Here is a 106,409-nt window from a genome sequence, read left to right as displayed (position 1 = left end):
ATAAATGCAAAGTAAATAAACAAACCACACTTTTAGAAAAAGTCCTTTAATTGAAATAAAAACCAAATTGTTCTACGGGTTTTTATTTGTAATGTAATCTTTTTTTGTTAATGAGTAACAGGAAGTACAGATATCTGGGCAGAACAGATATCTGGGGGACCCTTATTTTAAAGGGCGCTTATAGATTCTAATAAGTCCCCCTTTCCCCCTAACCCACAGACCCCCCACATCCCTGGCCGGTCAACATCACCATCGGGACAAAGTGCCTTCAGAGGGGAAAGCTTCACTGTTTTCCCTGCTAAGGTACCCTTGCAGGGTTATTTTGTGTGAATGGATGTCCAGGCAAGCACGAAGGGGGGCAGGCCACATGCCCTTAAAAGAAAGAAAAAAAATAGCATGGGGTCCCTCTCAGAATTCATACCAGACCCTTAACTAGGATAAGGGTCTGCTATGGATTTTAAGGAGGCCTCATTCAAATAAAAACAAAAAAAAGGCATGGGCATCCCCTACAAATCCATATCATACCCTTATCCAGGCATGCAAGGAAAGAGGAAAGAGGAAGCAGCAAGTGTGCCTCCTCAGCAAACCATACCAAGCCATATGTCCTCATTGGGAGGGTAACTTGTCAGGGGAGATAGCAAAGCCCCCAGAAATGCACCTTGTCCCCTTGTTAATAAGGACATGAATCCATGAATCTCATACTCACTTTATAAAACAATGAGGCCCCCATTTATCTGGCCCTCCCCCCTTTGTTACTCCCCTTTGCTACATCACCCAGGATACCCACTGGCTTGTTTGCAATGTAAAACAAGCTGACAGGAAGCTGTCATTAGTGGTGGTAGTTATTCATTAGCTGTAGGTTTGGGCAAACTGCAAACAGGCTGGGTTCGGTTCAAGCTCATGGTCGACCCAAACTTGAAGCTCACCCCTAGTGGTAATGATATGAACATAGTTTATGATCTGGCACATTCTTGTTCAAGCTGTATTGCCTTGACAGCGGAGAGAAAAAATAAAGAACTATTTCAAATTTCAAGGTTTGAATATAATTGGTAGGTGAGATAGTAGACACTTACTTCTAACGCTTTGATACATCAGGCTTTCTGAATATGAGAGAAAGCAAGTAGCTTGTAGTAGATGCTTTGGGAAATACCTGTCCTGCATTACAAGCAGGTAAGCAAACATATTTCCTATATCACTGCTTGCAGGTAAAAACCACACCGTTTACATATGAAAAGGCATCTTTTATTAAGCATTCAACTTTGCGATATTGGCTGTTCTAACCGCCCAAACATCCAATTACAAAGATAAATTATTTTATTCTCTGGGTTTATTTTCTAGCCTCTTCTTATTTCTGAAGGTTAATGAAGGGTTTGTGCACAGCACAGTGGTGTAGTAGTTAGCACTTCTGTCTTGCAGCCCTGGGAGTCCCTGCAAAACCCAGGCAGGTCACTATCTGCAAGGAGTTTGCATGTTCTCCCCATGCTTGCGTGGGTTTCCTCCCACACTCAAAAGACAGGTTAATTGGCTCCTGTCTAAACTGGCCCTTGCATGTACGCAAGTGAGATAGGGACCTTAGATTGTAAGCTCATTGAGGGCAGGGACTGATGTGAATGTGTAAAGTGCTGCGTAAATTGTCAGCGCTATATGAATACCAGTAATTAGTAAAGGAGGTATAGTGATATAAGCTTTGTTTTCTTACATTTTTTTGCTCCCTTATTACCAGCCCAACAAATAACAATATTGTTTTTTATAGTATACTGTTTATTCTCAGCTGAACCTTTATATTTCAGATATTAAAAATAAATAACAACTGCAAATAGATTTGCTACATTATTGTCCACTTATACTTTAAGTACCGATCTTACTCTGTTAAATTGATAGGATTAATTTGTCCTGTGGTATTGGCTTAAATTTCCATCTTCCCATCTGTTGTTTAAATGGTTTGGTTGAATTGGTCGCTGTTCAGCACCTGGTATGCTGTAGATATTAGCATGTAACTTTCAGCAACAAAAGGAGCAGGTGGGAGATGGCTGGTGTTTACAATACAAAGAGAGCCATAATGCAATAAAAGCTTTCAAGTACTGAATAGGAGTATATATAAATAAATACATTAAAAAAAAAAAGCTATGTCAAGAACTCCAATGTATATGATGCTAAAAATAAATAATAATCGTAATATTGCTGTGAGGTATGACAAATTAATTAACCTGAAATATAAAACACCAATTTTTCAAAGGGCATTTTGTTTTTTCACTGTCCACCAAAGTAAGGGGGTATTTTTCCTCCCACTGACCACTAATGTAAGAGTAGTCTGACTAATGGAAGGGGGCATTCCTTTCCAGTGGCCCTCAGTGCAAAAGACATTTTGTTCTTTCACTGCCCACCAATGTAAGGGGCATTTTTCCTCCCACTGATTACTAATTTAGGGGATTACACATGCATATTCTTGACCGTTACACTCTGTTCACTGTGCTCTATGAAACACAATGCTGACTACTGCACTCTGTAAGCTGTGCTGTACATTACATACTCCTGATTCCTGTTTTCTGATCATTTCCCCTGTGTGTCTGTGCGATTCTATTTTTTTTGCACATCAATTCAGACATATTCTGTGGTGAAAAAGACTGTGGCATTGTGCAGTCTGTCATGCCCACCAATAGTTGGGATTCCTACAGCCCTTTTAATTTGTATGCGTTTCATAGAAAAATTCCATCTAAAATGGATTCCTCTGATTGTCCAAATTGTATTAAAGATTTATTTACTTAGTAGGTATCTATCTTAAAGTAAATATTTGTTATATATTCATGTATACACATTTGTGTAGTTACAAAATTCACTTTGAACACCCTCAGCTCACATACTTGCTGGTCTGACTAACATAAAGCTGTGCTATATTCTATTATTGAAGACTAAAATAACCATTTAGTAGTACAGTGATGGTCTTGTGGCTTTAGAGAGCAATCTTTTTTATGTAGCTCTGTGAAGCTTAGTATCTCACTGTATTGACCTGTCCTCGGAAACCTTTTCCATATAGACATGCAGTAACAACTTTTCACTGATTGGTTTATTGATTTACTTCTTTCAAACCTAAAACTTATCAGTATTTAAACCACAATACAAAATAAAACTGTAATCTTCAAGGACAAACTTCATAAAATTTGATTTTTATAAGCAGTGCTGAGAGTGAAACCATAAATGCAAAGGGGTGGGCCCTGTGCCCCTTAATGAACTTCCGGTGTGTATAATATTCAATAATTTTCATTCTATGAGGGACACAGGATTCAGAGAATATTGAGACGTCCAAAAGCAGTCCAGCTGAGGGGTAGGCAAACAAAACATCCAACTAAAACAGAAAAAACAAACTGGGGACTGCTTCCAACTCAAAGAGCTGCCTGAAGGACGTTAAACACACAGCTAGCATCAGATGAGGCTTGAACACCCACCTGCTTAAACTTAGAGAACATGTGAACAGAAGACCAGTTGGCAGCTCTGCAAACAGTTGGCTGGAAACAGTTGCCTGAAGGCAAAAAAGCCCAAGAAGCACTCACAGATCTAGTAGAGTGTGTCTGGACAGGGAAGAGTGAAACCTAATCCTTAAGACCATAAGCTTGAATGATGATTTGACTGAGCCGCCTAGAAATGGTGGAACGAGAAGCTAGTTCTCCTTTGCAGGGACCATCAGGGATGACAAAGAGAGAGTCAGTCTTTCTAATGGAAGCAGTGGCTGCGGAGTAGACACAAATAACCCAAACTACATCCAGACAATGGGGTATTGGGGCTAGAGAGTGAGAGGGAAGAACAATGTCCTGGTTGAGGTGAAAGGCCAAAACCATCCTGGGAAAGAAGGAGGCTCTAGGCCCTAATACCACCTTGTCCTTGTGTAAGACCAGATACGGTTCTCTATGGGACAAAGCAGCCGAGCAGAGGTAATGGCAACAAGGAACGCAACCTTGTAAGTGAGAGTGGAAATAAAATGCCCATAAGATGTAAAAGGTCTGGTATAAATTGGGGGAGGGGGACTCCACGCTGTTTTTTTTTTATTTTCAAGTTTAACAACATTAGTTCATTTTTAATGACAAACAGACAAAACTCGGATGCATCTAAATTCTGTTATCAAGTTTCGGATACATTCTGATTCATTATTTGTTTCATTCAGACTTTCAGATGCATCTGAATGTCTGAAATTGCAGATTTTCATCTGAATGTTAGTTTGGATAAGAATTAATGCATATATCGGTTTAGCAGTCTCTGGAATAAGATCACAAGTACTAAGATCAGACCCTTGAAAGTGATCAGGGCCAATTGTTGATCCAAGTGTGATTGTATAAAAGCCAGGATTTTACCCACAGAGTATTTTCTGGGATCAATTACATTTTTCTTCCGCAAAGTGAAGTATACCTTCCATGTGCGATGGCATACCTCACCTCGCCCCACAGTGTACTAGTGCAAAAAAAGCTGGATCCCTTGTCATGAGTTTAGTCCATTCCCCTAAAGTCTGACATACATTATGGCCATGGCAGGTTGCTAGAGAAAACAAGGCTTTGGAGAGAGTCTGCAAACCTGTGTCTCTGAGATTCTTAAAGACAGACACATCTTTTAAAGGATTTATTAGTGCTTCATTAAAATGGGACACTGACAGATCAACTGTGGGGATAGCTAATTTCTTGGTAAAGACCTCTTTAAATTGGTATTGAGTTGCAAAATGCCTCTAAGGTATAAACAGTTTGTAAGGAGTTTCCCAGTCATTACTGTATAAAGAACATCTCAAAACTGTACGTGCATGGGAAACATTTCAGTAGCCTGTTAGGGATCCTAAACTGGTAGCAGAATAGGTGGAAGCTATAGCCTGCTCCTCCATTTTTATCTGTCACGGATTGCATCAATAAAAGCTAAAGTGGTCTCCCCCAGCGTGGGAGTTATGGCAGCTGTCTGTGAATCTTCCGCGACAATCTCATCCTGTATTAGAGGCTCAGAAGCCTTAAAGGCCGCAGGTAGACAATCATTATGTAGAGGGAGGTTTTGAGGTGTGCTTCTGCCCCCTGTGGTCAGAGTCAGCAACTAAAATTCCAATTTTTCCCAAAAATTCCTGCGTAACTGCAGTGAAATCCTCCTGGGTTTAAACTGAGTAGGGGGCCACACCCAACAGAGCCAAGGAGAATGTAAGGACTGAAGGGAGGGACAATGATCCAGGCTATCAGTGTCAGGTTCTTGAGAGGGAACACTGCAATTTGCCCTGGAACTGTTAGTGGCTTGCCAGCCAGAGGCACCCGATAAAGTGGAACTACTCCTCTTGTGTATGAGATCTGATATGCTTCACTTTAACCAGGGACAACTTAGCCTTAATACATGGTAAAACCTTGAGTACTCACAAACTGACTGCTGGAAACAGGAAAGGTTCAAAAGGCCAGAGATGTCCAGGTTACTATAGGTGGCAGCATACATTAACTGAGGTGGAACCTCATGTTAGAGCAGTGGCAAGAAGGTGCCCTAAGCTGAATGGTGAGAAATTAGTTTGGAGAGTGCATGTGTGACACTCCAGCAAGTAACACTGCACTTTATTCCTCAGCATTTAACCCTTTCTGTGGAAAACAGCAAAAAACGGGACTAATAATGGCACCCAATGGGGGCTAATAAATAAACTCCTGGGGCTGGTTTCACATGGCCTACTCAGTATTGAGTCTTCACAGACTGGGTCACACCAGAGTCTTTGCCATGGTTCTGGACTTGCAAAGCATCCTGCGGCTGTCTAACACAGGTACACAGAGGTCTGGAAACCACAAGCAGAGCCCAATGCCCAAGGGACTGGGTATGGCCTCCAGACCTATTGCTGAGAATTTGTTGATCCAGATAAGGATACTAGCTCAAACAACTTGTAGATGAAGTCTTGATTGAAGAAAAAAAGAAAAAGAAGACAAAAAAATCTTTAAAAAAAGAAAAGATGGCTACTAAAAACTGCTAAAGCTTTTTTCAGTAGAGAAAAAGTGTCCATCCTTCAAGTACTCTGACAAAAATGGAGGCATGCTGGGATTGGCAGGGATTATGAAATACTGGTCACTGTTTTTTTGTTTGCCGTATACCTGTAGGTGGCAGTATACCTCAGTTGTCCATAAATCTAGCATCCCCCTATGAACAAGAAAAAAATAAAAATTTACAAATTTCAGTTTTTTTTTTAGCTGATTGGACACATAGACCTAACCATTAACGGGTCCAGGACACATAGATCTAGTGAATCTTCGTAACAGGCGCATAGCAATAAAAACCTGACAAGGGTTGTAATCGTTCCCCCTCTCTATTCAAACGTAATGTTAAAAGTGTTGGCTTTAAATAGAAACGTGAAGCACAACAAACAGGGTGGGGAGTGGTGAGGCAAGAAATATGAATGGCACAAAAGGAGTGGTACTGCCTCAGACTCTGTCTAGATTTGTCCTTGTGAGAACACCTTCAGGCAGTGTGAAACACTCCTCTAGAGCACGAACATGAGGCTTTACAACTGGTAAATTATTCTGAGCTCTCTGATTCAAAGTGTGCATCACTATTATGTCAGTGCAGACACTAATAATGAAACTTGTAAGCAATCGGTAAACTAACATCGTAACTAAGCATACCTAAACACTGAAGTGGAGGTCACTACTGAGTAAAAGTGTATTTTATTCATTGCAATCATTGATGCTGGAGACTTACTATAACATACTACATGCTGAAGATTTTGTGCTATGGTTACCATTTGTCCCTGTTTCCTGGGGGCTTTCCCCAGGGAATGAGTGTTCCTGGAGCTGTCCCCGGTGGTGCATTGCAGGCATGTCACTGGCCCCAGGCACCCAGATCTTCCAGTTTTGTTACCTCCATTTTTTCTTTTAAAGTTTTAGCGCTGCAGTGCCATTCACACTGCATCTTTCTCCTCAGACACAGTGGCTGTGTACAGGGCTGAAGGGAGCTCTCCTAAATTCTTCTTTGGCTCTGATATGAGTTCAGCCACTGTATCTGAGATCTGGTAAGTGAACACTAGGATGATCTGTGCTTTCTGGGGAAAGGGGGGAGAGTTACACCGTTAGTATATTGTCACATAGGTCGATCTCGCCCCGAAACAAATTACTGCTCGCAAGTAATTCGCATATGGGTATAAACGGCGCCCAGCCTTTGAAGGTTTATCCAGTATGTCAGAAAGGAAACAGCGGGTCCCCTTGACGCGTTTCGTCAATTTCAGACTTTTTCAAAAGGGTGAAATTGACGGGCTGGGCTCCGTTTATACCCATATGCGAATTTTTATTCAACTCATCTCGTAAGTGTAATCATTTTTATTTGGAATAAAGGACTTTCGTGACTACACTTAGATCTGCTTTCTCTCTTGTGTCCTTTCCCCCGTCTTCCTCCCTCGGTTGGACTGCACCTGGAGGGCGTTTGACATCGGCACCAAGACCGTGTGCTGACCGATTGGAGGAGAGAGAGGATATAAAGATTTCGGGGACTCACGGATTGAAGACAAAGTAATAGACATTTTGTTTTGTTTTTTCCGATTTTTATTACCTTTTTCCTTCTCTGAGTGTAAGAGTTAAAAGCCTCTTCGATTGAAAGAATCTTTGGTGTAACTCTAATCCACGCCTAATACAAAGACACTGAAAATTGATGATTGAGGCCAGCATATAACAATCTTTATTTGAAGGATTGAAAATATTCTAGGATTGGCCCAATCTGTTTGCTCCTTTCTTCTGTTCGTTCTGGCCTTGTGTTTTTTCGGTTTGGGGAGATGATAAATGCTTTATTTATGTAAGCTACCATCACTATCGGTCACTCTGAATCGAATAGCTGTTTAACTGGAATTAACCAATCGAGTGATGAGATCAACCTTTTGAATCTGAATGCACCTGTAACTCATATAGTTATTGCAGTTGAGAGCCTAATCACAGAATATCGTTTACTAATTGTCACATCACAAACATATTTAACTAACGGAATACTGAACAAAACACAGGCGCTGTTTATAATTTATCAATTTTAATATATATACTTTACACCATTTACTAATTTTGTTCATTTCATTTATTTATTTCTTTTTCACTTAGTATAACAAACATTCCATTGAGATAGAAACACTGAAAGGTGATACAGTAAAGAATATTGTCCACTACCAAGCGCAACATAATTGCTCACATTAATGTAGATCAAAGCATTTAACAGCTGAATGGTTTAAGAGGAAAGCCCCCTCTCATTCGGTGTCTCCACTTGACCTTTTTTCTTTTTATATATATTGTTTGTTATATTACTTAGAAGATTGTTCTATATTGGTTTGTCATATTGTTTTGGTGTATCATATTGTTTATGCCCACAAGCTTATAAGCGGGACAGAAGTCTTCACCACAAGTTTACACTATAACTGGTTTAAGCACTAGTACAAAAAAAAACAAAAAACTTTTTCCTCCTAAGGATTTGGGGGAAACAACACTCAGTCACACCTTTCTATTTAATAGCCTTTATTAACACAAGAGAGTATTTGCACAGTAAGAGCTCACATAGGCTTTTTGGAAATCATTTATTTATAGAAGGAATCACTGTATCAATTAAATTAATTCATTAATCAACAATGTAAGAGAATATATGCAATAGCTCACGGTCACATATTAATATAGGATACATAGTTGTTTTCAATTAGTTCACCTATTTTTTATTTCACATATCAAGATCTCAATGGTTCATCTATGTGTTCGGCTTGGCTGAGCTGCTCGGCTGCCTTCGGCTGCTGTACAGGCTATTGTGAATAGGCTGTACAGCAGCCCGTCGGTTCGCTTAAACCGAAGGTCAGAAGTGGCCGAAGAGAGCCAAAGGATCAGCTACGGCTGGAACCTTCGGATCTTTAGTTAATAACCCCCATAGGAAAATTATGAAAACGTGAAGCCAATCAATGGAGAAAAGCACCAGAAGAAGAAATAAAATCAGAACACTCAAGAGCAAGCTTTTATTGACATTCAATATTGCTCATCAGAAGAAATGACTGTGGATGCACTCACCAAGCCTTTGCCAAAGGTTCGCTACAGTTTCCTTCGAGAGAAGCTAAATGTCATGTAGCAAAGCATATGCTGTTGTGAAGGGGTGTTCGAAATACAACAGCATATACTGATTGTAATACTGACTGTAATTTGTCTTTTGAGCTATAGATGGTGCTGTAGTGCAATGTTAGTCTCTATGTGCATGCTTATCTATGATACACAGGAAGCAATTTTTATTTTTTTTAAACAGTAAAGAAAAAGCAAAAATGTTTAAATCATAATCACTTTAAATTGTTAGATGTTAAAAAAAATACTTAATTACAGTAAAATACACAAAACCCCTCAGAAACCCTAAAGTCTCTTTTTATTAAGATGCTATTTTTATGCCTATTATCTAAAAGCACCTCATGTAACAACAAAGTACACCCAAAACAAACAAAAAGAACATTTAGTGGAGGATGGGGTGGTGGGGGCTTCCTATGCCATTTACGTGAAAACAGCTAGTCTAGCAGCCCTCAAAATTGCCAAAGTGACCATCAAAATTAGTTAAAGGAGAACTATGAGGTGAGTGCTTTTCACTCACCTCATAGTTCTAGCCGACCTGTGACAATGAGACTGTCACAGGTCGGCACAGTAGATCGGGAGGTGAGCATACACATACCGGCGCTCGCTCACTTCTCGACCGCTCCCTGCAGGGATTCCCCCCTCCCCGCTTAGATCCTCCAGCGTTGACTGGCAGAACGGACGGGGGAGGGGCGGGTACAGCTGGATCTGCCTCTAGATAGGCAGAGCGAGCTGCCACTCACGCAGCTGGGCGGATCCAGACATAATTGTCGGGATCCGCTTCAGCTGCAGCGTCTCAGTATACCGCGAGCAGTAGCTCGCGGTATACTGCGGTGTCTCAGTATACCGCGAGCTACAGCTCGCGGTATACTGAGCTTAGGGTGACGGGAGGACGCTAGTTTGTGTCCTCCCGTTACCCTAAGGAGAACTATGGGGAAAAGCCTTAACCCCATAGTTCTCCTTTAATCAAAAGTGTTTTACATTCATCAAATTTCAAAAAGTCAGATTCACTCATCACTACATCTCCTTAGGTACACGAAAGTCCCTATTAGGGTGCGATTAAATTGTTTAATAGCCATTTTACCTTGGGGATGATACATGACAAAAGTCATAAAATGTATAATTTATGTCTTTTTGATCTGCACTCTTTTAACATCTGCACTGTGAAAATTAAATATGTTCTCTTTGGAGGTTAGGAGATTAAGGGGGGACATGATTTTCTTGTATAAACTGCTCAACGGCGACAGCAACATTATTAACAAACTGTTTACGTTTAGCTCGATAACAAAGACCAGAGGGCACCACCAAAAATTGGTAGAAAAAGAATTTCAACACATGGGGCACAGGGGGTTCTTCACAGTTAGAGCGGTTAGGGTCTGGAACTCGCTGCCGCAGGAAGTGATTTCAGCTAAGAGTGTGGAATCATTCAAGAAACTCCTGGACGAGTTCCTTGGAGACCTTAACATAAAGGGGTACAAGTACTCTTAAGGCCTCGTTCACACCTGACCGTTTTGTAGCGCGTTCTACGCTCGACGAACGCTCTACAAAACGGTCAAAAATATAAATTGCATTGCAGTCAATGCCCTCGTTCCCACTTTGCCGTATTTCCGCCCGTCCCTAACGCCCTACAAAACTGCCCACGCCTGAAAAGGTCCCGGGACTACTTTGGGCCGTTTTGTAGGGCGTTTTCCATTGGGATACAGCCAAGTAGCCTTTGGAATCGCGCGACGGTCGTGCGACTTTTTTACCGCGAATCACGGTAAAAGAAAATGTGCGACAGACGCGCATATTACAATACGCCTAGGTGTGAATGGGGCCTTAGAGCAAAATCACACATGGACTCATATACACGCACACACCTGCTCAAACATAAACAAGCATACACACAATACTGTAGGTTGGACTTGATGGACTTATGTCTTTATTCAACCTCAAATACTATGTAACTATGTAACTCGGGTTCATATCAACAAATTTCTTGGTATTGTTCACTGAGAAAGAATTGCATGAATTACATATCAGTCATACCCATGATATGACTTATTAGTGACAACATACTTAATAGGGCAAAACGATTTAATAAGATGACAGAAACAAGTATCATTTTTGAAATATTACCAGTTTAATTGATACAAAAAGACTGTCAATAAGTTACCATGTTTCAGTTTCACAATCACCTTCTAAACATATCTCATTCATTTGTCACAGCCATTTGTTCCATTTATCCATGGGAAGCATCATATAAGTAAAAGGAGAATTAGTTCCTTATCATAACATACTGGGGGGAATTTATCAAAGCAATTGTAACAGTTTTAGCCTCTTAGATAATTTGTTTTATGTGCAAATCTGTCTTCTAACATGTGCCCCTGTTTTGACCAGAGCTTGCACTACTTTTACAATTGTACGTGTTTTGCGCCTGTTTTCATCTGCACTTGTTCTGCGGCTGTCTGAAACTGGAGCATCACCTAACAAAACAATTGCAACTTAAGAAGTCCCCATGACCACTTCTTTAAGAAGTGACAGTTAAGCTTTTTGCCTGGAGCTACGAGTCTTCTTTCCCAAAGTCTACTTAACCTCATTTATCAACAACATTACACCAGCAACATAACTTTTGCGCAAAGTGCGTCAAATATATTCCGTGCAAGTTCAAATACTTGATATGATAAATTCCCCCCAGTGCATATAAAAAGATGAGTATTCACTTACTTTATTCACTTCTTAAAATAAATCTACGCTTTGGCCATGCACAGCAAAGCATCAGAAAGGCTGCCCTCTCTGTTTTCAAAAATAACCCTGCACTGATATTTGATGGCCTTCTGCTCTGCCTGGTCTAGAGAATTTACTGCTGTGTTGTGACACTTTTAGCTGCTCTGCCCCCGAGTGCAACAGTGCTATGTGCTGGCACATTGTACAGGTGAAACTCGAATAATTAGAATATCGTGCAAAAGTAATTGCAGTAAGTGCTGCAAAAGGGGCCCAAACCAAGTACTGAGTACATATGCATGCTTGTACTTTTCAGAGGTCCGATATTGTTCTATGTACAATCCTTATTTTATTGATTGTAATATTCTACTTTTTTGAGGTTGTGGATTTGGGGTTCTTGGGGTTTTCATGAGCTGTAAGCCATAATCATCACAATTATGACAAATCACGGCTTGAACTATCTTGCTTTGCATGTAATGAGTCTATCTCATATATTAGTTTCACCTTTTAAGTTGCATTAGTGAAATAAATGAACTTTGCACGATATTCGAATTATTCGAGTTTCACCTGTATATGGGCTTGGCTAGCAGCGGTGTCACTGTTTATTGCCAAGCTTGTTCTTACACCCTTGTGCTCATGGGAGATGTTATTTTGGGCAGCATTGCTCAATCTCTCCCACTTTGCTTAGCAGTTACTCATATTATACCTGTCCCCCTTGGCTACATAATGATTTTTGACAATTGCAAAAAAAGAAAAAAAACTATTGTTATAATAATTCACAGTGCAGTTTAGGTAGGTACTTAAGGGCTTGTTCACACCAAATGCAGACCAGATCTGAATGAGTTTCTGCACACGCAGTGCAGTGGGTTGTGCCGCGTTTTTGATGCGCTCCGGGCCGTTTTTTGTAAAAAAAAATTTAAAAATGTTTAGTTTAAAATGGGCGTTCCAGGGTGTTTGCATGCATTTTTATGCATTTGCATGCGTTCCAGAGCAGGTAAAATAGGGCTTGCTGCAGTTTTTTCTTACATGCCCTGAAACTGAACGCTGCGCTGTGATCTAGAGCCCAAAATACCATTGGAATACATTGGACGCAGTTTTGATCCAGTCTGTAACTGCTCTGCTCCTGGAACGGGCTTGGTGTGAACAAGCGTGGCGTAACAATCACCATAGCGACCCAGGCGCCCGCTATGGGGCCCGAGGCATGGCGGGGCCCGGCAAGGACATCTCCCTGATGCCATGCGGGCCGCCTGGGTCGCTATGGCATCTTGCTCGGACAGCCAGGCTGCTGGCTGTCACTGGCGGCTGTGAGGAGGAACGCTCTATTTCTTCTCACAGCCGCTGCTGAGTTGGTGACAACCAGCAGCTTCGCAGGAGGTGGCTGGGCCCGTCATCGGCAGTGATCGAGGAGGCGGGGCCCGGCGATCGAGGGGGCGGGGCCCGGCGATCGAGGGGGCGGGGCCCGGCGATCGAGGAGGCGGGGCCCAGTGACGGAGGAGTCGATCGTGGAGGAGAAGGAGGCGGACAGAGGATCAGGGCTGACAGGTAAGAGGGCTTGACCGCCCGCCTGAGACCCTGCAGAGCCTACCATAGAGAGTCTATGGTGGGCTCTGCAGGGTCACCCTTAGGTGGGCTGTTTGGGTTATCAGGTGGGCGTAACTAGAAATCACAGGGCCCCATACAAAATTTTGTTATGGGGCCCTGTGATTTCTAGTTACGCCCCTGTGAACAAGGCCTTAGAAACCTAACTCTGTGCAGCAGAAACAAATACTCTTGCAGTGGGCATCCTCCTAACATTGTAAAGGTTCAACACTTGTTTAGTGAAAGGAAAGGAATAAGCAGTAACATTCCTCACTCCTGCAAGCTTCCTTCCAGCTGAAGTCACTGTTCTTTGCTGCACCTCTGGTCGCAAGCTACCTGATGTCCTATTGTACAATGCAGGACCAGCAGTCCTGCATTGTATGTAAGGATATCAAGCACCTTCTCACATCCTGGAACATCCTGCTGCTGGGGAGCAAGAAATAAGGTACTGAATGTATTACCGCTTGTTCAAATTCCCGCATTTAAACAAAAACTCCTGGCAGTCAAAAAATTAACCTTTGCAGTCGTTTGGTCTAGGGTCTAAATTAAAAAAGGATATACTCACCCGCTCCTCCGTCCCTGGCCTAGCTGCTGGACCGGTCCCCACCCACAGCCCCTTTTCCCCCATGCGCCAGCGGTCTAAACCTCGCTGAAGTTATAACATCCATTGACTTGTATTATACCCGAGGACGCCAAGCGACATTCCACAGCCAGAGTGGAGGGGCACCCAGATTCCTATAAGCCCCCCTGCCCGCAGACCCCCACAACCACTGGGCCAGGTATGGTGGAGGAGGGGGGCACACTCTCGTCTCCCTCCTTTCCTGTTCTGCCAGTTTGCCACTCGGATCAGGGGTCTGTTAAGGGATTTTAGGGTGTGCACACTGTTTTTTTATTGTTTCTGTCAATAGTCAAAAGTTTTTTTTTTAAATAAACATTTAATGTCACTTTGCTGCAATAAATATCATTTAACTCATCCGAAATTAAAGGAGAATTAGGAGGCGAGTGATTTTCACTCAGCCTCATAATCTGAGCCGACCTGTGACAATGAAACTGTCACAGGTCGGCTCAGTAGATGGGGAAGTGAGCGAACACATACCGTCACTCGCTCACTTCTCGATCTATCCCTGCAGAGAGCCGTGAATGTCACTCATGGCTCCCTGTAGGGATTCCCCCTCCCCGCTTTGATCCTCCAGCGCTGACTGGCGGAACGGATGGGGGAGGGTACAGCTGGCTCTGCCTCTAAATAGGCAGAGCCAGTTGTCACTCACTCAGCTGGGTGGATCCAGACAGCATTGTCGGGATCCGTTCCCGCTGCGGCGTCTCAGTATACAGTGAGCAGTAGCTCGCGGTATACTGAGCTTTGGGTGACGGGAGGACGCTAGTTTGTGTCCTCCCGTTACCCTTAGGAGAACTATGGGGAAAAGCCCTGACGCCATAGTTCTCCTTTAAGGAAAAATTCGGATTCATCCAAATCCAAATAAATCCAAATCCCGGAAATTGAAATAATGGAAAATCCAAAACGAAACAAATCTTTCACTGGAGCACGTGTACAGTGCAATATTTTCTAATGATGCAACCTGTATGAGCTTGCAACAGCCAGATAGTAACATTCCTCACTCCTGCAAGCTTCCTTCCAGCTGAAGTCACTGTTCTTTGCTGCACCTCTGGTCGCAAGCTACCTGATGTCCTATTGTACAATGCAGGACCAGCAGTCCTGCATTGTATGTAAGGATATCAAGCACCTTCTCACATCCTGGAACATCCTGCTGCTGGGGAGCAAGAAATAAGGTACTGAATGTATTACCGCTTGTTCAAATTCCCGCATTTAAACAAAAACTCCTGGCAGTCAAAAAATTAACCTTTGCAGTCGTTTGGTCTAGGGTCTAAATTAAAAAAGGATATACTCACCCGCTCCTCCGTCCCTGGCCTAGCTGCTGGACCGGTCCCCACCCACAGCCCCTTTTCCCCCATGCGCCAGCGGTCTAAACCTCGCTGAAGTTATAACATCCATTGACTTGTATTATACCCGAGGACGCCAAGCGACATTCCACAGCCAGAGTGGAGGGGCACCCAGATTCCTATAAGCCCCCCTGCCCGCAGACCCCCACAACCACTGGGCCAGGTATGGTGGAGGAGGGGGGCACACTCTCGTCTCCCTCCTTTCCTGTTCTGCCAGTTTGCCACTCGGATCAGGGGTCTGTTAAGGGATTTTAGGGTGTGCACACTGTTTTTTTATTGTTTCTGTCAATAGTCAAAAGTTTTTTTTTTAAATAAACATTTAATGTCACTTTGCTGCAATAAATATCATTTAACTCATCCGAAATTAAAGGAGAATTAGGAGGCGAGTGATTTTCACTCAGCCTCATAATCTGAGCCGACCTGTGACAATGAAACTGTCACAGGTCGGCTCAGTAGATGGGGAAGTGAGCGAACACATACCGTCACTCGCTCACTTCTCGATCTATCCCTGCAGAGAGCCGTGAATGTCACTCATGGCTCCCTGTAGGGATTCCCCCTCCCCGCTTTGATCCTCCAGCGCTGACTGGCGGAACGGATGGGGGAGGGTACAGCTGGCTCTGCCTCTAAATAGGCAGAGCCAGTTGTCACTCACTCAGCTGGGTGGATCCAGACAGCATTGTCGGGATCCGTTCCCGCTGCGGCGTCTCAGTATACAGTGAGCAGTAGCTCGCGGTATACTGAGCTTTGGGTGACGGGAGGACGCTAGTTTGTGTCCTCCCGTTACCCTTAGGAGAACTATGGGGAAAAGCCCTGACGCCATAGTTCTCCTTTAAGGAAAAATTCGGATTCATCCAAATCCAAATAAATCCAAATCCCGGAAATTGAAATAATGGAAAATCCAAAACGAAACAAATCTTTCACTGGAGCACGTGTACAGTGCAATATTTTCTAATGATGCAACCTGTATGAGCTTGCAACAGCCAGATAGTTTAGGCAATTATGTGGCTCAGAATGCAAACCGCCATGGTACTGATTCTTGGTTTCTCCGTTTTGTATAAAAAAAGTGAACTTTACTACATAAAATCTATTAGTAACTGATAGACAGGAAATACCATTCTCTCAACAATGAGGTCTCATCTATTAACCAATCATATTTCAATCTTACATACAGCAACTAATCATAGTCACCTTTCAACTGACAGTTTGAGAAAGGTGGTTTTTAGTCTGATGAGGACACTGCTGAGTTTTTCTTAGACATCGTGATAAATAAAGCCCGCTGTTATCTACAAAAAAGGAAAATGTTAGTTAAATGTACACAAAGATCAATAAAAAAAAAATCAATATGAATAAAAATGGAAACATCTCCTGGGCCTCATCGATTCACAACTAACAGTTTGAAGAATACTGCAGAGCTTAATTAAATGTCTCTGTAAACCAAGAATATAGCACTTATCTTGAAAGTGATTAGGCTCAGCATGACTAAACATCTCATTGAAACTCCATTAAATCTAACTTAATGTCATTACTATTCATACTGGGAATCTGTGAAGTATCTTATAGGAAATTGTCACACAATACAATGTAACATAAACTGTACGCTAAGGCCTGGTTCACACCTGGGCGTTTTACAGCGCGTTCCTACGCCCTGTAAAACGCTCAACATGTGAAAACCAATGATTGCCTATGGGCATGGTTCCCACCTGGGCGTTTTGACAGCGCGTAGGAACGCGTGGCAAAACGCCCTACGCCCAAAGAAGTACAGGAGCTTCTTTGGGGCGTTTGTGTTTACATTGATTCCCCCCCCGCTGATTCCCCTTTAAAACGGCCGCTGCCGTACAGTGTCTCAAAGTACCGGCCCGCGGTCCAACTCCGGCCCGCGAGCCAATACTAAGTGGCCCGCAGCCAGCTGACAAGTCGGGCACACGCTCACGGACTGCGTGCCCGACTTGTGGGAGCATCTACACGGTCTGCATCTCCGACGGTGCAGACCACAGAGTTGCTCCTGTCAACTCCGGCCGGAGCTCTGTCAGATCTGAGCTCCTAGACCTTACTAATGATCACCGCTAGATCACCAGGGAACGATGATGTACCTCCTCCCTGCATTGCTGTCATCTGCACTTTGAGTTACATTGCTGTCATCCGCACTTTGCGTTACATTGCTGTCATCCGCACTCTGCGTTACACTGCTGTCCTCCGCACTTTGCGTTACATTGCTGTCATCCGCACTCTGCGTTACATTACTGAGCTCCGCACTTTGCGTTACATTGCTGTTCTCCGCACTCTGCGTTACATTACTGAGCTCCACACTCTGCGTTACATTACTGAGCTCCGCACTCTGCGTTACATTACTGACATCCGCACTCTGCGTTACATTACTGACATCCGCACTCTGCGTTACATTACTGACTTCCGCACTCTGCGTTACATTACTGACTTCCGCACTCTGCGTTACATTACTGACTTCCGCACTCTGCGTTACATTACTGACTTCCGCACTCTGCGTTACATTACTGACTTCCGCACTCTGCGTTACATTACTGACTTCCGCACTCTGCGTTACATTACTGACCTCCGCACTCTGCGTTACATTACTGACCTCCGCACTCTGCGTTAAATTACTGACCTCAAAAAAGGTCACAAGCACTCCAGCATGTAGAAAAGTAATTGTTTATTGACTTCACAAGTATATTTATATTTACAGCTGGTGGTATATTGCATTACTGTATAATGTATTGCTGGGACTTGTAGTCCTCTATAGCTGGTGGTATTCTGCTTTTCTGTATAATGTATTGCTGTGATTTGTAGTCCTCTATAGCTGGTGGCATTATTCTGCATTACTGTATAATGTATTGCTGCGGTTTGTAGTCCTCTATCGCTGTGTAACATAGGTGATAATTTACACAGCCCTGGTGTTTGCTGAAATTGCTTTAAACTATAAAGAAAAGCTTTTGAGAGTTTTCCTCTCTCTCAAGTCTGAAGCAATACCTGAGGAAGAAAGTAAAACTATTGAAAGCTTGTCTTCTAAGTATTAGGTTAGTACAATAAAAAGGTATCATCACATACCGCATTACTCTCGTATTTTGTAATCTTATTTATATATACTTCTTTAGTTTTTTTCAGTGGTGTGATTTAGTGGTGGAAATTATTAGTGCCCCCCCAGTTTTGACTGTGGTATCTTATGTGCACAAGATATCTGTATATTGTATATTGTGAATCTCCATTTTGGGGGGAGGTCACTCAAAGTAGGGTCTAAAGACCACCCCCACTGATGCATTTCACCCAATCACAGGCTTAGTTGTACAGAAGTCATAGGGGTCTATTCACGAAGCAGCCGAAGGATCTAGCCGTAGCTTCGGCCGATCCTTAGGCTAGCTTCGGCCCCAGGACCCCTTTGGTTCAGTAGAACCAAATGGCTGCTGTACGGCTATTCACTATAACCCGTACAGCTCCCGAAGTCGGCCGGGCTGCTCAGTTGAGCCGAAGGCATATGCTTAGGCTCGACTGAGCCGAAGCTGGCTGAGCGGGCTCAATGTCAGCAGGCTGCCACCCCCTTCCAACACTATTAACTTCTGCACACCTCTCAATACTTCATCTTACACAGTAGACCCCCTTTCTTCTTCTATGCTGCTCACCCCTTACAGCTTACCTCAGCGCAAAACTCCAGCTCCTGCTAAAGACATTGTGGACTGCGAGCGATGCATGGGCAGAGCTTAATCACAGGTTGGGTGGGGGCATAATCATGGGCAGGGCCGGATTTACTCTCTCTGCTGCCCCAAGGCCAAGTTCCTCAGTGCGCCCCCCTCCCTGCCAACCAGCCCCTCCTCCAATGGAGAATGGCAACCAGATGGCGGGGGCGGCAGCACAGTTGGTTTAAAAAATTTTTTCCTTATTTCTTTACTTTTTTATCACTTTTTTTATTTTAATTATTTTTTTAAATTTGTATTTATCTTATTATTTTACTTTTTATGTTATAATTTTTTTACGTTTTTATCACTTTTTTAAAATTATTATTTCTTTTTTTTACCATTTTATATTTATTTAATCTTTTTACCTTTCATGAATTTTTTTTCACTTAGCTTTATTGCTATTACACAGTCGCTAACAAGTACCTGTGTGATAGCATTTGGAGGTGACAGGCTCTTTTAATTGAACCATGTCAGCCTGGGCCCCCCCTGCTGACTTGATGGGGCCCAGTACCAGATTGCTGGCTGTACCCCCCCCTGACAGTGAATCCTTAGCCAGTTGTGGGATGTGAATAGTAAATTGGGCGCCAGTCACTTTAAGGACTTTTTAGATGCTTTATTAAAGAGCCAAACTGAAAGAGAGGGTATAGGGCTTCAGATATTCATAGCAAAAATAGATTCCAGACTCACCAATCCCTCCCATCTTCCACAGTGCAGGAATACTTTAGTTACATAGAGGATCGCACTGTGTAGTAGAGCAACAGCTGAATAAAGGATATGCATGAGATCTTCCTTGGGAGAGACACAAGACTTGTTCCTGAGGTCTTGGTCTTCCTGGCACTTCCAACAGCCATAGTGCTCCTCTGGTTCTCCTTCTCAGATAGTTCCAGACCCCACCTGGATCCACATGTGGCCTCCTCTAGGCCTGGGGCCTAATCAGCTTCTCCAACTTTGTACATACCATCCCCAGGCTAAGCATGGGGGTGGACTGAACAGAGCACAAGACAATTCCTGAGTATTTATGCACTTCCCCAGCATGCACCACTGGCCATTAAAATAAAACAGTGAATCTGATTGGTTGACATAGGCAACTGCTCCAGATTTTGTCTGCTCCAGTTTTTATGTATTCCCGCACTGTACGCTTGCTTTAAGAATATTCTCATTAGATGACTGTTCCACCTACTTCTACATTTCACTGAAGCCCATTTTTAATGAAACAACAATACTTGTTGCCTACGGATCCTTACCATGCCCGCGGGCACTTTACATGCTCTATCAGACCCCCTTTCCTTCACTTGTGGCATGTTGTAATAAATTGAATTAACTAGCATATCCTTTCCATCTCATGAGCCAAACAAAGCCGGCTTTCATAACTGCCTTGGCACCAAGTGGAAACTGAATAAAGAACAGGAAAAATCCCAAATAAAATATCAGATTGCATGTCATTCCTTCCAGTCTTCATCATCCTGGCATTGCTAGATTCATGATGTATGGAGACGTTTTACTCCTTTAGGAAACAACTTTTAGCGTTAGATCTGAAGCAAAATTACAAACTATATATTTGTGCCCGAGGCGCAGCAGTAGAAAGAAAATCTCTTTATGACTATCTGCATCGCCACTTCAGGGATTTCTTTTCATAAATGAATGTTTCTCTAGCACACCGTTGCCATGGAAACCAGTTAAAGCTTCTACTTCCTCCCTGCAAATATTCTTTGGATTCCAAATCTTTCTGCAAACTGTCAAGGAAATTGCAGGTGTGACTCTTGCTGGGAGAGTCGTTTTTTAATAGTAAGGATTAAAATATTTGAAACATTGTGTATTGTGTGCCATGATTATGCTAAAATATTGCAAAGCTCTTTGACAGGAGGAATTACCTAACAAAAAAAAGGATGGTTTGCCAGCAAAAGAGAAATGACTTGTGACGACAATCAGCAGTTTCATTGTCCTTATGTGTATGTAGTCTTTTAGAGCTATAGACTATTAAATCACATGTTTGGTTACTAATTATGCAACTTGCAATTCAGATGGACGTGATTCATTTCATACAAAGGTATAGACATGGTTTGTCATACTGCATCATTGCTTTTCATGGAACATGTGAAACCTATGGAAGTAAATACAGAAATAAATAGGACGAATGCCAAAAAATAATAAATGCACACTTCCTCATAAAAGAAAAAAAGACCATTTATTATTTTAATTTGCATTGGAGTCAGTAAAACATTGCAACCGTGATCAGTAAATCATGGGTGCAGTGCTCATGCAGACTCTTCCTCCTGTCCATGTTGCTGAATATCCATACCAAAGTACTTGTAGTTTCTCCATTCACATATCCTGTCAATGGATCTCTGAATGGATGACACAGCTGTGTGGCCAGAGGCATGCACAGCTGCGCCAAATTAAAATGTAGCACCCCCCTGACCTCTAGGGGCATGTGGGAGACTTTAGAGGCAGGGTAGGCTTCCATTTTACCTCAGGGATGAGTCCTTAGCTGGTTGTGGGATGTGAAAGTAAAATTGGGTGTCAGCCACTTTAAGGATTTTGGAAATATTTTATTCCTTTAGTCACAAAATGGGAGAGAGGATAAAGGGCTACAGCCATCTAGGAAAGTACAGAACTCCAGACTTGCTGACCACTTCCCACCCTTACAGTGCAGATGGCCCTTAAATTGATTGCAGTAACAGTAACAGCTGGCCAGTAGACATAGCACAGAATTCCCCGCACCGCCATTGACAGCGCTGACCATAGCACAGAATTCCCAGGATTAAACACCAGACTTCCTGCAAGGTCCAAGCCCATCCTGGCTTCTCTGGCACCTCAAACAGATGAAGTTCCTTCCTAGTTCTCAATCCCAGGAACAGATTCAAACCCTGACTGGGCCCATACCTGACCATCTGCAGGCGGCAGGCCTGCTCAGACAACTAACACAAGGCAGCATCCCCCAGACAGAAGGCCTGGGAGAGAAAGAGACTCTCACATGATCAGTCCCGAATATACTGTATATGTCCTGTCCAAGCATGTGCCAGTAGCCATGAACCTCCTAGCGATTGACTAGGGATACACAGATATTCATAACTAAATGATCATTGGATGTTCTGCTCTGTGGCAAGCCCTGGCAGCAGGCATATGCAAACAATAACAGAGGGCTTAGGGGAAACCAAATGAGCACAAATTATCAAATTAGCTAGACTGGGTACAGTCCAGCAGAACTAAATGTAAAGAGTCACCCCGCTGAGGGCATGGTGGCTACAAAAAATTATTACAAGCCAACAGGAGAAGAACCCTGCAATTGAGGTGTGTGTGTGTGGTGGGGCAGAGGTTGCTGGAGGGTATCCCAATGTGACCATGTTACACCCAGAATATGGGTGTAGCATGAAACATGGTCCTAAAGGTGAACTTAGCATTCAAAAAGAAATTACAAAATAAACTAATACAACAACAAAAAATAAGAGTGACCAGTTTGTGAATGGCAGAAGATCCAAAGAATAGCCTCCCACAGGTTATCACCCTTTTTTTACAATGTCATGCCAGCCTATGTTGTCAATTTCATAATGCAGCATCACAAGGATCTGAGCATACTTCTCGGCAATGCCAAATCTACAGTATTTGGCGAAGAAACAGAAAGACTGGCAGGCACAATCACCAGATCACTATGCCACAATCTGCTCATAAAAATGTGCAAAAAAACACTCACAAAAAATGCACGTTAGACGCGCGTAATAGGTGTCACTTACGTGCGAAAGCAGCCTTAGTGCTTTTAGAACTAAATAACAAATTGCAGCCCGACGCCATACAAGTTAGGAGCTACAAGTAATAGTTTTCCCCTGAAAAATGCTAATAATGTATTCTTTCATGTCAAAGTATCCTGTGCACTTACAGCTGTCATTGCAGATACTCCGTCTTTCATCACACCTGCTAAAAAAAGAATATTGTGATTGTAATCCAAAGAAGGCATTGCAGAGGAGAGAGTTTCACATGGGGAAATGGAAAAACGACTCAATGGACCACTCCAGTAATGCACATTGTAAAAACACTCACAGAATAAACAAAGAGAAGGTGAGACACCTGAAACACTGCTGAGTATATACTGTATATATATATATATAGGACTTACCTAAAATGACAATACAGTAGTTATAGTAATATAGCAGACATTTTCTAATATTTATTTTAAGATATATTTTTGTGTTAAAATGTGGACAGTCATGCAGAGACAAAGGTCATACAAGCTTAATAAAAATCAAATGATGCCAAAAAGTAAGCCACATGCAATGGTTTGTGCAGTGTGTAACTATGAACTGAAGTGCGATCCTCCAAACATATTTGGATTAATATGGCAGGAGTCTGTAGGCAAGGAACTTCCATGCCCATGTAAACCTATTGCATGGTTGCACAATGCAAAGTGACTTATAGGCAGGCCCTATAACCTCCGGTGCCAATTCAATGCATGTGTTTTGCATCGGACCCACTCACCCCCATTTGTTGCTGCAAGCCCTCTGAAAAAATGGTGTCATATTTGTGAGCAAGCTGAATAATATTCAAATACTGATTTTCAACTGAGGTTGTAGCAGTAAACTACAGCAGCAGCAGACGGAGGCACTAAATGCAGTGACTTACGTATCATATCTGCCACCTGGGGCAGATCGTTTCTGGCTGAAGCAATACACTGACCTCCCAGCATTGGTGGACAATGGCTGGTTGAAACAATACTATACCCCTTGCCCAGTACCGATGTTCTGTTGCTTTCTTACCTGAGCACACACTCCCGCATAGTCAGCTCTCTAACTGCTGGCTGGGACTGTACTTCTACTGTCAGGTGGAGATTGCTTTGCCTTACATTTCCAGCTTCTTTCAGTGTTGGGTGTTTCAGCACTGGGCACATCATAGCTTCTGCATGTGGATGGCAGCACCACAACGCCTTCTAAGTGATGGTACCAGGTGCGGATTGTCCCCCCTTCTGTCCAGAAGCCCTCAGAATCTGAGCACACAGAGCCAAGGAAAGCTCTACTAGGCTTCTTCGATATGTCACATACCCCAAAGCTGAGGGGAAGCCTGGGAGGGCTCTACTTTTACAGTCTGGTAGGTTTTTTTCACTATTCCACTCCATGCCTCTCTGCCTGGCCACTGTGGCGGTTTGGCCGGGTGTATGTTTGGGTGTTGGGGGAGTATGTCTGAATGCTGCACTCTATATCCAGGCATGTATATTAAATACACCTAAATGTTTTGTACAACTCTAATTCCAAAAAAGTTGGGACGCTGTGTAAAACCTACACAAAAACAGGATGCAATGATCTGCAAATCTCATAAACCCATATTTTTATTCACAATAGAAAGGCAGAGCCAGCTGTCAATCAACCATTGAACACTGACATTAGTCAGGTGCATGACATGGAACAATATTAAACAGCATCAAAGTTTACCACTATAAGAAAACAGGAAAATAGTTGAAAGTGACACTAAACTCAGTAGTTAAATCTTAAAAATGCATTCAGGTACCTTAACTATTAACAAAAATGTATCTTATTTGTGTATCATGGGCTGTAGATCCTCAAATGATCTCTAAACTCATGCTGACACTGTCCTTCCTTCTGGAGGGTGGCTACATTTGTTCCCCATGGGTCCTCTGTGTGTTGTAAAGTCGCCATGGCTCCAAGCTCACTCCTGGGATGGACTACAATCTCACGTTTAGTTTACTAATTTGTATTAAAATTGTAGTCTATCACAGGAGTGAGTTTGGAGCAGTGGCTACCTTACAACACGTCAAAAATGTGAAATCTGCGCTTATGGAAGGGTTAAGTGTTAAAGCTGCTGCGCTATAATTTTTAACGACAATGAAATAATGAGTGTACAATTTTTTCATATTTATATATCCCTGAAAAAGGGATTACACTTTACCCATTGTAGGGATTTTAGCACGTTAATAGATGTGTAACACATAAAACACCTACAGCGCTGCACACTCATTATTTCATTACCTTACAACACACACAGGGACCATGGGGAACAAAAGTAGCCACCCTCCAGAAGGAAGGACAGTGTCAGTATGAATTCAGAGATGATTTGAGGATCTACAGCTGAGTAATACAGAAATAAACTATAATTTTATTAATAGTTAGGGTACTCAAGTGCATTTTTAAGATTTAACTCCTGACTTTAATGTCACTTTAAACCAGGAAGAATACACTATTGTACAGCAGGTGACTTTATGTCCATATAGTCTTTGTACTCTTCAAGCTCGTTCCCTGTGCATGTTTTGGGTAAATTGTTTCAGATATCACCTTTCTAAATATGGAATATAGAAGCGGTTTCACCTCACCTTTTAATATTTACTTGCTCTAGCACATACTGGTGGGAAATATTACAAGGAAGGAGGACCTGCATGGCTTTACTTTTTCCTGTAGAGGAATATGTACAGTTCAGAAGAAACAGGTAAGAAGAGATAATGGGGGTCATCGTTCTCCTTTATTTCTAGTGTCTTATCATGGGAGTGCATCGGCCGGCATGGGAGCTGGCTTATGTCTAAATGTTAGTTCCTAATACAACTATCTGTAAAATGAAATCTTGTATCTAGCAATTATAGAGAGCTTCGATCTAATAATTTCATAGAGCCAAACCCAAAATAAACTAGGAAGGGATGGGGTGGAGTTCACAGCTGGGCACTGAATGACCTTGTTCCAGCTGATTGACTGATATTGCTGATGGGGGGCAGACACTAAAATGCTGCGGCTATTGTTAGGTACAGTTTTCACTGTTTGAGAACACAGCAGATGTGACTATTGACAGCCGTCATTGCGTTATTAACCTTGCCTGCTGAACTACAGGACTTCGCCTATCCCCCATTCCTCATGCATACATTGATTTCTTTCCCAGCAAAATAATACTGCTGCTTTGACTCCCAACAGCCTGCCCACCCACTGTGTGTAGGGAATGGGCTCACTGAATATGTAATTCTGGGGACTTGTCTACACCAATAGGAACTGAGCTTCCAGTAGGTACCTCCCAAGAATTCTTCAAGCTCTGTGATGGTGTCAATGGGAGCAATAAAAGCTGTTTCTTGCTACAGGAACAAAGTCAAGGTAAGGTAGAAAAAAATGCAGGGACATGCTCTAGAGGGGGAAGGGAAGGTCTGGAGGTAAAATTGGGTATTGTCTGGACATACACTTTGAAAGATTGGTGTCTTTTTAGCATTTTCCAAAAAATACACCCTTAGCCCTCCGTACCTTAATTTGTATAATGCACTTGTTTAGTGATGACATACCACACTAGCATATGACAAGGAAAAAGGGCCTATTCACACCATAGCATTAATCGCCCGGCTTTGTTATTGAATTACACACCACACCAGACGTATTATTACAAATATGCCATTTAGTGTCTTTTTTGGTCATGCAAGCTGGTTGACTATAAATTTCCCAGACTGCTATAACCACTTATACAGTCCTCCTCTCGAGTACATTGTATTACAGTTACCAGTGAATGCACAACAATTGTGATAACACATGACCATTTCAAATCTTTTATTGCCTCTCAGCAGCCTAGCATGGCCTGCTAGAGCTCTTTCCTCTAACACGTTTCACTTGTATAGAGCTTAGTCGAACTCTACACTTGGGCCATGCTAGGCTGCAGAAAGTCAAGAAAAGTTTTAAAGGGAGATTTCTTGCTCAGTTCCCACCACTGGCAGTGAACAAACACTGTTTAAAAATTGTATAAACATATTATATAGATCTAGTGTGTAGGTGTTCCAGGCATGTCTAAACCGAACAAGGCCCCCAAACTAAGAACACACTGGGGAAATTTTATTTCCAGATTTGCAATGGAACACTTTGTTATCCCCGTGGTCAGGTGAAGAAAAATCTGAACCTTTGTATAGACCAGTGGATGAAAGATTAGTTCTTAAGCATTTTGCTTTCCAAAGGACAAAATGAAACTGCAATCAACACCACCTTCTCCAGTGTTTATTTCAGCAAATATCTTGTAAATAAATCAGTTTACAATATAAAATAAAAACAAAAAAAAAGAGCTTGCCAGTGAAAATGAAAATTCTAATGTATTCTGTTGAAAAGAAGAGCACCATTTACACAGAATTCTTATTAGCCATTGGCTGCTGTGCGAAATTCCTATATGAAAAAAAATCAAACTACTACCGATTCACACATTCACACGAAGGAAAAAAAGTTTCACTATGGGTCAACCTTGCAAATATTGCTATAAAAATCGTTTCATTCTTACTTTGGCAGAACCATAAAAGCATTTTTTTAACAAGACAAGCTAATTTTAATTGCAGTGTTTTCACACTGTAATAGGAAATATCACCAAATCAAATACTTTACTGGGACTGATGGCATGAAACAAATACCTCAATTTTCATTATACCTTCTTCATCACCATTTTAGAGAAGGTCTTAAAGTGCTGGTAATTTTTGCCACTGCAAAAAGTAAAAATAAAAAGCATCCCTTTGGCACACAAAAGTATTTTTACAATCATATTTCAACTGCAGAAAAATAAAATGTGAAAGACAATGCAATTTAAATATGAAATGGTCAGACCACCCAAAAGTGATGTTTCAGAGTAACCTGTTGGCTTCTTATATATTTTTCTCTTCCAGCAGATAAATCTCCCTGCAATTGCTCGTTGTCCCACCTTGGAGCTTTGGGGTTCCTATCCACATTAATATGGAGTCCTACTTATCCTATTCATTCCCCACAATAAAAGTGTATTCAGGAATCCAACCAGGAGAGTGGGACCTCTTTATAAAGGCTATGGCAATTGTGCAGATGTAGGAACTAAAACATGCAGATCACCAGTGAAGTCCCCAGGTGATATAAAAGGCTTTTAAAACGTGCATCTTTACAGTACCTATCAAAACCTAAAACATTCATTTTGGGTGGACTAGCCATTTCAACTACAGGAGTAAAAATTAGTAGGATGTACTAAGTGGTAGTATACCCAATACAGAGTTTTGACCTTGGCTTTTATCCCCTTGCTGTAGGGAAGTTTATAAACTATTATAAGCCAATCTTCATGGACACTGAATGTGTACCTGTTCTACTTTCTTCTTAGGCACACAGGTACAGTAATTAATGGATTCTTTCAAATATTTCTCATTAACAACTGTTGGAATATATAGGATATTAGGGGCCCAATTTAGAATACACATACAAGTGCAACTAAATGGCCATGTTAAAATTATAACAATACTAAGCACATATGTAATATTGTTACCAACATGTTGCTTTAAAAAGATTGTTCATGTTTTTTTCTTAATAGATTAACTTGGTGGGGCATGCCTGCATAGAATTAAAGTAATTACTTCAAAAGGTAAATTAAGGTATAATATTATGGTGTCCAAAGCATATTTGATTGAATTCTGCAATAGTGCATATTAATTTTTTGTTGTGCAATCATTTCAGAGATGGCCATTGGTAGGACAAAGGCATTATATATACAGAAAGTCTTGTAAGTTCAAAACTATGTGCAAAAAATGTGTTTATTAAAATGGAGCAACATTGGGTATTAATGTCATTACCCATTGCTTCAAATTGAGGTTCTGAATATATTCCTGTTAATGTAACTGCACATCGGTAGATATGCCTACTGGGCTAACAACATATTAATGACTCACACCTTTCTTAGTGCTTACATTTTATGCCATTTACTTTTATTACCTAAAGCTTAGCCCAAAATAACTTAAAAATATTTAAAAAAAACCTTTATTTAACTACCACAATAACAAATTGAGTATTATGTTTAGAGCTACAGCCACACACAACCCCACCCTCAATGAAACAGCAATATGTAGATTTTTGTTAGAAAGTTTCTTTTCAGTCCTGCAGTCAGATACTGTTGCTGAATCACTTCAAGCTGGGAAGATCATGGCGGGCTTATATATCCTTCTTCTGAGGTGCACTTAGCTTTCTCATGCCTTGTATTCGAGACAAAAGCTGACTAATGAATTCCTGCAAAGCAAAAACAAATAATTCAAAGAAAAGCCAAGTTAGCAAACAATTACTTTTCTAAAAAAAAAAAGTATCCCTAAACCAATACCATGCATATAATTGTATCCTATGTGTGGTAATTACAAACAGGAACTGTTTCAGATACTAATAAAAGAAGTCAAAATTAGAGTGTCTGAAAGGGGCTGGGTAGGATGAAGTTTGAAAGGAAATACACTATATTGCCAAAAGTATTGGGACACCCCTCCAAATCATTGGATTCAGGTGTTCCAATCGCCTCCATGGCCATAGGTGTATAAAATCAAGCACCTAGGCATGCAGACTGCTTCTACAAACATTTGTGAAAGCATGGGTCGCTCTCAGGAGCTCAGTGAATTCAAGTCCATTCGTGAAATTCCCTTGCTACTAAATATTCCACGGTTAACTGTTAGTGGTACTAAAACACAGTGGAAGCAACTGGGAACAACAGCAACTCGCCAACGAAGCGGAAGGCCACATGCAGGAGAGCACATTGCGCAGAAGTCGCCAACTGTCTGCAGAGTCAATAACTATAGACCTCCAAACTTCGTGTGGCCTTCAGATTGGCACACAACAGTGCGTTGAGAGCCTTGGGGCAGCAGAGTAAATCCGGCCCTACTTACACCTTTATGATTCACTCCCAATTTCTTCCAGTTGTGCCATCACTGAGCATTAACACAACGAGTGATTTTCACTAAGAGAAATTAAAAGTGTAAACCCGAAACCATAAATTTATATATTCCAGTCTACCAGTTCTTAGCTGTGGTAGTTTTCTTTATTTCAGGCTTCCCCCAATCTTATTTTAACTTGGTATTCTTGCAAATAACACTTCCTGTCCCTGGGTGGCTACATTTACTCCTCCACTGTATCTACAAAAGAAGCCATGGCTGCCACCCAGGCTGGAGTACAAATATATCTGCCTTTGTTCATTAGGGCCTGTGTCAAAAGGCTTTTATTTTGCTTAAAGCGAGTTTTGCATCCCTACACAAGTCTATGGAAATGCAAATCCCACATACCGCAGGCTGAATGCAGGTTAGAAGTTCAACTGCAGGTCAACTGCACCTGCCAATGAATTCTGAATCATCTTAGGAGCATCTCAAGCTGATGCCACTGGCACAATCCCAAAGCTTAGCGACAGGGCCTTACATGGGGAATAGGATGTAGTTTGTAGTTCAGTTAAGGCTGGGCACTCACCTTGTAAGGTACTTAAAAAAACGTACGATCTGCCTATCTTGCATAGGCAGATCGTACTTGCGATGATCGCAAGCCACGCCCCCTGAGGGGCGGGCTTCCGATGACCACAATGCCGAACGGGCAGTGTGCGCTTGCGCACACCGGCCCGTCCGGCTTTTATCTTACGAACATGCTACAGACCCGCCGAACATCGTACGATGCTCGGCGGGTTTTGAAACATGTTCGTAAGTTTAAAGTCTTGCGACCTTACAGTAGTAGAGGTTGCACGGCTTCCACACACCTTACGATAATCGTACGATCGCTGGATTTCCCGCGATTATCGTACGATTATCGTAAGGTGTGTGGGGACCTTTAGAGACAGTGACAAGGTCACTGCATTGCAGACACAACTAACTGGTCATTTTTGTACTTGTAGAAAATGTTGTTCAGCTAAAAAAAATGAAAACTAATAGAGCCACAACATCTAAGGACTGGTAAACTGCAATATATTGCATTTTGTTCTTGGGTTTAGTTAGCTTATAAAGTATATCTCGAGAGAAAGCTGTAGTTGGATAGTGCACAGAATAGTTAAAACCTCTGTCATGTTATTTGTGCAATCTGTGTCCTAGTGGGCAGATAGTCCTTCATTCATGTCCTGTTGACATAACAGAGTAAGAGGAAATCTCTCCAAAGTGTATAGAATCCATTTTCACACAGCTGCCACCACAGAAAGAGTACTCATTTTATTTGAGGAATGACCCCACTATTCCTGTCCTGGTGACAACTCATACAGGGTTATTCACAAAAGGGTGAAGAGTGTGGAGAAGGCAGGAGAAGTGAACAATCTAGGACAAATTAGCTGATTTGGAAAAATTCTCCAATTCAGCTCACTTTCCAGTTCAGCTATGTTGTCCTAGATTGGTCACTTCTCCTGTCTTCTCCAAACTCTTCACCCTTTTTTGAATAACCCTGATTAATTTGGATTTTTCCCAGGACACCCAGACAAATTAAATATCTCTACTGGGGACACAGACAGCAAAAACAAAAACACTGACAGGGTTTTAAACCCCTTGCACTCTATCCAAAAAAAGTTTTGGCTTTAGGTGCACTTCAAATATCAGCTAACTCTCAGATCTGTATTGTTTTTCTTGCAATCACTGAAGGATTATTTACAAAACTGACACAGTTATCCATAGATTCCAATCAAATGTTCTCTTTCATATGAAGGAGACTGGTTACACTGGGTATCTGCTCCAGTTTCTTTGCACCTGTCTAATTTCCTCAATATAATGCTGGGACTATAGTAATTAAAGCTTTTCTCTAGATATTGCTCTTATATTTTTCATGATTTTTTTGTGTGTTAGGGTCAGCTTGATGAGTTTACTAGCCAAAGAAGCTAGGAATGCATTCTTTTCTTCTTTGATTGCTGTGTTGCAGGCCGGGTATATTTTATCACTTTATGATAATGCCAAGAGATGCATCATAAACTGAATTACTCAAACTCTTTTCCGTGAGCGCCTTGACATTCCACCATATAAATAGAACAGAGGTGATAAACACAAGTGGGTCTATGCATATTGTATTTAAGAACACATGCCCCTGTACACAATGTAACCAGCAGTTGCAGTTCTATAATGTCTTTAGGTTGCTTACAGAAAGGAAATGCATAATGTGCTCTTGTTTACTGTGGTCTGTATATCACATACTACAAAAATGATTATATAAATACAAAATAATATCAGTTGGTTCCTCAACTCAATTAAGAGCATGGCTTTATGGAGATTTATTGATACACGCTATAATTACACCTTTGGTGAAGCATTTCTTATATTGAGTTACAGTAATCGTATTTTTGCCGCATAGGGTTTAAATGTCAGAAGTCACAAACAACAGGTGTTAATACAAGATTAAACTTGGCGTCTTGAATTAAGAGCAGATACCAGATATGTTTTATCATTCCAGGACTGCCATGTTGACTATTGATTTGCTACTAAATGAGTCAATGCCCCTAAGTGTATGCAACCAGGGAAGTTAGGACTTCCCACCTGCATACTTTTTCCAGGCCAGTCAACTACCAGTTAGTGAACTAAGAATAAGTATGGCAGCCTAGAGTTTGCACCTTTAAATACAAGCTAGTATTGAAATACTCCCATATATCTATTCTGGCAGATATCTGAGTTCTCATTATTCACCTTATATTGGCAGGAACTCGTTACTCTTTGTAGATGCCTCACTGCTTTCTGCTACTATCAACACCAAGGAATCATTGTAGGATACAGAATACACAGATCCCTTTTTTTGCAGTATCCACACAGACAGGAATACCTGTGAGTAGGTTGAAATCAGTCCTGCCAAACACCACACACTTAATATGATTGCTTTAAAAGAAATCCTCAACGGATAAAATGCAACTGTTTCATTAATTAAAAGAAAAAGCAACTTAAGAAGGTGCATGTATGGTGGTACTTTTAGGCTCCCAAGCCAACAAGACCCAGATATGAATTAGATAGGTCTTCAAGACATGTTACAATTCCATGGAGCCAGTGTATACTGATGTGATGAAGAATCTTCTATTTTCTAACACTACATTTAACACCAAAGGTTAGAATTATGTATTTACCTACAGCAAGAGCATGTTAAGCTTCTTGCAGACACCAGAAGCTGGCAGCTTGTAATTGCTGACACTGGATCTTTGTTATTATGAGCTTTACAAATATCAAAGGCTGGCATTAAACCCTTTATTAACACCAGAGACCAAGAACATACAGGTCAATGAAACATTGCATTTAGTTTTAAAGACCTAAATTTAGCTTATGCCACACATTAAAATGGAGACAGCTTTGAGAGATATAAAGTAAAACTCCAGGCCAAGGAATGAATAAGAGATAACAAGCTCAGGTTTTAATCCTTGTCTGTGTTCTTGGTGTGGGGGTTCCCCTCATGTCCTTTCTTATCAGTGTTACAGGAAATTGAAGGGGTTAAAACTTCTCTTTCAGTATATAGTGCTGTCCATGTCCCTGTTGGGGAGATTTCGCCTGAATTTCTACCTAAGTAAAAGGTGTCCCCAAGGCAAAAATTAAGGAGATAAAGTTCAAAACAAAGACACTAACAGCAGCAAAGTGACAACAGTTCTAGCCCTTCCATACTCTTGTCAAAAAGGAAACATGTTTCCACTTTAATAACAACTTTGTTTTTTTCATATTTTAATGTTTTTACCTCATCAGTGATCTCCAATGCAAACATTTCTGTAAATGCAATTACTAAAAGCACCAGAACATGTGTACACTTACCAATTTATGGCAAGCACCTAATGCAGGACTTCCCTACAAACTGCAATCTAACTGTGCGATCTCTGTCCAATCTCCTTTAGATGGCCTGCTTGAACAAACAGATCCTTGCACTACTTAGATGTTGGCAGATCTAAAAGGAGATTGTACAATCAGATAGTAAAATGTATGGCCAGTTTTAGGGAGATACAATAATAAACTAGCACTGGAGCCTGTCCTAGCTCTTGCATACCAGTCAAATTACCGACAGCACAAAATGTGCCAAGTACACCTGCTGCAGTAAGGATTAGCAATATTCAAAACCAAGCTGTTGAAGGCCAGTGTAATTTACTCTCCATTTCACCATTATAGAAAGAAATATCAGTATTAGATTTTCAAATATCTATGTTAACACAATTGCTGGTTGTCAGCATGTTATGCATTACTGCTTTAGGCTGTCAGGAATATACTAGTATAGCAGTAAATCAGTACTGTAGCTAAAGAATGAAGACGAAATCTATTCAATTCAAGCATGTAAAGTGGGGGAAATGAAAAAGCTAGGAATACATGTGACTTAAGTCAGGTATACACGGTTTAATTTCTTTGTTGTCTGAAAGAAGAAAATAGAACAAATTCCTCCATTAACATTTAATAAATACCAGTAATAAATATAAATAATGAGCTTTGATCGAGGAATCTCCTGCTGTTTATTTTGTATTCTGACACTGACCACCGGCTGCATCAGAACACCTGAACAGAGCTGGCAGCTCATTGGATGCTAGCTCTATTTGGCTGACAAGTTTCCGACATGCTCCTTCGATCAGCTGAGGGATGCCGGTCAGAAAGGTACTCACGCATCGAATTTGATCTGGTTCATCAAGAAGCGTGTATAGCGTGTATACCAGGCTTTAATTTTTTTCCTGTGCCCGTGACCTGGTTAGTCCAACACTGACCATCTTCGTAGCTGCTGTTACTCCTGTAACCTAAATGTGAAAAGAGTCCTTTATAAAATGTTAAATCTTTCTAAACAGATGAATGGGTAGGAAGAAGACTTAAAAGGTTGAAGTGCCTCGCATAGTGTTTTTAGTGTTTTTAGCAAATAACCTCTTCCAATCCCTCCAGCAGTGGATACATCAAAGACTAAGTCACATGTATATTATATTATCTGGTACAAGTTACAGTTGAATATGAGTAGAGAAAGAAACCTTTACCTCTGTTGGTTTGTAGCATCCTACTAATGATTCCTGGAAAAAAAAACAACACAATACACACTTTTAATACTAGTATATAATAAAATATCACATTCATAAAGTATGTACATTAAAAAAATAAATACATCATAGCCAAATGTGAAAAAAAACCCTAAAAAGCTCCTTAAAGGTGAACCCAAGCCCGAGTAAAAGTTACCAGTGTACTTATGTAATGTCAGGTTATCAGCTTTTTTTATACAGACTGTTACAAAATAAATGGGATAATCCTGGTGGAGAGGATTTTGGAGAGCCAAAAGGAAATTTTTTTCCGGTACTCGCCGATACCAATTACTGAGTACCGGAAGTCCCATTCAGGAAGTCAAAAGGGCGTGTAATGACTCGCCACCTGGCTTCCAGATTAGTCGGGAAGTCGGGCAGCTTGTAAAGGCTCGCCACCCGGCTTCCCGATTAACAAGAAAGCCGTCCCATACGAATCCTCATATTAATAATCATATGATCAGTGCGGATCTGTGTCCCCTCTCACCTCGGCATGTCCAGCCTGTCACCCCCATGGCCACGGGTACCCAGCCGGAGCCGTCTTGCTGGCCAATCATGGAAGCCGGGCGCCGTGTAATGACGCGGCGCCCTGCTTTCTGATAGGCCGGCTCCATGCTCCCTCATCATGAGATGACGAGGGAGCATGAACCCTCGTGGACAATCAGAAAGCAGGGCGCCGCGTCATTACACGGCGCCCGGCTTCTATTATTAGCCGGCTTCCCAACCAATCGGTACTAGTAGCGCTATCGGTGCATCCCTAATTAGAACCCCTGTCAGTGCCCCTGCTAGGTAGATTCTGATCTTTATTTGCCCTGGTGACCACTGTCAAATGCAAAATTTTACAGCTGTTACCGGAACAAGAGAGGAAAGTAAATCTTCCAATGGGGGCACCTATTCCAGTGACAACTAGAGGGCAATTCCCCTCACTTTGTAGAGATTTTCTCCCATCTTCCTGTTGTGTCTTCAGAATAAGAAGTGAAGAGAAATCTTCTGAATGGTACAAAGACAGCAACAAATAACTGACAGGGGTTTTATCCCTTAGCTACTCAATACAAAACTATTTACATACACTTTAAGTGAACATAAAGGTCATATCCTCGAAAATACTGCTTCAATTATATACAGTAGAAGAACTACTAGCTATAGTTGAATTGTTCATATAAAGTACGGTACATGAAAAGATGCAGGCAAAAAACACAGAAGGGAAGTTCAGGTCCACCTGGAGTCCATGGCTAGCCTTTCAATACTCTGGGATATACACCCGGGAAATGTTGGTAGAATCCCGAGATGGGGCTGAGGGTGACCCCCCTGGGGTAAACCCGGGGCCGCATACCTCAGACAATGTGACAGAGGAGTAACCCAACTTCTACCCATCATTTCTTTCTCCTAGCTGCCCCCTTCTTGCCCACTCTTCACATATTCCCTTTCTGGTCTGTTCTTCACCTGGCTCGCTGGGCCATCTCTGACTTTTTCTCCCTGTTTTCGAACCCTCTCTATTCTTCTTTGCACTTCTCTGTTTACTTTCCCCATCCCTGAGGCCATGTACCACACACGATTTTCGAGTTACACAATACTAATCCGAAGACATTGTATTACACCGTGTGGCCTACGTGACACAGAACTCTAAAACTTCCCTTGTAACTCTTTCTCAACTGTTTGTAAGCAGATATGGGGATGCATATGCCCTCTTAACTTGTCTATGTAATACATGCCTTACATATATTGTGCAGCAATGGCCCGCTGCAATGACATAGGGCCTGATATGTTCACTTTTACGTTGTAGCACAATATCTACATGGTTCTAGATTTAATATGTGCATCTCTATAACTTTTGCTGTGCGACTGTTACATCGAGACTTTGTCTTTTGTATGCTTTTTTACGTTTTAGTAAAGACGTTTTGAATTGAAAAAAAAAGAAAAGATGCAGGCAGTCTTTTATTCTGGGATATCTTCTTCAGCAGATCTGACTTACAGACTGGCAAGTAAATTTTTGGGGAAACTGCCATATCTGAATGCAGAACAGCCTATTCATCATTAGGTTTGGCTTTCCTCATCACACATCACCACATTGGAGCAAGGAAAACCATTATAGCATAACAACTTCATTTTTTACAAAAACAAGAAAAGAAGGGTATATAAAAACACATTAATCAGGAAATTGCAACTAGAATAAAAATGAATTCCAGGCAGAAAAAACAAATAACCAAGAATCTTACAAAATCACAGTCTGTACCCAGTTACTTAAATCAGCTAAATACTTTCCTTCTAAAGACTGTCCAATGCAAGCAGAGTTGGACTCTAGTTCTCTGTGTGGAAGCCCAATACAGAGTCAAACAGATAGCTGTACAATCAGCAAAGCTCACACTCCCCAATGATTGGAGAGCTTTGGCTCTGATTCACTAGGTGTGTGACGGCCCTCTGCACAGAGATCACTGCTTCCCCATGGAGAGCAAGGGTCCATCTCTACAGGATGCCGGAAGAGACGTGGCTTATTTTTGAAGAAAACAAACTGCAAGACTATGCACACTTTTTGTTTTGACCTTTTGTTTAATTGGACTTTAATGCTATGTTGGCCAGCACTCACAAAAGTAGGATGTTCTCAGAGATAGGCTTTACTTGCTGCTGAAGGCCATTTTTACTCCTCTCCATCTCTTTTTTTCTATAGGTTGGACATAGGTAGGCAGATAACTCCAGATTAATGGGCAAGCAGATATTTAGATATTTGCACAACTCCAAACAGTACTAAGACTGCCATATTTGTGTAACACTGACAGTGGCACAGACAGAACTTCAGATTTGGGAGAAAAAATAAAGGATTAGGAGCCACTTGAAGGAAGAATTCAGTAGGCTGAAAAGCCTCCTTAGGTAGTAAATACAACCCCAGACTGTCTGATGTGCTAGTTAGTGACCTCTAGCAGAAATGGCCCAATACATGCAAATGATCAAAATCAGAAGCATCACTTTGTCAACACTGTGCACAGACAGCTTTACTTTTCTAGTGGCAGTACTTAATAAAAAATTATGTTTACGTACCCGTAGTTTAATAACTCGTTCTTCTTCACTGGATGCATCTAGAAGATCATCTATGTCTATTTCTACATCCGGCATTTCTTCTTCCTGAAAGAGGAAAAAAATTTAATTCAGCAGGATTCTTATTCAACCTTAAATTTACATCTATTATTTTGTGCAATCTGGTAATTTCTTCTACTCCCTTTTAATTCAATATCAGTATTTGTTATATAGTCTTTTATTTTTAAAGTAGTAGAACCCTACTGAAAATCAAAGCTACCCACAGACATATGGGTAGCTTTGATTGCTCATCAGACTTTACATACATCTTATGTATGAAAAATCTTGAAAAGATCACTCTATAAACAGTAATGATTGTAAAGTAAAAAAAAATAAGCATGGTACAGTGCTAGAAAACATTAAACCATTGCTTCAAGATATGGGAAAGACACATGTCTACTGTTCATGATCGTACACGTAGCTTAGGATGCTAAAACAGATTGCTCATTCAATGCAAAATGGCTTAAACTTCCAGATTAATTTTTGGGCAACGTTCATTTATGAAAGATCTTTTGTACAAATGTTCTTTTTCAAAGCGATGTGCAACTTCAGATTTATGACTATAGGTTGCCCGTGTGATTTACAAAGTCAAACACTCACCACATGTCAGTAGCTGGCAACCATTGATCAATGGAGCAATCCTAGAAGAAGTGCTTTCCTAGGTGCTCTTACCCTTGTGACTTCAGATCACATGGCCAACTGTAAGGTACACATTTCTCTGTTCTATGTGCTCTGTGTTACACTTTGTGTTATGTGTAAGTATAAATGCATGGGCAGGATAAAAATAATCTTCATTGTCCCCCTACACTCAGAGGTTTTCATTGTTAATAATTGGCTGATTCATCTATTCAATCAAATGTTTAAAAAAAAACAGCCTTTAGCCAAGACTTTTCACAAAACTTTTCATCTGTCAAATGGGAATACAAACAAAAGTCAACTGGTAGATCCCAACTAAGTCAATCAAACATTTTGTTTCATTTTAATGTCCTGCAGCTATCAGCTGGAATTACTCACTAAAAGCAGAGTATCCAGAGATGATCCAATTTATGGTAAACAAATAAAACCACCAACGCTGAAATTAAAAAGTGTTAAATATCTATTGTCTACATGAGTATAGTGTCAGATCAGAAGCCACAACACACAAGTGTTAAGCTGTTAATTGCTATATTAGCTTAGCATAGTAAAGGATGTACACCAGTCGGAACATAGGGCTTCACAAAATAAACTGCACGCAGTGACACTTTCAGGGCCGGTGCAAGGATTTTTGCCTACACAGCCCTAACATTCCATAAAGCAACACTCTAAAACTGATAGTGGATCTGGATATCCATGTTACAGGACAAACCAATTATCTCAGAACAGAAGCATTTAGAAAAAAAGGAAGACCATCAGCTACTAATAACACCCCAAATAGTTTACTGTGGAGCACCCCAGAAAGCATAACGAGGCAGCTCACACTAAACATATCCAGAATTTGGTAAAAGAATGACCATCATCTTCTGAAGCCCTATATGTAAAGCCACAGTGTCGGGTCCTGGTCCATGTGACACGGCAAGCCGAGCTCCGGTGCGGAGACGCAGGCGCGGTGGCACTGGCCAGTATCTCATCAAGTGGAAGGGCTACGGTATGGAAGAGAACTCCTGGGAGCCAGTGTCGGCAATCCATGCCCCACGGCTTATTCGACTCTTTTTGCGGAACAACCCAGACAAAGCCCGCTTGAAGGGCACCCGGAGGCTGCCCCTTAGAGGGGGAGCCATGTCAGGTCTCGGTCCGTGTGACACAGCGAGGGGGGCGTCCACCGGCGAATCCAGACTGCGCAGTCGCCAGAAGGCCCGGCGGCACTCGCCCCGTACGGCGTGACATCATCTTGCTGATACGGGCCGATGACGTCATCACGCCGGTGCATGCGCAGTGACGCATCCCCAGCCTATGTAAAGCACCACAGGACGCTGATTCAATGCTGAGTGATCTTCAGCCTCTGTTGGTTGTCCCTGCCTTGCTCCTGTTCCTGAACTTGATCCTGAACTTGATTGACCCGGTTTTCCTCTCAGACGCTCCACTTGGATTACCCTCTGTATCTTGCTGCCCGCCTGTTATCGACCTGGCTTGTCTCTGACGCTCCACTTGGATTACCCTCTGTACCTTGCTGCCCGCCTGTTATCGACCCGGCTTGTCTCCTGATTTTACGAGATTGGATTACGGCACCCCTGCACCCCCTGCCTGGGCACACTGTCCTCAACCCCAGTGATCAACAGACGGGGTTGCAAGGGAGGTCCTCCTCGTCACCTCGGGCACACACCACAACCCTAACACACAGGCATTGACACCCCACGTCTATTACCATGGAGAATCCCAATACAAGGACACCCCCATAGATCTTCACTAAAGATAGCATAACTAACAGCACTGACCGCCAATGTAACAAAAGTATTTACACTGACCGCCAATATAACAAAAGTATTCACAATGACCACCAATGTAACGAAAGTATTCACAGTGACCGCCAATATAACAGAGGTATACACCATACACGCATGTAAACCTGCAAAAACGACGATTGCACCCATTACGCCGCACATGTTACATATCTCTGCGAACGTCGCAGTGAGAGCAATAATGTTAGGGCCATCAATCACTGATAACACGAAACTGATGAGCTGTAAAAGCTTTTAAAGCGTCGCCTATGGCCAATTTTGGGTATGCTAGTTTTTTGCGATTTCGTGAGTGCGCGCAATTTTTAAGCTCGACATATTTGGTGTCTATTTACCCGACATGACCCCATCTTTTATATTTTACCAAAAAAGTGGGTAATATTAGTTGTTTTATAGCATAATGTTGAAAAAAACTTTTTTTTTCAAACTTTTCAGTAATTTCTCCTGAATATAGTAAAAAATAAAAACCGTAGTGGTGATTAAATACCACCAAAAGAAAGCTCTATCTGTCCCCCACAAAATGGTATAAAATTAATTTCAGTACAGCGTTGCATGACGGAATAAATGTCAATCAAAGTACCACAGCGATGAATACTGAAAAATGGTATGGCCAGGAAAGGGGTCTAAACACCTGGTCTTCAAGCGGTTAAGCCTTGCAGTGGGGCTACACCCATACTACAAGGGTTAACTGCTCATTTTTGTCTAAGTGTTAAAAAAAAAGTTATACTCCCCCAACAGCTGCTCATGGCTGTTTAAATACCAGCGTTCCGGCATCTGCAGAGACGCCTGATCACTTGTATTTTGTGCGGGTTTGAGCCCCCCAAGCCGCTGCCGGTCCCGAGATCCGCTGTGCCCAGTGCGGGCGGGGACTCTGGAGATCAGAGGGAGATCAGTACACGATCTTCCTTCAATCTCTTCTCTGTTCTGTGAATGCAGAAAGTGATGTACATTACATCACTCCTGCTTTCAGCTGTCATTCCCAGCTACATAAGCTGGGGAGAAGCTGGTGAAGCAGATCTCTGCTTCATCAGCTTCTTTAGGGGTCCGTACGTGATATTAGGGGTCTTAGAGACGCCTGATGTCTCCATAAAGAGGACCTGTATATTGGCTATCAAATAGGGGGATTCTTAGCCCCCTATGTGATAGCAATAAAATTAAGTGTAAAAAAAGTTTTAAAAAATTAAAGCATAAATAAAAATAAAATCACAATTGAAATTTTTTTTTAAAAACAACAAAAAATGTCAAAATCCCCTGCCCTCACATACACACTCAAACATGCGTCGGGTGCACCTATATGCAAAAACGACGATTGCCTCCATTATGCCGTGCACATTACATATGATCACTATTAACACTAAACTGATGAGCGGTAAATGCTTTTATAAAGCGTTGCCTATGGCCAATTTTAGGTGTGGTAGTTCTTTGCAATTTTAAGACTTGACATGTTTGGTGTCTATTTACCCAACGTGACCCATTTTAAAAAATATTTAACCAAAAATTGGGGTAATAATAAATGTTTCATAACATTATGTAGGGAATTGTTTTTTTGTAACATTTTCGCCACTTTTTTATAATTATATAGTAAAAAAATTAAAAAAAAACCAGTGGTGATTAAATACCACCAATAGAAAGCTCTATCTGTCCCTAAACATTTTTATAAAATTAATTTCAGTACATACGGAATAAATGTCAGTCAAAGTACTGCAGCGCTGAATACTGAATAATGGCCTGGACAGGAAGGGGGTTTAACACTCAAGTGGTCAATCGGGAGTTAGGGTGATTAGCTATTATACCTGCTACATCGTAGTGAGTATAAGGTGGCAGCAAGTATAAAGTTATCACAAGTGGCTGGCTTGTGAGTAGGAATGCCGATACTCGTACTCTCCCAAATGCTCCGATACTTACCCCCAATGCCAGCTTTACTTATTGCTAGGCAGCCTGGCTTCCTGATTGGTCAATAAGCCAGGCTGCCTACCAATAAGTGAAGCCGGCTTCCTAGCCAATCAGGAAGCAGGGTGGCACGTCATGATCCGCCTCCCGGCTTCCTGATTGGCTGGGAAGCCGGCTTAACCTATTGCTAAGCAGCTTGGCTTCCTGTCATGATTGGTCAGGAAGCCAGGCTTCCTCTCATCACAAAGCCGGCTTCCTAGCCCATCAGGAAGCCGGGAGGCGGGTCATGACGTGCCACCTGGCTTACTGATTGACTAGGAAGCCGGCTTCACTTGTTGCCAGGCTGCCTTGCAGCATCTCGCAATAATCTGAATGCGGGTATCGGGTATTGGCGAGTACTGAAAAAAAAATATTGGTGTTCAATACCGTAAAACTGGTATTGGTCCACCCCTTCTAGTGAGAGACCCAGACTCCTGGCACTTCTTTGCAGAACACTCTGCTATCCAACAGAGAACAGGCTCGTACACATGTTTTTGCAAAGAACAAACACTGCTTTCACAAATAGTTGAAAGATTAGCTAAACCAGTTACTTCCGTACAGACATAGAACAGGTGTGCACGATGTCAAAAATATTTGCATTGCAATTACTGCTGTCATATAATGAAAGTGTATGGCACGGGTAGGCAACCTTGGCACTCACGTTGTGGTGAAACTGCAAATTCTATCATGCCTCTGAGAGTCATGCCTGTGGCTGTCAGAGTCTTGCAATGTCTCATGAGACTTGCAGTTTCCCCACAGTTGGATTGCAGAGGTTGCATAGCCCTAGTATATAATGTGTTCGATTATGAAAATAATCGTTAGCTGCAGCCCTAGTGACATTAGATCTCCAGAATAACAGAATAAAGGCTCTAAATTTGGGTTTTGGTTCATGTCTAACAGCTTACAGACACGTGCCCTGGAATTCACTCATATGTAGATATGCTTGCTTTTTGTGCTATTCATGTAACCATCAATAAGGTGTATATGAATTTGCTGTAGAATTGTTTTTGACACAATACTTACTTACTACACCATGGAAGAGGCCCCATTTACCTCCACTTTTCTTATGGTGGTATTTCCTAATGAATTTATTGCAGCCATACAGCCAGTCTGAAATAGCAAGAAAACTGTTGCACGGCTTTCATGAATTTAGCAAAGGACTTCCTAATATGACCAGAATGCCAGAAAAGTGCGGCAATTGCTTTATTGAATGCCCCCTCCACCTCCTGGGTTGGTTTATATCAGAAGGCGGGCAGCCTGCCAAGATCCGCTATCCCTAAGCAGAAAGTATTTGAGGACTTTGCTGTAAACTTTGATGATGAACCTCTCCACAATGCCTATTGTTACAGAGGTGAATAAGAGCTTGTTTAACTGCTTGTTCAAAAATATTGAAATACCTTAGGCCTTCTTCACATTGGCAATAACAAATGCATGATATACTTTAAAAGCTATTATTCAGGTTGTGCATTTACCTGATTAGGTGCATTTAGTGCACATTTACACTTAGGGTAAATAGAATTCTGTGCATCCAGGGGCAGATTAGACACTCTGAACGTGTCTAAATGCATGTAAACGCACATAAACACAAGTACATTTAAATGCAGAATTTCATCTAGGAAGTAGTTTGTTTATACTTCCCAGATCATTTCTCATGAGTTGAAATAAAACAAACGCAGGAGGCTAGTGTGAATGCAGACTTGGTGCACCTAGAACAGGAACATGTTCACTTCAGTATCGCTAAACAGCGGGCTGCATTTATATACAAAATCACAGCATGTTACAAAAGACATACAGTACATACAAATACTCTTACAGCATAATCTCAGCCCTCACCTGGATGCCAAGAATCTGAACAATTACTGCATTTCACACAACGACTATATACTGTAAGTTCTAGTCTCTCTCTAGTCTCTCTCCAATCAGATGTGAATGGCCAGCGGTTGCATGTTAGGCTACTCATAGGCAGATTTATACTTTATTGTTAGCAATTATGACACTCACCTACATTTACAGATCAAACATGGAAACCAGTATTGTCATAGTCCCAGAAGAACTCAAATGATTTATTACTCTGCCATATCCCCAAGACTTTCACAGCATGTTTACAATGTTTTTAATATCTCTCCATGCAACCAATCTTGTGCATTAATTACTGCCACCAAGTACTGTAAGGTGTGGGAACTATGATTTATTCACTTTTTTAAAACCAAGACTTGACTTGAAAGGCAAACCTACAGAAATGTTAACTAGAACTCTCACTAGACTATAGGTGACAACTCTTTACCATGGGGACAAGCTATGTATAGGTAAGCTTCAGCTACCTGTGTTGCTGTGCGCACATTTCCGTTTTTTTTTTTTTAGCAAGTAGTGCTAAGTAGTATATTTGCATGATCAGCTCCAATAACGTTTCATTTTTTAACACCCAAATCGCTGGTGAGAATGACGATGTAACAGGCTAGAAAACGTAAGTATTATTCATAACAGTGAAGGTTGCAAAGAAACTTGTTGCACAGGCCTGGCAATCCCTCTGTAGGAGACTGCAAAAGAAGGATGTATCTTATTATTGAAAAGAAGGAACTTCATGTAACCGGGCACAAAATAATTTATCATTTTAATTAGAATTATCTGTTTTCATCATTTATATTTTCTTTCTTTCTCTTGTTTATTTTGTCTAGGGACTACTGCTAGCATTATAGGGGTAAGGGTCAACATTTTGTGTTCTATATTTTGTTCTACATCTTGTCTTATATGACCAATGGTAGAACAGCTAATATGCACACCAGTGTCTGAAAGCCTCAATAATGTGTCTACACCTCTGCTATATTTCTTCTCAGCATAGGAGGACTGACCATATAAAAAAAAAAACTAAAACATGTAAATGATTCTCCATGGTTTTAACAGGTAAGGGTACATCATATCCTTGACTGGGAAAAGTAGCTTTTCTAAATTGATAGGGGTTTGTGTTGGATAGCCAGTTAGACACAAGTATGGGTCTACTAATAAAGGTTCTATTGTGTGATTCTCACATAAAACGTATGTTGGAAATTCACTCCTCTCAAGGGGGGGATTTATCAAAACTGGAGCAGACAAAACCTGGAGCAGTTGCCCGTGTCAACCAATCAGCTTCTCTCTTCAGTTTGTTCAGTTAAGCTTTGAAAATGAAAGGTGAATGCTGATTGGTTACCATCACAGCTGATCCAGATTTTGTCTGCTCCAGATTTGATAAATTCCCCCCAATGTGTTTGGCTATCATTTTCAAAGACTATTCACCCTATGTGTAATGTGGCTCCTGATCAGCAAAACCCATTTTAATTTAAATGTGAAAGGTGGATCATACTAGTAATTGTAATCTCTGTATTACGCTGTATGCTGATAGGCCAATCCTCCTTTCGATGATCACTTGTATGGGAGCTGGGGAAGTGTGTACCCCCACTCCGCTGCCCGCTATTCCACACCCTGCTCTCCCCGTGCAGGCCTGGCACAGCGGGTCTATGTACATTGATCAGAGGGAGATCAGCACACTTCCAGCAGCTGAACTCCCATCTGATCATTGAAAGCAGAAGTGATGTGTATTACATCACTTCCGGTTTCAGTCTGTCATTTCTCCGGCTGCTGTAGACGGAGAAGAAGCTTCTTTGGGGGGCCTGGGTGACATTAGGGGTAATTAGGGGGTAATAGCCCCCTGATGTCTCTATAAAGAGGAGCTGTTACTGTATCCGTGCTATCAGATAGGGGGCTTATTAGCCCCCTATGTAATAGCAATAAAGTTAAGTGTAAAAAGAAATTTAAAAAAACTTTAAGTCACATACTAAAATCAATCACTGTTAACACAAAAGTGATGATCGTTGTGTATGGGCAATTTTGGGTATGGTAGTTTTTTGCGATTTCACAGGCGCACGCAATTTTAAGGCTTGACATGTTTGATATCTATTTACCCGACGTGACCAAAGAAATTAAGCAGAATATATTTTTGGCCTAAATTCATGAAGAAACATTATTTATTTGCAATGTTTCGTAACACTGGGAAAACAGTTTTTTCCCCCAATATTTTCAGACTGACACTTATTCAGTCATGCAACGCTGTACTGAAATGAATTTTATATAATTTTTGGGGGACAGATAGAGCTTTCTTTTGGTGGTGTTTAATCACCACTGGGGTTTTAATTTTTTACTATATAAAGCTTTATATAGTAAAAAATAAAATAAAGCTTTATATAGTAAAAAATAAAAATCCCAGTGGTGATTAAACACCACCAAAAGAAAGCTCTATCTGTCCCCCAAAAATAATATATAATTCATTTTAGTACAGCATTACATGACGGAATGTATGTCAGTCAAAATACCTCAGCACTGAATACTGAAAATTGGCCTCGGCAGAAAGGGGGTTTAACACCCCGGACTTCAAGCGCTTAAGCATAAGAATTTTATACAACCCAGAGAAGCATAAAGTACTGTAAACTGTCCGGAATGCCTACAGGAAAACGGATCAGATACAAAGTTACAACTGTAGGATGGTGGAGCAACATCATCGCATAAGCAGGAAAGATGTTTGTAACAAGGACAATGGGGCTTTTCTAGTAGCTAGTTTACAATCGTCCGTCTGATTTTCTTTTAATAAAAAAAAACTACTGCAAAACACATACAGAACAATATTGTTTGTAATAAATTCAGAGAACCTATTAAACCAAGATTCCACAAGTGTACGGATCATGAACACCTATGCTCTGTAATGGAAAAACACCATTCACAAGAATGAGATGCAGTTTATGGTGGAGGGATCCTGAATGTGTAGGATAATAATATGCACTGCTTGACGCCACAGAAGAAATCGCTAGCTCACATCGCTTGGTATTGTGTTTAAAATTACCAGTGAGCAGACTGCAAACAGCAGGCAGGATTGGGACCATTTCGTTTCCTCAGAGAAGATTATAAATAGCAGCCTACAGTGGGAAAATTTCTGACAACTGTTCTTGTTGGAACAAATTGCTCTTGTCTAATTACATTTTACTCATTTAGCCTTCCTCATTTCTGTGTAGACTGTACAAAATGGAGGGAAAGGTTCTGATTGGCATCCATTTTAAAATGAAATGAAAAAAGGCAACATCTACAACTCAAGAAGTTTCAAATGTGACGCAGCTAAAGCTTCCTAGGCCACAATCAATCTTAAAAAAGAAATAAGGAAATTACAATAATTGCTTTCATGTATAAAAGGGTTGTGTCTTGTGATCCATAGCATGGTTACACTGCATAGCTCTTGTGATAACATTATACAGATTATGAGCCATTCAGTGCCTCATAGCCCTGCTCAATGCCCCTTTCCAGAGGTGTTGTAGCACGATTATAGCAAACAGTCATCTTCCAACAAAGGAGCCAGTAAATAAAAGGTATGTAAGTTTAATACCTCCCTCTCTAAGGGGTGTATTTATAAAAGGTTCGCAGAGCTGTTCCTTCGGTGAATGTCTGTGTTGTAGATTCACAGGTGCTCCAATACAGGCGCTCCAATACAGGTGATGTGATACAGGTGCTCCAATACAGGTGCTGTAATACAGGTGCTGTAATACAGGTGCTCCAATACAGGTGCTCCAATACAGATGCTCCAATACAGATGCTCCAATACAGATGCTCCAATACAGATGCTCCAATACAGATGCTCCAATACAGATGCTCCAATACAGATGCTCCAATACAGATGCTCCAATACAGATGCTCCAATACAGATGCTCCAATACAGATGCTCCAATACAGATGCTCCAATACAGATGCTCCAATACAGATGCTCCAATACAGATGCTCCAATACAGATGCTCCAATACAGATGCTCCAATACAGATGCTCCAATACAGATGCTCCAATACAGATGCTCCAATACAGATGCTCCAATACAGATGCTCCAATACAGATGCTCCAATACAGATGCTCCAATACAGATGCTCCAATACAGATGCTCCAATACAGATGCTCCAATACAGATGCTCCAATACAGATGCTCCAATACAGATGCTCCAATACAGATGCTCCAATACAGATGCTCCAATACAGATGCTCCAATACAGATGCTCCAATACAGATGCTCCAATACAGGTGCTCCAATACAGGTGCTCCAATACAGATGCTCCAATACAGATGCTCCAATACAGGTGCTCCAATACAGGTGCTCCATCACAGGTGCTGTAATACAGATGCTCCAATACAGGTGCTGTATTACCGGTGCTGTTATACAGGTGCTGTTATACAGGTGCTGTAATACAGGCGCTGTAATACAGGCGCTGTAATACAGGTGCTCCAATACAGATGCTCTAATACAGGTGCTCCATAAGGGAACTTTCTCCATCTACTGTATATACTCTAAATGTTTCTATATTCTGTGCCCCTTCCTTAGGACCCCTTCGGATGGGTGGTCCGATTAAGTCCTGATCAGATTAAATTGACAGGTGCCTGTGTAAAAGGGGCCTGATACCCAAATATGGCTTCACTCCTGTCCACTTTGGTGCGTTACGTGACGCGTTCACATGCATTGCATTAAGGCAGCCCATTAATTTTACTGGACGAAAAATGCACCTGCACTTTTTTCAACACCGTGCACCACAGCGCACGGTAGTGGGTTATAGTGCATCTAGGGCCTTGGTTCTCAACTGGTGGGTCGTGACCCAAAAGTGGGTCGCGACCCCGTTTTCAGTGGGTCACCGAATGTCTTCCACTTTCTAGTCAGCCTCCCCCTAGCGCAGCTCTGTCCATTCACGGGCCAAGCAGCCATTCAAAATATGTTGCCCGGTGCCAAGTGTCAGCTTGAGGTGGCGTACGGCTGTGAGGGAGCTCCATCTATACGTGCATTGCTTAGAGCTCCCTTACGTGTCCTGTAGAGGTGCCTGGACTGGAGTGACGTCACATTTTGGCTCCCGACACCTCTACAGGGTTTGCAAGGGAGCTGTACAAGCAATGTACATATAGATGGAGCTGCATCACAGCACAACAACCCACACTGGATCCCAGGCTGAGGATCCACCCCAGTTCTCATAAGGTAGGGAGACTGGGTGGATCTTTAGAAAAAATAAATACAAATGTTTTAGGGTATGTGTGTGTGTGTGTGAATGTCTGAGTGTGTGAGATTGTGTCTGTGGTTGTGTGTCTGTCAGTGTTTTTGAGGGCCTGTTCACACTAGTGTTCACACTAGTACAGCGTGTTAATCTCACAGTCTTGTGCGATTAATGCACTATACCACACAATTGCACCTACCGCGCATTTTGGTGTGGAGGGTATGTTGTGTTGCCATTCATTTGAATGGCACACCAAACCCACCTCTCACCCACAGTTCGATCGCCCGCAACAGAATGTGCAGTACCGCAATGCCGTGCGTTCCATTGCAGTGTTACTTAGGTTGCGACTTAATGACAGAGGACAAAATTGGGTCCTGAGGGTACACAAGTTGAGAAACACTGATCCAGGGGAGATTCAACGCAGGTGCGAAGTGAAAGTGTGTTGGTGAGGCATTCAAAATGAATGGAATTGCATCAGATCAAGGAATAAAAGTGCAAAGCCACAACTTGAAGCTGCCCTAACAGAATATATGTGCTTCTACTTTTTGTAACACTCACTCGTATGCACTGACATCTTTTTTCATCACCCTCTTACACATAAGAAGACATATTATAAGATTTTTAAAAAAAGCAAACAGGTACCGAGTCTCTAGCTATAAGAAATCATTGAAGCATGTAAATCATAAAATGTTCAAAGCAGATTGAAGAACCTAATCAGTTACCCAGTCCTGTCCGCAAGCAGATTCTACTACGCTTATAGCAAGAACGGTCCAAGACGGGTAGCACTCTGTTCTATTGCCAATTGCTCTTCCATTCCAATGAGAATTAGAAATAAACCTAAAGGATGACCTAAAGTTATTCTCCGTCCAGCATGTGCAAGCATACCTACTATTGAGGATGCACTAAAATGTGACATTTAGCCCAAATCCAAAAATTTAAAATTTGTCATGCCGAAACCAAAAATTCCTTTTTTTCCCAACCTTTTAAAAAATGTTAAATGATTTTTTCCTTCTTTTTTTTTAACTTTACTGTTAGGGGCTCTGGGTCTAAACTGACGCCTATTTCAAATTTAAAAAATAAAAAGATTGAGGGCTTGCTCCCACCATGTCCAGACCAGAAGAGTTTGTTCCCAGACCAAAAAAGCATCCCAATGTATCCCTATGGTATTTGTGAGCTCTGTTTACACCAGACAAAAAAAATACTGCTTGTCTCATTTTCTCTAGTCTGTAATGCACTGGAAAGCATGGAAACGCATAAAAAATACATACAGACTCGCTGGAACACACCAGAGTGCAGCTAAACGCCCATTTTAGGCTACAAAAAAACAGCAAAGCACCGGAACGTGGCAAAATCGCAGTAAAATCTCGGCAAAAATGCACTGCACTGCGTTTGCAGACATGGCGTGAACATAGCCTAAATCCTAAATCTGTTTTTTGTCGCCCCAGCACACAACGAACAGGAAGCTCCCAGTACAGAGGCTACCTATCCATTCACAATCAGGGATAGTAAAAACAGTAAACTCCCCATTATGCAGCATTCAAGCAAGCGGCACTCTTAAACAACTGGCAGAAAATAAAAGGACATTTTTTTTTGCCTGTGGCTTGATGTGCATTAAAAGCTATCGGTTGCTTGGTGCACACTGAAAATTGTTAGCAACTAAATGTATTTATTTACTATTAGGTTACTATTAACTCTCAAGCAACCAGAAACTACAGTTATCCGGCACCTACCGATCCCTGTGGGTGCCAGATAACTGGGAGTTTACATTATTTACTATCAACCCAGTCATGAATGGACAGGAAGCCTCTATACTGAGCTGCTTCCTGTTCATTCATAAACTGAGCAGACAGTAAATATTTACTATGTCCCCATTAATAAATTAACAGGAAGTTATGTATATCACTTCCTGTTTATTCATAACTGGGGACATAGTAAGATTACTATGTCTTTAGTTATATACAAACACTCAGCGATCAGTACTGAATGCTGAGTGTTTGTGCACCACTCTCCATCTTGACTGCTCCTCCTGTCACAGAAGCCGAGCTCTCCTCCCGCCCCATCCCGCCTCCTGACAACTCTCTCCTCCCCGCACCACCCAGCCCCCCTGACAGCTTCTCTCCTCCCCATTGGGCACCAGCAGCAGGATTGGCTCTGTGTCCCCTACAATCCCCGCTGCCTCTGCCATCACAGGCAGGGGAGAGCAGAGGGAATTGGAGGGGGACACAGAGTCGATCCAGCTGCCGAAGCCCAGCAGGGAGGAGAGAAGCTAGGGATGTACTGCCTTTTTGTACTATCAGCATTTTGCCTAGTGCTATTTTTGGCCGACATTTTGGTGCATCCCTACCTATTATATGTTATGAATTATGTACAGGTATGTGTATACACCTCCTATTTGACAGTATAAAGGTAGAGATAGGCTCTTCATGGAAATTTTTAGTCCCATGATGCCTCCATCATATGCATATTTGAAATAGAGTTTAGCAGAGATGGTCAGTGAACAGGAGCCATTTGCTATCCTGAGCTGGCCTGCAATGGTCCCAGGTACACAAGGGAGCGAAATGATTGCCTGGGCTACAGGATCAGATGGCTATACAGCTTCTCAAATCACTTCTACTAATAGAGAAGAGCCAGGTAATAAAATGTTAAAAAAAAAAGTTCCCCAGTACCTTTTGATTTAAGTAAACTAGGCCCCCAGACACCCTAGATGGACCTCAGTGCCCCCATACAGACCTTGGCCCTTGTTTTACAGAACCTTTAAGTGTACCTCAAAAAACCTTGTACTCGCCCAAATGCTCTGATACCTTCTCCGATACCGGAACTTCCGGTCAGAGGAAGATTTCCTCTGACCGGCAGTGCTGTAGTGGAACATGGAGCCAGCTTCCCATGCGATCAGGAAGCTGTGCGGCAAGTAATGACCCACCTCCCGGCTTCCTGATTAGCCGGGAAGCCGCCTCGATGCTGAATTGGCTGGGCTTTCCAGCCAATCAGCATCAAGCTGGCTTCACGGCCAATCAGGAAGCTGGGAGGTGGGTCATTACTTGATGGGATTGGCTGGGAAGCCGGTTTCCTGGCCAAACACAATCAAGCCCGCCACACAACATGGAGCCAGCTTCTCAGGCAATCAGATTGCATGGGAAGCTGGCTCCATGCCAGCGGAAGCACCGATACCGACGAGTACCGAAAGCAAAGCATCGGTACCCGTACTCGATATAAAAAAAACGGTATTGGTGCATCCCTAGTTGTAAACCATGTCAAACTATATAAATTGAGTTTATTGTCATGCACTTTCAAGTGCACTTTACCCTTCAGGCACTTGCATGCGTTTTTGATGCATTTTTGCGTTTTAGATGCGTTCCAGAGCAGGTAAAATAGGGCTTGCCGCAGTTTTTTCACCTGCTCTGGATCTGGTCTGGATCCGCACGTTGTTATGTCAGCACTATATAAATACAAGAAATAATTAAGCCAATGTGACCGAACAGCAACCCTTCGTCAAAGCTGAACTCCAGGCAGATATAAAATACACAAATTAACAGAGAAAAGACTCTAATTAATGTGAAAACAAAACTGCAGCAAAGATCAGGTCCCCTTCCCTGCCAGACAAAGTTGTGCTGTATAAATCTCAGGAATTGATGAACAGAAATACAAATAATTTTGACAGGTAAAACATTTGTGTACAACTGTCATACCATAACAACTGTCAAGCTCGGCGGTGGAGGGGGGTGATGATTTGGGCTTGGTTTGCAGCCACACCACCTGGGCATCTTGCAGTCCTTGAGCTGACCATGAACTTCTCTGTATACCAAAGTATTCTAGATTCAAATGTGAGGCTATCTGTCTGACAGCTAAAGCTTGGCCGAAACTGGGTCATGCAATAGGACAATGATCCCAAGCACACCATCAAATCTAAAACAGCATGGCTGAAAAAGAAAAGAATCAAGGTGTTGCAATAGCCCAGACCTCAACCTGATTGAAATGCTGTGGTGGAACCTTTAGAGAGCTGTGCATAAACAAATGCCCGCAAACCGCAATGAACTGAAGCAATGTTGTAAAAAAGAGTGGGACAAAATTCTTCCACAATAATGTGAGAGACTGATAAAGTCACACAGAAAACAAATAGTTATTGATGCTACAGGTGGCTGTCTAAGCTATTGAATCATAAGGTGTACTTAGTTTTTCACACATAGCTTCTCCATTTTGGCTTTGTGTTTGTACAACAAATAATGGCATAGTGTAATATGTCATGTGTTGTTGTTCATCTCAGGTTGTATTTACCTAATTGTAAGAGCTGCTAAGGACCAGGTGAGTTTTATTATGTCCTGATATGTAAAACCTTAGAATTCAAGGAGGGTGTACTTCCTTTTTCACACGGCAGTATATTTCCTCTATGTATTTAGCTGTTTGTCTGGAGTTCCGCCTCAAATAGACTGTCATGGGAAATGGGAATCTGCAGGAGGCAGAAAGGCATGGACAAGCTTTGGCAAAATTAGCAAGTTAGCCTGCAGCAGGCATAGGTAGGCACCTCTAAGGCTGGGCACACACCTTATAACCATCGCAAGACTTTTGTCTTGCGATGGTTGTAAGGTACTTAAAAAAACGTATGATCTGCCTATCTTGCATAGGCAGATCGTACTTGCGATGATCGCCCTGAGGGGCGGGCTTCCGATGACCGCAATGCCAAACGGGCACCGGCCCGTACGGCTGTTATCGTACGGACATGCCACAAACCCGCCGAACATCGTACGATGCTCGGCGGGTTTTCGAACATGTCCGTAAGTTTAAAGTCGTGCAACCTTACAGTAGTAGAGGTCGCACGGCTTCCACACACCTTACGATAATCGTACGATCGGGGGATTTCCCGCTATTATCGTACGATTATCGTAAGGTGTGTGGGGACCTTAAGTGCTTGTTAAGTCATATCTGTAGCAGTTTTTTTTTTGTCCCATGATAGTTTCTTTGAGATTTCTCTTGACAAACTCTAGGTAGAACATGTCAAAAGAACATCAGCACCTCGTGAAAGTTCACAACTGAATTAAAAGCTTTACAATGCAATGGTTGTCAACTTACAAGGTATAAGGGCCTCATTCATGGCCCCTGACATCACCAAAGAGCCACACATAATGTTCAGTATAGAAATCTTGCCTACGGACATAATGGAGTAGATAGTGAGAGACTGTGTACATGCTACAGGGTATGGTTGGAGACATGGTACAAAAAAACTGGTAACAGCAAATTGCACCCTGCTTACCTCAGCAAAAAACTACCCCTGAACAAAAGCTCCAAAAAATGACAAAGTGAAAGGGGACACCTGCTGTTAAGGTGCCCATACACCTTACGATTATCGTACGATAACCGTATGCGATCGACTTTTCGAACGACAATCGTACGTGTGAGTAGAGTGCCCGAACCGACATTACTGTACAATCGTACGACTTTTGACGGTCAAGCATGTTTGAAAACTTTGCTCGATCGTACGATTGTCGTAAGGTTTCTGGCGTTTCCGTCCGTCAAAAGTCGTACAATCTATACTGTGCATGCGCGAACGAAAATACGACAAATCAATTACCGCATTTCGTCCAGGTGCTTTTCGTTAATTACGGCTAAATTAATCTTGCGATCATCGGGGCAGGATGGGGCTGCCGTACGAAAATCATACGACTATTCGATCGGACGAAACGTTTTGTCCGATAATCGTAAGGTGTATGGGCACCTTTACTCTCCAAAAGAGGAGGTTAAGTTGTGGCTACTCTGCAAACTAAAACAGGGAATCTACTGCCACCATGCTGCAAACTGCATATGGTCTATCAATGCCTCTGCAATGCATTGATGCACATATGTTGACAAGAAATATACCATGCATTATCTTGGGTTGCAATAAAGTGGAACTCCAAGTTATTTTTTTATTTGAAAGTTACCCATCTCCCAGTGCAGTGTGGAGTGGTGCGATGCAGTACAACTGTATTGCACCACGCTGTGCCTGATCACTTCATGAAATTTCACCCGTGACATTCAAGAAAGTTCTAACAAAACAAAATGTGAACAGTGTGAGGCACCGGGATTGCCGCATCAGCACTGTTACCTGTCAGCACAGCTTGCTGGTGTGAACAAACCCTAAATCATGGTATATGGACTGTTCAGCACCTTTTATCCTCATGTTATTCTTAGGATCATCTGAAGGTAAAAAAAATATATATAACACAATTGTTCTCCCTGTGCTTGCGTACTCCGGTTTCCTCCTGCACTCCAAAAGACATGCTGGTAGGTCAATTTGGCTCCTGTCTAAATCAGCCCTGTGTGCATATGAGATAGGGACCTTAGATTGTAAGTTCCTTGAGGGCAGGGACTGATGTGAATGTGCAGTTATGTAAAGCTCTGCATATATTGTTGGTGCTAAATATAAATCCCAGTCATAAATAAATAAAATAGGGAAGGAAAAAACAAATATGATAGGTGTAACACAGTTTGACTATATTATGACCATACATAACTTAATAATAGTTGCCTTTTAATGGAAGAGAGAGGAAAGTTAATCCCAATAAAATCAACAGACTGCACAAGTGGATAGTGGACCATATCTGTTTCTATCCCAATTTCTATCCCATCTAACAGTAATTGTGCATAGAGGCTGATGTGAGCTTCTTACTACACCATGTCTTGTGCCACAGCTCTTTAGCAAAAAAATAATCCTTAAATAGCACCTGTAAAACTATCTGTAAAAGTCATATTTGCTTTGAGAAATCAGATAAGCAGATCAGTTCTATTAGCTAACAGCCCACTGTGCTATGCTATGACATTGAAAAGTCAGCCAATGACATAAATCCCTTGCACCAAGTCACCATGGTCAGCCCCAGGAGTGCATGATTCCTATCGCTGGGACATGAAGTGCCAGGCGGGTGTTTTTTCTCTACATTTCGCCCTGCAGGCAAGCAGGGCTAAATGTGCAGCAGGGAAGCCGCCCCTTGTTTTGTACATGTGATCTGGGCGACTGTACCGTCTGTCCCCTTGCCAACCCGCCCCCTCCATGGTCCAATCACACACACCCACACCCCCCCTCCATGGTTTTCAGCGCCCCTTGTCTTCTAGGGACCCAGGACCATGGAAAACAACTTCAGGGTGGAGATACAAACAGCGTCTGTTCTCCGATCTGCTCTGTGTGATCAGTGAAATAGGAGTGCCGTACTCACAACGCTTCCTGTCTCAGCTGCACAGGAGATCGAACACAATGCTGTGCTCGATCTCCTGTACTTGAGGGCAGGCTCCATAAAGAGAACCTGTCAACTCCAAACGTTATCACACAGGGTATTTTTAGCCCCTTTGTGATTCTAATAAAGTTAAGTGAATAAAATAAAATAAGTGATAAAAAGTAAAAAATACATTAAAAAAAATATAATAAATAAAAAGTAAAAGATAATAACTGCATGCTGCGGTCTGTGTCCCCTTCAATCCCTGCTGCTCTCCCCGCCTGTATCAGCAGAGGCAGCGGGGATCGGAGGGGACACAGACCACTGCAGCCAGCGCCCAGCGGGGTGGGGACACTGGGTGTCAGCCGCCATGACTCTGCATCCCCCACCCCACTATGCTGTGCCCTGAGGAGCAGACCTGAAGGAGAACTTTCTCCTTCAAGTCCCTCCTCTGCTGATTGACAGCAGGCAGTGGGTGGGTGCAATAGCCTGCTACTGCAATTTGAAAAAGCCAATAGCAGGCTGGCTATTGCATCCGCCCCTGCGTACGCGCACATACTAACGGGTGGACCTATGTACGAAAATGACGACTGCGCTACACATGTTAGGCATTGCCGCATGCACCAATTAAAACTGTAATTCAAAATTACAACTCTCATTAAAAATAAAGCTTTGTTAGTTTAAAAAAACCTAGATCCTAACTTTTCTACCTGGCTCCAGGATTCAAAGCAAATTTGTCAAGTCCTGGCATAAAGGACCACCTCCAGAGATGGAGATGTCTGATATTCTAAGGCAGATGCCAGGACCCTAGGCATGCTGTGGTAATAAGATCAATCTTCATATGCATCTAAATCCTGTATTTATATTTGATGTTCATATGTGAAAAGTGAGGGGCAAAGTTAATAAAAGTTGGTTCTGTGCCTCTAGGCTTTTGACACTAATCTGACCTAGATGATGCCCACCTCTAGTCCCTTGGGACAGAAGGACAATGAAAAGAAGGTGTTAGGATGACTTTTCATCTTCTGCTTCAAAACCTATGTAGCGCTCACCCCCGAAGGAGCCGCTGGATATGAATTGAGGTTCTCCTACCTGTTTTTCCAGCCACCAGTCTCCTTTGTTTAGCAACAGCACACTGACACTCACGGACAGAATGGACTCAAGTCTTAGGGTCTTTTTGTAGATTAATTTGCAAACGTCAACAGGAGAGAGGATTTGGGGTCTGTAGGATGCCCTGGCGGATTATCTTCAAAGGACTGCTTCCTCCTCTAGCCACCGCTAGGGCCGATAGCACTGTGATCCGGTCAGAGTGACCAATGGTTTCTTTAACAATACTGCGAACAGCCAGGATGGTCCAGTAACTTATATGGAGAAGGGTAGCTATCTCTGGACTCAGGTAAGAACCGCTGGCTTCTTCTAGAACAGATACCTGGAATAGGGTGAGGGATCTCTCTTGTGGGTTCCAGACGGACGCTCTCACCAGCTCCTCTGCGGTACCCCTCAACAAGAAGACTCTACCTCTGGCCCAGCTTCCATCAGGTCTTTTCCACTTCAGTATTTGGAATCTCTGTGCCCTCAGCATCTGCAACTGACAAGGAGCACTCCAGATAGTAGTAGTATCCCCTCAGAACAAGGCGCCCAACACCTGCCACGTGTATGGGGCCCAAGCAAAGTTCCTATGGTTTCTTAGGCCTCTAGGCCACCAGCACTTGCCATGTGCTGAGGCCCAGGCCCTTTCCATCTGCATCACACAGACCTCCTAGGGAGAGGCCCCCTGGGGGAAGAGCCCTCTGCACAGTGTCCCCAGACCTTTTATTACCTGCCCTCAGCCATACCTTTGAGTCATCCTACTCAGGGATTGGTCAGGGTCAGGTGCATGGTCATAGTCTGAGGATGGATCCTCCTTCACTGTATGCCAAGGTTCCCTTTTCCTCAGCAACAGGAGGAGCAATCGATCCAGCAGACTCAGGGACACCCATGGAATGCAGAGCTCTGAATAATCAGTATCTAGACTGGTTACAGTCCAGATATTCATTAGGTTTAGTAGTGACATTTTAGAGGGCGCTACACTTACAAGCTTTGAGCAATAAGATGTGAAAGTGACACTAAACTCAGGCGTTAGATGTCAAAAATGCATCCAAGTATCTTAACTAATAACAAAAATGTTACTTATTTGTGTATCACTCAGCTGTAGATCCTCAAATTACAGTGGCACCTCAATTCACAAACTTAATTTGTCTTAATCCTCGATTCTGGTTGCGAACCGAATTGGTTGCGAACCGAAACAAACTGTGATCGGACCGCGATCTCGACTAGAGGAAGCCACGACCATGTGTCAGAGCAGGGAACATGGCTATGGTTGTGTTCGTCACCCGATTTTGCCGAACTTCCTGTTCGCAAACCGAATTGTTCACGAACAGAAACGTTCGTGAACCAAGGTAACACTGTATCTCTGAATTCCTGCTGACACTGTCCTTCCTTCTGGAGGGTGGTTACTTGGTGTTGTAAAGCAGTGACGTGCGGTACCTCTTGCTCTGGGTAAGGCATTCCCCAGCCCGCCCCCCGCCGACCGACGCCCCGCCGACCAACGCCCCGCTGACCGAACCCCTGTCCCAACCCGCCCTCAAGCTAGTGTAAAGGAGGAAGGGAGGAGACTCACTTGCTCCTCACTACTGAGGCGCTCCGTCCATTACAGGTTACACAGCGGGGAGGATTTGCCTGCTGTATAACCTGTTAGATGCCAATCTGAATGGAGAAAAAGCTGTCTGCTTCAGACATGAAGCTGGCAGCTTTTTTCTCCATAATTCTAGGTGAGGCCCTGCCTCATTAGCCTCCCCCGACCACACGTCCCTGTTGCCACCGCTCCAAGCCCACTACTGTGATAGACTACAATCTAATGTTTAGTTTACTAATTTGTACTGAAGTTAAATAGGGTTATTCACTAAAGAGCCGAAGAATCCAGCCGTAGCTTCAAATTACTTGGGGACGCTGATCTGTCATTAAACAATAACAACTGGGCGGAGACAGCCATGACGGCACGGCTGGCTCCGCCGAGTTGTTCATTGGCCGGGACCTGCTAGAAGACTTTGGCAGGTGCAGACCAATAGGAAACAGTTGGGCGAAGCTAGCTGTCACCGCTAGGTCCGCCCAATTGTTTTTCTTTTGCCGGCATCTCTGTCAGATGCTTCATTATGCGTCGGGAGACCGTTGCATGCGGTTGGGTTGGCGTGCAGCGTTTTTTAATTTATTTTATTTTTTTCCCTTTTCTTTAAAATATATATTTTGTTTAATTTTCCTATTTTTTTACATTTTTAAAATAATTTTTCAACTTTTTTTTTTTCATTCTTTTCACTTATTTTCTATCCTGCTTGGTACCTCAGAGGTACCGAGTAGAATAGCCGAGCCGAATTCCGAGCATGTTCGGATGACCGAAGGCAGCAGATGTGCAGCTGGTTTTAGCCGATGTACGGCTGAAATCAGATGTACAAGGCTGAAGTGAATAGCCGAACAGCACTTCGGCTGGGTTATTCACTCAGCTACCTTCGGCAGCTTTGTGAATAACCTCCATAGTCTTATGACAGGAGTGAGCTTGGAGCGGTGGCTACTTTACAACACACACAGGGACCGTAGGGAACAAAAGTACGGTGGTGTAGAGTCACTTTAAGCACTTTTAAAGAAGATCAAAAGGGAAATAATCTGATTTCAGAAGATGGAGCAGAGCATGGTCTGAGCATGCATGGTACAAATCTATCAAGAACCTGTACAGAAATAAACAATATTTGCTTGCCTTTGTGATGAACAAAGACTGTAAAGGATTTTATTGTAGAAACAGATCACTTAATCACATTGTTATTGCCATTAATGTGTTCAATGTTATGGTAATCTTTACATTTAAATCTTTAAATAGGCAATAATGATTTTAGAGGACTATATATTACTATTAAATTGATATTACTTGAATATAAATCCTTTTTATGGAAAATTATATGATCAAACCTACAACCTTGTATAACAGCAAAACACTACTTGTGCCCACCCATTTTTAGCAACCTCGAAATAAGTGAACATAAAAAGCTTTAACAAGCAATAGTAAGCACACAGCAATCATTCACGGACCATTAATAAGCAATAATCAGTATCACACTATACATTTTAGTAGATATACAATGATAAGACTTCAAACAACACACAGGAATGCCTCTGTTGGCCTGGATTATGTGCATGGTTACCAAACAGGATTACATATGAACAAGTCAACTTCACTCATTACTCATGCAGAAACAAAAAGAGAACACTTATTTTATACTGCAGGAGGTCAATGGAAAGAAGATTGTAGCACTTGTAGCATCTGTAAAACTGAAGATAGTATTTAACACCTGTATTATATGAAATGTAAAAATATCTAGTGAGTTTCACCAGTTAGTCTCATTCTTTGGATGGCACAGTGTTAACAGGGCCGGATTTACTCTCTGATGCCTCAAGGCCAGGTTCCTCAATGCGCCCCCCTCCCCGCCAACCCATCCCCCCCCCTGTAATGGAGAATGGCAACCAGATGGCGTGGGCGGCAGGGTTAGTTTAAATTTTTTTTATTGTTTGTTTATTTTATCCCTTTTTTATTTTTATTTCTTTATTGACTTTTTAAAATTTGCATTTATTCTATCTTCTGTTTTTTTTTATTTTTTATCTTATTATTTTTTTATAATTTTATATTTATTTTTTTTGAACTTTTTTCTTATATTTTTCAACTTTTTAATCACCCTTTTATTTTTTTATCTTATTTTTATTTCTTAACACGGCGCATGGGTATGGGGGGAGGATGAAGCCTGAAGATCTCCAGCGAGAAGAGAGGTGGGCACAGGGGGGAGGACGGACTTGCAGTGTTATTACAAGTGATCTTGGCGACATCGCCAAGATCGCTTGTAAATGAACGAGCGGCTTCCCTGCTCTACATTTAGCCCCGCTTGCCCAAAGCAGGACTAAATGTAGAAAACAACTACCCACCTGGTGCCCGGAACTGCATGTCCAAGGCGTCAGGAGATTCTACACCCCTGCCACCCCAAGGCCGGGCCTTGTAGGAAATCCGGCCCTCACTATTACTGTTAGGTAGCTGTGAAAATGATATAAAACTTGTGGCAGCTCCATATTTATACCAGTCATTCCATCTTCTAGAGTCAGACTGATACTCAACTATATTGTTGCTTCGAGGCTGAACAAAATATTACAAACTTAATGAAAACTGGCATATTTTATGTTCTCTACAGACAGTTAATGACGTTCAGGAGCTTTGGTTACCTCCCACTATACACAAACATATAGGTAAGGTAACTGGTTTCTGAGCAAACTGGATTTAGGACTTTCACCATCTGTATAAAACCCTATAGGTATACATTGCCAATTATAAGAGATCCTGTCACCAGGTTACATTTCTAAATGTTAAAGTAGGATTAAGGTCGGGCGTTTTTTACCTTATTGCATTCTCTGCATTCCAGTAAAAACCGCCCAGAACCTTTTTCTCCCCCAGTGCCCCCGTCCACTCCTCCACACCTACCTGTCAGCGACAATGGTCCCCGCCGCCGGTCCCAAAGTGGTCTTCCGCTCCCCGTACTTCCTGTTTGCAGGGGCAGGATACTGATGGCAGAGGAGCTATAGGCATCTTCTGCCATCAATCAATGAGAGAAGGGGAGTGGCTTGCCACAGGGCTGTGTGTGTCTATGGATGCACACAGCCACTGTGGGCACGAGTGCGCACGGGTGCCTCCATTAGAACGATGGTGGCACCCATGGGGGGCGGGGGGAATAATGCTGCGGGGCCCACTTGAAAACGAGGAATGAAAACATTTTAAAGAAAAACAACTCCCAGCCTCTGGCAAAGGTGGGCATCCCTATAGCAAATATTTTTTTTAAAAAAGGAGGGTTTAATATCGATTTAAGCCTTATTTAGTACTCTAAAAAAAAAGTACATAATTTTTCATGTGCTTGTTCATTGTTCAGTTAATTTTTAGGAGCATTTTAAATTTAATAGACGCCTGACTTCCGTGAATATTGGATAATTTCAACCGTCACCCCTCCAGCACTGCACTGAGGTTGACAGCAGGAACTGATTGCAGACAACTGTAATGAATGTACAGTTATCACACAGCTCTGACAGCTCCATTGAGAAAGCAGCCGCCACTGTGAGTCTCAGCACTTAAATGTGGCTGAGTGTGTCGCGTCACGCAGCCCCTTCCTTCCTCTCCCAGCAGTGTGGCTGGGCTGCAGAGTTACACCTAGAAAGATAAATGGATGAAGAGCGTCCATGCCCAGTGTGAGGCTCCTTCTACTGGGAGCCCATCCAGCTGCCCTGCTCTCAAGGCTTGCACCAAGCAACACTGTACTGCACACGCCAGAGCTATAGTCCCTGCAAAGCCAGCACACTTTGGGTATCTCCTCCACCAAATGGATCTGGAGAAGGTGAGCCTGTACAGCGAGGTGGACATCAGCATATAGTTAGCTGTAGTGCAAGTCTTCCGGGAGCTGTCAGAGACGCATGATAACAGTACTGATTACAGCTGTCAGCAAGCAGCTTCTGCAGTCAGACAGTTAGCTGTAATTATATTCTATCTTTATTGTACGGGATTAAGTGTAACCTGGTGGAAGGAAAGCTTTAAGAATGAACTGTTCTAACTTAACAACTCAGCATATACTAAAACAACAAAATAGGCAAATTTAGGGCCCTTTCAACCTTTGTGTTTTTGCACATGCACCAGTACAGGTGACAGTGTCAATATTTGATAGATTGATTATCTGAAATCACCTTTCCATAGACAACTGGTTGTATGAGAAGACTTTTTGGTTCTGTTCTCGCAGGTCTTTTATACATGACCAAATGCTGCTGTCTTTGCTCTGTACTTGCAATCACTGGTTGAATCCAGTATCTGCACCAATTTGCCTTTCCTCCTCATGTTAAATAAAGACAGAGGCTGCTGCAAAAGAGGAGGTATAAATGGAGCCATTGTGATCAGACTCCTCAACACAAGACACAGAAATCCAGGAAGTAGATCCTTCCCAAAGACCACAATAATGATGTGTTAGCTGCCGGAAATCCATCTTCATTGGCCCAAAAAATTATTAGCACATGAAAATGCATATTAACCCAGCAGATGGTTAAAGAAGAACTCCGGGGCTTCCCCCGCACTGTAAGAGTTAACTGCTCCATTCTCTCTTCAATTTGTTTAGGTAAGATTTAATAATGAAAGAGAGAAGCTGACTGGTTGCCGCTCCAGCTTTGTTAAAATCCCCTCATAGTATAGAACATGATGTCTCAGGGACCTTAGACCACTGCAGCAGAGAGGGAGAGATGCTGGAAGGACCGGTCTAACAACAAGCCAGCTTGGAGGATCAGTTGAGTATAACTTTTTATTTTACTCCCTAGACCAAAGCGAACGGTTAACCCTTGCAGCGCAGGTTTAGCTCAGCTGCAAGGATTACTAAACATTTTGCCTGCAGTTCTTCTTTAACCCCTTCGTGACGGGAGACGTACAGTGTACGTCCCGTCACAAAGTGGCTATATGACTGGCCACGTACACTGTACGTGCCGAGTTATATTAGCCTCTGTAATGCTGGTAACTGCTGATTCTCAGCAGTTCCAGTCATTAATTAATGCCTCACTATTGAGACATTCATTAATTAAATAGTTAAGCTTTTTTAAAAGCTTCTTTCTTTCATTAATGAAAGAATGAAGCCTTTACATTCAGATACGGGTTCGCTAAATAGCGATCCCGTATCTGACAGCTGAAGATAGCAGAGAGGTAGCAGTGACTCACCTCTCTGCTATTCGTTTTGACAGCTGGAGAGCCTGGCCCGATGTTAAATGATACATTTCAACCACTAGATACAAAATGTATCTCGAGTGAAATGTATCAGTTTTGATCGTCTAGGAACGATCAAAGACCTTTAGTGAGATCTGATTCTGACTTGCTGTCAGGATCAGTCTCTAAAGTTATTATTAGCTGTTCCTAAGCTTGGAGCAGCCTGATAATAACTAAAAATTTTAAAAAGTTAATTTATTAAGCAGTCATAGTGATTGCTTGATATAAACTGACAAAAAAAATTTGTTTTTTTTTTACACTTATTTTTTTTACAAAGTGTAAAAAAAAAAAAAGTGTACAAAAAATTAGGAAAATAAAACTTTTATATATAAATATATTTGTATACTATAATTATTATTAAAAAAAATCTAAAAATAATAATAATCATCAAAACTTGCTGCTGTGGAAGAATCACACAGCAAAAATGTAAAAAGTGTGTCAGTCATTTAGGAACAGAAACTAAAAACTAGCTCAGTCATGAAGGGGTTAAAAAATGTATTAAAAAATGGACAAAAACAGAAACAGACTGATGTGAATCTAGCTGTTAAGGAATTTTGAAAATTATTTGTTTTTTTACATAGCAAAAAACAAACCAATTCTTAAATTGCAGCTGAGAAAATGAAATTGAATTTTGATTAAGTTTGAAAAGGTTTGTGTGGCCACCTCTAACATAAGCTGCTTATACAACAAAGAGAAAAAATACACACAATATGGGGTGCAGTTACAAAGCCACAGACCGTCAATCAAATATATGTGACTGCTGATAGCATTAATACTTCACACACACACTATATATCTAAAGCAAACAGAAACTTAAACCAACTGACATTGACCACATTTACAGACTATTCTCAGGAACACTCGCGTATGTTTATTTAACCTTGAGAAATATTAAAATAAGTGACGTTTACTATCTTTGACCTACAGGTTAACCAATGACAGAATGGATCAAGCTATTGGAAGGAATCGTTGAACCGTCAGCTTTGCAACTACTTTAGGTTGTCAATAGAAAGCGAAGTCACCTGCCAGGAACTGTAAGTCAAAAAACATATTTCCCTAACTGGCTAGGGCAGATACCAAAGCTGATTGCTTGCCTGAAGCAGACACATCTCCTATCAGCTTTGTGAAGTAGGGCCCACTCATGTCAGGAAATTGTGTTTGGTTTGGTAAACTGATTTGTAATTCTGTTAAGCCGGTCATGAAATTTACACATCACTGCCAGGAAGCTAATACTTCTGCTTCTTCCCAGTTCAGCTTTTCTGCATCCTGAGTCACTGCCCTACTTACTGGACCAAGCTTTTGCTGCTGATTCAACAACCAATCAGCAGGATGGAAGCGACAAGGCGATATAGGATGCTACAAAGAAAACCAAGGAAATAGCAGCGTTACATGTCTGTCTTTGCAGTGTTACAGGGGTGTGCATCACTTGACTGGCAGACTGGTATACAAAGTACTTTGGCAGCGATAGCTACAGTAAACTCCCAGTGATCCCGCACCCACGGGGATCGGTAGTTTCTGATTGCTTGAGAGTTAATGGTAACTCTCTAGTAAATTATCTCTCAGGCCCTCTCTCTACTCAGTGGGCGGGTGCAATAGCCAGCCTGCTATTGGCTATTGCAGTGTGAAATAGCCAATAGCAGGCTGGCTATTGCTCCTCAATGTTTACATTCTGCCGCCGACCGCACAATCTAGCCACCGGCCAGCAGTAAGATGTAAACAAATAATTTAGTTAGCAACTAAATAAATGTAATTGCTAACACAATTTTCTAGTGTCCCCATAACTATCAAGCAACCGGCAAAGAAAATCGAGGAAATATTATGTCCCCGATTTGTTTAGCCGGTTGCTTGAATGCTGGATAATGGGGAGTTTACTGTATATACTGTATTTGCAAGCACTACTGTATTTCTATATAAAATGACAAATGAAATTGTTAACCAGTCATTCCTCCTGAATAAACTGATATCTGTGTCCAGCAATATGACTCTGATGCTTATATGCTAAACAGCATCCTATGGGTTACGGCTGAATAACTGCATCCTATGGGTTACGGCTGAATAACTGCATCCTATGGGTTACGGCTGAATAAGTGTTGGTATATAATCTGTAAATAAACAATGATGACAAAGCCAACAGGTATGAAATTATTTATGGCACAGCCTGCCATCGCAGTTACCTGCAGCTAATCAGACCTCACATACTGTGATAGAAACTGTCATTCAACTAGATGACTAAGGGTTTCCATTTCTGTGAATGTCATTCAATAATCCAAGACAATGAGGTCAGACAAGCTTGTATCCAGCAGATGACATGTAGTGTGAATTAAGACAAAGTTAATCATGCTATTCAAGAGCATCACACAATTTTAAGCTAGGAAGGGATTACATTTTCTATTCTGCAATTCAAATAACCCCATTGGGCATCTTAGAAAAGGAAAAGCAATAATAGCAGCCAACATAAAATTACATATTTCTCTTGTTTTAGCAGATGTAGGTTTGAATCACAAACAGAAAACATATGTACAATATGGTTTTGCACAATGTTGGTATTTTACATTTCAGTAGAAATTGAGATTTATTTCTACATTTCTATGAATTTTTCTTGCTGCAAATGGCTGAAGACTGAGGAACCGAAATCAGACTAACAGGGCTATTCACAAAAGGGTGAAGAGTTTGGAGAAGGCAGGAGAACTGGAAAGTGAACTGAATTGGATAATTATAGTACACCTATATTGACAGAAATATATAGGCTGCCATTGCTGATCTTCTTAAGAAAATGATAGATACCTGGTTGTCTCTGACCTATACTCAAAGTTGCTAACCCAGAACAATGATGTATCAAATGTCGTCAGAGTCATTGGATCAGCATGAAAGTCAAGTAGTTAGCATTCTTAGAAGTAGAGGTCACCAATAGCAGCCAACATGTTACAGTACAGGTGTGTCTGATGTAAAGTATCATAGTAAGAAACAAATAGGAACCAGACCAGTGCCAAAGTAGTTTCATCTAAAAACATTCAAGCAATTAAATGAGTAAAGAGAATGAGATGAGCTGAATATCTGCAGTATTTTTCAGAGTATTCTACAGTACCTACCTATCCACTATAGTTCATACCTGCTCAGTATTGCATTTTTTTGAGCAGACACTGCTGTAGTGTACCAACCTTCCAACCCCCTTCTGATGATTATCAGAGAACCCCAGTTTATGATGCAAAACACAACAATGCAGGCTCCTCAATGTCTTTAACATACAGAAACAATGATGTAAAATGTTTCTCATTGCCACCAATCGACAGAGAGAAAAAGGAGAGCTCACTAACTGCTTTCTTGTTTCTTGCACTATTTTCTTATGTGTATTTTCAACAGGTCCAAACAACATTAGCCCCCATTTATATCTGTGCATATGAATGTGAAGATGCATGTTTTCATACACATTGCTACAGCATGCCAAAGCTCACATTACTTTTTAAGATGCGCTGCGGCACCATTCATTGTTAATGGCAGCACAACGTATCTTGCTACACCATGTGCTTTCAAATGTGTGAAATCACATCAAAACAAGTAAGAAAGTACCGTATATACTCGAGTATAAGCCGACCCGAAAAATAAGCCGAGGTACCTAATTTTACCACAAAAAACTGGGAACAAATATTGACTCGAGTATAAGCCTAGGGTGGGAAATGAGGCAGCTACTGGTAAATGTACAAAATGAAGATAGATACCAATAAAATTACATGAATATTTATTTAAAAGAAAAACAATAACCTAGCTCTGTAAGTGGAAAAGGGGGTACAGGGCTACATATCATGTACTACGGATCATTTAACCCATTCATATTAGCAGAGGATAATTGTAAATCTATTGTTCAGTGCATTCTATATGTAGTATATAGTACATGTACATATAGAGTGCCTGCAACAATACATTTACAATGATCCTCTGCTAACATGAATGGGTTAAATGATCCATAGTACAGGGCTACATACAGATCATTTAATCCATTCATGTTAGTATAATTGTAAATGTATTGTCTGCACTGTATTAGCAGTATATACTCTATATGGAGTATATACTGCTAATACAGTGCAGACAATACATAATTGCTTAATAAATCCCCCCAAATCTCCCCTCACTCACTGTGTCCGTGTGCCGGTGATCGATCAAAACTACGAACACATCACCGGAGAGAGCAGGGACGAGTCAGCGGCGCGCTGGTCCAGTGGGAGGAGCTCCAGGTGGGGTCCTAATTTAGCTGACTTAGAGGTGCCTGCCAGCTAAATTACAACCCCACCTGGAGCTCCTCTCGCCTGACCAGCGCGCCGCTGACTCATCCCTGCTCCCCTGCTCCTGACTGGCCGCTGCGGGGGTTTTTTTTTTTCTTCTTACTTACCTCGCCGAGCGTCGCGTCACTGCTGCTCCGGTGGGCGGCGCTCCGAGCGGGGTCATCTGGCAGTCTCCGGCCACCTAAATTAGGACCCGGAGACTGCCAGATGACCCCGCTCGGAGCGCCGCCCACCGGAGCAGCAGTGACGCGACGCTCGGCGAGGTAAGTAAGAAGAAACCTGACCAGCTCGAGACGCTGACTCGAGTATAAGCCGAGGGGGGCATTTTTCAGCACAAAAAATGGGCTGAAAAACTCATCTTATACTCGAGTATATACGGTAGCATGCATTTTGGTGTAGAGTGTGTTCAAAAAAAGAGGTGCAGGGTCTTCTTTGGTGTGAATGTTGCATGTAGGAGAGCCTATTAATATGAATGGGCTGTTCTATACAGGACATACCCCCTCAATTAACACTACTTAAAGGGTTATTAAACCCTCATTTGTTTTTGCATATATCTACTGCTAGCAAGCAGTAGATATATGCAAAACGATTTTTTTGAAAACACCTTTTTGAAAGGGTTAATACTCACCTGTGTCTCCGCTGCACGCTCCCATCCGAGCATTTGAAAATTTCTTGGGCAGCCGCAAAGGAATTTGGGGTGGGCGCATGCGCAGTTCAGATGTTCGGCAGGGAGACGAGGAGAGACACAAGGTAAGTCTATGGAGCAGCATGCACCCGCACAGACTCCGGGGGACATGAGCAAAGAGGAGGACAGAGGAGTCAGCGCTGGATCGGAGACCCGCACCAGCGCTGGAGGGACAACTAAAAACTACAGGAAAGAAGATCGGATTATGAGGCATCATTTAAGGTGAGTCCTTACTTTAGTTTAGTTTAGTTGAGCCTTTAATGTCACTTTAAGCCCGCATTCAGACTTGAGCGGGTACGACTCCATGTGTGCGTATGTGAGTTTTCATACATGAAAACTCGCCTGCACACATATGCGTACCCGCACATGTCTGAATGCGGGCTTAGTTAGTGTTAGGTAAAAACAAAGGCTATTCATCTCACTATACTACCATCAGACATCATACCCTTAAAACTCATGGTCATAAATTTGGATAATACCCTATATTTCGAAGAAAGCCTTGAGAAATATGCAGGCTGTCATTGCTAACATCCTTCTGGAAATACTAGTTTTCTGATAGCCTGTGGCATCAATATGATGCAGAGAAAATAGCAATACCACACACTGTAGAATAGATATGTGATGTACATACAGGGGTGTACAGTGTTGGATGTTATTTTTTCAACACTTCAAGGTCAGCTTTAATGTGTAACTTGTAAAGTAAAATGTAAAGCATAACTATCCTGGCATAACAACATGCATGGCTGGCTCTAAATTAGAAGAGAAATGATTAGATACATATCTTATAAAGTCAACAGAAACCAAACCTACAGCTGTCGAGCTATTACCATGTTCACAAAAATTGCCTGAGGCAGCAATATTGGCTGGGTGACAAACACTGTGTAGACAGAAACAAGGTAGTAGACATACATATAAGCACACTTTTCTGTATTTCATAATGGATCCTGTAAACCACAAAGCTCTGACTGCTACCACTTAAATAAAGAGAAAGAAAGTCATAAAGTAGTTGGGGCATGCAGAACTCTAAATTCATCTTGCCTAACCTGTTTGCAGCCTTGCCATCTACAATTTTGTAAAATGTATTACCGGCTCATGAACAACCTCAGGTTCAGTGATCGATACAAAAATACGTATGAAGTACAAAGCACTCCCAGCGCTAGCATTAAAGCGGACCTTTACACTCAAAAAACAAATTCTACCAATGCATCCCTCCATGTATGATGATTAATAATAACATAGACATGTCAGGTGTAAAATTATGTGATTTTGAAATACTTACACATGCAGAGCATTCACTTCCTGCTTTGAAAGGGCAAAATGGCTTCAGTTTGGCAAAGCAATGCACACTGGGATTGCCATGACATCAGCAGGGCATTGCTGGGAAATCTCATCTGTGATCTCATGAGATCTCAGGGAAAGGCATTTTCCTCCCTTGAGATGATGTGCATGGTCACATGTCTAGTCACATGTGCCAGAAACCCAGTAAGTAAAGGGAGAGCTAGTAATCTGCCCTTAGTAAACATGGCCACTGCCAGAAGACAGGGGAAGAAAAGAGAATTAAGGTATGCAAAGAATACAAAGCCGGCAGTTATTTAGAAGTGTGTGTTTGTAGATTGTCATTACTAAACATTACTAAAGGTGTGTTTGTTGTCATTTTAAAGATATGGGTGAAGGTCCACTTTAATCTATTTTACATAGTGAAAGACCGTAGTATGTACACTGACTTGTTGAATTGGTAGAAGAAAAACACACAGATCTGGACAATTTTGTTGAAGTCACATGCAACAACGTAATTAATGATCCTGTTGTTCAACCTTCTGGCCAAATGACTAAAGTGTAAAATGTTCAGGTACATTAAGCATTTAAGGCAGTAAAGAGAAAGTACTGACTGCGTTGCCTGCCAATGCACACATACTCTTGTATTAGTATCAGTCATACTGCCGGTTTCCCAATTATGCAAATTCTTTAACTATGCATTGTATTGCTGAAGCTGCCTGCCAGCCTAGTCTGTTTCACGTTCATCCATGCTAGTAGATGCATGCACGTGTACTACAAACAGTTATAAATAATCAAAGCAGATAAGCAGCGTGGTTAAGGGTTTAACAGGAACTAAGGTAAAATTGCTAGCCTGCATGGGGGCACGTAAACTGCATATAAACCAAATGATAAACAGATATTCTCTCTGCAATCCCGCTAACACTGGAGCAGAAGAGCCTAGTGTCCATTAGCATCTGATTTCTAAGGTGGCATCTAATACTGATGGATACACAGGCTGGTTGGAACTAGAGATGAGCCTGGACTTGGTGCAAGGCCAGTTCACCCAAACCCACTCAAAACTCCACCTCCCAGCCCAAACAGTGGCAACAGTTGTGGTGGGAACATTCCCCGCACCTTTGTGATGTATAGCTATGGGGCAGGGAATGTGCCTCTCCGCAACTGCTTGGGTAGGGAGGAGGAGGTGGCAGTCACAGTTCTGAGCTGGCATAGGGGAACTCAGGTCAACTGGGTTCGCACCAAGCTCATCATTAGTTGGAACCTATCACTGGGCCACCTACTTACAACGAGAAGTTGTTATTATAGCTTAACTAAACCCTGGTCACTTTGATAAATCTGTAATGAGAGAAATAGGTCAGTTGTCATGACTGACAGACATCCTTCTGGAAAAGAGGATTAAACAAATATGCACCATTTGAGTTTTATTATTTCCATGATAAAACTACAGAAAAAATAATAATTCCTGGGAAGAAATCCAATGCCTAAACTAAAAAATGTGATAGCAATCCTTTCAGTGATGAAAGGAAAAAAAAAAAGTCCCACACACACCATTTGTATTCCCATCCCCAACAGTCAGTCAGGCGCATGTGCAAGAATTTGAAATACTAAACCAGGGATGATCTTTACGTATAGAACTTGAAGAAATCTTGAGCTATTAATATACATGTCCAAGATAAGTAAAAAACATCACCTTTAGGCTCCGTTCACATCTATGTAATGCGGGAGCGCGTGCAATGTTGCAATGTTATGTGAGATGCAGTGCCATTATTTCTTATGGCTGCATTAGTATTTTTTTTTTCAGGCCGCTGGTACAGAAAATATCTAATTGTCTATTAATCTTGCCAGGAATGCAGTGTCTTTGTCCTCCTAGGCTTCTGATGCTTCTACAGGTACAGTGCACTCCATAGAAATATAAACTAGGGATGTTCAGATACCAAGTACCGTACTCGGTACATGTACAGATACTTTTCCAGCTCCACGACTAGACTAGAGAAAAACGTAAAAGTTAGGAGGCAGCTGTCATTTGTAAGGAGCATACGGAGTTCATGGGATTTGTGCATCCCTGTTTTAATGTATGATTTTTTTAAAATAAATTTATATAAGGGATGCACAGATACCAATTTATCAAGTCAAAGTACTAATACTCGTCCAAGTACTCACAGATACAAGTACTGATACATTTTTGTTTATTGTCATGTGACAGTTTTGCTGGGAAAAAAAATACAGACTAATGATTTGAGGACAGTGATGGAGCGCCAGAGCCGAATACAGAGGCCGGGACAGAGTTCATTTCAGTCTAGCATCTCCTTGCAGCAGTAGATTACTGCTATTATGATCTCTTGCTGGCTGATCACTCTTAGAAGTGATCTACTGCTGAACAGCTGCATGGGGGGGGGCTCTGGATCAGGCCTTAACTAACCGAATCCCGCCCCCATTACCATTAAAATATATATATCTATATATAGATCTATATATAGATATACATATTAGAGCTGCAGCTAACGATTATTTTCAAAATCGATTAGTTAGCCGATTATTAAGTTCGATTAACCAGTTAATTGGGATTTTAAAAAATGGTTCCAGTGATGGGACTACTAGTTTGTATTGAGATTGTAGTCCATCACATGAGAAAGCTTGGAGCGGAGGAAGTAAAAAAAAAAAGGAAAGTCTAAAATTATACAGCAATGAATGCAGAATGGCATTGGCTATAGAAGACTACAAATCCCAGCAATACATTATACAGCGCAATGCAGAATACCACCAGCTATAGAGGAGTGCAACAAATCCCAGCAATAATATATTACATGCCGCAATGTAGAATACCACCAGCTATAGAGGAGTGCAACAAATCCCAGCAATAATATATTACATGCCGCAATGTAGAATACCACCAGCTATAGAGGAGTGCAACAAATCCCAGCAATAATATATTACATGCCGCAATGTAGAATACCACCAGCTATAGAGGAGTGCAACAAATCCCAGCAATAATATATTACATGCCGCAATGTAGAATACCACCAGCTATAGAGGAGTACAACAAAACCCAGCAATACATTATACATACAGTGTATAATGTATTGCTGGGATTTGTATTCCTCTACAGCTGATGTTACATTGCTCTGTATAATATACAGTACAGCACAATCAGCTATAGAGGAATACAAATCCCACTATCCCAGCAATACATTATAGAGCACCATATGTGGGAAAGTGCAGGCTTACCTGAGCAGTCTTCCAGCAACTTGCTTCTGAGATAGGCCCTGTCTGTCGGGGGCTGTCATCCCCCCATGCCTGCTCCTCCTTACTTTTTTTCTCCCTGCGTCCCGTTACCAATCGTGGATGTGGGCGGGTGGTGAGCGTGAGGCGGGGAGGAGGTGCGGTGTGTGGAGCGTTGATGCGGGCGCGCGGGTCTGGCAGCGGCGTGCGTGAGGCGGGGAGGAGGTGTGGCGTGTGGGACCGTGATCAGGGCCAACTAATCGAAAGCCGATTAATCAATGATTGAAAATGTTGACAACTTTTTCAATCATCGATTATAATTGACTTAGTCTTAATGGCATTTGCCTTCATTGTGCAAGCATCAGCTATAAAACCAAGACATCGAAATGAAAAAAAAAATCCTATTGCACTCGAGGAGATTTAGGGTGGGGACTCAAGTGGTTAAGCTACAAGTGAAGCTCTTAATGTACATGTTTCTGCTGGGGAGTAGACATGAGGCTGGGTTTGCTGTAAACCCAGTTCACCCAAGCCTGCTGAAAACTCTTAACGCCACCCTCTCCTCCAAACCCAATCAGTGGCCCACCCCTTTGTGACATGTAGCTGCGGGGTGGGGAATGCACCAAGCCCAGCCTCATCACTACTAGGAGATTCTATTAATTTCGACTTGTGAAGTTCTTAATAAATGCAAGGGCTTTCAAATAGGCAGTGCTTCAACTCAAGCATGGGAGGTATTAAATGCAGATGTTTAGGTAGTTCCTTTCTCTAATCCTCAAGATGGTCTTCTGCAGTTCCTTTAACTATACAGAAAGAGAATACTTAGTATGGATAAAAAGCAGCTCTTGAACTTTCTCTAGAGGACCATTTAGAGGTTACAGGAATAGCTACAAAATTACTGCACATAAGTGTGAATGTACAATGTGAAAAAAGTGACTCATTTCCACTAAGCGACACAAAGCAACAAGACTGTTACCATTTGTGTTGCTAGGATTGAACAAAGCTCCCCAAAGAATGTTTACTCATCAATCTTAAATACACACCTCATGTGCTCTAGTTCTGGACAGCGTGGTAGCCCGCCCCTCAGCGGGGGGGGCTTTCGATGAACGCAAGTACGATCTGCCCGTCCAAGGTGGGCAGATCGTACGGGCTTTCAAGAAGCATACGACCATCGCAAGACAAAAGTCTTGCGATGGTCGTAAGGTGTATGGGCACCTTTAGGACTTCTCTCAAATTTAAATTGCTGCTCAAATTAAGGACATTTGTTGGTGAGCTTTTAAATGCTGCCCCCCAATGGAAGAGATTTATTTTCTCTATTTGTTCTATGCGGCATCCATAGCCTGGAGAGTAAATGGGAAAAAATCTCCATCATAAGGACACCATAACATCCCAATAATTAAGAAGTCACCACAATGAATGCACAAATATATAAAAACACAAATATAGACAGCAAATACATTCTGACAGTGCCCCCTTCCTAAATGAATGCTCTAAGTAAAGCCTCCAGGGGTGGTCAAGCTGTGTGTGTGGCTGGGAGGTACCAGACCCTCTAACTCCAGAACCTCGGGGATTCCTCCTGAAGCACCATGAAGAAGCAGTTCGATCACATGTGGCAGCCGGCCAACCAAAAAGTGGGGAGGTGAGGCAAACCAGGTACATTCCTGCCCTTAAGACTGCCAATTAGAGGAATCATTTGACCGCCTTACACTTTTTACATCCCTTAATTAACTTATTTTCACTTTGCGCGTGCTTAAAATAGGGCTCTCCGCTTTAAAAGCAGGTGCTCCGCACGTATACCTTGAGGTCACCTTGAGGTGCCCAACTGGTAAAAGTAGAAGAGGCAAAAGCACCCAAAATCAACTAAGTGACCCCTGCACTCTGTAAGTATGATCAAGGTTGAGGGCTAATTCACAGCAAATGCGTTCCAGATGCAGAGCAGAGCAGTTACAGAACGCATCAAAAACGCATCCTATGTATTCCAATTGTATTGTGGGCTCTAGGTCACCCCGCAGCGTTCAGTTCCAGAGCATGTAAAAAAAATGCAGCAAGCCCTATTTTTGGTGCTCTGGAACGCATGCAAACACATCAAAAACACATGCAAACGTCCTGGAACGCACTGGCAAAAACACAGCAAAATACACTGCACTGCGTGTGCAGAAACTCATGCAGATCTGGTCTGCATTTGGTGTGAACAAGCCCTTAGACCCATTCCACTGTTCGCACAATTTTGCCAAACCCACAGTTCACTGTGACCCGCTGTGTGTGCCTCCTCATTCTTCTGCTCTGGGTGCCCACAAATTTCTCAAAGCTTGTGATGTCAGCTAGATAAAAGACCTTATACTGTAATTTGAGAGAGCTGAATCCTCCAGGAGAAAGTATTTACACCCCTGCTGCATTAGAACGTAGCAACGAATGAGACTGTATTATCACCCGCTGTTATGTATAACAACTGAGCCAAGTCCTGCCAGCGTTGTGCTGGCTCCTAGCTTTTAAAAAAACTGGCTTCTGGTTCTGGGTGATATTTGTCCAGGCCTGAAATTGTGTGTGTCGGTGTATGTATTAGTGTGTGTATGTATTAGTGTATGTATGTATTTTGCTTGCCTTTTTTGTCCACCACTGCCCTTTCTAAAACTGACTAAACAAGTCAACGATAGCTTGAAATTCAAGAAATATTCACTATTGTCCTCTTGTCCTTCAAAATAAACAAGGCAATCAATGTCAGTTGCACAAATTAATGAGATACGATATGTTCTCCAAATGTTGCTTGAATATGTCATACTAAAGCATGGTTGGCAGGGAAACAACTTGTTATCCTGTTGTACATTTAAATTGCACGGAAAACGAAGAGCAAATAAAATGTGTGTATCCATACCCAAAATGTTTTTTTTCAGTTTTTCTAGAACAGGGAAAGGTTACAACTCTTATTAGGTTTTGTTTCTGTTCACACTTCTGCATTTGAATATTTGTGTTTTTGTTGAGTGTTTTAAGTGCATTTTTCATCAAGGGTAAAATAAAGTAAAGGTTGCTAGGGGGTAAGGTTTGTTGTCATGCACTAAATCACACAAAAAAAGTGCATGTTACAAGCATTGGTTTTGTGCTCCCATTAAAGTCTAAACCTTTCCAAAAATATACTGCATCATGTTGCATAGGTGTGAACAGACACTGTAGAGAATAAGGTGATTTCAGCTGTCATGCATTGTAGAGCGACAAATTGCACTACTGTATTGTGAACAGAATCTACTTCTATTAGGAGCTCCATTGGAGAGATTTCCTCTCACTTTCTGTTCTGAGGACAATATTTTACCGGACAGGAAATTAGGGAAAATCTTCACCAGAGAAAAAGACAATAAAAAGCTGGCAGAAGTTCAAGCATTCCTCTATTTAACCTTAAAAAAAAGCTAAATACACTATTATAATGGACAAATCTGTATTATTTCCAGCATAGCCAGGAAGAAGACTTCACAACTTTCTGGTACAGGTTTATGGGAACTGGATGGAGGTGCTGATGTTATTGTATTGTCCAGCATGCAAGTTGGAGGTGGAGAGGTTATACCACACCTATGTGACTTTTTAGAAAAGATGATCCAGAAAGTAAATTGCTCAGGAGTTAAAATCTCTCAAATACATTCAATACCCCAACTATTATTTGTGTATCACTCGGCTGTAGATCCTCAAATCATCTCTGAATTGGTGCTGACACTGTCCTTCCTTCTGGAGGGTGGCTACTTTTGTTCCCCATAGTCCCGGTGTGTGTTGTAAAGTAGCGACCGATTCAAGCTCGCTCTCATGATGGATTACAATCTCACGTTTAGTTTACTGATATGTATTGAGATTGTAAATGATCAAGAAACCAAGAAAGGGCGCAGAGAACACTGGCTAGCTAAAGAAGTTATAATGAAGACTAAAAGGTGGTGGCACTTACGCGTGATTGCCAGGATCTGGAGATGGACGGCCGGTATGGAGGATCGGGGCACTCGTGGTGTGGTTCCGACTGTAGTTGATGTGCTGATCCGAGAGGTACATCCACAGGAGAGTGTAGACAAGAAGAGGGGACTTCGTCCGAAGTGCCGTTGGGGGTCTGTGCGGTGTGGAGGAGAGGCGGGGAGATCGCTGTAGTGTCGGCAATGGACAGCGGGCAATGGACAGGGCTGTAGCAGCCACAGCTGTGTGTGTCAGCGAGCGGTCACTGTCAGGTCTGCTGGGGACAGTGTACGGAAGCAGCTGACAGATGCCGAAAGTCGAATCAAATGGTAAGATGGAGAGGGATCAAATCGGACAGGAGCCGGGCAATGGATAGGGCTGTAGCAGCCGTAGCTGTGTGTGTCAACGAGCGGTCACTGTCAGGTCTGCTGGGGACGGTGTACGGAAGCAGCTGTCAGATGCCGAGGGTCGAGTTAATGGTTAGATGGAGAGGGATCAAAGCGGACAAGGACGCGTTTCGAGGTATTACCTCTTTTTCAAGCTCGGGTAAAGCAGTCACTGCTTTACCCGAGCTGTCACTGCTTTACCCGAGCTTGAAAAAGAGGTAATACCTCGAAACGCGTCGCTCTTGTCCGCTTTGATCACTCTCCATCTCACCATTAACTCGACCTTCGGCATCTGATAGCTGCTTCCGTACACAGTCCCCAGCAGACCTGACAGTGACCGCTCGTTGACACACACACACACAGCTGTGGCTGCTACAGCCCTGTCCATTGCCCGCTGTCCATTGGCGACACTACAGCGATCTCCCCGCCTCTCCTCCACACCGCACAGACCCCCAACGGCACTTCGGACGAAGTCCCCTCTTCTTGTCTACACTCTCCTGTGGATGTACCTCTCGGATCAGCACATCAACTACAGTCGGAACCACACTGTCACGTCTGCTTTAGTGGCAATGGGGGTTCACAACTGCGGAGTATAGCACGCGTTTGGTGGTTGGAGACGGCTTCTCAGGTTCGAGTCCCAGGCGTCACTCCCAATCTTAAACGGGGAGTTTGGGACTCAAGCATCACAGCCGTATGTAACCAAAAAGAAATGCAGAGCTATTGCGTCATAGCCTAATATCCATAAATGGGATTGGATGATACGTTTTGTAGTAATACAGGTAGTAATCTGATAATCGTTTCGTTTTACGTAGGCAAAACGAAACGAATGTTTAAAAATAGAATCTCGGACCATCTGGCGGACATAGCAGCCAGAGATCTAAGGTCACCGATAGTTAGACATTTTGTCAACACACATAATGGACATATCGACAGACTTCGTTTCTTTGCACTGGACAGGGTCCATCAACCTAGACGTGGGGGGGATTGGGACAAATCCCTTTTACAAAGGGAATGTAGATGGATTCACCAAGTGAGTGCGCATGAGGCACCTGGGCTTAACGACATGATCAATTTCAGTTGTTTTCTTGACACCTAATGACATTCAAACATTGCGTTTTTTAATTTTATTTTCATTTTCATTTTTATTTTATATATGTTAGGTATAGCGATACGAATTATATGATTTTTTCATAAAGTATTGGTTTGCCATTCAAAAAGTTGTAGAATTTGTGAAATACACCTGGAGCTCCGAATCTTGATGGCTTAACAATTAGTGAAATTATAGACCCAGGAGACTGGCATAATTGGGCACCTTTTCTATGGGTCGACATATGTGGACCCCTTTTTTGAGAGGTGACCTTTTTCCATCCAGGGATACTTGTGCCCTTATATGGCATCAGCATATGGAGGTATATATATGTGTACACACGTATAAATTTGTGGGTGTGTATGTATATGAGTATACCTGACCATTCGGCACGTTTCCAATGTTGAACAAGTTAAAAGCGCCCGCCATCCTGGAGTGTCTTTTCCTTTATCGTATTTTTCTATCATAGTTCACCAGTTGACCCATCGAAATCCGGAGTGTACTTAGGTTCTCAAGCCCCTTTAAATTGTAGTTCTATTATGATTATGACATTATATGAATGTATATTTATGCGGTGAGGATATTTCCCGTCTAGACTACTGAAAAAGGAAAGATTCCTCAGTACATGTTTATATATATTGTTTTCACATATTTGTCATGCACGGATAAATTGTTGCACACACGTGGAAGATGGCACCAGACTAATCCGTATGAATGGGGCTGAGTCCCTATGATTGCTGCTATACTAGATTACTTTGAAGCACCAATTCTCGTTAATTACATGCTCGTATACGTAGAGTGAAAACCGGACATCAATTAGTTATCATCAGTATGGGTATTTAAGCACACCTATGCAAGACACTACACACACGCCCCTCTGAAGAAGCCCCGGCCATCGGGGGGAAACGCGTCAGTATAGCGTGTGTTCCAGCTTCCCAGAACACTCATAATGGATCACTAAATGTTCAAGTGAAAGCAGGACAGAGGATCTGTGCAGCCGCCGAGTTCAGTGGACCAAACAATCTCGATGCGGACTTTGCCTGAGCACAGCGGCAATAGATTGTGTTCACTGTGGCCAAGACCGGGAGACGGGAGTGAATCTTTGTCAGTGTAATATACACAGTTCCTACTCCTCCCCGGGTCACTTCCGCTCGCACCGCAATCCGGAAGTCGAGCGGCTTCCTCGTTCCACCGTGGAACGCAATTTGGCCGTCCCTGCATGTGGGGAGACCCGAGCGGTCTGAACACTCGGGACTCGTTACACACACCACGAGTGCCCCGATCCTCCATACCGGCCGTCCATTTCCAGATCCTGGCAATCACGCGTAAGTGCCACCACCTTTAGTCTTCATTATAACTTCCTTAGCTAGCCAGTGTTCTCTGCGCCCTTTCTTGGTTTCTTGATCATTTGCATTCACAGGTTCTCCTACTGTTTCCCAGGGCTGCATACATGCCTCCAAGCTAACTCTTTGCCCATCCGAGAGCGCTGTTTACATGTTTTTTCTGTATTGAGATTGTAGCCCATCACGGAAGGGTGGCTACTTTTGTTCCCCATGGTCCCTGTGTGTTTGTTGTAAAGTAGCCACCGCTCCAGACTAGCTCCTGTGATGGACTACAATTTCCATCACGGGAGGGAACTTGGAGCAGTGGCTACTTTACAACAAACACACAGGGACCATGGGGAACAAAAGTAGCCACCCTCCAGAAGGAAGGACAGTATCAGCACCAATACAGAGATCATTTGAGAATCTACAGATGAGTGATACACAAATACGATACATTTTTGTTAATAGTTAAGGTACCTGAATGTATTTTTAAGATTTAACTCCTGAGTTTAGAGTCACTTTGTAACTGTGCCTATAGATAAAAGTGATATAGTTGAATAAAAAAACGATTTTAATCATTTATAAAATTATCAATAGATGTAATGGTGGTGTACAGTGGAAAAAGTAAGCACACCCTTGGCCTCAGAAGCTGGTCCCTTAAGCAGAAGTGACTTTTTGCAGAAATGCCCACCAGCCTCTCACAACAACTCAGTGAAATGTTCGACCACTCCTCTATGCAAAAGTTGAGTTGAGGTTTAAATAACACATGTTCCACTTGCATATTCCCTAAAAATATTCTAATCATTGGCACCTAGTCTGGAACATGTATTTTCATGGATTTAAAATGGTGGTAAATGTAGATGTGTAGAGACCCCACATTTTCATATCTGCATTTCCTTAAATATTGTAAGAATGGATAAACTATGTCAATTTTAGGTGCCATTTGTTCAAGTATATGACCTTTATTTATAGGCACTGTTTAAAAGAAGAGCTAATGTTTGTCTGTACAAATATGGTGAAAAAGTCATCAAATTAGGGACTGCTCTATCAACCACCTTTAACAAATTAGGGCATACTTGCTTTGTCACTCAACTGTATAGCATCAAGTATTTAGCACTTTAAAATACACTATAATGCCAAAAGTATTGGGACACTCCTCCAAATCATTGGATTCAGGTGTTCCGTGAAATTTCCTTGCTACTAAATATTCCACAGTCAACTGTTAGTGGTATTATAACAAAGTGGAAGCAACTGGGAACAACAACAACTCAGCAACAAAGTGGAAGGCCACGTAAAATGACAGAGCGGGGTCAGCGCATGCTAAGTGGGCAGTGCACAGAAGTTGACAACTGCAAAGTCTGCAGGGTCAATAGCTACAGACCTCCAAACTTCGTGTGGCATTCAGATTGGCACAACAACAGTGTGTAGAGAGCTTCATGGAATGGGTTCCCATGGCCGAGCAGCTGCATCCAAGCCTTACATCACCAAGTGCAATGCAAAGCGATGGATGCAGTGGTGTAAAGCACGCCGTCACTGGACTCTAGAGAAGTGGAGACGTGTTCTCTGGAGTGACGAATCACACTTCTCTATCTGGCAATCTGATGGACGCGTCTGGGTTTGGCAGCTGCCAGGAGAACGGTACTTGCCTGACTGCATTATGCCAAGTGTAAAGTTTGGTGGAGGGGGGAGTGTGGTGTGGGGTGTTTTTCAGGGGTTGGGCTTGGCCACATAGTTCCAGTGAAGGGAACTCTTAAGGCATCAGCATACCAAGACATTTTGGACGATTTCATGCTCCCAACTTCGTGGGAACAGTTTGGGAATGGCCCCTTCCTGTTACAACATGACTGTGCACCAGTGCACAAAGCAAGGTCCATAAAGGCATGGATGAGCGAGTTTAGTGTGGAGGAACTTGACTGGCCTGCACAAAGTCCTGACCTCAAACCGATAGAACACCTTTGGGATGAATTGGAGCGGAGACTGCGAGCCAGGCCTTCTCGTCCAATATCAGTACCTGACCTCACAAATGCGCTTCTGGAAGAATGGTCAAACATTCCCATAGACACACTCCTAAACCTTGTGGACGCCTTCCCAGAAGAGTTGAAGCTGTTATAGCGGCAAAAGGTGGGCCAACTCAATATTAAACCCTACGGACTAAGACTGGGATGTCATTAAAGTTCATATCAAAGTTGTATATACAGTAAATCTCTGGTCAACCAACTTGCTTTAAAGCGACCCCGTCACATACTAAAATACTTGTAATCTGCAGCTCTTACTGGTTCCTTCTGCTGACATGAGGACAGCAGGAGGAAACACTGAGACCAGGGGGGGGCAATGGAGATTGACACTACCGGATATGTAGGACTTTCTGTCCTGGAGACAACAGACATCAGCACAGGGAGAGTGAATCTTAGTCATCAATAAAAGCTTGGCAGAGGTTCTAACATTTATTTTTTGGCTGAAGCACCACTTTAAACTTAGCTTTAGCATACAATCGAAAAAATATTTCATTGTGTGCAAGGGACACACAGTGACTTTTCAGCAACACATTTGTGTACATTAACCACATCCAATAGGACACAATGGTATTGGAATGAAAATATACAGCTCTGAGGACCTCATACAGGCCTAGATTTATTTATACATACACCGTGGCCCTCCATAGCCATCCCAGTTTCCTATGTGGCCTACCAAAAAATAAATTGCCCATCCTTGATATACAGTGCTGAGCAAGTAGTAGTATAGAAATTACTATTGATCATGTCCTTTTATTTTATTTTTTAATCAGATAATTTGTATTATTTTAACAATGCCAACAAGATACAATACAAAAGAAAAACATGGTAAACAAAAAACAGAAAGAAGAACAATTAATTATAGACTATGCAATTGGTCAAATCGAGATACAACAAAAATAGTAATTAAACGGGGATCGTAATGTAGATTAGAATGTATATAATACATAGTAAGATTTAGGTGTAAGTTCAAAAAATTTGTATACAAACAATGCTATCATAGGAAGTGGATAGGAACAATAGTAGTTGGGTTGAGAGCATAAAGTCATGTTACAATAATCATGTCCTTTACAAAGAGCATCAAACACAAGAAACCATACTGCAAAAGCCCAGCTCTGCAAAAAAGTGGTATAGTCATCTTTTAGACAGTTGAATAGCTGTACACAGACAGAACTTTGTGGTTCGCTGTGGGAAAAAATAGCTCAGAAGAATATGACATCCCTTCCAGATAGTAACCCCACACACATACCCCCACCCAAATAAAGTCACAAATCAGTCCTAAACTTTCACTATAATGCAGGGTATGTTCCTGGCCCAGAAGTATCACTACACAAGCATTGTGACTGCAGGATTTTTATTTTTCTGTTTGGCCACAAAGTGTTAATATCCGGATTCAGTGTCCAAGAACCTCACACCAGTAGCGACCCAGGTTGGCTCCCTGTAGGCGCAGAGTAAGCAAACCCCTTCCCATTTACATAAGACTATACTGCGACCTGGAGGACCATCAGTGTGAGGATAACCGACTTTGCTTTAACAGTAGAGCAAATGAAAGATGATGATTTAGAGTGATGTTGATCTTTCATTGTTCAGTCGGCAGGCTGAAACAGGACAGGTTGCTAAGAAAACTGAACTTTGGCAGTAATTGTTCTTGTATTTGCAAGTGAGAGGAATGGGGGATCCCCAAAAGCAGGGAAACCGAAATGATCCACACCTCAGAAATTCAAAATATTCATATATATTCCCAAGGAGTGTGGAACCCAGAATATGCAGTAAAGAAAAAATATCCCCCACAGGGATAGACTTCCTGGGAAAAATGTAACACACAAACTACTATCTATAAAAATAGCAACATTTATTAACAAAGCATGTTTAAAAACAGGATTACCTTTCACATGATCTAAAAGGCTACTCTGTGTTTCCTACATAGATGATCAATGCAATATCTATGCAAGAAACTGAAGGAAATGGTTAATTCATGTGAAAACCAGCATAGAGAACACACACATAGGGGTCTATTCACAAAGCTGCCGAGGGCAGCCGAGTGAATGACCAATCAGAAGTGAAGTGAGCCGAACACTGTTCGGCTATTCACTTCAGGCTGGTACGGCTGATTTCAGCCGTATATCGGCTGAAATCAGCCGTACATCGGCTTGCTTCGTGTGGCTTCGGATCAGCCGAACATGCTCAGCATGTTCGGCTGACCCGAAGTGCAGAAGGAGTTCGACTCAGCCAATCCAACATCTAGATCGGCTGAGCCGAACCTCCGGCAGGCTTCTTACTGCTGTTCGGGCTATTCTGAAGGATCCCGAACAGCAGTGAGAGAATAGCCGAATGCCGCCGAGCAGCATTTGGCTCGGCTGTTCTGCTTGGTCCCTCAGAGGCACCGAGCAGAACAGAAAAAGAGTGAAAAAAGTAGAAAAAAGTAAATAGAAAACGATTGTGCAGAGCTAGCAGTGACAGCTAGCTCCGCCCAATAGTTTCCTATTGTCCGGCGGCTCTGCTGCTGTAAAAAAAAAAAAATTAAAAAAATGTAAAAACTCTCCCTGGGGCCCCGGGAGCCCCCCGCTCCCGGCCGCCAAGGAGAGAAACACAGCTGTGTCTTTTTTTCTTCATTCTGGCACGAGCGATGTCAGAATAGAGAAAAAAAAAATCCCCATTCAAAAGCATTGAGAGTTTACTATTGGCTATTTCAATTTGCAATAGCCAATAGTAAACTAGCATTGTTCCCGCCCTCTGCTGGTGGACCTGGTGGGGAACTGCAAAAGAGGGCGGGTACAATGCTAGTTTACTATTGGCTATTGCAATTGAAATAGCCAATAGTAATGTCCCAATGCTTTTGAATGGGACTTTTTTTTTTTTTCTCTATTCTGACATCGCTCCGTGTCAGAATAAAGAAATAAGACAGAGCGGGGTTTTTCTCCTTGGCGGCCGGGAGCAGGAGACTCCCGGGGCGCCAGGGAGAGTCAGATGCTTGGAGATCAGTGTCCCTGGTTAGCAACCAGGGACGCTGATCTCTCTGAAAGTGGCCGGAGCCAGCCGTAAGATCACGGCTGGCTCCGCCCAGCTGTCAGAAGCAGGCTGTCGGCCGGCCAATGGCCGGCCGCTTGGCCAGCTTCGGCTTTCAGCACGGCTCAGCGCTCGACTGAGCTGCTCGGCCGTGATCGGGAGCTGTACGGGCTATTGTGAATAGCCCGTATAGCACCCCCTCGGTTCTCCTGAACCGAAGGGGTCATGGGGCCGAAGCCAGCCGAAGGATCGGGCGAAGCTACGGCCAGATCCTTCGGCAGCTTTGTGAATAGACCCCATTGTGTCAAACAAGATGGGGATCGCTGAAAGCAGTCCTCAGGTGGTAGTGATCACTATGATGACACCTGGAAGTTAAGGTGCCCATGCACCTTACGACCATAGCAAGACTTGAGAAACGGTGGCACGCCTTCCATACACTGTACGATTATCGTACGATCACGGGATTTTCCGCGATTCTCGTATGAGAATCGTACAGTGTATGGGCACCTCAAGTATGAGAGAAAAAAAAAATATATATATGAAATAAATTCAACACCACGGTGTCCAAATGTTGAAATCCAATTGTTTCTGCAGTCACCAAAATATGGAGCTCCACCAATATAATTTTTTTCCAGAGGATGGACAGTTTGGGGACTGTACTCATGTAGGATAAATTAAGTTGTAACAATATTATAGGAGATACATAGAAGGCATACAACTAAGATTATGATTTTGCCTGGAGTTTCTGTGTCCAATGACAATGCTCACGTTAGCATTACACTAAATTTAAGACTAACAATTAGAGGAAACATCCAATGATTAGGTATACCACTAAAGTGCAGTATATTATATGCATGAACATCATTTACAAGCAGTTTCCAAAAAGCTAAAGGGGTGGGTTCCAAATTCAGCATTTTCTGAGAGATAAATCCCTGGCTGTATCTTTAGATAAGGTACACAGGAATGCTCACTGGCACTTTTGTCTCAACCACTATCTTTGCATATTCATATCTACAGTCACTCATGGTGTACCAACCGGAAATTCTAACTGTAACGGGTACACAATAGAACTTAAAGAAAACAAAATACTCTTTGTCATGGTGAGCCACAAAAATGCAAAGCTATATGGCAACCATACATACACGGGAACCTACATGACACTCTTCTCCCAGTTTTTGAAATTCTTAAATTGGCCAATATTAACCACTTCAGTTCTCATACCTCATATCATTTTCCCATTTCCACTATGGACCTGTTTCTTTGGCGATAACCTTGTCATTACTTAAAGTGACATTAAACCCTCAGATTTTTTAACATAAACCAATACTGTAATGTGTGCCTTACTGTAATCCATGGTTGTTTCCCTTCTCTTTGCTGCTCTTCTTTTTAAATCCTCATGTCTTCTCATGCTGGGGGAGAACTTTCCTTTGCAGCTGATTGCCTCTTCCTGTAGGGCTGCCTCAGGTTGTGAACCTGCACAGAGACACCATGTATCCATTCCAGAGACAAGGCAGTCTGCTGCAAAACAGAAGTTCTGCCCAGCATGAGAAGAGATACGGATTTAAAAGGAAGAGCAGCAAAGAGAAGGGAAACAACCATGGATTACGCAGTGCACTGCGAGCTGCTGCTCGCGGTATACTGAGACGCCGTAGCTGAAGCGGATCCCTCCTGTGACAGTCTCATTGTCACAGGTCGGCTAGAACGATGAGGTGAGTGAAAAGCACTCATGTCATAGTTCTCCTTTATTTAACTGATATCATATACAAACAAAAAAATAGTATCCAGAAGCGCCAGAAGCAGTCATCCCTTATCCCTCATAAGGAAAACATACTGAGCATAGGTGCAGGATGCAGCCCCAATACAGTCAGGGTGACTGAGACATCTACAAAAAACACAAAGAGAGGGGTGCCTTTCCTAGTGCAGGTTAGTTTATTCAACAGTCATAAAAGAAGACAAGCTGGCAGGTACTCACAAAGGTAGATTAACAACAAAGTTACCTTTGTGAGTACCTGCCAGCTTGTCTTCTTTTATGACTGTTGAATAAACTAACCTGCACTTGGAAAGGCGCCCCTCTCTTTGTGTTTTTTTGTTAATATCATATGCAGATAAAAGGTTAAACTTTTCATCTACACAGGAGTGAAATAGTAAATACAATACAACAGTAAATTGATATATTGTATGTACTGAATGACACTTGCAGACTATCTACACATGTCGTTTTACACAGGAGCGGCTGCATTCTGACAGCCAGCCCTGCTGTGTAATACAAAGCAATTACAAGCTGTTGGTAATAGCGGCGGGGGGAGCAGCAGGGAGAGAGAAGCTTGAAATAAGAGACTAGTCCTAAAATCTTTGTTAATCCACCTCTTACATTCAATAACCTAATGTGATTAAGACCTACCCTGGGTCATTAACATTTCATTTCCAATTAACATTTGTGCTAGAGTACAAAAAAACAGAGTACGCACCGCAATCACTCACAAAACTCACCCCCCACGCATTCTGGGGCATGGCGGTGCATTGAAGACAATAGCACCGCAGCCACACACTCCGCACGCAGTGCGATTGCACGCGTGTCAAAACATTGCCTGCGTTCCGTTCCACTGCAAACGCAAGAAATAGGCCATTGACTTCAATGCACCGCCACGCTCCCTCCCGCGCCAGAACGTGGGGGGGGAGTTTTTGTGAGCAATTGCGGTGCGTTCCAGCAGCTACCGCTCTGGAACGCACTGCAATTGGTGTGAAAAAGCCCTGTATGTTTGGTTGGAAAATAACACAAATGCAGCACATCCACAATACATGCACAATTCCGCATGTTTTGTCTGTTTAAAAATGTAACAAGTATGAACAAATACCTTTTTATTCTGCTAGAAATCCAGTGAGCTCCTAACTTCCTGTAGCAAGAGACAACTCTGTATCTGCTGCCCTGAAATCTCAAGCAGTGTTATCAGCTCTTCATAAGTTCTTCCCTGTTGGACTACAGAATGCCTACCCCTTTCCATGTCACATAACACAAGGAGAAAGTGTTCTGTAGTGCAGCAGGAGAGAGCATAGACAGGGCTGATAACACCACTAGGGATTTCATTGCAACAGAGGCAGTTTTGTCAGCTTACCACATGAGGTTAGGAGCTCACTGGATTTTTGGCAGGAACAACAGGTATTTCAGTATTTGTAAACAGACAAAAAAGGGGTTAATGTTCATGTATTGCAGGCATACTGTATTTTGAATTCTTTTAATTGTGCCCACTCATACAAGTATAGCATACAGCATAGCTAATATTATGGCCACTAGGTGGAGCTAAGTAGCATAGGAATTTAGTAGACTTCTTGGCTCCACCTAGTGGCCATAATGTGCTGCAAATCTCGATTGCAAAGCTGTTCTCTGTGCCCCATGTTCTTAGGCCCCATTCACATCAAAGTTAAGGCCTTTCAGGGCGGTTTCGGGCGGTTTTAACCTCTTGCCGTCCGCCCGTAGTAGAAAAACGGACGGACGGCACTGCTGCATTGGCGGCATTTTTTTTCTGCTCGCGCGCGCCCCCTAGCGGGCACGCATGGGCAGAAAAGACCCGTCCAATGCGAACACCCGGTACCGGGTGTTTCACATATAGGCGATTAGCGGGTCCATAGCCTGCCGATCGCCTATATGTGCTCGTTTTGTCCCCCCCTGACCCATCTGCGGTTAAAATTCATTTCAGTACAGCGCTGCATGACGGAATAAATGTCAGTCAAAGTACTGCAGCGCTGAATACTGAAAAATGGCCTGGATGGGAAGGGGGTTTAACACCACGGATGTCAACTGGTTAATTAGGTTTCAGCGCTGAAACGCAATTAAAAACGCCCAAAAACGCACTGATCAGCGCGTTTCCTTTTAAATCTATATGGAAAACGCGCTAATGGGCACGAAAAAAAGTAGCTTATGGAGCATTTCGGGAGGCGGGTTTCCCGGCTAATCAGGAAGCTGGGAAGGGGTCATTACTCGACATCCAGCTTCCTAATAGTTCTTCTATAGCACTGCCAGTCAGAGGAATGCGAATAAAATGCCATCCATCATTTACTGCCGTGGATGGTATATTATTAATGGTCAAAATTAACAATTACAAATGAATACTTTGTAAATAAATGCCTGTTTCCTCGTTAATCTAGGCCTGTGCGCATGCGCAGACGCTGCAGTCGGCAAATCTGACGGAGTTGGCGTTCTCGACAGAACACCGGTTTCTGATCCAGCGCAGACTCCTGTCTCTTCCTGTCCCATGGTGTCTGTTCAACGTGCGCGCTCCCGGCTGCGTGCATTCACCTCCACTGTGTCTTTCTACTGCACGTGCGCCTGCCCCATCATGCTACAAGACCACTCGAGAAGCTTCAGATCTTCAGACGGGAGTGAGCGGCGGAGACAGAGGTAAGGAATTACTTTTTTGGTAACTTTTTTTTATTTTTTTAAAACAGTAGATATATGCAAAAAAAGAAGAGCTTAATTGAACTTTAAACATATTGAAAAAAAAAAAAAAAGTCAAACAAACAAACTTAAAAACTGATTCCTAAAATGTAAAGTTACAAATTACATTGTCTGAAAACATCACTGTGATAGGGAATTATTTCTCTGCCTTTAAATATTATTCCTCATGGCAGGAGAAAAGAATAAAGGACAATCGCACCATAACCAAAACTGCTCCCCTTGCCAGGTGTCTCATACAAGGAGGTCACATTTCAGGCCTCTTCAAATCAGCCTTCAACTTGTATTAACTAATTAAACTTCATTCTACCGGACAAATGCTTGGCAGGCCAGGAAGCAAAAAACCCTCCGAATGACCTTGGTGAGTGCTGTAGAGTGAGGAGAAAAATACAATATGAAGTAACCATCAGAGGTTTATATGAATGAGACACAGGAAGTTTTCAGAGTGGAAGATATGTGAAATCAGAAATGATAAGATAAGAGGACACAAGGCTGTCCTTCCATCAGTAATAAAAGAAAGAATATAGCAGCCAAACTACTACTGGACTCTTAGCGGAAATCACGCAGTAGAATAGAATAAGAGCCCTTCACACCAGATACAATGGGGTTGCAATGGCCGCCTTTCCCAGCAGACAGACAAGATAATCTGCCTTGTTAATATGTGATATAATTATATAGCCCTATCTGTCCTCTAAAAAACTATATATAATATGTGTGGGTACATTTAGTAAGAAAGTATATTACTGCTGTGGAAGAATCACACAGCAAAAATGTAAAAAATGTGTCAGTCATTTATGAACAGAACCTGAAAACTAGCTCAGTCATGAAGGGGTTAAAAGGACACTAAACTCAGGTGTTAAATCTTAAGAATACATTCAAGTACCCTAACTATTTACAAAAAATGTACCTTATTTGTGTATCACTCAGCTGTAGATCCTCAAACCATCTCTGAAGTGGTGCTGACAATGTCCTTCCTTCTGGAGGGTGGCTACTTTTGCTCCTCATGGTCCCTGTGTGTGTTGGAAAGTAGCCACCACTGAACGCTCGCTCCTGTGATGGACTACAATTTCACATTCAGTTTACTAATTTGTATTGAGATTGTAGTCCATCACGAGTGAGGGAGAGAGTGAGCTTGGAGTGGTGGCTACTTTATAACACACACAGGGACCATGGGGAACAAAAGTAGCCACCCTCCAGAAGGAAGGACAGTGTCAGCATGAATTCAGAATGATTTGAGGATCTACAGCCAAGTGATACACAATGCATACAATGCATCCTCATGCACAAAGTACTTTTTTGAGCACAGAGTGGTACGAAGCAGTTGTGGACGATACAACTTCATGAAATGGCACTTGTTCGAACAGAAAATAAATAATAAGAGTGAAGCGCTGGAATTGGCTCATCAGCACACCTGTCAGCACACTCCAGCAGCCATGTTTTCAGTGCAGCTTGGTGGTGTGAACAGAACCTAAAACTGCACTAACCTGAACTGAACTACAAATGTATTCCCCGTATTATGCCATTCCTTATCAGGATTTCCCACCAGAAATACATTTTATTAAGAAACTTTCTGAATCACCATTGTCTTTTTCTATCTCAGTGGAGTGGGTTCTATCCCACTACTAATAACCATATCAATCTAGAAGTTTGTAAACTTACTTATTGAAGATACCCATAGGATGTACATCATCAATGCACTGACACAATTTCACTCAGCCCTGTGATTTACACTTGCTTGTAGGGCTGCAACTAAGGATTATTTTCAAAAACGATTAGTTGGCCGACAATTTTTACCAAATAATCGATTAATAAAAAAATTAAATAAATACCATCCTTAATTTAAAATAAAATACACAAATGGAGTGTTACAAAGTTTACTTCAGAATAAAACTGCATGCACAATTTTTTGCAATTGCACTGCAGTGGTATGCACAGCATTGCGCTACCGTGCGTTCCAGTGCGGCGATCACAATGTGGGTGGGAGGCACGTTTCGGGTGCCATTGAAATGAATGGCACTGCAACGCACCTCCCGCAGCAGAATTTGTCAGGCCGAAACTGAAAACGACTTTTTTCCACTTTTTATAATTATTTTTTTATTTGTATTATTGTATTGTAAGCTCCTGGCGCTTGAATAGCTTCAGCCAGGGAATGACAGCTGCCAGTGGCAAACTTCCACAGACGGCGGCTGAATGTAAATACAGCAGGTAGTGGGCTGGTGCAATAGCTAGCCTGCAAGTGGCCATTTCAAATTGCAATAGTCAATAGCAGGCTGGCTATTGCACCCTCCCGCTGCTTGCTGTGCCCTCCTCCCAGCGTGGAAGAGAGAGCTAGGGGATCCAACCAACTAATCGATCATAAGAGTTGTCAATTCTTCTTATTATCGATGAATCAACTAGCTGGTTGCAGCTCTGCTTCCTTGTATCACAACTTTCACAGATCTTGCCTTCTGAGCTACAACTGAATGTCTGAACAAACCAACACCATCATTGCTTGCTGGAAGCAATGCATTATGGGATATGCAAATGTTGAGAAATGGAGACTGCATCACATCAAGCAGCTGGGAAAGAGACCCAAAGCACGCTGGGAATCCAGGAAGTTGTTGAAAGTGTCGGGCAGACAGAAGGAAGCTCTCACTACATAAAAGGGATTTTTTCAAGTAAGATTTAATTGCATTATCAAAAACAACTCTAGAATGTATTCCTATTATAATGCTGGCAGAACAGGAGGGCAAGTGCTGGGACGTTAAAGAAAAAGAAAAGGTTGGCAAACTTTGCGAGGTAAGACAACCCACTGGCATCCGCATGTGAGTAAAATACCAATGTGTGCTGAGTAGCTTTATTAATAATATATGAACATTTTACCAGCACTATTTAAAAATAAAAGCTTTTATTAATAGGCCATTTAATGCGAACAAGCAAACCCTGCAAGTAAATCTGGCAAACACGCTTCTTGCCGTTGGCAAAACACACCCAGACATATAGTAACTACTTTTCTATAGTCCTCTAAATGTATTCTTAGTCACCTCTAAACTATTCAGCTACGTTTTATAGATTATGTCACAATTATTCTAACAAATACAATCCTGTCAGGCCCAGAATAAGATGTGTAGATTTTAAACAGGATTTTCTACTTTACAGGATATCGTTGGGCAAACCAAAATATCTACTCTTGTAATGGTGTTATCCTCACGCTGCAAGGGTTAAGTGTTTGTTTATATCTGGAGTAAAACAGATTTACCTAACTGATCCCTGCTCCCCCTCGGCCCAGGTGTACTTACATACTTAATTACAGCTCTGTATTAAATGCGATGATGCAAGCGATCCTTAGGCTTCATTCACACCTGAGCGGCTTTCCGCGTGTATTTGGCTGTACGAATACGTGCGGAGCCACTCTAAATAGAAAATACAATGCACTTTACAGTGCATCGTTCAGACCATTGCTGGGACTGCGCCGTACGAAACAGTGCGGCCCCTGCAATAGTACAAGCTTGATAATCCGGCAGATTCCGCACATTGGCGGCTATTTAATAGCCGCCAATGAGCGGCATCCGTGCGGATTGAAAAATATTAGCGTTTTCATCCTACGCGGCCTTCAGCTCGGAAACCGGGTTCGAGCGGCAAACGCTATATGTGAATACAGCCTTAGACCACTGGAGTGAATGGGAGAGGAGGCTGCAGGGACCAGTTTAGCAGCCTGGATTGAGCCAGCAGGAGCGGGATCTGGTAAGTAAATCTGCTTTACTCCAGCCCCTAGACATAAAGTAGCACTTAACCCTTGCAGTGCAGAGGTAGTCCCACTTCAAGGATCATTTTTTTGTTTGCCTGGAGATGGGCTTCAAAGTAAACCTATCACAAAAAATTGAAAATCCCCACTTTAATCGTGTAATCTTTAATGTGATGACACATGTATGAATTTTCTGATAAAATGTGTAGCAGAATAGTATTTCTAACATAGCAAAATAGGAAACAGGGAAGGGGCTTCTTATCAGCACAACTCTGGCACAGGAATGAAATGCCTCCACATTTTGTTTGTGACCAGACATGTAGAGATGGCGCACAGCTAAGAGATGTATCAGAGGAGATGGGCAGTGGTATGAAAGGAATTATTATAATATATTTTTATACTTGTTAGCAGGGCAGAATTGTAATTCTATTACTGCAGTGTACAGGACATATGTACTGCGGATCATGATTTAACCCATTCATGTTAGCGGGGCAGAATTGTGAGCGCCTCCCACAAGCTGAGCACCGAGATGCGATGAAGCAATCCTGCCCAGCGCCGACTATGAGAGGCATTGCGTGAGGCAACAGGGATCGGCGTGAAACTGTGAGTAAGGAAAGCTGGGACGGGGCTGGCTGTAAATCTATTGCTTTAGTGTACTGGACATGTGTAATGTATATGTAGTACATATATACAGCACACACCTCCACTACACTCCAGCAATAGAGTTACAATTCTCCACTGCTAACATGAATAGGTTAAATCATGATCCATAGTACAGAACATGTAGTTGTACTATGGATCATTTAAAGTCACCTGTCCCTTTAGGAAAAGTATCGGTAATTGGTATCGGCAAGTACATGAGGGGAAGTACTTGTACTTGGGCCTGAAAAAGTGGCATCGGGACATCCCTAGCGCCAACAGTTTGCACAGAGCTGTACAAAATGAAGGGTGACAGTACAGTTACAATACAATTTAATAAAGGAGGGCCCTGCTCGTCAGAGCTTACAATCTAAAAGGGAGAGACAAGTGATACAAAAGGTGGTAGCTGTGTGAGGATGAGTTGTTTGAAAAAATAAAAGTTCAGTTGTTAGGTAGAGGTGGGATATACTTCCCTGAAGAGATGAGTTTTCAGGGATTGCCTAGAGGCAGATAGAGAAGGAGTAGGGTATACATGGTTATAAATTCATACAAGTGTTGTACACAACTTCATTTCTCATAGCAAACAAAGCCACCATTATTTAAAATATATATAAGTGTATCAGTCAGCTGTAGATCCTCAAATCATCTATGAATTGGTGCTGACACTGTCCTTCCTTCTGGAGGGTGGCTACTTTTGTCCCTGTGTGTGTTGTAAAGTATCCACCACTCCAAGCTCGGTCCTGTGATGGACTACAATCTCACGTTTTAGTTTAGTAATTTGTATTGAGATTGTAGTCTATCACAGAAGCGAGCTTGGAGTGGTGGCTACCTTACAACACACACAGGGACCATGGGGAACAAAAGTAGCCACCCTCCCGAAGGAAGGACAGTGTCAGCACCAATTCAGAGATGATTTGAGACTTTTAAAGCTGAGTGATACACAAATAAGATACATTTTTGTTAATAGTTAAGGTACTTGAATGCATTTTTAAGATCTAACTTCTGAGTTTAGTGTCAAAGTTCTAACCGTGTATACCCTAATTTGGCCAAGTTGGGGTACGTAGTTTCAGAGGATGGAACAGGCTCTGGAGAAGTCCTGAGAGGAGTTGACGAGAGATCAGGAGGTCTTGAGAGGAGTGAAGAGAATGGCTTGGTTGATATTCTGAGACAAGGTTGGTGATGTAGCTGAGGGCAGAGATGTGGATGGCTTTGTTTGGGCGATCGGAAGCCAGTGGAGGGATTAGCAGAGAGGGGTTGCAGGGGCTGAGCGCTTGAAGGAAGTGTTGTGTGACCACAGCAGTGTGGTGTGACATCTGTCTCGGAATGCACAACAAGGCTGGATGTTCTCTGTCACACAGCCATAAAATAAGTACAACTTACACATCACTAATTATTGTGAAAACATGCCAAGTTCTGGAATTTCTCCTAAATGATATGAAAAGACATGTAAGAAAACTGTATAGACCACAGTTCGCTACTGGTATAGCTCGATGGGCACAGGCACACTGGCACATGTGTATCCCTGCCACATCACTCAGATCTACCCTGGCAGTGCCATGAACTAGGCAGCTTTGTGACAACATCAACCAACTTTTGACGATGGAAAACGTTGGCAACGTTTTCCATCGTCGATTTTAATCGACTTAATCGAATAATTGTTGCAGCTCTAATTGTAATGGAAACCAAACAGATGCATGGTTTTATTAGAAACTGTTGGCGGCAGGTTCCCTTCATCCACTAAACACTGGCTAGACAGGGCTGAAAAAAAGTTAAAATTGCCTAAACATTCGAAATGTATGACCCGCATATCACTTTTGCACATGAACGATGGAATCCACTATGCTAAATGCAAGCTAAGGTGCACGCATAGGGGTGATTTATAAACCATTGGCAGAGCAAACGGCTATGCGAACGAGATTCTCAGTGCATTACGGCCACTAGATGTAGCCGAGTAGCAAAGGAATTTCATGTCATGCTTATTCTGCCTTAAATCTTAGTGTGCTCTGTGTATTTCCTCTGGATCTGTGCAGTAATTCAATGTAAAACTTTACCTCTGTGTAGGAACGTCCTGTAATAAAGACCGATTATCCGTCCCGGTGATAATCACAGATACATCATCCGCATAGGCGGCTCACGTGGAAGCCCCACTGGTACCCCACAAAATTTGTAAAGCTTATCCCTCTCCTTGTTCAGGGATTTTATGCCGGCCACCACTCTCTCCCGTACGGATGCGGCCCCTTCCCCTTCACCAGGGGCGGACAAATCTCCAGCTTCCGATTGCACAGGTGCAGGCAACTCGCTCATCAGCCCAGGAGACTGAGAGCTCCCAGCAGGAGAGGCCCCGCCGGCCTCCATGGCTTCCCCAGGAAGGAGCCAGGAGGGCTGGGATAGATGAAAAAAACACAAGCTCTGGAGCAGTTTCAGGAACACACACTGCTCACTGCTGCTATCTCTCCTTGTGCAGGGTGACTGGTCTTGTATCCGCCCCCTCCTGTAGTTTTCTGCAGGCAGTGTTCTGCCTCCGCAGTCAAAGCATTGAAAGTGTGATCTCTGTAACCTACAGTTGTGGTAAGATGGCTATAACTTACAATCTCAGTAGTGTTGGCAGACAGCGACTCAATCCAGATGACACCTTAAACCAGGGCTTGACAAATTTGCTCCGAGTCTAGGAGCCAGCTAAAAAGTTAGGAGCCAGTTTTTTTGTTTAACTCACAAAGCTTTATTTTCAATGACAGTTGTAATATTCTATTACAGTTTAATTTACAGTTTAATCATTTTGTATGTAGGTGCACTCAACTTGTGTTTCCGTTAGTATGCGTGTGTTCGCGGGGGTAGGGAACTTTCAATTTTTGGGGGGGTATTTTTAATTTTGTTTTATTTAACTTTATTTTTGTAAAGTTTTTGTTTTGTTTTGTTGCTTAACTTCATTGCTCACAAGCCCCCCTATGTGGATAGCACATTAGAGATGACAGGTTTCTCTCTCTATTAGACCCCTAGTGTCACTATTCCACTTCGATAGCTTTAGCTCTGGAATGACAGCTGCCTGCAAACACATCAGGCAGTGGCTAGGAGCAATAGCCAGCCTGCTATTGGTTATTTCAAAATGTATTTTGGTTTGATCTGGATTCATTATTGAGAAAATGTTTGAGAGTTTAATACTTTAAAGATCGTTAAGACGTTTCATATAAACTGTGCAGATCTTTATAACAGCGAACATAGGATTAGGTCAAAAGATCATAATGTGATCCACTCAGCAAAGGACATGTGGCTGAGATGCAGACTGGAACAAAATGAAGAAGGGTGGAGCTATCTATACAGGGTAAAAAAAACGAAACGTTGGGCACGGCTGGAGGTAAATACCAGGGACAGATAAGCAATTAAATATTTAAAGTCATATCGCAAAGCATGCGTAACATGACATGCGGCCTACAGTGGGTGGATTATATCTTTGTGGCTATTTAGGGTTATATATAAATGATTGCTTTATGTAGCTGGAGCTCAGCTTTAAAAGACACATAGTTTGCATGTTATGTTTACATGAATTCCCAGCGCCTTCACAGGCAAACCTTTCCTTTTACCCTGTGCTGCAATCCTTCCTAGAAAACATGGAAATGGTCCTTAGAAACCAATGGGAAGTGCCTTACATCATAGAATGACTGAGGCAGTATCAATGAAAGGATGACTGCAGCTTTGTGTTCTGTAATGTCACATGAATCCCCGGCTACACTCTGTATAAGATATCATCTGTGGAATGAATTCTTTTCTGCTATGGTTTCAGCATGGACATATCAAAATTATGCTTTTTATTTATTTTTAAAGCAACGTCTGTCTGCCGCGTTCACAGCAATGACATCAGTGGCCCGTTACACAGCAATGAGAATGCAGATACAGTATAAGAAAGTAGACATTGAGAAGTCATTCTATTATTGCAGCATACATTCATATCAGAAAGCATAGAATCATTGCTGGATTCATAATGTACCTGCTGGAGGTCAGGGGGACATTGATATGGCACCTCCTATTTACATACCTGAGCTCAGTTATGAAAGAAGAACAGATGAAATATAATGAAAGCTTCCTAAATCTGATCTAATGCAGAAGAGGCTTGAGGAGAGCCAGACACAATAGGCTCACCCAGACGCTACGTACTACTTATGGCATTAAATGAAGGTGACCCACAGCCATCGCTTTACATGTATCACACAGCCCAGGAATAAACACAAACCGACAGCAAATTGGCTGTGTCATTAAACTGCTGCCTCTCTCTATATGGAAGCAAGCAGATGTAAACACTGAAGTCGAGTTTGCTAAACACTGTGAATTAGCTTCTTCTTTTTTTTTTTTACTTTTTAAACAAAACCCTTATTTTCTCCTTTTTTATCATTCGTTGCAGCTCAATGTTGCGGATCACCTGCATCCTCTTTGCAGCCACTTCCGGTCTACATGCACTCCAGTGATGGCTGCTTGTCATTTCTCAGAGTGGGTGACAACAAAGGATCATGTCTGTGTCACGTGTGTTGAAATGTAGTATTGGTTTAAAGTCTAAGTGACAACGTATGAGCACAAATGGGAAACAGGGACACAGCGTTGTCACCCTATAAAAAGAAGTGCCTAAGAAAGGACCTTCATGGCAGGATTATTTCATGACAACTGAATGGCGTGGTATGAGAGTACTGAAAATGGCATGGTAGGAGAGTACTGAAAATGGCGTGGTATGAGAGTACTGAAAATGGCGTGGTAGGAGAGTACTGAAAATGGCATGGTAGGAGAGTACTGAAAATGGCATTGACATTGTACAGCTTACAGCGACTGGGTTTACATCGCCTTTAACCCTATGACTGCGTGGGAACATGCCTGCTAGCTCTGCCATAATTCCATCTGTCAGCACAGATAGACTGATAAATCAGACACAAAGCCCTGTCTACAAAACATAGACTCTGTTACTGGGTATTGCTGTGTATGAGAGAGACTCGATCACATGCTCCTGGATCACCCATCCAGGAGAATACATTTCTGTATCCATGGACTTCATATGACAAGAACTTTCACATACATAATGGAAAGCTGCAACTGCAGAGGCAGCCATTCACCTCTATATAGACACAGTACCAGGAGAGGAAAGAAAGGGGCTACACCGTTCCCCTAATGTACCCCAATGAGACCTAATACACTCTAATGTTACCAAATGTACCCTAATACCTTAATGTTACCCAATGTACCCCAATGTTTCCTATTATACCTAATGTACCCCAATGATACCTAATACACTCTGTTACCCAATGTACCCTAATACCTTAATGCTACCCAATGTACCCCAATGTTTCCTATTATACCTAATGTACGCCAATGATACCTAATACACTCTGTTACCCAATGTACCCTAATACCTTAATGTTACCCAATGTACCCTAATGTTTCCTAATATACCCCAATGTTCCCTAAAGTATCCTAATATACTTAATGTACCCCAAATGTTTCACAATATGCCCTAATGTAACATACCCTAATGTTCCCCAAAGTAACCTAGTACCCTTATGTTACCCAATGTGCTCTAATATATCTAATGTACTGTAATGATACCCAATAAACTCTAATGTACCTTAATCTTACCCAATGTACCCTAATGTTTCCCAATATACCCCAATGATACACAATACACTCTAATGTACCCTTATGTTTCCTAATATACCCCAATATATCCTAATGTTACCCAAAGTACTCTATTGGACCTTAATGTTACCCAGCGTACCCTAATACGCACTTATGTAACCCAATATACTGTAATACAACCCAATGTGCCCTAATGTAACCCAATATACCCTGAAGTAACCCAATGTGCCCTAATGTAACCCAATGTGCCCTAATGTAACAAGGTCCGGATATATCCTCTCTGCTGCCCCAAGGCCAGGTTCCTCAATGCGCCCCCCTAACCGCCACCCCCCCCCCCCCCCATGGACAATGGCAGAGTGATCTCGGTGACATCGCTGAGATCACTTGTATAAAACAAGTGGCAGCTTCACCGCTGTACATTCAGCTTTGCTTGCCCAAAGCAGGGCTAAATGTAAAAAAACAAGTACCTGCTCGGCGCCCGGAACTGCATGTCCCAGGCGTCGGGAGATAGGAATTCCACACCCCTGTTGTCCTTCTACTCCCTGCTGCCCCAAGGCCGGGCCTTGGTTGGCCTTGTGGGAGATGCGGCCCTAAATGTAACCCAATGTGCTTTAATGCAACACAATGTGCCCTAATGTAACCCCATGTGCCCTAATGTAACCCAATGTGCCCTAATGTAACCCCATGTGCCCTAATGTAACCCCATGTAACCCAATGTGCCCGAATGTAACCCAGTTTACACTAATATACCATAATGTACCCTAATACATCCTAATGTACCCTACTGAACCCTAATACACCCTAATGTACCCTAAATTTACATGAACATGAGTACATAACGGTGAAATACAGACCACGGAGGCAGAATGTTCTACCTTGCTTGTACTCAGGTGAACACATTGTAAGCTATCTACAGACAGAAGCCCCATCCGCTATAGGGATGTGAAGGCAGCACATAGAAGCCCCCCCATACTATACCTCACATCCATAGAGCTCACTGAGCTGCTCCACAATCCATTCCTCCAGCACCAGCCTCTTCCTCAGCTCCTTCCTGTCGTATTTCACAGTCACTTTGCCCTGCTGCTGCTTCTTCTGTTGCTGCTGCTTGTGCTGAGCAACCACCGGCGGCGGCGGCGACCCTTCCCGGGAGCTGTGTGGTGCCAGTGGGGTCTGGAAGAACACCCTGCCCCCCGCTGCCGGGCTGTGTTCCGTACTACTCAGTGCAGACATCTCCGTGAGAGAACCTTGCACACTGCTCGTCCTTCTCCGCTAGATTCTAATTCTTCATCACGAGGAGTCCGCCCCCACCAAATCCTCCGTCTAATCTCCCTTCTTGTCGCCCTCTAGATTCCCATTCGTGTCATCAGCCCCGGCTCCTCTTCACCTGCACTCCTCCCTCCTCCCGGAGCACCAGCTCAGCGGTTGGCTTCTGAGGAAGGAGGGAATTCACAACCACACATGAGGGGAGGGACGCACCATTAAAGTGCCACCATACCCCCAATTCTCAATCCTCCTCCATGTACCAGGCTGTCTGAGGGGGGGACCTGGAGGGATGGGGGTTGTCTGCCCCACAGAGATCTTATTAGGTATGAGTCCTTCACACCGACCACCTATAAAGTACAGGTCTTTTCCCTCAGGTGTAAGGGGGCACAGAGACTTGAAGGGACACTAAACTCAGGAGTTCAATCTTAAAAATACATTCAAGTACCTTTAATTACTAACAAAAATATCGAGACTCCTCTGACTGTCAGGGATGAACTCCCCTCCTCGAAGCGTCCAGCTGTCCCCCCTTCATGTTCACATTGGGCAGCCCACACGCCGTCCCACTGACGGCGTCTGACGTGGGCAGATACGACGGGCCAATAGTCCGCACATGCGCCCTTAAGAGCGCATCCGAGATTGGGAGTTGCCACTAGATCGACGTGGCCCCTCCCCACCCTATATATATTTGAGATTGTAGCCCATCACGGAAGTGAGCTTGGAGCGGTGACTACTTTACAACAAAGATTTAACTCCTCAATATAGTGTCACCTAAATCCACCAGTGTAAGAGAAGAATTATCCCACTGACCCCCAATATAAGGGGACACAGCACCAACCACCAGTGTAAGGGGGAACTTTCCACTCATCACCAGGGTAAGGGGGCACTGCATCATTCACCAGTGTAAGGAGGCACTGCACCGATCACCAGTTTAAGGGAGCAATGTAGCTTCCATCAGTGTAAGAGAAAACTTTCCACTCATCACCAGCGTAAGGGGGCACTGCACTGACTACCAGTGTGAGGAGGCACTACAGTTTCCACCAGCATAAGGAGGCACTGCAATGCCCACCAACATAAGGGGCACTGGAATATCCACCAGCGTAAGGGGGGCACTACAATGTCCAACGGCGTAAGGGGGCACTGCAATGTCCACCAGCGTAAGGGGGCACTGCAATGTCCACAGGCGTAAGGGGGCACTGCAATGTCCACAGGCGTAAGGGGGCACTGCAATGTCCAACAGCGTAAGGGGGCACTGCAATGTCCACCAGGGTAAGGGGGCACTGCAATGTCCAACGGCGTAAGGGGACACTGCAATGTCCACAAGCGTAAGGGGGCACTGCAATGTCCACCAGCAGTATAAAGGGGGCACTGCAATGTCCACCAGCAGTATAAAGTGGGGAACTTTTCCACTGATCAACAGATCATAGAAAATATATATATGAACCAGAGAAGACACGACACCACACCCCTAAAACTTACATATCCAACAACAAAATCAACATTTATGAGGCTTTTAAAGGTGTGAGAACAGGGATAGGAAAACCACACATATAATATATGAAATACGTTCTGTATTTATTGAAAAAGATTAAAAAAACATCTATAATAAAACATATACAGAATCCCAGGCAATGAAAATATACAGCAACACCAAGTGCTTCTACCGTGCTTCATCGTTACATTACATTTGACAAAATGGTTTGATAAACCCCGCAAATTTCAATGTCCTCATAACACTTGACTGAATGCATACTGTCATCATCATTTGTATCCTGCCAACATTCATAAGCGTGTGATGGGTCCAGCCTTCTACGCGTTCCACCGAAGCACTATATTTGGGGATTTTGTTGTTTGACACTGATAACCAAATTTCCTATGATTCTCATCGCCACGTAGTGGCCGTAATGAGGTATCTTCCTGATGTTCTATTTGACCTGGCGAGAAAATATACCCCATTCACACAGAATGAATGTACATGCAGTTTCGCAGGATTATTGGCTCTGTAAATTTTTCATAAATACACCCCCTGGTGATCTGGCGAGTACATCTTGCAGACTGACAATGCTATTTAGCCTCCATTGAATTTACTGCAGAGTGGTTACCCTCAGCATTTGTTCTGGTTAAGCTACTCAGGAAAAAACTGAATCAGGGTGATAACTAATAAACTAACATTTTCAAATGGAGGCCAACAATGACCATCTATGTACTGTATGTCTCATGACAGGTTTTCTTTAAAGGTAAACGCCACACAGCTTACAAACAATATCCATAATCAGGACCTCATGGTCATTTACAGGGTTATTCACAAAAGGGTGAAGAGTTTGGAGAAGTCAGGAGAAGTGAACAATCTAGGACAACATAGCTGAACTGGAAAGTGAGCCGAATAGGAGAATGTTTCAAGTTCCGCTATGTTGTCCTAGATTGTTCACTTCTCCTGCCTTCTCCAAACTCTTCACCCTTTTGTGAATAACCCTCTTAGTCTCCATGGATGTAATAGAAAGTCATATTTACATTATGCTTAGGTGACATGGCAGCCAGAGATCTTCTTTGTTCTCGCCCATCATTCATGTAAAGTTTAAGGCCATACAGTACTTTAGTAATTTTAAGAAACGTTTTTGGTGTTCAGATAAAGTATCAGTGGGCATGCCCTAGTGCTCATGTGGAGCTTTACAGGGCATATCTTCAAGCTCAGGTGACTGTTTAGGGGGATACCTTTGTGCTCAGGTGAAGATTTAGGGGGATACCTTTGTGCTCAGGTGAAGATTTAGGGGGATACCTTTGTGCTCAGGTGAAGATTTAGGGCGATACCTTTTGTGCTCAGGTAAAGATTTAGGGGGATACCTTTGTGCTCAGGTAAAGATTTAGGGGGATACCTTTATGCTCAGGTGAAGATTTAGGGGGATACCTTTGTGCTCAGGTGAAGATTTAGGGGGCATCCTTTAGCGTTGAGGGTTCTTAACCCTTGCAGTAGGGCTTCCCCCGCACAGGGTGGCTAAAGGGGGGCCAATATTAGGCGGGTGGTCATAATGTTATGGCTGATCGGTGTAACTACCGAAGAACATTCAACCAGAAGAGGAACTACACTAAGAACATTTGCTTTTGCCCCATTCTCAAAACAGCTGGTTTACTAGCACAGAAGTAATGAACCTGCAGTTTCCCCAGATGAAAACCCATGTGATTTTTTTTTTTTATAAAGACTCCTAAGGGCTTGTTCACACCAAGTGTGGAGCAGATGCAGAGCAGTTACAGAACGCATAAAAAATGCATCCAAAGTACTCCAATGGTATTTTGGACTCTAGTTCACAGCATTGGCAGCATTCAGTTCCAGAGCATGTGGAAAAACTGCAGCATGCCCTATCTTTTCTGCTCTGGAACGCACTAAAAGCCCATTTTAGGCTGGAGAAAAAAAAACCTGTCTCGGAACATGGCAAAAACACGGCAAAACACACTGCACTGCATGTGCAGAAACTAATGCAGATCTGGTCCGGATTTGGTGTGAACAAGCCCTTAGTATGACAGAGCCCTGAATTAATTTTAATGAAAATGCAACTGCTTTTAATTAATATTTTTACCTAGTGCACAAGGGAAGGTTTTGTTGTATCCATATTAAATTTAGGGGGCCTGCCACACCATGTCCAGACCAGATCTGCACACATTTCTGCAAACGTGGTGCGCTTGTGACACATTTGTATGTAGTAGATCCCATTGCACTCCTGACCAGATAGAGCCCAAATGAAAAACTGGGGGGTGTCGAAAGAGACCGCGGATGCCTCCGCACGTCGAATGCAAATACCATAAAGTCACTCGCACTCCATTTATAGATAGCAGTCAATCTCCTTTATTGACTGAACATGATGTCACATAACAAAGCCACATTTCGGGACTGGGCAGTCCCTTCCGTGTTTGTTTGCCTGAAGAAGGGACTGCCTGGTCTTGAAACGTCATTTTGTTATGTGACATCATGTTCAGTCATTAAAGTGACATTAAAGGATAAAAAATGTTTCCCTCCCCCCCATGTTAATGTTAGCACTTACCTTAAATGATGTCTCTTAATCCGATCTTCTTCTTCTTTCCTGATGTTTTCATCTGTCCCTCCAGCGGTGCGGCGGGTGTCCGATCCAGCGCTGACTCCTCTGTCCTTACTGGCACTTCTGATCCAGCGGTGTCTGCATGCGGGTGCACGCGTCCAAAAACTTACCTTGCGTCTCTCCTCGTCTCCCGGCCGAGAATCCGAACTGCGCATGCGCCCGCCCCAAGATCCTTTGCGGCCGCACGAGCAGTTCCGGATTCTCGGTTTATGAGCGTGCAGCGATAACGAGGTAAGTTTAAACCGCTGTTAAATCGTTTTTTGTTTTAAACTTTTTGCCTATATCTACTGCTTGCTAGCAGTAGATATAGGCAAAAAAACCCAGAGGCTTTAGAAACCCTTTAAAGGAGATTGACTGCTATCTATAAATTGTGAGTGTGAGTGCAAGTGACTTTATGGTATTTGTGACGCGTTCCAGTGCAGTTTTTTTTGGGGGGTAATGTCATTATGCATATTAATCTCTGAGGTCACTTCATGCTCCATGTTATAGCTTCTGTGGCATTCTGGAGTGGCAAGTGGCAGATGCTGAGGGCACAGATGTTCCCAATACTTCTGAGAAAAGACCTGATGGAAGCTGGGATGGAGGTGGAGTCTTCTTGTAGAGAGGTGCCGCAGAGGAGCTAGTGAGAGCGACCGTCTGGGACCTGCAAGAGAGATCCCTCACCCTATTCCAGGAGTCTGTTATAGAAAAAGCCAGCGGTTCTTACCTGAGTCCAGAGATAGCTACTGTTCTCCTATAAGTTACCGGACCATCCTGGCTGGTCGCAGTATTGTTAAAGAAACCATTGGTCACCCCGACCGCATCCCGGTGCCATGAGCCTTAGCGGTTGCTAAAGGAGGAAGCAGTCCTCTGAAGAAAACCCCAAGGGCATCCTACAGACCCCAAATCCTCTCTCCTGTTAATCCTTGCAAATAAATAAAAAGACCCTAAGACTGGAGTCCATTCTGTCCGTGAGTGTCGGTGTGCTGTTGCTAAACAAAGGGGACCGGTGGCTGGAGCAAACAGGTAGGAGAACCTCAATTCATATCCAGCGGCTCCTTCGGGGGTGAGCGCTACAAGTATAATCAGCGTTGACATGATATTGAAATACACATAGGCTATTGAATAGATCAAGACTGCGAAATGGAGGAGTAAAGAGTGGCCAACAATGTTAAAGACTAAAATCAAGAAGAACAAGGGCTCTGTACATTTTCCTGCATTGTAAGCAGTGGCGGAACTACCGCCGATGCAGGCGGTGCGGACAGTCCCAGCGCCGGATCGGTACCCAGTGGCCAGCGGGCCCCCCATCTCTGCGCCGAGAGTGTCGGATCATCCGTTCATCCGACACTCCCGGCGCAGAGAT

At 42.6% G+C, this 106,409-nt stretch overlaps 1 protein-coding gene across 2 annotated transcripts; it reads right to left on the bottom strand.

Moving 5' to 3' along the window:
• Positions 1-28,181: 28,181 nt before the first annotated feature.
• PPP1R14C (protein phosphatase 1 regulatory inhibitor subunit 14C) lies at positions 28,182-101,147 on the bottom strand. 2 transcript variants are annotated; one of them, XM_018569030.1, is made up of 4 exons: positions 100,698-101,147; positions 37,658-37,741; positions 34,589-34,621; positions 28,182-28,526 (listed from the first exon to the last, which is right to left on the bottom strand). In XM_018569030.1, the coding sequence occupies exons 1-4, from the start codon at positions 100,947-100,949 to the stop codon at positions 28,458-28,460; spliced, it is 438 nt and encodes a 145-aa protein (XP_018424532.1). In that variant the 5' UTR covers positions 100,950-101,147; the 3' UTR covers positions 28,182-28,457. The 2 variants fall into 2 exon arrangements, with proteins under 2 accessions (XP_018424532.1, XP_018424530.1); XM_018569028.1 differs by lacking the exon at positions 28,182-28,526 and adding an exon at positions 28,626-28,923 and having other exon boundaries at positions 100,698-101,146.
• Between the last annotated feature and the right edge of the window lie 5,262 nt (positions 101,148-106,409).

This window comes from Nanorana parkeri, unplaced genomic scaffold, assembly GCF_000935625.1.
Source record: "Nanorana parkeri isolate BGI_ZX_2015 unplaced genomic scaffold, ASM93562v1 scaffold1277, whole genome shotgun sequence".
NCBI classification, from domain to species: domain Eukaryota; kingdom Metazoa; phylum Chordata; class Amphibia; order Anura; family Dicroglossidae; genus Nanorana; species Nanorana parkeri.
Note: the sequence above shows the minus strand (reverse complement) of the source record. Positions and strands in the feature narration are given on the sequence as shown.

Bases quoted from the DNA above. Each gene is read 5' to 3' on its own strand.
- PPP1R14C (XM_018569028.1), bottom strand. From the start codon at position 100,949: ATGTCTGCACTGAGTAGTACGGAACACAGCCCGGCAGCGGGGGGCAGG. The intron at 34,622-37,657 runs GTACGTAAACAT...TTTTTTTTCCAG, and splicing joins AACGAGTTATTAAACTACGG to GAATCATTAGTAGGATGCTA. The intron at 28,924-34,588 runs GTAAAGGTTTCT...TTTGCTTTGCAG, and splicing joins GATGCTACAAACCAACAGAG to GAATTCATTAGTCAGCTTTT.